Raw genomic sequence first — 144179 nt, forward strand, 5'->3', positions numbered from 1 at the left:
TTTGTACAATTTCTGATTCTCCAAAATTATTTTGGAACAACCTTAATAGTACGCCGAAATGAAAAACTAGAAAGATAATTAATGCATAGAATTTCCTCCACTATATCATTTTGCTCGTCTAATGAGATAGTTTAGGGAAACCTGTTTAAAATCATGAAACAAATAAACACACAATTGATTTCTTCCAAAAAATTGAATATTTATGTAATGATAATTGACTATTAAAGATAGTAATTGTAGTAAGTATAGTATTTCTACTTTTTTATTATTTTATATACATTCAATAAAATAAAATTATATATAATCATTTTGTGTTGTTAAACAAATATATAATTTTAAAAATATTGTGATTTGCAACAATGAACTTACAATAAAGATAAAAAATCAACAGAAACATTATAAAATTTATAAAAAAAATTAGTCAGTAATTTCTCTTTATTTGCAGTGAGTGATAAATTAAAAAATGTTTGGAATAAAAAACTTTTGCTTATAAATATATACCTAAATTATACAGAATTCACTGATGCATGCGATTCATGTTACAGTGTTCAAATTTAAATTCATATAGTTTCAAATATAAATAGTTTTTATGTATTTTGATTTCATTTAAATAAAGTTGAAAACTCAAACCCTGTTTTTATTTTATTTTTCCCCATCTCTCTGTAGCTATACAATATTATTTCAGTTAAAAATAGGTGAGTATTTCGAACTTCACGATAGGTAAGTATTTCAAACTTCGTTTGCCATTTTTTTTTGTAATAATACTACTCAAAATTTTCCGAAAATGAGTTTTACTTTTTGTTATAATTTAAGAAAGTCGAAAATATGAATATAATTATTTATTAATACGAATAACAGAGCCCTAATGGTATAATGGTTAGCGTATCTGACTTCGAATAAATAGTCCCTTGGTTCGAAACTAGGTGAGGACATATATTAAAAAAAAGTTCATTAAATCTTTTAAGCAAAATCTGATTTTTTTTTTTCATTTTTTTTCAAATTTCCACCACAGCATGTTTGCCTAGTAAATGATGAAAAAATTAGTTTTTTTTCGTTCAAAAACTTCAATTTTTTTCACATTTCTACTAGGAGAACATCAAGGACGGACGGAATAAGTAGTACCTGATAGCAAGGTAATTGTTGTCACCTCGCAAGTCAGAAAGTTAGTGGTCTGCACACCCGTGTTTGGTGAGTGTGACCTCTAGTGGGCAGACCAATAACTTTCTGCCAAAATAAAATTTTAGACTTTCGGGGTGAAAACACTTACTCACATTTCTCCTTATCAGGAACTACTAATTCCCACTTATGTTCTCCTAGTACAAATGTTGAAAAAATTGAAAATTTTTTCGAAATTATATTATTTTTTGAATATAAAATTAAACTGACCAATTATTTTATATTAGCTGACCAATTATCAGCGAATGCTTCCCGATCGCGCATAGGTGGAGTTTTTTCAATCTTTAATAAAAAATTTTCTGATGCTGACCAATTAATGAGACCAACTGACCTTTTATGACCAATTTCTGACCTTTCAGATGGTATAATTGGTCAATCGAAATTCCGCACATGAGGTGCTAAGATCGCGGAGCTATTTCTTACTTTTTTGTTGTACATGCTAAAATTTATTCTTCTTGTTAAATGAAATTTTATAAGATTTTGTAATAGGAGAACAATTTCCCAATTTCCTACTTATGTCATAAATCACTCTTCTGTCAGGGGGTGGGAATTAAAATAACGTAAAATGTTAATTATATAAAAAAATGATTATCTCGGCATGATAACTTATTTAATTAAAAATTAATCGGGGCAATTATAGATACGAACCGAAGTATACTGTAACCGGAGGCGACTGGGCTAGCCACTACGCCACCTTTGACATATTATAATTATCAATAATGTAATATATATACCTTTGTAATTATGTTAGTCCCACTTTCCTACTTATGTCATAAATGACTCTTCTGTCAGGGGGAGGGAATTAAAATAACATAAAAATTAAAATATACCTCGCTCTATTACATATTTGTCACTTATGTTTCTCACTATTGTCTAAAAAAATGACATTATCTGGGCGTAATAACTTTTTTAATTAAAAATTAACCAGGACAATGCTAGATACGAACCGAGGTTTTTTGTAATCAGAGGCGACTGGGGTAGCCACTTCTCCACCTTTGACATATTATATTTATCAATAATGTAATATACATAAATTTTACTCACCTTTTTTTTCAAAAAACTTGTTTTCTTAAACTTAGTATTTATTTTTCTTTTACTTACCTTTTTTACATTAAACTTATACGCATTATGTATTTCGTTTTACTCACCTCTTTTCAATTAACTTACCTATAAATGAATAATTGCAGTAATACTTTGTTAAAAATGTAGGTTATTTTTGATATTCCTGAAATCGGTGTAAAGGATAAAAGATAAAGGTATGTATAATATTGAATAATAATAATTAAACCAGAAAAATTGATAAAAATGTTATTTTATTATACAATAAATTATAAATTTTATTTATTGTTTATAGGTAAGTTCTGTTTGATGTTACTGAAATCGATGTAAAGGATAAAATATAAAGGTAGGTATAATTTTGAATAATAATAATTAAACCAGAAAAATTGATAAAAACGATATTTTATTTTATAAATTATATATTGCATATATTATACCATACTCGGATACGAACTAGCATACCGTGGTTTCAAAGGCTAGTGCTATATCCACACAGCCACCCGAAATATATATAATATATTTATATACAATTTATACAATTAAGTTAATATATATATACAATATATACAATTAAGTTAATACTTACCTTTATTAATTAATTAATTGATAATTTTAGATAATTTTCTGAAAGCATAAATAGGGTAGCAAATTTAAAAAATAAAAGAAAATTAAAAATATATAACGATTTTTACTCAATGAATTATGACTACTTTACAATTTAAAAAATTGAAATTTGTGCATATCTTTTTGCTGCGTAAAACAATCCCTTCAAGTGTTATGGAACACTTGTCATAGTCATTAATAAATTTCTTAAAAAAATTGCTTTAAAAAAGGTGCAATTCAACTGGAATTATTAAATTTTCTTATTTTTGATTTTGATCACTGCTTAGACTTATCTATATTAAAAATAACCTAAAGCAAAATTATTTTTTATTGTTTCTGCATCTTTTCGATTTACCTATTGTTTATATAAAGTATATATTAAGCAAAGATGTAAACTATAAATTTTACTGCATTAAATCGTCTGTTCATTTTTTCGTTCCGATGTATAATTAAAGAGAGAGGTATTTTTGAACATATCGGCTAATATTAGTAAATTTTTAATGCGTAATTTATGTTTAAGATTCATTATGTTTACGCATCTCTTGCGTGATGAATTATTATTATTATATAGGTATTCTCATAGTGTATGTTATAACAGCTAGCGTGTTTTTATTGGATAACCTTTCGTTACATTTTTATTAATTTCAAAATTTATTTAAAAATAGCCTTTTTGACCTTTGTTCAGGGTTTCTTATTGCCACTGAAACAAAATTTTTAGAAACGTGGGAAACAGGAAACAAATGTGTTAAATTCCAACGCTTTTACTTAACACCGCTTAGCATTGCATAAATCCATAAATCAAATCTGAAAAAAAAATTTGAACGAGGGGTAAATTTATTTACTCGCAGATATTTTTTTTGGTATTCCACTTTCTAGAAGAAGAGTTTTACACAAAAGTATTGAAAAACAAGGGAATGTGCCCTGCCAACGCCAACACCAATAGATGTAAATTACAGCAATGAATTTTTTCAGCAATGAATATTTAATTCTGAATTCGTAAACAAATTTCACGCCAATCGAAGAATGTTTAAAATTTGTACATAACAACCTTAAAAGACAATTATTAAAGGTTCAGTTGCAATATTCTATCGATTTTGAGACATTTTTATAGAATGCTTTTGTCTATTATTATAAATATGGCAAGGCTTCCGGTTTTGTGTAATCTCAATCTTCATAGTATTATGAATATATTTATGAATATTGTCCTCGTAGAACAATAAAACTGCAAAAGTAAATATATACTCATAAAGGTATATACTCCAGGTGAAAAATCTGCGAAATTTTGGACGTGTGATGAAAATGATTTCAAAACGTTTTATTATTAGTTATTAGAATAATATCTAGCGCGGTGAATGGAAAATCTGAAAAACTGAAATAAAACATGAAAAATTATTATAAAAAATTTTCTTAAAATGATTTTAAATCAGAAATTTTCACATATTTTTTCGGTAATGCATGTTAGTAAACTCAATAAACGCAATCGCTTTCAGGTTCCACCCGTACTTCATCCTTACATAATACCGATAAGAAAAGAAATCCAAAATCCAGCCGTCTTGAAGTCAACTTTTTCGTAACGTTAGTAGCTCTTATACTATACTTAAGCGATACTTGTGTCTATGACACAAAATTAATATTATTTTAATTAATCACATGTTAAATAAAAACACATTAAATAAATAAAATTACTTCATAACACTGTGAGTTGTACAATTTTATTACATTTTTGTGAGTATAAATTATTATTTAAATAAAAATGAAATTTCAGCAAAAAAATTTATTAAAAATTATAAATAAAACTTAATTCATATATACAGTCGATTCTTTTTAACCATATATACCTGTTACCATAACAGTCCGAAATAGCGATTATGTACAGGAAAGTAAAGTGTAAAGTTGATGGAAAAGTGCAAAATTACTGATAATTAATTAAATAACTCGTAAGACGACGTAAGCCGAAAATAATTCAATAAAATACGTTAAAAAAGTTTCATAAGATTTTTATCAAACTATATTAATTAAACTCTACCTTGATACAGAAAAACTTTGAAAACGAAACGGATTTTCATCCCTTTTCAAATATTTTTAAATATTTCCCGTTTCCGTGGGAGCTTCGAGATAAAAATGCCAAGCCTGTCCATCGACTCCGAGTTATGAATTTTATAAAGATTGATTTGAAGAACGTCGTAAATTCCTTTACAAAATTGAAGCTGGCAATGAGGTAAAAATTTTCGTATTTTTCACCGAAATCGAGTAGGTAAAACGGTATTGAATAGTTGTATATGTTTTTGTATGTGAGGTGTACTCCGCTTAAAACACTCATAAAATAAAAATGAAAAAGAACGGTTACGTATTAAGTTTTCTCATGATTGCTCAGATAACATTTCCGGTAGAAAGGATTTAGAACATCTTTTAATAGCTTCATTTTTAAGTTGATTTCTTCACTATAAAAATCAGTCCTGACAGAGCTTAAAAGAATAAATGTTAGCATGAAAATTGTTTTTCATTACCTGAGTGCAGATATTTTGGAACTTTAGATTAGAATCATCCATACAAAAACATACTATACCAATAAAATGCAGCCATATTTGTGATTGTGTGAACCAAATTCAGCTATCTTCGGTCTTCGATGGTAATAAATTCACTAAAACAGAAAAATACAGTTAGAGGGATATTTTTGAATAAAATTTTTTTTACGTAAAACAAAAAAGAAAGAAATGTGCAAGAAATACAGTTAAAACAACATATTCTACCATATTTTTAAAAGTATTTAATTAATTAAATAAAATAGTTGAATATTTTTTGAGTGGGCACCATTTCTCCGCAATTTATTACATTAGATAATTATTTCAAACAGTGTTTAATTGTTATTAGTTTACATTTGATTCTAGTAATAACAACCCATCATCAAAGTTTATTAAAGTAATATAATATTTTTAATAATAATTCTCGTCTTTCATTGTTACTCGAATTCGGGGACAAAGTGATTGTGATTTATAAATGTGATTTTTTTAAACTTTGGTTTTTCTGTGGTGTGATTTTCTCTACTTATATTTGTCAGCTTTAATGAACAAAATCCTTTATCAAATTTATGCTTATTTCATAATTATTTTAGTTATAATTGGTCTTCTATTACATTTTGTTAAAAATAGTAGTATTTCGATATCAACGACAATGAAAACATCAATGGTTTTAAAGTTGAATAAAGAAATTAAACGAATATGTAAGTCAATTATTATTTTTTAAATTATAACTGAAATATTTTGAATACAATTAGTAAAAATTTTTTTTTTTTCAAACAAAGGTATCATTTTTTTAAATTAATCATCAACATTTTTCTATGAAGCTTATAAAATTTTTAATTTGAAACATTTAATTATATGCTAAATATTTTATTGTTATTTTATGTTTAATGAAAATTTATAAAGTACGGTTTTCTTGACCGCATTTAGCTATGCGAAGAACTTTTACGACTTCCATTTCTGTGGCTCGATATCATGGCAAAGCTCTGAGCAATAAAAGTTCCCGTACGAGTTTTTAGACCAAGATAGTCGCTTTTTAAGCAAAGCTGACATTTCTGGATTTAAAAGTTTGTATTTTCTGAAATAATCATTGCACTGAAATTTTCCTATTATCACTCGAAAACTTAAACTGCTTTCCTTTAAGCCCTATATTGTTTCGTAAAAATTTTTATCAACCTCCCACTTTTCGTTTTTAAAACATGTCAAAAAACAACATTTTTCGATATTTAAGGCGTTTTTCTTGTCGCCACCGTTTTGTAAAACAAGGCGGTATCTAAAATCTCATCATGGTTTTTCTCAGTTGCCCCCAAAAGCTGTACAAAATGTACAATACCGATATTTTATATAATGTTTTATTTAATAATAAAAGTAACGAATTTCACTTTAAAATTTTTTAAATAGGTTCATATTTATAAAGCAATTTTTTTGTGCTCGGGTGACTACTAAAGCACTGACCAATGACCAGCAGGTCATTATAATTTACTTAAACTCCAAAGTAAACGTAATTTTTTGTGCTCGGGTGACTTCCAAAGCCCTGATCAATGAGCAAGTCATTAGAATTTACTTAAACTCCAAAGTAAACGTAATTAAAAAAACAAATTGATGCATTTTTCGATTTGAGAACATACTTAAGTAAGCGACAGAATAGACATACCTATAGTGAGCAACTGACCTGAGCAACGGATCTGTTTGAAGTTATGATCGATTGATTATATTGACATGGTACAAACATAATTTTTTGCTAATCAAGTGTCGCTCACCGCAGGCGGTTAGCAATTGACTTACACAGTGGCCAGAGCTTTGAAATCGGTACTTTTTTTTGGCAAAATTGCCTTAAAATTCCTCAACACCAATATTTCTTAGAAAGAATCGATATTATATACCTAAATCGAAACATCTAATATTGATAATAAAATATGGATATTTTAAAATATCGATATATCGTTACCATCTCTATAGTTTTCATTAAAAGTTAGTTCATGGATCATTTTTGTATTATAGATCATAATAGGCAGATACAAGTATAGACCAAGTATCGGGGGATCGTCTGTACCTTTTTCGTTTTGGTTTGTAGTATGTACCAAATATGAATCCCTTCCAAGCTTTGAACTTTATAGAATTCGTAATCTATAGTTGATCAACGACTCGGTGTAATATTTTCATTAAATTTTTCGTTTTAGCTTGTAGAATGAAATATTATTTCCAAACTTTAAATATTTCCAAAATTTCGCAATTAGGTAGATCTTCGTTAGTTACCGTCCATAATTTCGCTTACCCTGATTCGACCATATTATTACGAAAGATGCGATATATTACATCATACAGAAAACAATATAAACATACTAACGTACTGGTAGGTACCTAATTATGAATATTTCGTGTAAGATTTATTTCCTTTGGAATACTTTCTAAATTTACAAAATTCATATTTTTTTATTGAACAATAATAATTTTTAACCTTGATCTACAAAATAATTTTACTGAAATAGATATTCGATGTGCTAATACAAATTTTGATAAAAAAAATTGCTTAGTATGTATACAATGTTTTGTTTAAAATGCAAGACGTGGTGAATATGATTTTTACAGATCAAAACAATAAGTTTCTAATAAGTATACATTGTAGAAAATAGAAGACGTCAATATCGTTGCAAAACTTGACAGGAAAATTATCTGTTGTGAATTCCATGCATTCTTTATATAAGTACGTATAGCGTATAAGCTCCCACCAAATTTCGTAGACTTTGGGCTGTTTCCAAGCCGTATTTTAGAGGTAAATAAGTGAACTTTGAGATGCAGTGTTCCAATATACTCTAAGACTCCAAACTACTTGTAAGAGGAAAAAACTTCAATGTTTGTCCTGACGCACCACATGTTTCAACCATGTGAACAAACATATAGGACTCTAACCTTTGTAGTTTTTTATTTTGATTTTCGGGACAAATATAGTAATTTGCTATCGGGGGAAATTAAAAAACAAACATATAGACAATAAATAGAATCAAAATTAGAAATAACCCGAGTAAATATGTGTTACTACACACAAAATGTCATTTTATTTACATTGGAGAAACGTGATTATCATTTTAAAATTACTTACACGCAATTTTATTACAAAGAAATTGGAAAATTAATGAAGTAGGTACTATTACAACCTTTAAATTATTATTCATGTTAAGGTGGTTGGTGCAATAGAAGTTCCTCAATTCTCAGTACTTATTTGGTAAACTAAAGAAGATATAAAAAAAATTTACGTTGCCTAAATTCTAAGTTAAATTTAGGACAAAAGGCTATTGTTTAGGATCGTGACGGAATAAATGTTGAATTTAGTAGAAATTTTTTAATCCACGAACAAGTTTAACTAACAGCCTTAAATAATTAATTTTTATTTTAAATTGTTTAAACAATTATATTCTTTATGTATGTATGTTCAATGTTTTCGACACGATATACCATATTTGTTCTCTAATGAAAAACGAAATGCATTTTCAAGGTAATTTTATTATCTATCATAAAATAAAATTATATATGTTTGTAATTTGGTATTGCAATTAATAAGTATCGAATGACTGCAATGTGCTATCTGTTTAACTGCGGTTTGATCTAGAAATGTAATGAATTAATGGTTGATAGTTAACCAAACTACCAAGATTTTTATAGCTTTTGAAACGTCGAAAAGTTTTTCTATAAATTTTGTCGAAAAGTAAAACCTATCTGAATGAAAATTACAGTATTCCGGTCTGGTAAGAGGTGATGAATTTTTTTCGTAAAGTCGGATCAAATTTGCTTGTGCTATCAAAAAATCGAATTTTTTAACTTTATGACGTCATCAGAATCCAAAAAATTTAATTTTGTTCTATTACATCCAAATTTTATCCAATTTTGATAAACCAAGTATGTAATCCTACTAAATTTGGGTCATACTTTTCAAATTTGTGATCAAAATTAATCTAGTTTTAAAAGGTTTCAATAGTTTGGAGTCCTGGTCTCGGAACTAAGCATATCAGTGATAACTAGCGAAAAATTGACATCACAGCTGAAAAGAATGATCCAAAAATAGTGGGTTTCAAAAAAATTCCAATTAGATCGGGTCAAATTTGCCTGTGTTAGCAAATAAATCGAATTTGTTAAATTTATGACTTTATGTAAAGTAATCAGTGCCTTTTACATGATTCTTTACAAACTTTTTGTTTTACGTATAAAACATACGTTTTGTTTTGCGCCTCTATTTCTGATGTGCCGGTTGCGGGAGCTTCCTTTGCCACACCCTAGTTTCGGATCTGGGGGTAAATTCTACAATCAAGTAAATTCTACAAATTCATATAAAATTCAATATTCGTTAATACTTCAGTAAATGTTAGTTTTACACAAAAATGACCAGAGAATAAAATATTGTATACTTAAGTTTCTACATCTTTACTAATTATCCAAAATTCTAGTGGGTCAATAAATTGAAAGAAAACTTTCAAGTTTTATTTTTATTTTTTTATGAAATGTAAAGATATGTTGAAAATTTTATTTTCAATTTTTAGACCCATTACAAGAATTTCTCTGTAGAAAGTTAATAAAATACTAAGTATTATTTTAGGCTGAATAATTTCAAATACATCTCCAAATGTTTATAATCCGATCACTACTTATTAATAATATTTATTTTAATATTGTAGGTAATAAAGTATTTAATGAAATGCTGATATCTACTGTTTTAAATTCAGTTTAAAATATGAAATATAATTATGATTAGCTACTTTTATGACAAACTTTTTTTATATAAATAATATATTATTTTGTATTCAAATTTCTATTAAAATGATATGCGACGACTTTTGATAAACACAATTAATTAATTGTGAATTTGATATCACATATTTAATTTAATTTAATATTTAAATATCCATTTTAAATATGATAATGGGATGATTTACTATATCTATTTAAATTTTAAATATACCCACAGAATAATTTGGAAAAAAGCAGAAACGTATCTACTCATATTTTTAATTTTTTAATCATATTTTTTTTCGAAAATAAAGACATATGCACTATAAATGAGTTATAAATCATTTCATGACCTCCGCTTACATTTAAGGGGTTTTTAGAGCTTAACCGTCCCCTTACGGCTTGAGAAATGATCAGAAAAGAAAATAACAGTAGGTTTTTTTTTGCATATTAAATACAGCCAAAATAGGACTGTTATTATTCATCCTAGATTTAATCTAAAAATATTGTATTAAAACGGTGAAAAATATGTACAGAATTTAAAGAGAAAGAAGTGAAAACAAACAATTGACTGAGTTAATTTTTGAAATACCATGTACAGATGGTGTTGATTATACTGTTCCATTACACATATTTAGATGTCACACATATATAACTGATATTCCCCTATAATACAGACTGTTCAATTTGAGCCTAATTTGCGACCTCACAAGTAAACACAGATGTTTACGAAAAAATGTTTCAAACAAAAACTGTTAATTTTTGATAAGGAACCTTTTTACATTCAAACTTTTTTTTCTATCTCTAACGGTTTACAAGATGGGTCCTACGGAAAAAAAAATGTCCTGTAAAAATTTCAGCTTGATATCTCTTTTCGTTATTGACAGACGGACGGACGGATAACCGGAAATGGACTAATTAGGTGATTTTATGAACACCTATGCCAAAATTTTGGTCGTAGCATCAATATTTTTAAGCGTTACAAACTTGGGACTAAACTTAATATACTATGATATATTTCATATAAACATGGCATAACAAATGTATACCTATCGATATTACGCAGAATAAAAAAATCGATCAGAAGCCAATTACTGTCCTTAAATTTTCAAGGGCATTAGTTTGTGATTTGGTTTGTTTCCTCATAGTTTGCTTGTCTGATGTCTTAATGAAGAGTACAATATCCAACGTTATTTTAGTCTTATGGAAATATGAGTAATTGTATTGTTTTGAAGTATTTGATGATTTTGCTATAAGGGTAATCCAGACTAGTGATGCCGCGCGAGGCAAAAGAAACGAGACAATATGGGATAAGTTAACCAGTGCCGGTCGTTTTTTGGATTTTATTTTCAACCAGTTTAGTAAACGTGTGTCATTGTAGTTCGTAGGTAGTAAAACAACGCTGAGAAAGGGCGTAATTGCTAGAGCTGCACTTTTTAAGTTCAGAAAATTTTAGATTGTGCTCCTCAGCTTAAAAATTAATGGTATTTGTTTTATATTATTCTTATTCTAAAAGGAGTAATAATATTTGACTCTGATTCTGGGACACTGTCAATTTTTGGCGTCTTAAAAAAAAAATGAAAAAATTCATCAATTATAAGGTGGAGGTGCAATTTTAAAATTGGACTGGTTGCTTATGAATCCCAAAATGTACGATAGCCGTTATACCTAAAACGATAGGTATTCGGGCCAAAGACAATAAATATTTGAGAGCAAGACGATAGAAAATTATTTTAAATTTAATAATTACAAAACTGCTATTTTTGAAAGCGTTTTAAGGATTTTTTTGCTTCAAATTCTAATTTAACAGGCTAGAATGAAAAAAATTATTTTAAATAGCATTTTTCAAGAAAATATTTTAGTGTTGAATGAGACAACAGAATCCAAAGCTTTTACTTGTGGAGATAATACTAGAGCCATGTTGTACTCCTGACTTGTCTCATTTCGCGGCACAACTAGTCTAGACGAACTTATATGAGTCACTTCTTCATTTTCATAAAATGTTGGATTTTCGAAGGTAAGTTAGTTATTACTAATGTTAAATCAATTCCTTATGATTTTGGTTAAACTGCTTACTAATGATAAAGTCACCTTATATTAAAACTTATAAGAAAACTATGTAGAAACAATCTATATGCATGTTTTATTATAAATTATAATTAATGCATTCTGATTTACAATGGCAAATGCCAGAAAATAATATAATAATTTATTTTTATTTTATACATTGAATATTATGAAAAAGCTATAGTTTAAAAAAATACTTTCAAATTACTACAGGGTTTTATTGCACTGAAAAGGAAAATTATCTTATTTATCTTGGTAGTTACGAGTTACCTATTTATCACTGTAATTATCGACGCCTTTTTTGCTTGATTGTTAAAATACTTTTTAACTATTTCTTTTACATTTTACTCAAATTTTTAGGCTAAGAATAGCTTGAAAATTATATTAGGTTTTCGATACTGTTACCATATTTCTATTAGTTATGCTATAACTGTGAGTTGGTACTTGCTGTGAGCTTCAAATTAAGTACCTTAACTTTCAAATACAAAAAACCCTGAGATAATTAAAGAAAAAATTAATGAAAGGTCCGATTAATTTAAGCCTAATGGTTTAGTCCGTTAAATACATTACAGTCCTTCAGAAATATGTTGTTCATTGTGCTGCCCATTTGTCCAAAGTGTTTATAAAAATTAAATAATTAATAAATACAATATTTTGACAATTAGTGCGGTAAAAAAATGATACACCTCAGGTAACATGACACGATCATACAAACAACGGACAGAGAAACATTTTTTCTTTGTTAAATAAAAGAAAAAACAAAAAATCCAACCGCAAGAAATTAATTGATAAATACTTAGCCATTGAATACAAATAAATAATGTAAGCTGGGTTTTTTAGCAGTTTTTAGAATTGCGCGAATTTTGTGCAGATCTACAGAGATTATTTTAAAAGTTCTATGTCCTTTAGAACTGAACGAATCGAAGATAGAACTGTAGTAATTATGCAGAAACTGCACGCAAAAAATTTGAATGTAAGCCTTTGAGTACATTTATTATATATATAGTATTTTGATTTCATTTTTTGAGTTCATACTGAATTAAAAAATTTATATAAATATGCAACTTTCTAGACGCATATGTAAATCTACAAAAAATTATAAAAAATAAAATTTTGATTAAATTAAATTAATAAAGTTATTTGATAATAATTAAACTTTCTCTACAAATTTTACATAATTTTTAAGCAATGTAGAAAAAAAAAGATTGCTTTTTTATTTAATGGAAAAATATTGTTAAACATTTCAAAATACAATTTTAAACAGATTACTCGTGCTATTTAAAATAAAATTAAAAAATCCATGACGCGACATAAAACAATAAACCTTTAAAAACAAAGAAATTTTTAAATTAAACAAAGATCTGAAAGAAAAAAACTTAAGGATCGAAATGAAATTCAATGCATTGTATTTGCTTTATTTGAGTATTTTTTATATGCTCCTTCTGGGGCAGTTTGATAATAGTAAACAATTTCATCATCGCCAATAATAAATGTGATAAATGCTGAATGAATCTATATAAAACCAATAACTAAACAAAGCAATAAAAATTAATTACCTACTTCAGGTGTGGTAATTTTAACTTTATAGCTCGATGGCCTCTGAATGGAAGTTATATTAAAATAAATATTGTTATTAGAATAAAATGATTATTCTTTTATATCGCATCGAGTCACGCATGTATAATTGTTTCGTATCGGTTAAACTCAGAAGTTGTGTATCTCGAGCTAAAGCTCACAGAAGGAAACGTATATATAGGAAAGTAAAGCACACACGAGCGCATCCGTCAGAAAAAAATAATATCAGAAAGTTTTTAGGAATGTTTGGATCAACTTAAAAAAAATCTCTTTTCTTTTTGATATCTACCAATTTTTGAATCAAATAAAGCTTTTTAGTTTTTTGAAAAGTTTACCATATAAAAATTTTAATGCGTTGAAAACTCCAAATGACCTGAAAAACAATGCTAATAATGTAATTGAAACTTTCTTTACTCTAAAGTCTGTTCATTATTAAAAAAAAGCTTTTTTATGTAATAGGACTATTATGAGCCACTCTATATGATTGACGGATTTAACTCAAATCGGCACTTAGATCTGCATAAAAAAATAAAAGCTATTAGCCAGTGTTTAGGTTTCTTGGCGTTCACACTTAATTTTTATCATATAGTTTGATCAATGAAGGTTATAAGATTCTTCTTAAATTATATATTACTGGAAAATTTTACATGAATTGTTGGTTTTTTTTAAGCAAGATTAGTTGCGGACATCAAGGTTTTAAAAAAATTAAGTAATTTATTTATAAATAATGTTTAATGAAACTTGTCTTAAAAATCTAATCTAAGAATTCAGAACGAAGCTGAAAATGAAATTTGGTTTAAAACTGTGAAATATGTACTTAATAGTTCATTTTGTATACGTTTTAGGGAACTTTTTAAAGATGAGAAATATTTTAGATTTCTTTTCTCAAAATATACAGATAAAAATATTTTTATCGATATTTTAAATATTTTTAAGAATTTGGTATTTGCATTAAAAATATCGTTATAAAATTAGTACTTTTGCATATAAATGAAAAACCACTGGTAAAACCAAAGCCGTACATCCCGAATGGAAATGTATCTTTTGTAAAGAATAGAAAAAAAGTTGCCTGTTCTTTTTCTTTTTTCTTTTTTTAATAAATATTAAAATGACTGCGGGTTTAAGACATAGGTACAGATTTCAAAATATCATCTCGACAATTTTTACATTCAAAATAAACTTGTATAGACCTTTTATAGGTCAATAATGGATAAGGTAAAACTGAATTCAAATTTTGATAGGTAAAATATTTTTAATATGACGAAATAGTTTGATAAAATATCGGCAATAAGAAATAATACGTGATATAATGTGTCGACCATTTTTATAAGTAATTATAATATAAACATGAATTTTTGAAGCACGAAAAAACAATCATTTTACCGATCGTACTACCAAATTATCAAGAAAAGTTTTGTTCCATAAAAATACATTTATGCAAAATTGTAATATTTTTTTAACTATATCGCAAATGTATGGAAAATTCAACAACAACTTGAATTTTTTGAATTGTTAAAAATTTCTTTGTTATAATTATTAGTGCGGAAAAAGAATAAAATTATCAATATAGAAGTTTTTCGAAGCTTCTACGTAAAATCATGGAATCCCTAAAAGGAATAATAGCTAACAACCATTTTGGCAACCAGTTTGTATCATTTGAAGGTTTTTCTCGAAAATCACGATTATCTTATCTCTTGTGACGGTATTTGTGTTTAAACTCCTCCGAAACGACTTGACCGATTCTAATGAAATTTTTCTGTTTATTTGGTAGGTATTTGCATCCACCTACCCCTAGTATAAGGTGATGAAAAAGGGAACGATAGATTGTATATGGAACCCCCATGTAAATAATTGTATGGACAAATATGGATCAATGTTTGCTTAAATGTCAAAGTTACTAAGGCTTTCTTAACTTCATTTGGTTTATAATATTTAGGAATGTTTCCTTATATCGAAAATCGGAAACTTAAATACATATTTTATCTAATATTGTAAACTGTAATTAATAATTGAAGCTGCAGATGTTTTTAATCGTTGATCAAAAGTTATAATCAAATAAATTAATTGTAGGTGAAATGAAGTTCACGGGGTCAACCGGTAGGATTATATAACAAAGTTTTTTGATAGAGTTTTTTAAATTTGTTTTCTAAGTTTTTTACCATACCATAAACGTTACTTTTATGGCATTTTAATTTAAATATGTAAAATAAAGTTTGCGTTCCAAAATAAAACATACTGATGAGAAATGTTTGACATTAAATTACTATCTATTAAACATTATCAACTAGGACGTCACTATATTTGTCAGTAAACAGGTCTTTTTTTAGGAACACAAGCACTACATTTAAAATGACCTAAAACTTTTTTTTTTTAAACCATGGAAATAAAAAATAAAAATTTAAAAATAAACAAAAGTAATAATATTTATAAAACAACATAAAATCAAAATAAAACCGGAACACTATGTATCATATAATTGTAAAAAGTTAGTTACTCGTAAAGTTTTATTATTATATTATTACTATTTTTTTGCAATGCACTTTGTATTATTGTTTTATTATAAAAAAAAGAACAAAATCAGTAATTTATGAAAAGAAAAGAAAAAAAAAGTTAAAACATCTTCTAAATATTCGTGTTTCCATATTATTAAAACAGAAGGATATTCTTCGATTGTATCATATTTATAAAACATTGACAAAGACTACTCTCTACACCTAAAATGAATTTATAATGAGTTTTTTCAAAGTTATTGAAATATAAAATTAATTAATTCAGGAAATAATTTGATCATAATTTTTGTTGTTTGTGATTTAAAAAAAAAAACTATTTCTGAATCAGTAAATCATGTGTTTGATTGTGAAACAGTCAGGTGTTTGTTTTTAAAAATTCTTTGTTATCTATTTATTATTTTAATGTGTTTTAAATATTAAGTTTTTATTAAGTGCTTTAATTAGTTGGGAAAATGGCAATATCCATAATGTTACAAAATACTCCACCAATATCTCCAAATAAACATAAATGTATATGTAAGTTGTAAATAGTAAATTTTTTGTAAATATAAATTGGAAAGATTTAAAAAATAGTCGGTGCATTTAGGATTTAAAATAATTGACTTTGTTCAAAAGTAACAAGTGCGCGACCCAAAAAAGAAATAATATATTTTCAGTAGTTAGTAAGAGATAGGTAATTTATGCGCCCGCATTACATTAGACGCGCATTGTTATTTTGAACCATAGAGATATGACAGACTGTATTATATCTGTGTTTTGAACAAGACCATTAGTGGAATAAATAAAGCAATGAAGTCGATTTTTCTCCTGGCGGTTCATTAATTAGGTATATTCAGCAATAAGTTTGATCATCGCAAAAAAACAAAAGTCTTGGTCTTGCGGATATAAGTTTTGGTTTGACGAGTTTGGTCTCGGCCTTGCAGACTTGCAGCTAGATCTTGGTCTTGATTCTTCGTTGCTTTGTCTTGGTATTGGTCTTGCCAAAGTTATAACTATATTAGTCTTGGCCCTTGGCACTAATCATGATTAATTTTGAAATTTTACTCTTTGTACTTGCTGGCATAAGTTGACCTCTTCCACAAATTCTTGAAAACATTTGTCAGCATTGTCTCTTTTATAATATCACTTTAATCTTTTTAGATGTTTCGTAAATAAGTCATAGTTTACATGGGCTGAATATTTTGCTCTAAACTCCAAGACACATGTTTGTACCTATTGAATACCTACTCCACATTTTTGTTGACATTGTGCAAATAGAAGTCAACTTAAAAATGTTTTATATTTTCGTAAATACCAATTTTCAAATCTAAGTCTGTAATACCAATTTTCAAACCTAAAATATTAAAAAAAAAAAACTCCTCCATGTAAACGAACTGAAAATTTATCAATAACTAGGCATAGGTATAAGTTTGACAGATTATTATTCAAATTTATCAAATATTAGATTTAAATAATTAAATCTGTCCGTCATCTTAGACTTGCTAGTTGCTTGCAAAATTAAGTTTTCTTGTTTTGAAAATCAATCATTAATAATATCGCAATTTATTTATAATTATTATTTCAGTAAAGACACAAATTCAAATATTAATTACGGATAAATCTCATATAATAAAAAATACTCATCTTTAAGAATACAAAAACATTAAATAAAAGTTGAAAATGAAAACTTTTTTTGACGAGTGAGCGAACTCACCTCGTTTTCAACTGGAAATATTGGTACGGTATGGTATATTTCTAAGGGGAACTACTTCCACACAAACAAAAACGTGGTCTTAATTCAAAATAGTCTGCAAATAAAACATTATATTATAGTAAGTTTCCATACACTCAATAGTTCAACAACTTCCGAATAAGTACATAATTAGTCCGAATAATAAAAACCTTTTTATAATCTGTATAAAATTCATTTTCAAGGACATGTTTATGATTTAATTTTATGTTTTATACTTCTAGTAAATGCAGTGACGTCAAACAATTCATATTAATGAAAGCATTAAAATACAACAGTAATAATATTACCTGTTGTTTATATCATTCATTGATGCATGGTTCCATCAATGCATTTTAATAGTCAGGATAATACAGATGCGAAAAAACCCAAAGAAATTTTAATATTTTAGGGTGGAACATCTGATATTGAGTTCCTGAATTCGAAATAGAACACTGTCTTTATGACCTTTTATAAACCGTGGCTTGTATTTCCCGTTAGATGTTGATTTTAAATCTTTAATTAAAAAAAAATTATTTACATTATTTTCACTATTCAGATAATTTGAAACTTCACCCAATTTTTATTTTAAAAGTATGGCATAGATCCTTTTTCTCAAATATATAGTTATGATTTTCTCTCGTGAAAATATTGTTTTATCTCGATTTTAAAAGCTCAATATTGGAGGTTCAACTTACTTCGATAATAAAAGTATATTTTTACCATAAGACAAGTTCACTTTGATCGAGTTATTTCGGGGATAATATTACTTCAGAATTTTAGGAACAAACTGAGGAGGGAAATTAGAATTTGGAAAAGGAACTTTATAGTAAGTTTTCTAAATGTACAATTTTTCAACACCTAGAATATTGTCATTTTATTAGTGACAATTGAAAGACTTGATTTAAACACTCATCAATCATTCGTAATTACTGAAATCTCTTATTTCTTGGCCAAAACAGTGTTGTTATTCGCTAAAAAATTGTTATTGATTACAATTCAAGCATAGAAACAAATGTGTATTTTGTCTAATTAAAACCAGCCTTTTAATCACTTGAATATAAAAAATGTTGTAAAGATGTATTTTTATCTCAGTTAATAGGCAACTTGTATATTATGTTTGTAATAACATTTGCATAAAAAATTTTATAAAACAAAATAAATAGTACAAAGTGTTGTCTTATTTTTTCGCTTCTGTCTAGAGGTATGGCCTAGAAGGTATATCAAAGTTTATTAAAATTCAAAATTGATAATAAAAAAATGCAAATAAATAATTGGATTGGAAATAATTTGAAATTTTATAAAAAATGTCAGATTTTTCAAAAAATTATATGTATAAAAATTAAGGAAATTTTTATATTACTCTGATTGTAGATATTATTAATGAAAATGACAATGTTATGCCTATTCGATTAAATGGAATTTTTCGCATCGTAAATATGTTTTTACGCTTCACATCGACATTAAATATTTTCTTTTCTAATAAATAAATAATAATTATAGATATTATACATTTCAATGTAGGCTAGTGAATATATATAATTATGATAATATTCATTTACCTATATTTTTATATACAGAGTGTTTTCAACAACTGAAGAAATTAATCCTAGAATTAAGACCTAGAATCCTAGACGACTGGGTCCTAGGGTCCGGCACATATTTATACAGAAGCAGTGGTGGATTAGTCACATAGCAAGAGTAGATATTGCTATAGGCCCCCCAATTTGCCTGAGGAAATTTTATGTCCCAAGGACCTCCTCGATAGGGACCCCAGATAGATTTTTTAAAAAATGAATAAAGAAAAAATAAACTGCTGGAAAGAGGAAAAATTGTGCCGGCACACCATACAGAAGAACAGCTTTGTACTTGAAACTGTTTTTTCCATGCATTTTACAGGAATCAATGCATAGAATTCAAAAATACAAATAATGGCACAAATTATGAAACAAAATCTTGTTAATGAAGCCAATTATTTTTTTAAAGATCTTGTTTTTTGTTTAAACCAGCTTGATTATTAGCATGATATTTTTACCGCCTAATTTTTAGTTCCCATTCTATTTTTGAGTTTTATTTATATTAAATTAATAAAAATGAATGAAAAGTAAATTTGTAAAATTTAGTTACAACGTTTAGAAAAACCATTAAAAAATGTTTTATAGTAATTCCTCGGTATGTTATTTTAATGGTGTTGAATCTATTAAACAATTGATTTTATACCTAGTATTGGTCATTATATTTTATTATGTAAATTAATCATATTTTTAATTTCAATTATTATGTATAATCTGATGTTTGTTTAAAGTATGTAAAATGTAAAAGGAAGTTTAAAACAAACATTTAAAGTGAAATTTGAGGAATTCGTCAAAGGTGTTATATAATTTTTTTAGAAATATATACATGATAATATTATTTTCCAATTTTGTAAACTTATAATTTTATACCTTGATAATTTATAGACGAGGACAGAATTTAAGGGAAAATGACCAGTCATCTAATAGATGTCTAAGTAAAATATTTCAGCGGTTCCTCAAAGTCTTTTTATTGTGTTTTCAAGATGAATTTGAGGGGCGAATTTTCTGAACTAAAAATATTATTTTGCAATCAATTTTCCTAAATTTAGTTCGTTTATGGAAATTTAAAGAATAAAGAAAGAGACTTAATGTAACTGTATGAAAGTACTATTCAAAACAACCAATTTCGAATGCTCGCCAAATATTGATTTTTATATAACTGAAGCAAAGGCTTGACTTCAAAATTTCTTTTGAAATTGTTACAAAATTTATACAGAATTAAAATTCGCTTTTTCAGACGTTTATAGACAAATATAGTTGAAAAAGATACCTTGTCAATAAATATTTGACCTGAACATGAGAATATGAAGTGAAAATTCGATAATTTCCTTTTACTAACACACTATGTTTAAAAGTTTGCAAGTATCTAAGGGTTTGAATAATGAGTATCCCCAATTATTCTACCTTTTTTCAGTCTTTCAATTTATTTTTCAAACTTGAGATCATTTTTGACGTTAATCTGTCAACGATTCTGGAGAAATGAGTAGTTCCATTAACGAGTTCCCTAATCACGGTTAAAACTGTATTTTTCTAACAGGCAAACTTTCGTCAATTAACTCTCCAAGTCTTCTGTAGTCTCATAAATTTGTAAACAATGCCATAGGTATTAAACAGTGAAAGTTTTATAAAATTTCAGTTAGTTTCAAGTTTATGAAAAGATAAATACATGTAGATATTATTAAATGCAGAAATACAACATAGAATTTTGCATCACAATTATAAAAGAACTAGTTTTATTAACGAATTTCATTTTCAAGATAAAGGAGCTATTGGTTTTGTACCATTTGCGTAGTACCACAGAGACTTAAATTATTATTTTAATTTTAACCGCCTTAAAATTTCACTCCATGAATAGCGTTCAACAGTGGAAATTTTTGCAAGCAAAATACCTAGTTAACTTTTAAAGAGTTTACAAAAGGGGAAGAATGCAAGTTCGAACCCTCGTTTTTTTTTTTTTGGCCTGCCGGAAAAAGTTGATGAGCGTTAGGCTATGCAAATTTTTGGAGACTAAACACGTTTTAACTTTAAGTAGTGCCCTCTTTAAAGAACGCTTAAAGCTTTAAACACAAAAATAAGTTTTCGCGATTATTAGAAGGTGAGTGTAATTTTGATCAAAAATTTTCTTAAGTTAATTTTGTTATCGAGTTTATTTTAATTATTCTTAAGAGGGAATTCTCTTAGTTTAGGAAACTTCTACGTGAGTAATTATTTTTATATTTTAGTTCCTTTTATGTGAAAATTATGCAATAGAAAATGTTTTTTTTATGTACATTGTGTAGATTGTATGAAAAACTTGTATTTAATAAAATTATGAAATAGTGATAAACTGAGTAATAACTTACTTAACGTCTCATTTGATTTAATTTTTAATCGGATACTTCCTGTATTTCAATATTTGCACAATCTCTTGTTTGTCAAAGTAACGAAGCAATTGCACAAGTTCATTAATTTTTTACCGGATCTATTTCCTACTTGTAAGAAACGGAAGTTCAAAATATCTTTTGCTTATACGTATTCTCATTTTAAAGAAAATATTATTATTTTGAATTTCGTTAAATTTGATCCGATCTTATTGGAATTTTTATTGAAACCCAATTTTGGGTAATTTTTTACAGTTGCAATGCCTGTTTTTCGCTAGCTATCACTTATGTGCTTAATTCCGGGACCAAGGCTCGCCATTCTTGATACCTATTATGGTGAGGTTAATTTTGATAAAAAATTTGAAAAGTATGACCCAAATTTAGTAGGATTACATACTTGGTTTATGAAAATTGGAGAAAATTGGCATGTGATAGAGCAAAATGTTATGTTTTGAATTCTGATGACGTCACAAAGTTAAAAAATTCAATTTTTTTGAAAACACGGGCAAATTTCATCCGATCTTATTGGAATTTTTTTTGAAATCCACTAATTTTGGGTCACTCTTTTCAGCTGTGATGTCAATTTTTTGGCAGCTATCATTTATGTTCTTAATTCTGTGACCAGGACTCCACATTCTTGATACCTATTAGAGCTAGGTTAATTTTGATCAAAAATATGAAAAGTATGACCCAAATTTAGTAGAATTACATACTTGGTTTATGAAAATTGGAAAAAATTTGGATGTGATAGAGCAAAATTAAATTTTTTGGATTCTAATGACGTCATAAAGTTAAAAAATTCGATTTTTTTGATAACACAGGCATATTTGAGCCGATCTTATTGGAATTTTTTTGAAACTCATTAATTTAAGGTTACTCTTTTCAGCTGTGATGTCAAGTAAAATCATGAAAACCCTTCAGAATATTTCGCAACAATATTCTGAAATTTCAAGTCATTTTATATAATATGTTTAAAAATAAACTGCATCGTTTCTAGAAAAGATATAATAATGTCTTCCTCGCATGTTAGCCTCGTCTTGGCGACAGCTTTTGCTATGCTTGAATGCTTCTGCATACCATTCCCTTCAATTCGCTAAATTTTTGTGTAGATTTAGATAAAAATTATAAGAATTTGAAATATTTATAAATAATAATTTCTATACTTCCTGTATTCCATGTGTTATAGATTTTTATACATATTCATATCAAATTTTTTCCAATGGAAAATAATTTATTTAGAATTGAAAGTTCGTCGTTTCATAGACCACAAAGAATTTCATCAAGGTCGAAATTATTAAAATGGAAATAATTATTTTTTTATCTATCAAAATAATGAATTTATTTACATAAATCCAAAAATGCTTTTCGCTATAAAATTAATTCTAAACAAAATTTATTACAAAAAAAGAAAACGAAAAATTGGATATAAATTAAATTTTTTTAATTAGAGTTTGGTTTATTTGAAAGATCTTGATTTTTTTAATTAATAATTTTATTTATGTTATTTTAATTGAATTTATTTATTGTGTGAAAATATTTCTGCTGTAATAAAAATAATCACTCCCATTTTAACAAATTCCTCAAATCACAAAAAAAATTTCATTTTTAAACTATAACAAAAATATTAATATTTTTTTCAAATTTTAAGAAAATGGCGAATTTTATTAACTTAGTGACTCAATTTATTTGAAGCTAACGGTTCAATAATCTCGATAATAGACTCTATAGTGTGAAATTAAATTTTCTTAAATGCTACATAGACAAAAAGGGTTTTCTTGGTTCAAGAAAATAGTGGCAAAAAATTTTTCTGACCACACATAAACATCTTTTTACGTCCAATTTTTTTTAGTTCAAGCAATTATTTCTAGCTAAGAAGTTCTTTTTTTAATACCCGACTAAAAAAGAGGGGTATTATAAGTTTAACATGTCTGTGTAACGGAGAAACCAATTTTTATTTTTATTATTTTTTTTGGAAGGTCATTGTTCCAAGAGTGTTCTCAGCTACTTTGTTTCAAGTGCGAGTTTTAGGTTTCGTGGCGTAATTTTTTTCCATTTTTGATAGTTTTAATTTTAGAATTTCACACAAGAATCTGACCACTTTTACTCCATGTTAAAAATAGAAAATGATTCGGTTTTATTCCTGGTCTTGGTACATAAGAGCAGTCTTGGAATTGTTCTCATTACTATTGTACTACTTTAGGGAAAAATGTACTTAAACTTAAAACTAATTTTATAATTTATTTTTACACAAAATAAAAATTCAATTTTGTTTTAAGATATTTGTAAATAAAAATTTTGTATCGCACCGATTGAATATAACCGCAACTTGTGGCCTAATAGCCAATCAGTACTTTTTGAAAAAAGAAAATCATGATAACTATATTTTTAGGTTAATTATTTATTAATTAATTGTTAAACAATAATGAGAAAATTATAAATGTAAAATTATAATTATATTATTCTTATTCTCATCGATACAGAAAATATTTATTACTTATCTTTTATTATTTTATTTTATTTATTCTTATTTTTTATATTTAATTATTTATAAGTTATTATATAAATTATTAAATTCAAATCTGTTAAGATAACTAAGTTAATGATTTAATTATTTATTCGATGATTATTTAGTCTGTGAGCCCATAATGAATCGTAGCTTTCACAATTATTTTAGTCTGTCTAGTTTTGAGAATTGATAAAAGTTTATTTGGTGGTAAAAAAAAAGTAAAGGTTTTTATTGTGGCTCGAATTGCAAAGGACCTCACAATATTAGATAGGAAAATGGCTTTTGTAAAACTTTTTTTAACTTACTCTAAAATATTCTTTGGGTCATTCTGATCAAAAGCTCTCACGACCACAAAAATTTTTAACGAGTAGTTCTACCTGCGTGGTTACAAATGTACACATAGCTATTATTGCCCATATCATAGTTTTAAAATATCATGGTTTTTACTGATTTTTAAGACTTTTACGCACGTCTACAGTCCCACAAAACATAATCCAATTGCAATAAAAAGTCTCTTTGTTTTTTCGAATTTTTAATATTTTTCTTTTTTTCATTTTAATTTGTAATTTACCTTTTTTAAAAAACATTTACATTATTTAAATCAAATGTGTTAATAGAATGCATAAAATATATTTTCAAGGGTACATTAAAATCAAAGTCGTTGTTCATGGCTATTTAGGAACCAGGAAAACGATGGCATTGATAAAAAATCAACCATTCTTGTTTTAAAAGTTGCATAACAATCAAAGTCGAAGAAATTTAGATAAGACAAAAACGATCAGTTAAGCGATAATTCTTGCAGGTTTTTATTTGATGCTTTATCCTTGCAAACTCTCTCCTTGTGTATTTATTATCTTAAGTTTGCGCAATTAACCTGCGACTGTTATAAAACAATCCTCTTTTTTACACCTGTCAATTCAATTAAAATCTTATGTTTTAACACAACATGTTGAATGTTAACCTATACAGATCTTTATTGATGTAATTAAAAACACATGTTTGCTGATCATGTAACAGAAGTGTTATATTGATTAAAGATTTTTTTATCTTTATATACATATTATTCGTAAAAAAAATAAAATATACCTATTTAGAATAATAGTGAAAGTTTGTATTTCCAATTATAAATAAACACAATAAATTAAAAATTATCATGATTATTTAAATGTTTTACTCACATGTATTGCTTTTTTATAGCCTTGCAAGTCACATTCTATCGTCCAAAGAAAATTTTTTATTGCGTTTTTTTCGATTTTTTTAAAGGGATCTCCCTTAAAAAAATTGCAAAAAATCAAGACATTTTTCTTATATACAATTTCGATAAAACTCAGTATATGTATAAGGTAAGTTTGACCCTAAAGTACAAAGATCGGGTGCATTTGATGACTGGTCGAATATTGAGATACAGGTTAAAATCAATCCAAATATCTTAGAAACTCTGCATTGTAACTTATTATAGGTGAAATAATTTTTTCTAATAATCTGTCGAAAAAACGTGGGTTTACATAATAGCCTCTTTAATGTTTTACATAAAAAACACAGATAACTTCATTTACTACTGTCACAGGACAATGAACATCGAATAAAGCGTAGTATTTTCTTGGATATTAATTCGTGTAATCAATTTTTTAACATCTAAAATAAATTTATTTCATAAAGTCATGGTAATTATTTTGATTTTTTACGAGGAAAATATGTATATATTTTTTTTAATAAATTTCATAGTTATGGGGTAATGCATATTAAAATAATGTGGCAACATGAATTACACTTTGAACTGCTAAACAAAAAAATTAATGAATATAAAACTTAAAACAAAATTGAATTCAATTTCAGACAGATCAAAAACATATAATTACCAAAAAAAAAAGTTTAGCACAAAAAAAAAAATTAGCTAATATAATTTTAAAATGTTTTTTTTTTTTTTTTTTTTTTTTTTCAAATGAAATTAACAGAATTTTTTACTGTGTTTGTGAAAAATTATTATGTTCATTAATTTATTTATATTCATTTTTATGATTGGCTCATCAATGTTTCCAATTTGACTATAGATTCTGCCATGATAAAAATTGTATAATATTCTTTATCCGATCTTTTGTTAATGAAAACAAATTTTTATTAAAATGTAAGCCTCATGGCCTTAGCACCTTCAGTTACAATGGAAATTTGTTTTATACTTTTCAGTTCCTGACATTTTAAAAAAGCTTTTTGTTTTGTTTGTTTTCACTGCGCTTCCACCATTAAAGTTTATTTATTAAATAGATTAGATAGCGCAAAATTAAATTTTTTGAATTCCGATAACATCATCAAGTTAAAAAATTCGATTTTTTTGATAACACAGGCAAATTTTATCCGATCTTGTTGGAATTTTTTTTGAAACCCACTAATTTTGGGTCATTCTTTTCACCTCCGATGTCGGTTTGGCTCTAGCTATCACTTATGTGCATAATTCCGGGACCAGGACTTCACATTCTTGAAACCTATTACAGTGAGGTTAATTTTGATTACAAATTTGAAAAGTAAAGCCCAAATTTAGTAGGATTACATACTTTATTTATCAAAATTGGATAAAATTGGGATGTGATAGAGCAAAATAAAATTTTTTGGATTCTGATGACGTCACAAAGTAAAAAAATGTGATTTTTTTGATAACACAGGCAAATTTTATCCGATCTTGTTGGAATTTTTTTTGAAACCCACTAATTTTGGGTCATTCTTTTCACCTCCGATGTCGGTTTTGCTCTAGCTATCACTTATGTGCATAATTCCGGGACCAGGACTTCACATTCTTGAAACCTATTACAGTGAGGTTAATTTTGATTACAAATTTGAAAAGTAAAGCCCAAATTTAGTAGGATTACATACTTTATTTATCAAAATTGGATAAAATTGGGATGTGATAGAGCAAAATTAAATTTTTTGGATTCTGATGACGTCACAAAGTAAAAAAATGTGATTTTTTTGATAACACAGGCAAATTTTATCCGATCTTGTTGGAATTTTTTTTGAAACCCACTAATTTTGGGTCATTCTTTTCACCTCCAATGTCGGTTTTGCTCTAGCTATCACTTATGTGCATAATTCCGGGACCAGGACTTCACATTCTTGAAACCTATTACAGTGAGGTTAATTTTGATTACAAATTTGAAAAGTATGGCCCAAATTTAGTAGGATTACATACTTCATTTATCAAAATTGGATAAAATTGGGATGCGATAGACCAAAATTAAATTCTTTGGATTCTGATGACGTCACCAAGTTAAAAAATTTGAATTTTTTGATAACACAGGCAAATTTGATCTGATCTTATTGGAATTTTTTTTGAAACCCACTAATTTTGGGCTATTCTTTTCAGCTGTGATGTTAGTTTTTCGATAGCTATCACTTATGTGCTTAATTCCGGGATCAAGGTTCCACATACTTGAAACCTATTACAGTGAGATTAATTTTGATCACAAATTGGAAAAGTACGGCCCAAATTTAGTAGGATTACATACTTGATTTACCAAAATTGGATAAAATTGGGATGTGATAGAGCAAAATTAAAATTTTTGGATTCTGATGACGTCACCAAGTTAAAAAATTCTATTTTTTTGATAACACAGGCAAATTTGATCCGATCTTATTGGAATTTTTTTTGAAACCCACTAATTTTGGGCTATTCTTTTCAGCTGTGATGTTAGTTTTTCGCTAGCTATCACTTATGTGCTTAATTCCGGGATCAAGGTTCCACATACTTGAAACCTATTACAGTGAGATTAATTTTGATCACAAATTGGAAAAGTACGGCCCAAATTTAGTAGGATTACATACTTGATTTACCAAAATTGGATAAAATTGGGATGTGATAGAGCAAAATTAAAATTTTTGGATTCTGATGACGTCACCAAGTTAAAAAATTCTATTTTTTTGATAACACTGGCAAATTTGATCCGATCTTATTGGAATTTTTTTTGAAACCCACTAATTTTGGGTCATTATTTTCAGCTGTGACGTCAGTTTTTCGCTAGCTATCACTTATGTGCTTAATTCCGGGACCACTTGCTTTATCCAAATTGCAAAAATGGTACTTTCATTAAAATGAAACAGCGAATATATTAATAATAACTACAATTTCAATTCAATTTTGTTGGTATGAATCAATACTTTCAATTGATAGTCTATCATTTGAATAAATTAAAAAACTTTTTTAATTATATGTATCGACTCTTTAAGGTAAAATGACACGATTATGGTTACTCTTCCCAATTTTTGCCCTTACTCTTATGTTAAATAGTATTAGTATACTAATTTTCATCAAAATCGTTAGAGGCGATCCCGATATATATAAGGTGCAACCTAAATACTTGCCGTCTGCGCTATGTACTACCCTCGTTATGGCCCTGTTTCTGTTTTACAACGTTTCACAAATCAGACACTTCTCTGCTTCATTCTGAACATATACATTTACATGTCTTATATATAATTTATACATACCTATATAATACAAAAAATTACTTTAGATAATCAATTTTGTATAATTTTATTAATTTTTGTTGTTGTTCTAAAGTAAATTTATTATTATTAAAAGAAGCAAGTCATTTATAAAGTAATTTTCGTAGTAATATTTACAATTATATCAAGAATTATTTTGATTAAATTAAGTATAAATGAATAATGTATAATAAACAAGATTCTATTTTATAAATGGAAAATTCTTAAAAATTTTCTTATAATGTATGAAGGTATGGAACGTAAAACATAAATATAATTTTCATAAATTATAATATAGATCGATTATTTAGATAAATTTTTTTAGATGATATTAAATCTATAATTCAAACATTTATAGATGGCAAACAGTAGATATTAGTAGCAAGAATATATTAAAAAATTTAAGGAAATGAACCTGAAAACAGTTTTCACGTCATCAAAGTCACAACAAATTTTTTCACCAATACTCCCAATATTTACATTTTTTTCCTTTAAATTAATATTTTAATTTTGAAATCTCTTATTGAAATTTAATCATCGCATTTGTGTGTCACATATTTTGAAATTATTTGAATTCTGTAATATCCAGTGTTGTCATAAATATTTGAGGTATTGCTTCAAAAATAATAAGTGCATTGGAAATATTTATTGCACGTTCATTGTAAGAAAATTCACAGAATTTTTAGTTGTATGATCGGAAACATCTGACCACATGATGAATAATTATCTTATATCTCGAATTGAATTACATTCCCTTGAATGTACATGGCTTTACAAAATACAAATCTTAGAAGCTTAAATTTTGCCTGGCGTTCCATAATTATGTCTCACCTCAAAGGTGTGCACGATGAACTTTTCCAAATATATGTTTTAATAAATAATAGAGTCAAAACTATAAAATACGCTTTTGTAACTAAGCCATAATCGTTACTGCCGTTTAAAAAAATTAGTCCCTATAGCACATATAAGAAAGTAACCGATTCAAATAGCAAGGTTTATTAAAATATTGAATGTCTGACCGACACCAGCTCTTAGAGTATAATCATAGGTGAACATTGATCAAATAGATTTTTCATTTTTTTGTTTATTTATGAAGTAGTTAGGTACTAATTAACTCACGTTGCTTAGGTACTTTATATCAACTTTATTCGATTTTAAGAGCGTATTGAGCAATCAAATTCATAAATTTTCCTATTAAATTCAATTTCTAATTAATATATGAAAAATATGAAGGTACAATAAAAATTTTTATTGATAGGTTTTTAAATAATTTTCTTATTCGAAATAATTTTTATTACATTGCCTTGACTTTTTTTTATAATGACATCTAAAGGATAATTAATGTCATACTTTTTAACGAACAAAGTCTTAGTCTTGTAATTTTTCAAGTTCAAATAATAAAATAAAAGTCTTTTACATAATTATGAAAATTTTTATTATGGAAACGCTTCAATTCACGTGTAATTCTTAATTAAGGTCGAATGAAAATTTTTAAAAATTAAATGAGCCTGTCCATTAAATGTTATTTTTTCTTTAGAAATAAATAAATAGGAGATAGTGTTGTAGCACGGACGAAAATATACAGATTGAATAAATGTAGCGATGCTTGCGCTCTGGGTGTTTAAAATTGACATTTCGCATAAAAAGAAAGAAACAAATAAATCTTTATTAGGAGATCCGTTGGACGAGGGTTGATATCAACAAAAAAAGGACTAAAATTTTTCAAATTAGATATTGGTAAACGTGTACCACTTCATATTCGAAAAGTACTTTATGTATTTTAGATAGTATTATATAAGCTATGATTCTGAGAATGTATATTTCGGTCTGATCTTGGGTCAATAGAATAAATCATTTTAAATTATGCAAAAAACTTTGAAATTTAAATAATCTAATATCAAAACAATGTTACTTAATATATAGAATAAATTAATTATTAGAATTAATAATGAATCAGTATTTGTTTAATTAATTAATTATGCATATGTGTTGTTATTGATAAATAGTGACCTTTATAACGAAGGTGATCTATTATAAGGATCAATATGTAAACAGACGATTAAAGCATTTTTTAATATTTTTTTGAAATTAGTACGATAACCTTTTAATTACTTATTTTTAAATTATACAACCTTGCCATGTAAATCATTGTATAGGTAATTTCAAATACCACCTTAAGGTATATACTTTTTTATCAATGTTTATTAAGAAACATTAAAATTAAATAAATTACTCAATTTTTTGAGAATATTTTTTTTAAGTTGTCTAAACTGCTTTTTTTCCAACCAATTAGCAAAACTGTTACATAATGCACCTACCTATGAGTGTTGTGCCACGGGTCGATGTCTCGATTTGTAAAAGTTTCCTATCTCGTCTAGGAAGCCAAGCTTGGAAACAAAGAATGACCTGGTACTGAATTGGTGATTGAAGCTTGGGGGTCAGATATTGCCTGAGGATCGGTTACCCATTTTCAATCTTAAGATACGCTGCAAATAAAAAAAATTTTTTAGCTTTAACCACTGGCAGCTATTATGCTTAGCATTTATTCGCATCGTTCCCTCGATAGTAGGGTGTACTGTTCAAGCACCGGGGGTAGAAATTGTTTTTTATCTTGCTTACCCTGGAATTAATTACCACCTATGTTTTTTGAATTTCCGTGAAAATAAAATGCATTAAAGCGGTGTTTTTAACGTGATATGTATGAAAAGTGGTCCATGCAAGTAGCTTCCGAAGTATTCATTTCAAATAACAATATAGTTTAAAAAACTTAAATTGTTGCTTGTCCTAAGTTTATATGTATAGTATGGTTTATATGTATAGTAAAATAAATGTATATAACTGATGATGTCCTATGCATGGGTATGATATTAGAGAGTTATATACAAACATACAAACAAACATACATACAGGTGAAGCTAATATAAGCGTGTTAAAAAATAATAGGCTCCACTATATAAACTATTAATAATAATTTACCATTTTATGTTTACCATTTTATTTCTACATTAGACTTCATAGAGATTGAAAGACAGTATTATTGACTGTACCTACTAATCCATTCTCGTTCTTTCTTATTCAATTGAAAATATTAAGTACATAAATAAATATATGGAGTGTAAAAAAAATGCTGTATTCAAATTAAATAACAAATTGTCCTCTTACAAAAGATTAACCTTGGCAATAAATTACCAATGATTAAATTAAGCTTAACCACAACCTATATTAATAATAATAAATATATGAGATCCAACTCACATGATGCATTCATTATTATTCATTCACAAACTATAAATCAAACATTTGTAAGAAAAAAACCAAATTAGTTTTAATAAATATTAAAATAAAATTTGAACTTGAAATTTTCTTCTAAATTACATCCATAAAGACTAATGTTTGATTTCCGATGTTAAATTACATATCATAAATACATACATATTTATCAAATCAAAATAATTTATCATGAAATAATTCATCGAGGCTATCCACCATGATTGCTGAGTATCTAATATACCCGTGTAATCAAATAAAATTAATCATGCAATCAACGAGTTTTTTTCTTTTGATAATCCTAAAGCTAAAAAGTAAAAATTTTGAAAATTCTTTCAGAATTTCTTTGTGCGTGAAGATATAATCAAAATAATTAACAAGTTTGAAATTATTAATGTGTGTATAAAAAACTATTATAAATAATAATAAAACGCCGTCTATGAACAGTAACTGTAGTTACCAAAGATCAGAATCACTTAGTTGATAGTTAACTATACACAATTAGATTCGTAGGTTATGGTGTATATCTGTATGTAGCTATATTCATAGCATGTTGATGACGCGTAACCATAAGTTTTTACCCTAAAAAATAGCATTTATTATTTATATATTGCATATCGTCTAACGCGCCTTTAGAATTTTTCACTTCAAAAAAACCTAATCAATAATTATTGTAGCTTTGAAAAATAAAGTTTTGAGATAAATGTGTTCTTTCGCAATGTTTTCGTTATCATATGAATTAAAGTATTTTCATTTCATTGAAGTGACTGTAAGTTATTAGTCAATCTCTTGTAAAGATATTATTGATACTGAAAAATTATAATAAAAATTGTGACCTTGGCCTTCCCCCTTAATATTTTGACCTTTATTAATAATCACGTGTAGGTATTTGTTTATTCAATTTTTATTACCAATCAAAATAAATGTTATGATAAAGTAGATACTTTTTCTTAGTATTCGTGATAATATCAAAATTTTCTAAAAAAATTAAATTAATTTTTGGTTTTAAAAATATCCGAAAAACAAGTTTTTAAGAGAACCAAAAAAATTAAAAACAAAAAGACTTGAATATAAATTATTTAATAAAAGACCACGGAAAAATATTTTGATATGTATTTTGATGTAAAATTGAAATTATTAAAAGTAACACATTGTAAAATTATCAGCATAGAAAAAACATAAGTACACCTTTTTCCCATTTATGTTTATATTACTCCCGATGCTTCTGCGATAATCCACAAAACTTTGATCAAAATTTCACAAAACATACCAATACATTGCACGTACCCTAACAGTCATAAAAATACATTGAAAAATTAGACCTCTTTTTTGTCGCAAAAGGCGTCAAAAATATTTCAGCTAAAGATAAACGCTTAAAAAATTCTCGGTGAGGACAGAAAAAATTTTAAAATATATAAAATCGCCCTCTATTGGAGTGTTGGAATAGAAATTTAACATAAATAATGAAAATTTGCAGGTTCTAATTTGTATTTTTTTCTGTTATAGGTGAGTCAAAACAATATTGATTTATCAAAATCGTATGGTGGTAAGATTTTTTTTGTATAATTTTGTGCTACTAAAATGCGATGGACATACATGGTTCATGAACTACAGATTCCTGGGGGTCAAATCACAGAAAAAAATAACCATAAAAATATCTCTGAGGAAACAAACTATAGAAAACAAAACATGTACCAACAATATATTCCTTTCATACCTTGGTACATTATAAATGTAGTGATTACTTTTTTTATTTACTAGATATTTTTCTGAAAATTTAAGGTATAAATTTTAGAAGTCAAATACTTGTTTGACTCTTTAAAGAATTTAATTTTATAGCTACTTTTAGTTTTTACTGTATGAAATATTTGTAGTTGGTATTAGTTTAAAAAAGACGTATTTCTGATTTAGTAGTCAACCCAATATTTGAGTATATTACGTTTGGTTTGATTAGGATATTTATTATGACATAACATAAAAATTGTATTATACTTATTTTCAATTATCTCTGTTTTCTTTAACTTCTGATAACTTTCACAGTAAAAAAAATACAAATTGACAGTTATAAAAAGATTTTTGTATTTTCTCAAAATTCTGGACAATCTGATTCGATTGAAAAAGTTTCAGTTTCCTGGCTAACCTAGATGTCGGTTTTTGGTGTCTGTTGCAGTTTTCTTGGTTTAAACTGTCAACCATCAAACAAATATCGTGCGATAAGAAACATAGTTCCAATATATTTTTGTATTTAAAATAATTTAAATCAAATACGCATTTTACTAATAATTACTACGCTGTGTGATAATAAAACTTGTTTCTTGGAATAACAGCATTCAGTCGTAGTTATTTTGCCAAGAAAAACTGCCAAAAGCAAAAATTTTTATAATTGTTAATATGTTTATATTATTTTAATTGTAAATAATTGTAAAGAAAATTATGAAAACCGGAAAATAATATGATTTAAAAAAAATATTATTTTGGCCTTCATTTAGTATTTTTATGTAAATACTTAACATGTATTTATTTTGAGGAACATGTACTTAAGCTTTTAATGATCCTTTAATCAAGTGTGATTGACAATAAATTTAAATAATACAGACTTTTTAATAAGAGGATTTTTTGAGAAAAATGTTCGAGAGAAAAGTTTTAGGTTCAATTAATAGATCTTTCAAAGTTACTTGGCCAAAGTATTTCCACATGGCTATGTTAAGTGTTATTATCTCTTGTCCTTTTAAGCAATAAATTTCTTGACGGTGAATTTTGTTGTTTAATCATCAAAAGAGCTAAAGTACGTAAAAACTTTAAATAGGCAGATTGTAAATTACTTATTTAAAAAATTGTTCGAAAAATCAGAACTATAATAAAAACCACATAAATTGAGAACAAGTACATGACATGGATTTTAAATTTCAAACAGTTAACACTACTTTTCAGGTTCTAAATGATAAGAGCCACAGAGAGACCGAAACACTTCGGCAAAAAAAAAGTGTTGAAATTTAAAAAGAAACAAAATATCTCGCCACAATTCAAAATTTTAATGTAAACAATTTTCTCTTTTTAAGTAAGTTATGAAGGAAAATTTTTTTTTTAGTTTCCGTAAAACTAAATAATTATTATCACGGATTTGAAGGTAAGTTTATTACGTACGTCACATCTTTTAAAACAGATCTTTATAAAAATTTATTCTACTCACGTCTACAATTTAATAAGAAATAAAAAGATAATTTTTGAACATGATATAATACACGTTTTCTTCTTTTATTTAAAAACATTTAAGCATGCAAGAAACGTACTATTTCTGGTTCCAAAGACATTAGGAACGATTCTATTCAAAAATAAAGATTGTAAAACCAAAGTAAACACTACTTCGGTTTAACAGAATAAATTATAAGCTGAAAGTCTAAGTTAAATACCCGCAATAAGTTTAGTAGTAGGTGGGATTCAATTGCAAATTATAAACCGAAAGCAAATTAATGGGTCCTGCCTGCTACTAAACTTAATGCGGGTATTTAACTTAGGCTTTCAGCTCATAATAGAGTAGTAGAATAGACTTTACTTTGTTTATAGTTTAATTTAATTTTTTTTTTCCCAATCTTGTTCGTGTGTCTATCTGTGGCATCGTAGCGCCTAAACGGATGTACCGATTTGGATTGTTTTGGTTTCTTTTGAAAGATAATTTAATGGGGAGTTTGAGTCTTAAATCAAGTGGGAGTTTAGGGTTCCGTACTCGATAAAATTAAAAAAAGGCGATGATATTCAAAAATCGGTTCAGTTTGGAGAAGGCTCTTCCGTACCCGAAAGATTTGTCGGAGGCTTCTTAAATTTTGTAAATTTCACTTGTGTTAAGAATTTATATAAAAACAATTCCGTTGGTCCAAATATCATTCATTAACTATTGAAATAAGAATGAAATTTTTGAAATAAGAATGAGAATTTGTGAAGAAAATAACTCTAAAGCTGTTTATTATTTTTCTTTGTGCTCATTGATAATTTTATTCAGACTACAAAAAACTATAACATCAGAGAATTTAGTTGGTAGCCATTTTTACATAAGGTTTATGCGTGATCAATGCTGGTCATACATATATTAATTTTCATTAAAGATAATTTCGATTTTCAATGAATTAAAAATGATGTCTTGCTGATAATCTAATAGTTTGTATTGTCAAGAAGATGTTTCATTTAGGTATGCATTTCATTTCAACAGTTTATCTCAATAAAATATCTAAGTGTTTGTCCTCAATCGTGATTTTAAATATTAAAAAAAAAAAAAACGCATTTTCTGTATCATTAACAAATAACTACTTCACATTCTTTCTACGGATGATTGTAACAACAAACAATATTCTTTAATGAAATCATAATGGTGCTTGAATTTGTATACTGATTGTATGGTTTTGTTAATGGAATTTTTTAAGAAAATATTAGATCATAATCTCTCAATGTATTAAAATTTTCCACCTCTAGTCTTGAATTAATATTATTAAGAATTTAATTTAAAAATCCTATTAAACTTTGAAAGCATTAATAGATAATATTCATTTTTACACAATAAATAAGAACAAAGCATAATCGGTTTGTTAAGCTTTTCAAAGTTGAGTACATGGGCAACGGGCAACGATTATTAGGCTACGTTAAGTTTGATTAAACCTACGATATCAACAATCATTTCCTACGATATTAACAAGTGACACCAGAATAGCTAATTAATTAATTTAATCAAAGTGCTATCTATCTTGATTCAGACATTAATATTTTAAACCTCTGGTAACTCAATATTCTATCCGATAGGATAAAAGATTGATCAAAATCATTAGAGCCGTTTCCGAGAAGTTGAATATATTCAAATTTATATATATATACATGTATATAAACATACAATAATTGCTCATTGAAATAATAAAAATCGCACAGAATCTTACATTCTTTCTAGATTTGTCCATAAAGAGTACCTAAATTATAAACAAAATCAAAAAATGTACTTCCATAAAAAAAATCCCTGTTTTACCCGATTGTCAAAGAGTGGTTATGTTTTTCGCGCTTATCTTATATGTATATTTGTTTCTAAATTTCTTTATTACCTCGTATTTTCCAAACGACTCAATGGATTTCAACATTTAAAGTCTCATTATATTTGTCTCAAAAACCTAAGTGTTCTTAGATAGGTTTTTGAAAAAACAAAACAAAATGGCGGATTTTTGAAGCGAAATAGTAATACATTAATAAAAAGAATTAACAAAACCCACCGAGTAGGGTATCAAACTAAAGGAAATTAAAATAGGACTACATAAATATATATAAGTTATATGTTTGATTTTAATATATTTTATATGAAAGAATAAATGGGTTTAAAAGTTTTAAAATTGAAATAATAACAATTGTGACCCTAAAGATTTCCATCCAATGAAAGAACTGTCAGAAATATATGAGAACAAAATATAATTAAAGTAAACTGGCTAATCAAACAGAGTCGCTTCAAAACCACAGGAAGTTAAAAATTTGCAAAATCATTTAGGACAAGTTATAACTCTTCTTATTCTTCCTTCTCAAGTACAAGATTGGCAATCTTGACCTACCCTAAATTGTCATGGCGAGGATGACTACTAATCTCCGCCTTTCATTTTCTATCTCAGGATTGTTTCTGACCAAAACTTTAGTACTGTCCAATAAATTAATGACTAGTTTATTACTTATTAAATCGTCGCATTCCTTGACATTATTTCCAAGAGGAATTTTACAATATATATCTAAAAAGGTTATTAACCAAAAAATCAAATGAATTAATTAATAATTTTTGCAACGTATAAATCTTATTATTTTAGACTAAAGAAAATAATAATGCTAGTTAAGTAGTTAATTTATTCCGTTTTCGGAGGACATTAAAATAATTATGATTTAAAATAATATTTTTATATCTTATACCCATTAGTAATAATATAATCATAAGACGTCAATTTACGTAATCAAACAATTGACGTTACGTGTTTAGCATGAAAATGTCATATTTTTAAATTTAATTTAATTAAAAAAAATATTTTTATTTCTAACCGACAGGTAAATTTTTTTGAAGGGCTTGCTTATATTTTTTAATAACAGATTTATATCATGAAAGTTGCTTGAATCAAGGACATTCACGAAGAAAAAATATTTAGAGCGAGTGTTTTGACTCTGAAGAAGTTTTGTCAAAATATGTCAAATTAAGTTTTTGAAATGAATCTAATATTTATGAATTTTGTTATGAACTAGACTCACCCAACCTGTTTATGCGTGAAATATTTTTATTAATTGAGCAAGAGGATATTAGACTAGACAAGAATGTTAACGTATTCTTATTAAATAACAAAGCTAAGAGTTTTGATGGTGCAAATCTGACAGCCCCCAATTGCGTAGAATTCTTGGTTTAAAGAAAAATCTTTTCAAACAAAAAGTTGTTTTACGTAGTTCTTTAGTGGAAGTTTCTTCAAAAATAAGTATCAAAATTAATTTAAAGAATGCCATTTGTAAGTTTTAATCCCTCCGTTTTGGCCACTTACTTCCACTTACTCAAATCCCATCGCTCTATTGAGGCCTAAAGAGATTTGCAGACTCCAATTCCTTTGAGTTGGCTTCGCTTGAAACATAGGATTGTTTATTAAATTTTAACTCTTTCATCTCAAAAAATTAAATATTTATTTGTATCCAATCGTTATTTTAACGAAATTCGTTGAATTGACCCACGTAAAAATAATTAAAGGTAATTAAACCCACGTGAAACGTTATCAAATTAATTGATTGATTGTTGTGCTTTTACGGGTGGTTTAAGTGACTTTTTTGTTTGATGAAAAGTCGTTGAGCAGCTTATTACTGTGTATCATATTATCACTTTTTAGTATAGTGGTCTTCAAATGGACATATAGTTACAGATCGATGACGCATTAAATATATCTACTACTACCAACTTTTATCGAGATTGTTCTTAAACGATTAAAATTTTTAAATAACTTATGTAGGTACATACTTAACAGAAATTGCACACGAGCAAGAATCGAATTCATGTACTTCAGACAAATTACTCAGACAACTGAATGTCAAATTTAAGTACTATTTTGCTGCTCCAATAATTGCTTATATAAGCTTATTAATAGTAAATAAATTATTTTAACATAATTATACATTTAATATTTATGCCGGGGCTTTTTTTAATTTTGTAAAATTCTCTTTTAAATCAGACTCAGACTTAATTTATACAAACTGATGTGGAATTGAAATATATATATATTTTTTTTGCAACATGTGTATTATAAAAAAATTGAAGAGAAAAAACTAAATTGCCTTGACGTAGTTTAATAATATTAATTTAAAACATTGTGACATAGATTATTTTATAGAAGTTGCTTTTTTGCAGATATTTGCAATTAAAATGCCTTTTGTATAATTACAAACGTAGATTCTAAAAAAAAATTAATAAAATAGGTATGCATGCCAATTTGTCTAATAAAATTCATTGTTATATAAAAAGAAATATTTGTTTTACGTTATAAGATGATGCAGATGACTTGCACTTTGATATACATAACATTCTTGAAATTGTCACATGACGTAAGCATAATAACTCATATCTTTATAAAAACTAGCGGATTTTTTCGAAGCAAAGTAACCTAATCGTAGAGGTAAGTAACCCAAAACGAGCCATTCTTTCTCCAGTTCTTAATTCTCTCGTAATTTTGGAATAGAGAGCAGGGTTAATGAAAAAGTAGAAGCCTTTTTAAGTGAAAAGTAAGTTTTTTGTTTCATTCATGTAATCCAAAACACATTATCACAAACATATCATGTCGTATTCTTCTAGCTCTTTATCGTTTACCGCTACGTGCTAAGGTAAAAATCAAGCCTGTACTGCTAGTGCTTCTTCAATTAAAAATTTATGCAACCTTACGATGGGATATTTTTCCAGCGTCAAGATGTACTCTCAATCTTATTTTCCTTTTCTTTTCATTGTCTTAAGTCTACATTTTCCATTTTTGGAGTTTAAATAGGATTGCAAAGTTCCCTGTAAATACGATATTCAGGACATCAGAACTCATACTTCGGATCATTGAAATTTCTTTCAGGTCATATTTCTGTTAATACGCTTCGATCGCCACCCCAACGAAGGCGATATCACTTTTTGTTGGCGCAATATCACGAACGTACGTACACACACACGCACATACTTCTTCTCCAAATTGATAAAGTAAATAAATTGGTAAGGATGTATTGAAAATTTCGATTTCGAAAATCGGATCCATTACAATAACTTAATATACTGGGAAGTTAATAATTTTCACCCTAAATCCACCCTGCTCGTACATCCCTTATTTGGGACAATTTTTTTTTCTATGTCATTGCTAATATGTTTGCTTTCTATTAAAACTTTATTTTTTACTTATTTTCATTCGTTCAAAGTGAAAATTATCAAAAACTTTCAAAATAAGTCGATTTTTGAGATTTTTCCATAAGAGCAATGTATTTTATATCGATTTTCAATAATATTTTCTTAAAAATTTGCATGGATATCTAAGCTGAATTTTTAACCACATATTCTTTGAGTAAAAGCGTACCTATAAAAAATTTTGAGCTTTTAAATCAAACATAAAGGCTTACATCTCTCAATTCAGAGATTTTTTTAATTTTTCTCATTTCAAAGTGTAATAACAAGATTATCTATTTGTATGTTATTTAGCCTTAACATGTAGCTATTTTTTCCTTTCATATCGTTTATTTCAAACTTAAATTATTATTTACTTAATAGCAGCAAGAATTACAAGTTTGACTTCCGTTCAGTGTCATTGATGCCTTTAAGGAGTATTTTTAATTAATCACATAATAAATAACTATTAACTATTTGATTATTACAAAAGTCAAATTTTTTGTTTAATGTATTGCAATGTCACTAAAAACAAATATTTATTCGTAGTTATATCAGTTTGTGACTTTTGTTTCACAATTAATTTATTTACGTTTTATTCAACATAATCTTTTGTGGTGCCTAATTATGTTTAACATAATTTTTCCATTAAATATATTATTATTATATGCAAATAACGTGTACACACTTATAGATTGTCAATCTCTAGAAGTTAACGGTGATGACTTCTAGTTAATCAAATTACATCATCTACAGGACCGCAGACTTTATGTCCGATGAAACATCAATGTTTTCCAATGTACCGATGAAATCTTGTATTAGAAATTAAAGTCTTTTAGGGACCTCTTTCGTAATGCGGACCATACGGAAAAGGAAAAAGAGCTCTCTCTTGGAAAGTTTCATCTGAAGTATGCGACAGCCTATAAGTTGATTACATCTTTTGTCAGGTTTTTCCGATGTAACACTTGCGAAATCTGTGATAAAAACAAAATACAGCTTCATATTCCTTTTTCTTAATAGAAAATTCTGGAAATAACAGATTGGAGCACGTTGAAACATAAAAACTTAGATTACCCAATGCTTGATAACGTAAATGTTAATCCGCGAGTACTTGGACAGTTATCAGTACATAACTGAACATGTCTCCGATATTAAGTGTTGTATGTATATTTTATTAAAAAACATTGCTATTCTTTCCACAAAATCTGAAAATACTTCATATTTGAAAATAATATAGCAATATAAGTTTTTTTTATTTGTAAACAATTTCAATAAAGGAAATCGTAAATTGAATTTCTCAGCTTTCTATATTTTATGTAACGACTAGTATTGCTAGTTTGACGGGCGTTTAGCAGCTCTTTAAACTATTATTCGCCATTTTTTACTATCGAAAAAATACCAACTGATTTCAAGTATCATTTTAATATTCCATTATAGTATAAACAAAGCATTAGTGAATCATATTTCAGCATTAGTGAATCATATATCAAAAGAGTTTTAATATCGTATTTAATGGCTTGATGATTACTCTTCAGCAGTCTAATAAATATATTTAATTTTTACACTTTCAGTATAAATAAATATTTTTTTGAGACTAAAAGAACATATTCTTATTTCTTATTTCTTTTACAAGATCAATGAGATTCATGGTTATCATCTCGCATATATTACTTTGGTTACGCAAACAACCAATAACCCCCAGAAAATGGACTTCAAGACATCATTTAAGTTGTTTTCATTTCCTCTTCACGTTTCAGCATGTATGAGCATTTTAGACCAACATCTTAATTTTGAATTTTGACGCGTTCAATGCGGTTGCTTTTAAAGTAATGATGATGCCTCTTGAGCTTCATAAAGAGATGTGGACCTGTGAACTAAAATTTATGTTCGGGAGCAAAAGTATGTACATGTACCACTTCTTTTTACCCCGACTATACAATGGTTAGGGCTATGTGTTTTACCGATGTCTGTATCTGTGTTCATCTGTTCCCACCTAGCTTCTAAACTACTTATCATAATTTGGAAAATGAGGCACCATTTAAAGCGTCTTGATCCTCCGATGATTATAGGCTATGTGGCGTCATATTAAATTGAATACGGCGCCTTCTCTTGTTAACGCAATTGTAAGTGATAGTGTTTTTTGCTCCATTAAGTTTTAAATAACAAAAGAGTATTTAAACCTATAGACCCTTTTTTTTATATTTCATGATTCTGAAACTCAAATAAATGTTTGTTATTTCAAAACGTTATTAAAATTGCTCAATATTTAAACACAATTACCAACTACCAAATCTAATCTATATTATTATTTAGATCCAACTCATAGCTAATTATTGAAATCAAAATATAAAACAAAGTAATAAAAACTTTTATAGGATAGTAGTAATTTCATAAATTTTCATTTAATTAAAAATTCAGAATTAACCTTCGAGATTCGTAATAAATAATTCAGCTATAAGATTACACAAATACGGTAGTGATTTATGGAAAAATCTTATGTAAGATCACGCTAATATATGTATTACAAAAAACGAAAAAAAAGTACAAAAATCAAAAACCTAAAAGATCATCAAAGATAAAAAATTAACTAAAACATTATAATATTGTAATTATAATTTTTATTCTGAAAGTATTATATGTAAAGAGAAAAAAATCTTGTGTAAACCACTCACTGTACCTCTGTGTAGAGATATATTACAACTTTTATAGTAGATTAAAAAGAAGTACATTTGATAAGCACAAAAAAAGTTCATAGAATGAATCTTTTCATATTACTATTACATTTAAAAACTAATAAAATCATATATCGTTACTATTCTTTTTGACGTAATCCTCCAAAAAAGAATCTCAAATTTTTTATCGATAAAATAAGTTTCTAATAAAAGAAAGAGAAGAATAACATGAATCTTTATTTCCCTTGGTCATCGTATCACGCGTGAACGGATAGAACGATTACGATAATTCTTTTTTTGTTGAGCGGAACATTAGAAAATTTAGGACAAACTATTAAATGCTATAAATGGTGGAAACGCATATAAATAATGCATTATATTACCTTACTATGTATTTATTTGTGCTCTCACCATATTTATCTAGAATTGTGAACCGGTATTCAAATAGTCTTGACGTATTATTTAGGTATTGTGAATATGAGGTCCACCTCCGAAAGCTTCAGCCATGTCAAAGACCGAAGGCCTGTCCAAGAGATAATAGTAAAATTTGTGTTTAGCGAGTGGATTAAACAGGAGGAAGGCTTGTGGGTGGACTTACCGGACTAAGCGGACGGGCTAAGCATGGTATACCTATCTAGAGGTATCGATATCGAATTCAGTATTCATAGTTAAGACAAGACAACGTCTGTAGGGTCAGCTAGTTTTGTATAAAAATACCTCTATCTCGTAGTACCTATATGTACATAGAAGTAAAAAAATTAAATACGAGAATAATGAGGCATAATAGTGTTTAACATGAGAGGAAGAAAGCAAGACACAGTTATGTATGTAAATTTTATAATCAAAATGAATATTATTATATTTGACGTAGATTGAATCTAATATTACTTCTTAAAAAACTGAAGTCTCTCTTCAATATTAGTAGTTGAGTTCTCTTGAATACGTTCTGCATAGTAATAATATTATTGCAGCTAGTTGAATAGTGAATAGTACGGAAAGTACCTTTGTAGGCGCACAGTCGATCAAGTGTGCCTTTCTCAAAATACAACTACATATAATAATTGTTACCTATACTTTAATTACTTTAAAAATCATATACATATTTACCTTACATTCATACTTCATCAACTACAATATTTATAACAAACCACTAACTTGTTAAGAACTATCAATCATAAGGACGACTGGTTCAGTTCATAGCTAACACACAACGGACACGATTGTTGTTGTACAAGAAAACATTGTTTAAAAACAACACAGTCGTCGTATAGACCAACCACGAACGAGAACTGTGGTGCTGCTGTTTACTTGAAATGCGAGAATAATCAAAACAATATAAAAAAACAATTGACAAACTAAAAACTTTACGCGGTTTTTATAAAAAAATAATAAAATAATATATGTGCTGTGAAATGTTTTTTTAAAATTAATTATGTTGTTAATTTTTTAATCAAGTGTGAGAAATTTGTGGTTTTATATTTTTGACAAATTTTATATCTTAACATTTTAAGTGATTTTTTTTTACTTTTAAATTATTATTAAATAATTAAAAAAATGAAGGGTCAAGAAAAATTATGTGCAAAATTATCAAGTGCATTTTTACGGAAGTGGTGTAAGTAAATAATAAATATTATATATTTTTTAAATTAATTTATGTTAATAAGTCAAATGATTTATAATATTGTATTTAATTGTTATAAAGAAAGCAGAATCGTTATTATTTAAGAAATTGTTATTTAAAAAAATATTATAGTAAAAAAGCTTATTTAGTAAAACAGTTATCTTGTTCTTTCTCTGATCAATTCGTTAAATATTTTTACAGTTACTTTAATAAATAATTTTTGTTTATAATTGTTTTTGTTCATATAAAAATTCTTTCTTGCTATTGAGATGTTACTCAGTCTATTCGGTTATTCAATCGCAACGTTTCGTCTTTATTTTAGACTTCCTCAGGGTTGTTGAAAACACTATTTTACAATTGTACGTTTAAAACAATAAAAATGGGCAAGATAATGAATTCAAACTCGTTAAAAAATTAGTAAAAATTTTTATCAGAAGGTCAACAGAAAGAACATTTATATGCGAAAAGTGTTTAGAAGTTCTTCAAGGTAGTTGATGTTTTATTTTTTGCATAATTATATGATTCTAAGGTATACACTAAAATTCTTTTAGCACATAAAGTTTAATAGGCGTAATATATTTAATTGATTTTTTATTTATAAAATACTTTTCATCTCATTAATAAAGTGTAATTAAATTATGCATACAATATCAACTATTAATTAGCGAAGCACCTTGTGCAATTAGTGTCAATAATTTCTAGTTGGTGCGTACATGTGACACATTGATGCGCAAGTTTGATTTTAAAAATTATTATAGAAAAATATTCTATAAAAACAGAGAATTTATACAGATGTATAAAATATCTTGGCTATCCAAACATCAGTCGTAAAGCAACATTCTACAGTACAACAATAGTACAATAATTATGGTGGAAGCGCTAGGAAGGCTTAACTAAATGATATAAAAATTGGGAAGCTTACTTACTATCTAACACTGTGTACTGAAATTGGCAAACATATTAGCGATAAATATCTATCTAGGGACAAAGAAGCGTTTTGAAAATAATTTCTTGAAATTTCAAGTAGGTATAGTTATTAATATGAAAAATTCCTTTCATAAATTATGATTCAGGTTATAAAGCTCACACCTAGTTTTACTCGGAAAAATAATAAATTGGAATTCGTGACCCCAGAGGAAATAATTCATAAAATCAAAGAACCGCAGATATTATCGTGTTAATATTAAGTATACAAAAGTGTTTTCAATTAATAAAATTTCCACATTTTGCGAGCCTTGTGTCTAGAATACATAAAGTTGATCATAAATTTCCATAATTTCCATTTCCATGAATTATTTCCTTCAACGATAGGAAAAATTTGTTACAATTTTATTTTAACGATTGTTCTCTATAGCACTTCTTTTGGTAAATAAGTGACGAAGGCTTAATGGAAACTATTACTCTCATTCCGGTCTCCAAACATGTTACAAAGACTTACGCATTTTCTATACCTGAAGAGTAAAAAGCAAAGTTTCGTAGAGGAAGTCCTAAAAATGGAATTATATTTGTGTAAAATAAAATAACCAAGGAAGAGAAAGCAAAATGATCCAAGTCTTTAGAACAATTTGCTTTAATTGCCTAAAGTCTTTCTTCAACAAAGTCCAAAATTATAGCCGACATTGTCGCCCTAGTCTCCTGACTATATCGATTTATACTAATTTTGACACCGAGTTGTTGTCTTAATTAAACAAATAATCACTTCTTATTTATTTTGAAATCATACTAACGGTTCAAAAACAGTTAAAATTTAAAATATTATATTCTTTGATGAAATTTAATAAACTTTCACTTGGATTAAGACGACGAGAATCATCATGATATGATGAATACAATACAATACAATGGCGGTTACTGAACTATAAATATATTTTTAAAATTTGTAAGTCAAACATAATTAAAAATGAATTAGAATGAACTTGAAATATTACTATCAACAACGTACACAGATTATGTGTATCTACCTATTCTTGTAATAGGGGTATTGTTTTACAAGAATGTTAATAGTTCTTTTGTTTTTATTGCCTATATATAGGATTAATTTTCGAATAAATATATTATGCGTTTATATATAGTTTTGTTAATATCCTGAATTCTAACAGAATATTTCTTATGACTTAATCGTTTACTTACATGCTTATATCCGCAAAAAAATTACATAAACGAATGTTACGACCACTTAATGGCATCTGAAAGGTCAAAAGATGCCTAATCGTTGACAAACGAGAAAAACTTATTAAAATTGATTTTTTTTTTGGATTAACACGTGGTAAAGTAGCCAAAACTATGCCGTAATTATCCTCGCAGATAACATGCGGATAATTTTGTTCTTTCTATCCAAAAATTAGTTATTAATACCATAAATAACTTATAAATGTTTATTCCTCTGTTTAAAAATTAATATTTGTTTAACCCATGACGGAAAATATGCAAGGTAAGCAAATATTGAAATTATAAAATAAATTTTAATATTTTTATCACGTCTAAAACGAAAAGTATACAAATAAATTGAATCACAGAGAAGTTTGATTAGGAATATCAAATCAGAAGATTTCAGTTGATCTAATTGGACGTTTCATATCTTCATTCTGACTTCATCAGCAACTACAAATTATAATAGTTCAATTTCCCTGTGATTCAATTTGTTTACAGAATAAAGTTTCCAATATGTGTTTGGTAAGTGAAGCCTTGAATGAGTGAAATGTTAGTTTTAACTGTTATTGATTTTCCAAAATAGATTTTCCTTTCAAAAGAATGAGTAACAGAAAATAAAATAGTCAATACCATATGTAAGTTTTGAAAGAGTTTTAATATATGCAAGGATGTAAACTTATGGATGCGTACAAAAGGAGCTCATATATTCAATGTCATGCAATTAAAAATTCACTTCCCTAATGGTCGGGTGGATATCTTGTGTAATCTTAAATTATTCAAAAGCATAAAGTTCAAAAATATATTTTTTTCTTTTGGTAAATATAGCCTTGAATCTTTGAAATATTAAACGAAATATTTATAAAAATAGCTTTTAATTTTGTTTGTAGTGTATGAATAAAATTGTTGATAATTAAATAATTAATATTAACTATTTATTAAGTATTTTGATACCTAAGAAAAATTAAAATCCTCGAATGCTCATTAAAACACAAAAAAAAGAAATTTTTTCTCAAAAAATGAAAATTCAAGCAGAGTATTTCAACAGTAAACTCTGTTAGTTCTTACATTTTTTTGTTTATTGGTATCATATTAACCAATTAAATAATAAAAAAAAGTTTTGAATTTACAGTTTCAGGTTTTAAAACTATTAAAAAAATTTCTTTTTAAATATATATTGTAAATTATATGACTTTTATTTGATTAATATTTTTCAAAACTTTCACTGTGACTCAAGTAAAATATCAATAAGTTTAAATAAAAATTCAAAATTGAATAATGATTTATATTCTCTTAACTCAGATCAGCACGATTCATTGCCATAACGATGACCTGTCATAAAACTATTAGATGCAAAATTATCCTTCTCTAAGCAATATTAAAAATTTTGATAAATTTTTTCAAATTTTTCATTGCTTATTCCAAACTGAATAAAATATTAACAAGCTTTCATTGCAACTAAAAGCCCGTGCATCACTTAGTGGTAATATGAGCGACTCTTAACTGACACTTATATGTAAAAGTGAAGAAATAATAAAAAATATTATGAGCCATTTGAGTCAATATGAATAAATTATTAATATTATTTCTATTGCTTACAACATTACCCAAGTAAAGATATCTACTTTCACAAAAATTTAGAAAAAGATCAATGCGTTACGTCAAAAGGTATTCTAGCAAATTAAGCGATTTTGTTTATTTATTTATTTCCTTCAAAAAAATCTTCAGAATATCCAACTTAATGTTAATAAAATAAAATTCTGTGAATTCAGTCCATTATCGTTTTTAGTTTTTGGAATTTATTTATTCAATCAGAGTAAATTTTACTTATATTCTATGAATTTAAAAAAAATTATTTGAATCTGAGAAATAGTTTTTAGATTATAATTATTAGTAAATTAACATGAACAGTAAAAGACGTTTATAGTTATTAAAAGTGACCGGATGATGCATTACTAATAGATTTCACCTCTCTGAATGTTTTTGAAAAGAAATAAGCATATTAATTGTAAAATAATTAATTAATAATATTAACAGTAATTTAATGACATGGTTTTTCTAATCACTGTCAGCTGACTCATTTTATTTATAAATTTTAATTAAAATTTAACACATTACTTTATATTTTATAATTTTAAATCGTATAGTAGACAGAAAGTATTTTAACGGATATTAAAATTTGTTAAATAATATATAAAATAAATAGTAATAATACTTAATACAATACGTCATCATCCTCTAACTGAATTCATTGAGAACAATTAAATGTTATTCAAGAGTTTTTCTACTGAATTGTGTGTTGATTATTTGATTACTCATTGTTTCCTCTATATAAACAGGTTTTATTAGAATATTTTGTGATTTATCATCTTAGAATTTACGCATATTTATTTGCTGATGATGCTTATGGTGACAGATTACGTAAGGTTAAAGTGATTGTCCATGAGTAGGATATACTTAGACCAAAAGGCTCGGTCTATGGCGATGAATATCATGAAAATTTTAGTACAAGAGAACATTAATATCTACGCTTTCACGTTATAATGCAGTTATGCAGTGCGTCAACATTGATGTTTCTGTCTTCAAGCTAAAAATTGATGAAAAAATTTAAGCTTTACAATACATAAAAGTTTTTAAATTAAGTATCTAATATCTAGGATACAAGGGAAATTTACAAAATTTAAAAAACCGCCCACAAATTCGGGTACGGAAACCTAAATTCGCATTTGAAACATTGTTAAGAACAGTCTCCATAAAATTGCTTTTTTCCTTAAAGCCTTTTCCAAACTGAGCCAATTTGGAAAATCATGATCAATTTTTAGTTTTTTCGGTCATAATCCTAAATTCGCACTTGAACAAAACCAAAAAAATTAAAATCGTTTCATCTGTTTAAGCGCTACGATGCCACAGACATAATTTGATGGGATGTTGTAAAGTTTACCCCTACCAATATTTTTCTCCACAAAATTTGTCATTGCCAGAGGCTTCTTTTTCCGAAAATGATTAATATCTTCTTAAGAAAATCAATAAACCAGAAGTTAATTGAATAATAAATCTAAAATATCCTCAGTTCTTTTTTGCCTCAACGTATCCACCTTCGCGTTCCATACATGTAAGTAATTGCTTTTTTACAAAATTCCTTAAATAAACTCCTACATATGTCGGGAGTGATTTCTTGGATCATTTCGATTAATATCTGTTCTAAATGGTTTACATTCCTAAACGACCATCAACATTCCTATGGAATTTTTTTTCAATTTTTGAACACCTTGTACATTCGATGTCTAAAGTGAATATCTGAGCTTTTTTTCGTAAACTTTATAATAAAAAAATTTTCCATATGTAGCAAACTTAAGTAAACACGCTGTATAATATTTAAAAAGAAACTATTGATAATAAATTTTAAATATCTGTATGGAGATTATATGAGTATTTTAAACCAAAAGTTTGAAGATTGAATAATAATTCGTATTGTATTGTCTTTTAAAATGCACATTAATATTTTGATAATATTGTGTTATTTAATAAAGCTTTTTGATAAGGTCAGAAACATTTATTTAACAATGTTTTTTTAATTTATTTTAATATAATCAAAAAGACATAAGTCAGGTATTGGTTTGTTAGGTACGTAATACCAGCAAACACCGTACTCCGCGTTGTGTCTCTATACCTATAATAATCTACCTACTTGTTTTTATTATTAAAACTTTCACATTCTTCTATCAAGTTAACACATACAATACACACATTTATTTTGAATATTTATGAAACCAAAACAAAGTTTATTGGAATATTTTTGAATAATAATTTTGGGTTTCTTTTTGAGAGTAACACAAACACACAAATAAGCCTTTACTTCTGATCGATCTAAGAAACTGATTAAGTAATCTTCATAACTCATATCAAAAATTGCAAAAATACTATTTTTTGTTTGCTAATTTCTATTAGCTCAGTTAGTTAAGGCGTAACCAATTCCGTCCGCGGTATGCTAAGGGTAGCGGGTTCGATTCCCGCCGTCGCAATAAAATTAATTTAATTAATTGTTGTGATGGGCTGGTGTAGTGCATGGTATGTGCGTAAAGGAAGTGCACTCAGCCTCTGAAATTGAGGAGCTGATAAATGAAATTATCAGCGGAAAGGTGGTAAAACACTCATATGGTATCACAATGGGCTCTATAGCCTCAGTGTGTCCTTCGTGGACAGCTAATATAACCTAACCTAACCTAACCTAACCTTGCTTGCTAATTAGAAGTACAAACTTTCCAAATTATTTTGGGTAAAATTCATAGTTTCTGACGCTATGTAGCAAATAGTAAAGAAAAATTATTTTTGAATAGATCGAACAGATAACAGACTTCAAAGACTTGCTTGTATCTTTTTCTATCAAAACAGAATTTAGCATGGAGTAGCTATTGTAGAACGTTACAGTATCTATCGGATCTCCCTGTCTAATTACTAGTTTAAAATCATCCGTATTTCTTTGCCTATTTTAATTTTACTTTATCTCATCTCTTTTACGGCATTTTCCAATTTTGTTAAAAAATTTGAAAAAAACATCACGCATATTCTCTATTGAAACCTTAACAAGAAAAATATTCGTCAATGCGAAACCCCTGTTTACTTTTTTGTTCAACGAGTCACCATCACATCACGGCTGCCAATTTACGCCCCCCACCCTCATAGAAAATTCTAGCTCTAGAGACAAAATCGTTTTAACATACATACCAACATCAAGATTTCTAAAATTGAACTTGATATAATAAACTTTCAAGAATTATTTCACGGCTTAATTTTGCTTGATCTAAAAGCATTTTCCCGATCGAAAATTTCGTGATGCCTTCTCTATGGTGACACCTGGTAAATTTTTGATCATTATCTGCCAAATGATATTATTTATGCATCAGTGTTTGTCAGGCCTGCTATTACCAAAATATTGTTTATATAACCCAAACAATATTCAAATTACGATGTGACAACAAATAACAAATTTACAAATTCATTTAAATAGGTACTGATTACTGAATATTAATTTTAATTTTAATTTTATTTTTTTAAATGTTTATATTTTATTATTTATTTATGTATATTATTTACAATCTAAAATTAACTAACAACATAATCAATTTAAATTAGTAATTAGAATTTCATAACACTCATTTTAATATTTTATTTTATTCTACACCATGGAATGTAAATTTATCATAATAAACCAAAAATAAACAAAACAAATTCATAAATAAAATATATTATTGCAATATTAATTTTATTATATAGTTGAACTAAAATAAATGGCATAAAAATTCAAACCATTTTTTGCAGTATGAGGACGACCTATTTATAGATTGAATTACGAAGTTGTTGTAATGGAAATGAAGGACACAGCGCTGGAAGCCCAGGCGTAATCGCAAAAAGAATTTGTTACAAGCCCTATTTTATTTGCCTTAGAGTTATTCTTAACTAATCGTTTTCTTTTACTGTTATTCACAAAAATCACCATGCCATACTTTCCCGACCGTTTCAAATAGTCTTCATTCTGCCAAAAAGGCGACATATTTTTAAGTCTAAATTTTGGTAATATTGGTTCCTGGTCTAGTGAGAGTAAAAAGTTGTTAGACTTATGAAATAAGCATCGAAAAGTGAGGTGTACCAATTTCATATTAGGTACAAAATATAAACGTCAGGGTTTTTTTTACATTTTGTAAATGTCACCATTTACACGGATGTCGTTTGAGCGTTTGGCACCAGTAATTTTTTATACTTTCAATTGAAATATGTAATAGTACATATTTATAAAACATTACTGGAGTAAGAAGAAAGAGTAATTTAGTGAAAAATTTAGATTTGTTTTCATATTGAAATCTGAATGCAAAATATGTAATCATTGAACGAATATATGATTTAACCTCTATATAAATACAAAAATAAAATTTTTAATAAAGAGAAAAGAAATTGATGTCAAAATTTTGACCATTAAATGACTCGCAAGATGTTGTTTATGTTATCAGTTATACAGAAATGCAGGGTTCTGAATTTCGTAGTTTTTGGATCAAATTAGTTTTAGAAAATAAGAAGTATTATTTTTCCAAAGTTCCCTTAAATCCAATTTTAACACAGCAATAGGGGATCGGACTAGATTTTTTTATCACTTCAGGTGAAGAGTTTTGACTGGACTTGTAGAAAAGTGAAGTGGGATGTTAAAATTATTTACTAGTATGCAAGATAAAATGAACGTTTAAAATTCCTAATTAAACAAAGAGAAAGATGCCCACTAGTGAGGTCATACGTGGATATCTCCATAGCGATTACATATAAAATTTTGTTTTGCTAAAAAAGAGATGAGAAACCTTTGAATGCAAGCTTAGATTGTTTATAACTTCTTCGTTTTTTAATCAATTTTAATTTAACTTTCGAATTTTGTCATGATATCAAGTCTTATTTGACATTTTTATGCGTAATATGGTCAATTTGCCATCAGGATTATCCCCTATTTATATATGATTGACAGCTTATAGTCTATACATATACAGGTTATGTGGCGTTCGTATTAGATATTTTATTGACAATATCACGAATTTTCATGATTTGAGTAATACACGAATGCAGAGTACTTTAATAGAAAGAATAAATATATTTATTATGTCGGCAAATATTATTAAAATAATCATAATCAGTCATAATACGACATGCAACTTTTTTTTGCAAATGAGTAAAAATTATGAATTGTTTTATAAGCTATCACGCAAATCATAAAATTTTAAAATTTGAATTTAATTATTTTTAAAAACTGATGGACAATATATTTTGATATTAATAAATTATGTTGTCTTTTTAATTATCCAAAATTTTATAATAATGATATAATAACATTTATAAATGTCAAAATCAAAATTAATTCTTTAGAAAATTACAGTAGTTTTCCAAATTTATGGTACATTTTTATAGATATACCATTAATAGATTTCGCTTAGGTACATTCAATTTAATCTAAAATAGATATACTTATTGTATTGACTTGAGCCCCCATCGATTTATTACTAGTCAAAAGATAATGGCCTAAGTCTAAGAAATAGTACGATATAAACTACAATGTGTAGGAGAAGGCTGTTTATAACTGTTATAGCTTTAAATATGTCTTATGAGGTAGCGGCCTGGAGAGAGAGGAAGCGATATGACATAGAGATTTCATGGTTTTCAAATTCAATCAAAATTTACAAATAATGGGCTTTCATAAAATACGTCACGCAAACTATCGTTTCTTTTTGTTATCCTTCTCTTCCCTTTCATCACGCAGTGCCACTGTTTTGTGGCACAGTCACAGTCTAAATGGCAGATGATTTTTCTGAAAAAAGACCGCGGTAGAAAGACCCAGATGATTTAGTCGAAGACAAAATTCTGGCAGATTGATCTAAAAGTCGAAGAAATTCAAAGCTGTCAAGTAGTAGTATTAAAATTGTATTTTGTATATGGATGTATGATGTAATTTTATCTCTGAAAAATGAAATTAGAATCAACGCATGAATAATTGGAGCATAAAAATATGAATTACAATATATAAACAAAATAAGATTTTGGTAAAAAAAAAAACAATTACCATAACCTTTGACTTAACTGAATAGGAAAATATAATATGGCTCGATTCAGTTAATCGTTTAAAAATCGTGACTGACCGTTGTATTTCATGGTTAAAAATGATTACATATTGTTTTTATACAAAAAAAATTATCTTCTCACATCTGGTTAACCCTACAGTTTGTTATTTCCGTAGTAGATATACTAAATAAGTCAATTTTTGATATCGAAGCTGTAGACCTCGACCCTGTCTATATCTTTACATTGCAAGGTGATCATTAATTTTTTTGTACCGAGGTTAAAAAATTTTTACAAATGGGAAAAATACACCGTAGTTTATAATTTGTGCTGAGAAAATGGCATTGATACCTTGATTCATTATAAACTGAATAAGTTGTTACAAATATTGTCAAAATAGTTTTTTCAATGACAATCCTATACAAGAATCCTAAAGAGTGACATGAAAAATGCACGGGATTATTGTAGACTGCTTGTAGTGTCTATCTGGAGTCTACGATATTTATCTGATATCTGATCCACTTCAAGCTATAAGTTAGTCTTTTTTTAAAATTTCGTTAAGGATGTACGAGCGCCAGGGCAATTTTGGATAAAAGGCTTGATTTTTTTTAAATATGAAGTTGGACTACTAAATCAATTCTGGATATTTTAGAGGGGAGGGGGGTGTTGCCCGATATTTTTAAATAAATAAATGACTTCAAAAGTAGGCATCTTTAACATTGGTTTTAACGTGAAGATATAACAAATTTCATCATCAAAGTTGAAAATAAGGTACAAATAATTCCAACCTTAAATCTAAAATTTCCTTGGTGCTGCTACCTTAAAGATAAAATCAGTGTTAAAGACATTTTTTGTATAATTTTTTTTTTTAAATTATTTTTTCAATTTTGATTGTTAATTATGACATAAAATTCGGACTTCTGCCATAGTTTTCGAATTATCGGTTTTTGAAAATTTTGGTTTAACTATTCAGTCTTCGGTATTTCGATAAATAAGCCAAATATCGAATATATTTAACAAATTATAACAAAATTCATCATCAAAGTTGAAAATTTGATACAAAAATGTCAACCTATAATCAAGCCTGTCAAGAAACAACAATTTTTATTATATATATTTGTTTAAAAGCAATTCATAGATATGCAAAATTCACAATAAATCAATGGTTAATTTATTACAAAGATGACGTCATTGTATTTAGTAATTTTATTGACAAATATATGTATATGTGGTTTTAATATAATTAAGTAATAATATAATAAATATGCCTAGTATATTTTTTGGTTAAATCATTAATTTAATTTCAAATATTATCTAAAATTATTATAAAGGAAATTTAAAAAAAACCTGTTAAAAAATCAACATAGTTACTTTTAGCCTCCTATACAAAATTTTTCAAGAACAATTATAGATTTTCAAGTTTTAAAATAGTTCTCAAAGAGTCAAAGATATAGATATAGATTCATGTAAAATTTGTATTTCCTGGTTTCGGAAATATATTTGAATCTTAGACCTCGTACAATGGACGTTCAAGGTGATTATAATACATGATTGTATAATTTTCTATTTTTTTTTTTCAAGAATGGTTCTTTCTTTTTTTTTTATATAAAATTCATATGTGTAGAGTTATATGAATGTATGTAATATGTATATATTTTATAAAAAGTTCAATATCCCCTGCTTCTTCATTCTCCGGGAATGTAGCAACACAAGATTAAGTATTATTATGTGTATACCTATAGAATAGATATTTTCAACGGATGAAGAGTGTACGATAGGAAACCTTTCAGTAATATTATGATGTTTATTTACTAATACTTAAATACAAGTTCATACAAAAGTAATCAGCCTTATCTCATTTTACAAGTAGCTGTTTAAGAATATATACCTATGTACTAACAGTTATCCACCTTCAAACATCGTACAGAACTATTCCGGTGTTTATCTTTGTGAAAACCTAATGAAAAGCTATCGAAAACCATATGGCCGGCACCTGTTACTAATGATCAAATGATCATTCTTAGATGAAGTACATAAAATTCTCAACTGTAAATTACATAAGTTAATCTAAACGATTTTCTCAGTTGAACAGATATGTGATAAGATAAAAACAAAAACTCAATATATCTTGTATATATGTAAAATATATCAAAGGTATACTAAGTTTAGTCCCAAGTTTGTAAAGCTTAAAAATTTTGATTATACGAACAAAATTTTGGTATAGGTGCTCATAAAATCACATAATTAGTCGATTTCACAGATCAATTGGGGTTTGCAAAGCGTTGGAGACAGAACAAAAAGTTTAAATGTAAAGTTTAAACGTTCCTTATCAAAAAATAAACAACTTTAGTTTGAAAATTGTTTTGTAAACGCCACTGTTCTCCATGAAGGTGCAAATTAAGACAAAACTTTGTTGTCTATTTTCTCCAAAACTATAAAAGATAGTGAACTGAAAATTTGCAAGTAACTTCAACTAATAGTCTTGCGAAACATTCTCGAAAAACGAAAGAAAAATTCTAGAAAATACTTTCGAAAATTTTCGAAAACCAAATCAATGACCCTCAACAGTTTCTATACGGGGTATTTCAACAATTAAGTCAGTCAATTGTTTGTTTTCACTTGTTTTTAAAAATAAAATCAATAAAATTTAAACTTCTATGTACTACTATCAATTGAACTGAGATGTCAAGTATATAAGCAACAAGTCCTTACAAATAGAGTAGAAATAAAATAAATATACATAAATATATCAATAATACAACTTGTGAATCAATTTGTAATTCTCTATTATTACCTGTACTTCTTACAAAGGTATTATATCTTTAAAATCGAGTGATGACTTTTGGGCTACTTTGTATTTAAATATGTACAAGTATAGATACTTATTTAGTATTTTATGCAAACATTTTATAGGTATAAATGTCTTTTATTTTATTTTAATGCTTAAAAAAAAAGAAAATATTTTACATATTTTATTAACACGTGTGAAAATGTTATAATCGCCTGCCACAACCATTTTATACCACATTCGAAATGAATTGAAAACACAAAAAAGAAAAATAATCGCTTTTATAATTCATTTAGAACATTATGCATTTTATTTCCTTGACAAAGTTATCTAAAAATTAGAATCCGTTATTGTTGATTACAATGCAAGAAAAAATTCATTCAAAATCGAGAGTGAAAATAATTTTGAATGAAATTTTGATAAAGCTTAGGCTTAGTTTCTAATGTGGGCACATAAGAGTAGCAATCTTATAAGAAAAATTGTATATGTGGAAATGTATATTGTGAAAAATTGTATACTCCTCAAGAGCTCACCATCGTTAGTTAACCCGTAAGTGATCAACTTATTAAAAGAACTTGAGGTCGCTTTTTGCACATTATTTAAAGTCGATAAAAAAATTGATCACTTTTTTATCTATCAAGTAACTTTTCTCAGGTTTGGAATCTCAGATAAAAAGCTTAAACATGAAACTTACCACTTAACCATGAGTACCCAGGGGTTCTTGGGTCCTTCAGCTGTCCACTGGGTCCTTCAGCATGTAATTCACCACTTGGAAAATGGACACCGCCCTCGTTTCAAGTTTGTTGGAAAGAATCCCACTGCAAACAAGTGAAATTTTGTATAAATTGTTTTGATCCGAGGTACATGATAAATCATAGATATATTATCTGTAAAAAGAGCAATTAGAAAATTAATGTTAAAAAATGGATTGCCTAGCAATGGAGGCTTATAACTAATAATTTTTGTGACATACAGAATCTAAGAGTATAAGAAAAACTGAAATTTTTGTTTGCACAATTTTCTTACAAATTATCATTTGCAAGAAACAATACTATTATCTACAAATTGTTGAATTGTAAGAAATTAACTAGACTGCGTGGGAAAATCGTATTAATTTCACAAATTATTCGTGTAAACTAATGGTGCAATTTTATACGTGACCTTGCCTGAATATTTTGACATTTTTCGGATATATTACATTAAAAAATTTACATTTTAAAGTTATTTGTTAAATTGATTGCCTGCTTTAACTACTTTTTATTATTTCAGCGAAAATTAGCACAGGCACCTATGCATACAGCTAATAAGAAATACTGATGTTGTACAATGAAAACACGCATGGGATTTAAAGTCTTTTAGCAGTTTTTAAATACTTCACGATATTTTGGCACGATAAATTACGATTACGGAAGTACGACTTTTTAGATGTTCTTTAGAAATTTAACAGTTGTTTTTAACTCATCAACGGTGTAATTTTCGAATGTAGTCAACTTTTAATTTTAAAAGAAATCTGTATTTGTTGAAAATATTTTTTAAAAACTGTACTCATACTCATTTGAATAATTTACATATAACTTGTAAACGAGAGAGTCGTTTTATATATTTTATATAATTTCATATTAGCACATTCATTAAGTATCAGAATTAACTCTTAAAAACTGGTTTTTATATACACTTTTTTTTTAAAATATAAAATAACACTTCGTACAAGTCCAGCTTGTAGATAAATAATTGTGAAATGGTCGATTGATTGCAATTATCTTCTCACAATTAACCACAAGTTAATGGTTTGTTTGCAAATATTTATTTTTTAATTAAATAAATAAACTGTTTTTCCTTCCAACTTTTTGAACAAATCTACAAAACTATTTCCTGGCCGAAATTTACTATATTTACGGTAACTTGTATATTATTTACGTTCGTAACTACGAGACGATAAACACATACCAATAAATCAAGAACCTGAGTCAGTGGCGTAGCTAGACCCCTCTTTCGACGTAGCTTAAACTTGCATTGGCTATTTGACTTAATTAAGCAAAGAAGAAGATATAGTTTAGTGGAAGTTAGTAGAAGATAGAGAAGACAGATACGTCATTGTCCAATATCACCATAGATACATATAAAACTTTGTTTTGGTAAGAGAGATGGACAACAATCTTTGAATGCTGACAACTCCTTCGTTTTTTAATCAATTTTAATTTAATTTTCAAATTTTGTCATGGTATCAAGTCTAATTTTACAATTTTTATGCGTAATATGGAAAATTCGACATCAGGCAACTACCGTAATACGTGTAGTAAGAAGAAAGTTGTCTTAATTTGTCTTATTTTCAATAATTTCTTGATTCAGTTGCGAGATTACACCTTTTATTACAATTGGGGTTTAGGAATTGTACGACAATATTGAAACACTTATAAATTTTGTTTGTAAATAACTAATTAAATTTTATATTGACACACATAATAAAATTTTTGCTGACTTCATTCGTAAATTGGTGTTTATTTTATTGTTTTCAATTTTGTAACAACATCATATCAATTAGAAATAAATAAATTACTCACTAATTTAAAATTATTATAGGTATTGTTCAAGTGTAAACATAGTAATAATTTCATTAGTATTTTCTTTAGGAAATAGCATAGAGCAAAGATGTAATATCTAATATACCTTGAATTATTCTGTGATTTCTTGCCCAATACTGTTGTTTGCTGGGCAGAATTTATATAGAAATGAGGGTATTTTATCAGAACGCAGGTAGGCTGTAGACTGACTGCAATGTGGTTTTGTGAAAACAGTAAAGTAATTAATTATTCTGATAATTTACAAGCTGCCCAATGACTATTGCATATTGTTTTATAAATCGTACTCAACGTAAATCATTGATTATAAGTGAGTGCGCTCAGAGCAGTGGATGCCTGTATGAAAAACATATTTACAATGTTTCAATCTCAAACCATTGTGCCAATGCCATTCCCATACAAACTATAATGGCTGCATGTTGAAGAAAGCTCCTACAGGTACAACCGGTGGCAATGATCAAAAATACTTTAAGGTGTGTCTCATGGTACATTATAATATTGTACCATGAAGCACGCTTCATGTACCATGATTTACTCATTTTTAGCGATAGTTGTTTTCATTATGAGACCATAATGAAGTAAATTCTTGAATTGAATTCGTCATTCTTTATATCTTCTATTCAATAAGCTACGAAGTCTTCCCAGTATGTGTACCTTTATTTGGAATTATCTTTATTCCACAAAATGATCCACACGGATATATTAAAAAAACAGTTATATTTCTATATAATAGTGTGTTTCACATAATATTTTCATAAATATTTTCACCAACTACTTAATATTGTATTTCATAAAATGATAACAAATTTCCCAGCATTGTCTCCAGATTATTCAAACAACAGTATTTTTGCATACAAAACTACTGGTAATTGTTGTAAGACAAAAGTACAATATGCTACACATCAAATTATTATCATTATATTTAAAAATATGTCAATTATATTATTTGTACATAGAAGTTAATGACCAATTATATTATGAGTACTTAAATACTATACGGTGATATATTCATTATAGATCGGGTGATTATAACAGAAAAAATGGAATAAACCGGAAAAATTAAGGTTCTTGGTAACTTTTTCCTTCTTTGATATTTAGTGCTGTTGTGCCTTTGACTGACTTTACCCTCAAAGTTGAAAATAAGATAAAAATAATTTCAACCCTAAATCTACCCTGCTCGTACAACCCTTATATGGACGGAGATACTTGGTTTTCTTCTTTTCTATGTCATTGCTAATATGTTTACTTTCAAAAACTTGCAAAATATGTCGTTTTTTGAGATTCTTCTATAAGAGCAATTCTGTTTGTTATATCGATTTTCAATAATATTTTTCTTAAAAATTTGCATGGATACCTAAGCTGAAATTTTAACCACATATTCTTTGAGTAAAAAATTTTGAGCCTTTAAATCAATTATTGTTGCCATGCTCATACATCCTTAATACTAAAATAATATAAGTGAAAAAAACTTGCAATCTTTAAGAAAAAAAAAAATTGTAATACCTGTTTTATTAATCGTTATAAACATTGTTTTTTTTTAAAATTATTATAATTTATTGAATAAAACAAAAAAGGTAGATGATGTATGTGTTTTTAATAACTATTTGAAAGTAAAATTTTTAATTTATTTTAATATATTTAATTTAATTTTTAATTACAAATTTATGTAATTACACATGCATGTACCTTTTAAAATAAAATTAAAACATATTTTTCCTCTCGTGGTAATTTGCATGCTTTATGTATATTTTTTTATACATATTGTTTATTTTGTATTGTTCATGGTTTTTCGTTAAGAAGTGACATTTGTAGGTTCGAATTATTTTTGTACCTACAAAAAATAATACAAATTATTCATTAACTTGTATTCTTATTTAACTTGTATTCAAAACATATTAAAATTATTTTTTGGCTAGAGAAAAGAAGTTTCGAAGGAAAAGGAAATCTTTCTCAACCCGTCGTACTTATTATCGATTATGCTACTGTAAACCCGTGTTACATGTATATGAATTCAAAATTCAACGATTAAACAAAACTATATATTTTATTAATTAATAATAAATTATTATCTCAAAAAATACCACACAAAATTTTTTGTTATAAAAATATTTTTTAATAGTTTTTATCTCTCAAAAAGTTTCTTGTTAATTATATTTTTTTTTTAAATATTCCAAAAGTTTTTGTTGAACAAGTCAAGGTTATTCATATTTCATACTAAGCGAAGCACAAAGTATAAATATTGAATATTAAAATTTGTAAATAGCTATAATGTTTTTAGCCAGTCCCCTATCAACTAAAAAAACATCTAAAAACGTGAAAATGGTACATTTGAACTGTAAAATTTCTATGATATGACAACTTTTCCTAAGCCTGTATCGATTTTAGTGAGTATGACTTTTTATGTCTCCCATCATTTGCCCTTTGATATTAGAATTGTATCATTTGCAATTGTATTTATACACATGGATTAGTTCGAGTAATTGAATGAGAGCTTTGGCTATTCTACTAACATAATAAGTAATTGAGTTATTCATTATTATTTTTGACATCACTCAATTAATAAACCTTATTATTAATTAATTTTTTAATTAAATTTACAATTTTTCAATGATTTACCTTTTTTTCACTGCCAATAACCTTGAATATTAAATAATGAATTATTACAAGTATTAAAATTGATGCATTCAGTGAATAACACATTAATTGGTTCGAGCTGAAGAACCAGTACTTTAATGTAATGGATGTCCTTGTACTTTGTAAATAATATGGGTACCTGGGGCAACGAAAAAGAAACGAGTGTACAAAATTGCAGTCTAAATTATCGTTCGTATGGTTTTTTCTAATGAAGACATCGTCCCCTAAGTTACCCTCTTAGGGGACGATAATAAAGGCCTAAGAATGGTTTAAATATTTGATTTACTTCGTTTATTTTTAGACACCCAACGCTTTTTAACATAGAATTTTACATTATTATAAGAATTATTTTCTACATACAGACCCAAATAGCTCCTACGTCAATATGTATCTTTTTCATGTTTATTTCCCAGTGTCCTTGTTTCACACATTACTGAATTTATATTTGTATTATAATGTTTAAGACAAGGACACTGGCAGACAAACAACTATTTTAGACCATTTTAAGTTCAAAGTTAAAAACCAACGCCAACAATAGATAGACATGTCTTCCACCGCTGACATTTCTATTTTAGCGAATTGCCGAATGAAATGGAGCTATTACCTTTATACTGACGATGAAATTTTGAAAAAATTTCTTTAAATTTCTATACACTCTCTAACGGTCGCAATTTAAGTCCGATTTGAATAAAACTTGGTATCTAGAAGGGTTTTGGTATTTGGAAGGTCAAGTTCGTTAATGAGAAAAATCGACCGATAAACAAGGGGAGGAGGGATGCATAAAGTACAAAATTTTGAATTTTTTCAAGATAAAAATATTTGTATGTTTTTTGTGTTTTATCAATTTTAAGCAAAAACGTACTCTTTTGATTTTTTCCCTAGACGCTTAATTTTCGAAAAAAAATTCTTGATAAATTAAAAATTTAGCTAACGCAGCGATACGATTTTTAATATTTTATGTTCGAAACAATCGAAACCGTAAAAATTTTTGAATTTAAATACGCCTGCCAAATTTACTACCCATTTATCATTCTTTTTCATTAATGAGTATTAAGATGTTTAAACAGTTTGAAATTAAAATATTTAGCAAGGTTTCTTGAATATTAGTTCAAAATTCAGGGTTTTTCTGTTTATTAAACAAGAAATTTATGTAATATAATTTTATGTTTCTTTTCTATTTCAATGGAACTTATAAATAAAAATATTAATAATTATTATTCATAAATTATAACTTTCTCTTTAAAAATATTTAAAAGAATAAAACAAAATATTTTTTTAAAAATCGTTTTTGGTATAATAATAAATATTATTTATTGATAAGTAATTAAATTTACGCAATACATAACAAATAATTGTTATAAGTCAACTTAAAATTATTCATTTCATAATTTGTCAATTTGTCTAGACATAATTAAAGTTATGATGTAGGTACTAGAAATTTCATTAAACAAATTATTTCTGAAAAAGATCATAGATAATAGTTTTTAGTAAATTGTACTCCCACTTTCCAGAACAATCTTAAAATTTATAGGCTTTAATATGCAATTTAAAAAAATATTAAATATAGATGTTAAAACTAGTGAAAACAGACAATTTACTGAGTTAGTTGTTGAAATATGTCACACATACATAATTAATATTCCCATATAATACATACTATAAAATTGCTCCTAATTTGTGCCCTCACGAGTAAACAGCGACGTTTACGAAAAAATGTTTCAAAGAAAAGTTGTATTTTTTTATAAGGAACATTTTTCACATATAAACTTTTGTTCTATCTCTATTGGTTTACAAGATGGGTCTTACGGAGCCTTGACCTATGCTGCTCATTTACGTCCTTGGCACGCTGTAAAAATTTCAGCCTGACATCTCTTTTCGTTTTTGAGTTATTGTATTGTCAGACGGACAGACAGAGAACTGATAATGGACTAATTAGGGGATTTTATAACCACATATACCATAATTTTTATCGTAGCATCAATATTTTTGAGCTTTACAAACTTGGGACTAAACTTAATATACCTCGATAGATATTACATACATACATGGTATAAAAATTTCTTTGACAAGTCTCGCAAATAAATACACAATTATTCCCTAGTCCTAAACGTAATAAAAAAATAATTTTTATTAAAAATAAGACAGCAAAAATTTTGTCACTCTTAAATGTAAAGAATAGAAAAATTTTCCTTTGTGTTAATCATTTTAAATAATGAAAACAGTAGGATAAAAAACCACATGAATTTGACAATTAATAAAAACCTTTTGATATAACAAATGGTAATTTTTTTAAATTTAGTATTGTATTATTTGTTAAAGCGATTTACTTTGTTAGTTTAATTAGATTTTTCCATAATTAGATATCTAAATGGAGGAAAATATTCTTTTGTTAGATTCTTTTTAAATCATTTAAAAGTTTAGGTGTAATATACCATTGTTATAATATTAAAAACAAAATCAGTACCAGTCATATTCCCCCAAAATCAAAAAAAAAAAAAAAAAAAAACCGTAATTTATTTATCACTCCGGTTCTTATTAGATCTGCCACCAAGCGTAGTTTTAATGAGTCATTTCAACAAAGAGGTAGCGCCTGACTCAAATTTGAACTGATTCCAAAAAGGTTTGAACCGATTTTTATCGACAGATATTTAAAAAAAAATATATATAGTCGATGTGAAATCAACGGTAGTGGGGAGGGTTAACTATACTCCACAACGCTAAATATGTCGGTTTTGTCTTATGAGGAAACTGATTTCAGAGTGGCTGAAAATTTACTTACATGAAGAATTAAGTCTTAAAATCACAAACTATTATTTTTCTGATTGGAGACTGGCTACTAAATCCTGCACCTACCTACATTGAAAGTAATGTCCAATGCCGAAATTATTCGAATTATTCATTTAAGTTATAGAGGCTTTGTACTTTAAGTAAAAGAGTCTTTAGGCTCTGAGGAGAAGGGAACAACCAAATTTGTTCATTTATAAAGGGTTATACGTTATCGAGGTTTATGTTATTTACTGTATCAGTTAATTCTTCTGTGCATAAAAATGACAGAACTAATTTAGCCTTGAATCTTGGGCCATTAAGGCTACATTTCCAAACAGTTATTTTTGTAGAAAAGTTATTTCTGTAAAGATAAATTTAACTTAAAATGATGTTTGTGATTTATAAAATATGTTTACTTGAAATTACAACTATTTAGGTCTCTACAAGTAATATTATTACCAATGATGCATGCAACAAGGCTAAAGCTATGAAAAAAATCTAATTTTATTATAATAGTGAGGATAATTTTACATAACCTTTATGTAAAATCATGTAAAATCAATCATCGTTATTATTTTTCCATAAATAAATACTATAAAATTTTATAATTTTTTTTATGAATAATAATAAAACGTTGAAAAATTACAAAACTTAATATTTATTGAGCAATTTTGATGCGTAGATCTAGACGTATATATATCAATACACGTATATCCAGGAAAGGTTCTAGATACAGGGTTTTGAACTTTCGCATGAAAAAGAATATTTTTGTGAATATTGCCAAAACGCTTTTTAGAAAAATCGACAGTATGAGCTAAAATCCTTTATAGTTCAATTATCGAATTGTTTTGATGAAATTAATAATAGACTCACTCTTTGATGTTACCTAATTTTCAACCTACTCTAATATATTTCATATACATAGGGTATAAAAACACATATTGATTTAGTAACATTTAAACGAACATAACAGACGCTCGAAAGTTTAGGAAGGCTAATTCCCATCTGTTTTATTTTTTGGTATTGCTAATTTTCCAACCGATTTTTTTTCTCGTTTAGAGAAAAAATAAGAGTTATAATTTGTTCAAACAATACGAAGTCCAACACCTTTGACTTGAAGCGATGTTTTTTTTCACTCTGAAGTTACGTAATGAGCCTTTGAGCGTGAAAAATATGCGTGTGACCTCAATGTAGATGTTGTAAAAACAAACGTTCATAAAATAATTGATTTATACAAAAATTTGAAGGAAACATTCCAATTTATTGAACATAAAAATTACAAAAATGAAACCTGTTTTTTACTAATTCATATGGATTGATATTAATTTTTTATTACACGTGATTTTTAATTCACGTTTATCATGGCTATTACTGTGTGTCATATCATTATCATAATTATTTGAACATTCAAATTTTGTTCAATGTTCGTTGTTAATGCAAATCAGTCTACATTTCAAAATATACATTTCAAAAACTTATAGTAACAAGTGAAGATAACAACTATAAGAGTGAATTATGGTCGGGTATCAACTTATTATAATTAGAATGTTAAATTAGACAAAATACATCCGTTGAGATAGTATTAAATACTAGCTGACCAAACGGACGTTGTTCTGTCTTAAATTGAATATTTAATTCGATATCGATACCTCTGGATGACCCGATGAACTTGTATCTAATTGTAACTATTGATCAGTGATTATTCATCTTCATTAACCTACAGCTCTAATTCAATAATAGCTATACTATGCTTAGCCCGCCCGCTATGTTCATTAAGCCCACCCCTTGCTTAGCCCGCTGCTAAACACGAATCTTAATACAATCTCTTGGGCAGGCCATCGGCCTGGCTTAATACTATTCAAATATCTGTTCACAATTGTAGATAACTATGGTGGGAGCGCAAATAAATACATAATGGCATAATAAGATAATATAATGCATTATTTATATGCGTTTCCACCATTTATTGCATTTAATATTTTTTCTTAAATTTTAATGTTGCCTTCAACTTCCTTAGTTTTTTCTTTGATACAAACTACTCCTGACAATAATTAAAACAACAAAAAAAGAATTAGCGAAATTGTGTTTGATCTGAAATTGTAACGAATCTATAAAGTTTAAAAACGATGCGGCCGATTTTGGCTCTTGTCGAACTGCAAAATCACATTTAAGGTATAGAAATACACAGTTAAGACTAAATATATAATACAGTAGAACCTCGATAACTTAAACCTCGGTAACATAAAAACCTCTGTTACTTCAAAAAAGACTATGTTCCCTTCCCATCAGAGCCCAAAACCTCTATAACTTAAAATACGCAACCTCTATAACTTAAATAAATAATCTCTGTATAGGCCCTCAGTAACTACATAGAAACATGTACATACCTCTATATTAACTAGGGTACATAGAAACATGTACATACCTCTATATTAACCTTTACCTAACATAGACCCTTGATAACTTAAAACCTCTATAACTTAAAATATTTTGTGTTTCCCTTGAACTTTAACTTATCGAGGTTCTACTGTATTAAATTAAAAATTTAAGGGAACTCTTTACATAAAATCAGGTCTCATTGGTTCGTGTGGCTTCGTAGATTTTAAATGAATGAAACGTTTTTAATTTGAAGAATTAAAGTTTCCTTATGTTTTTCTTTTTTTGAATCGTAAATAAATAATAATTATTGTGTCTTTCTGTCCTTCAAATGCCCTTCTCTATTATAAAAAATACACTTTTTAAGTTTAACAGTTAATGATTTATTAAAAGAAAATAATTTTTATATTTTAAATAATAACCATAGGTTTGTTTTGTCTACTTGAGAGTTAAATGAATAAAATAAAATTATTTAAATACAATAATTAATCACAATAATAAAATAATTTAATAAAAAATAGAAACTGCTTAATATTAAATTTTAAATAAATTAAGTAAAATTATAATAAGAATAATTTATAATAATAGTTATTTTGATTTAATGTATGATATAAAAATAATTTAATCAAATAAAAATATTATGTAATTTTAAAAAAATGAAACTGAAATTTTTTTATTATCAAAAATTATTATTTTTATTCAAATCAAATAAAAAAATATTATTTTTTAAAAACAAAAATATTATTTGCTTACATTCATTAAGAAATGTCGCAATTATCAACTATAGATAAGAACGGGAAAAAAGTGTCGATAGTGGAAAAGTTGAGAAACAGCACCGATTTTAGTGACAAAGTGTAACAGTTTATAAAAAGAGACGTGATTTGCGTGGTGCGTCAGGATAAGCGTAAAAATTTTTTCCCTTCTTCAAATGGCTTTCTATTTAAGCTTACTTAATGTATCTATTATACATCCTCAAGCTTGCTTATTTAGCTGTAAAATATAAGTTCAAAGAATCAAGGTTAAAAAAAGTAACTTATAAAAAAAAACGCAGTTTAATTTTTGCGAAGTGCATATTAAAAATGCATCAAATGACATAAGATCGACTATTTATGTTCGAGCAAAATATTATGAGACAAAACAAACCCAAATAAAAATAATGTTTCGTTAATGTAATGGTCTAATTATTGTTAAAATTAGATCATTATGTATTTACTATAATGATTTAAATTGTAATTAAAATTATTGTATATATTATTTTCAAGTTTATCACGTAATTATCACACCTCGATTTCTTAACCCATTTCCTATTAAAAAACAAAACAGTGCGCTGTTCCAAAAGTGAAAAGAAATTTTATTTAAACTGCATTTGTTTCCTTTTAATAATAATTTAGATAATTTAGAATATTCTTCGAACTCCAAATATACTAATCCTAAATTTGTTGGTTGCTACGTTTGAAAAGATGATCTTTTATTATTTTCGTTCGAGTATGTGAGTGTACCCGTATTTTCCGCTGCTGTGAAAATTGAAAAAGAATACTGTTAATTATTGGTGTCGTGTTTTGAGGAATTTTTAAGTTATTTTAATTTTAAAAAATTAGTTAATATAATTTGAAACATATAATACGAACGATTAAATTTTTTAAAAACCTACACTAATAGATTGTTTTACTGAAAAATGGATTTTTAAACAATACATGAAAAAATTTAAGATCTATTCTTTAAATGTAATATATATCTTTCCATATTGAGCACATTTGATAAAAATCTCTGGGCAATTTTAACTTGCCAAACAAAGACTTCAAAAAAAAATTATCACGTGATACCCTTCTCTTATGCCCCTTTGCACTCACATATGCCTCCTTCATAAAACTCGCCATATACACAATTCCAACTTTAAGACAAAACCACTATATGCTTAATTTCAAACCACTTCGACTCAGCATATCTTGCGCAATTAGACGGCCATCGGCTACGGGGCTTGTACGCTCACAAAATAGTATGCGCATTAGTTTAGAATGTATAAGTATAATTGTTTAAGAATATCTTCGTATTGTCAAAAAAGAAATGGTCACCGTTATCGAAGCAAGATAAAACATAGCATATTTTCTAAATCCGTCCAGTAGATTTTGCGTGAAAGCGTAACAAACATCTTATATCCAACCATCCATAACAAACTTATACGTTTATAATAGCAGTAGAATTTTCCACCTTTTAAAATTTTCCATGAAGGACTTTGACGTAGATGAACTTTGTTTTTCTTATTGGGTGAAAGCACATATAGATTGCAATCTTCAAATACAATTGATTCAGCATTCTATGCTTCAGCCTTCGGCAATTCTAACACGCAAACATTCCACGTAAAATGTTCATTTAAAAAAAACACAACTAATCGGAAATTAAAAAGGCTTAAATTTGTTTTATCCATTTTATGGTAAAAACAATTACAAGAAAAGTGTTGGAAGAATGAGACAATATCCAGATTCTAAAAATGCATAGCCATTTCCTTGTAGAATGTAAACAATCCTCCCCTCCTTCTTCAAGTGGGAATGTAGACGTTTTGGGTCCCAAACAATAATAAAATTGGGAGACAATACGTAACGAAACCAGAAATACAATACTTTTTCACATCTAACTCCAAATAAGAAAATACTAAACACACTCAAATTTCCTCAATTCTGAATAATTTCCAGAATAATATAGAAGATCGCATTATTGAAAACTATGACCACAATTACTGTAAACACCAATTTATATTTGTAATATTATAAACATTTAGGTAATTATCCTAATGTTTAATTAAATATTTACTTTGTTAAAATAATACACAATACCAGTTTGTAAGTAAATATATACTTAGTTATTATACTTAAATTAAAAAAAAAAAACCTGATTTTATATTTGTAATTAATAAACTCAACTATTTAATTTTTAGAACTTATCCTTGAATTTTGATACCAATGATTATTACTCAATATATTTTCTATTATTCACCGAAAAAGTAAATGATTTCATTCGTAGTAATAATAATATTATAAAAGTGAAATCCGTCACGAAAACTTGAGTCATAAATTCAATATACGGCGCCACGTCGAATGCATACTCATATATGTAAAAAAACTTGCTCGGTAAACAATTAAAAATAAAAATTTGAGATAGTAGATATTTGGATAGTGAAAATAAATACATAGATATTATACCATCGGATGGAATAGAGGCTATACGATGGTATAAAATGCATGGAATTCCAAAGATATTTGTCAATACTTAGTTTACGCGGTATGTATCATATTAAAAATCATCAATTATAATCGAGATCATCTAAATAAATATCGTATACATGATTAAAAGGAAACAAAAACAAACAGTAATAAATTAGCAAGACTTCTTGAAGACAAATTGAAATTAGTCTTCTGTTCAAGAATACAATTCCTTTTGAGAATACATGGCAATTATCGGGGGTTTTCGTTAAGTTGGTGATTAACGACGATAAACTTATTGTGATAAATTTTATATCATTATTTATTAATAAAATCTAAGTTTATATAGTTTGACGTGTTCCGTACGCTTTTTTTACCCTTACAAAACCTATTGTTCAAACTGCTTACTTCGTGCAAAAAAGTATCGTTCAATGTTTGAATATAAAAATCATTTATTTAATTCTTAAGTTAATAACTTTGTGCAAATATAAGTGACTCAAAACTGAGAAATTTATAAATATAATTTGTTTAGGATTTTATTATTCATTATTTTATATTATTTAAATAAATGGCATTAAGAATAAGTGAAGGACAATAAATCATTATGTTTTTTTCTATTGAAATTTTTGCCAACACATATAGTTGATAATATTTATATTTAAAGCTTTAAAATATAAATATATTATACTATTGATCATCAAAATCAATCAGTCAAAAGTCACAATCCGGAATCTAAAACTGGGCACGTGATAGTCCAACAACAGTTTTCTTTCACAGCGCCTGGAAAATTTTCAATTTAGCAGGCAAATCCATATTAAGAAATATTTTTGCCACAAGATTGGGAGTGTGAACGTGTGGGACGCCCGTTCTGTGAATCTGGAAGAGTATATATTATAATCGAATAAGAAGTGAAAAAATAGTTTTTCATTTCCTATTATTTCTGCATTTATTATTCAGTTATGTATCTTCCTATATCAGAATAACAGAAAAACCGATAATCCACGCTACAGTTTTTATAACTGTATTTACAACTAGCTCGATCCGTGCGTAATCCGCAGTGCGAAACCCGCTGCCATTGTTTAAATTAGTATTAGGAAAACATGTTTTAATATAGTTCAATTTCTTCATTCGAAATATGTTCACCTATTTAAAATCACACTTAATTTTGTTACCTCTTGGATTTATTATGGCCGCCGATTAGAATTTTAAATTTCAAAACTCAGCACGATAAATTTGAAAATGATGGGTAAATCATGCAATTATTCTATTGACAAACAATAAATTTTTTTACCACTAGAATAATTACCTATGATAATAATAATAATTTTTAATACTTCATTAATTTTGTTTGCTTATGGTGGTATCAATCATAAAAATGTGGATTACCTTGAAATACGATCCAAGTAGGTATGGTTTGTTCTAATGAATTTGGTTTAATTATAAAATCTGTCAAACAAAATCATAATTTTCTTATAAAAAAAAATGGTAAAAAAGCTGTAAGAAAAAGTTATTAAAAGTATATTCGATTTTTGTGTTATTCAAGTTATTCAAGTGAGAATTTTTGATATGTTATGCCGACAATTCTACCTGGTCGTAAAAATAAGTGTTCATGTAAGAATATTTTGTTTAGCTTTCTAAATAAGTAAAATTATCTTTCTTGATTAGCTATTTAAATTATTAAAATTATTTTATTTTGTTGAATGTGTCTTTTATGAGGCGTGAAAAACTAAATATGTAAAAGAATTTGAGAAAAAGGTGGAATCTGATCTTGAAAATAAAAACACAGAGATACAATAGATCTCTCAGGAACACTATTTTTATCTAAATCACATTCATTTTACCAAAAATACTCCCCAAAAATTTCTGATAATAATTTGTGAAATAAATAATTGAAGATAAAATATTGTTATTGACGGTTCTGGGACCATTTCTAACACCGAATAAACGGAAACTAAAAATTATTAAGAAAGTAGGTAGGCATGACGATAACTTTATAAAATACTTTTATCTAGATTCATTAAGAGTGTTAAATATACGATAAATCAATGTAAATATATTTATTTAGTTTGTTGCATTGAATAATTATGTAAAAATGTCTTAGTTTCTAAGTAAAAAATGCAGTAGATAAGTGATGTAAAATACTCTAGCATTAATGATTCTGTAATATATTTAAGCGAAAAAAATAAAAAAGAAACTAAATACTATATAGATGGGATCTAAAATTCCTTCACAAATCCTTCGACTATAGCAGATAAGGTACACACGTAGGCACATGGCTCTGTTGATCTTTTAGTCGCAAGTGCAATTTAAGTTCAAAAAAGGGAGATTTTCATAAGATTTACAAAAAAAAAGATATTTTAATATGTCCAAATATCGTTTATCTCTTTTAACGATAAGTTTGATAGCCGATTGATGTTAAGAAAATGATTATTTTATAAATATTACTATATTGAAACGGAATACTAAATTAAATACAAAAGAAACAATTGCGGTTAATATCTCCTTGAATAATTATTTCATTCAAAAGTTTTATCTGATGTGAGAACACGCTAACAAAATTTATATCGGATGGCAACTGATTTCGCTTAAATTTACCGATGCACTTTTTTTCGTATATACCTTTTGCATTTTCGCATTATTTTTCGAATTTATTGTAATTTTCTGTCATATAGGAAATAAACGCTCCAAGAATAAACTCTGTTTAATTTAGAAAATGAATATACTATTTCGCTAAGATTTGACTCAAACTCCATGAAACAACTACACCATAAACATACATATATTCACTGTTAACCGCAAATATAATAGCTATAATATTTAACACTGTTTAATGACCTGCGCCTGTTAATTTTTTGAACCGCTGTATGCGTCTGTAAAAACTCTTCCTAAATTATTTTGCCTTCACTTTTTTCAGTTTGATTTTGATAACCAATCTATAAAGAGAAAAAACTCCAACATTGTTAATTTAATTATCTCTAAACATAAATTATATTACGTAAGGTTGTACATATGGCTATGGGTCATGACATCGCAACAATTTTTGCGTAATTATTTTGATTATATAATATATATTTTATAATGTTATAAAATAATTAATAGACAGAGAGAGAGCCTTCACGAATTTCAATTACAGATATCTTAAATTAATTAAATTAATTTTATTTTAAATTGAAATTTTTTGTATAGGGTGTTTAACCGAACTTAACACGGTTTTTACTCATACTTAAAGACATAGAGAATAGTTTCGTCCATATGTATCAATTTCATTGATTATGGATGGAAAGAAAACGAAAACGTAAACGATCTTTTAATCTTTTAATTGTTGTTGACGTATAAAATTGTCCCTTAGCTATTGAGTTTTTTTGAACCGTGAACTTCAATTTTTATTCCTTCTATTCTACTATATCCACTTATCATAATTTCACAAATGAAATATCGTTGAAAACATCTTGATCGTCCGCTGGTTATAGGTTATGTGACGTTACATTAAATATAGTGACCTCTGGAGGACATAAAGGCGTGAACTCTACTTTACTTAAAATAATTTGTACTTTATCATAAAATTATAACCTCAAAATAATTTGAATAAAAAAAAAAGTTTAAAAAACCAAAACCGCTCTAAAAGAAATAAAAAATTTAAAAAAATATTTTCATTGGAAATTGTTATGATAAGTAAAATCGTCATTACTTTGGAAAACTTTTCATTTAATCTTAGAGATCCCCCGACTGTAATGACGATTTTACTTATCATAACAATTTCAGATGAAAATATTTTCTTGTTTTCATTATTTTTAAAGCGTGATTTTATAGTCGTCGACCTTTTAGTTTTTTGAACTTTTTTTAAGTATTCTCTGAGGAATAAGCGAGTACATCTCCTGGTCTAATAGACAATAGCAATTTGAATTTTACAAATCTACTTAATTAATGAAGAGTAAAAAAAGAGTCAATAACGATGTGACATCAATATTTAGAAGTCGATATTGCACCTAGATTTAATGTTATTTATATCTTATATTTTATATGACTTAAAAATAGTAATAGAATACTTGATTGACTACAAAACCATAATATATTATTACAGTGACCAACAACAAGTATCTAACTATTAATTCTACTGCATCCACACACACACACACACACACACATACATACATACATACATACATATTCAATACGCGTAATCGAATTTAAACTAGGTCAGATTTGTGTAATACATAAGGTGTATAAGTTAAGTATATAATTGAGCTAGCTATACTATTCGTATTTAATGGAAGTGTACGTCTATGAACATTAAAATCGTTTAAATTTACAATTATTCAATGATAGGGTGTATAATTAGAATGATTTTTACTGCCAACTAAGTAAACATTCTTTGCATATAATTATACAGAATGTTCGATTTACATCTAGGCATATAAATATCACGAGTATAACAGAGGACATACGTTAAGCAATGCATCTAAGTAAAAGGTATTATAGGTGTTATATGAAATTGTAAAAGTGACTTGTATCGTGGCTTATCTGTTGTAGTTCATCTATTCAACTAAGAAACTCCCGCTCTCCAAGCGTCTTACAACTATCTCAACTTAGATGCATTATAATACCTCTCACTTAGATGCATTGCTTAACGCATGTATTCTGTCATACTCGTGATATTTGTATGCCTTGCTGTAAATCGAACATTCTGTATAGGAACGGACAAATAAAATTTAGTATTAACTTTAGCGCCTCATACTAAAAGAAATAAAGATCTGTTTTTTAATGAATACCTTTATTTTCGTCCCTTAATGTAGTGACCATTGAGTTAAATGTTATCCATATAATTTTGTTAATATGAAAATTATTTCGGTAGCTATGATATGCATTTTAAATAGCTAATGGCGGCTCGTCCGATTTTTATATCACATTCTGAGATATCGCAATATTTGGATCGAATTTAGTCCGTATCTCAAAAATTATTCGACCAGTCATCAAATGCACCCAATTTTTGTACTTTTTGGGTTAAAATTACCTTATATACAGAGTTTTATTGAAATTGGAGATAAAACAAATTTATCGATTTTTTGCAATTTTTTTAAGGGATACCCCTTTGATAAAATCGTGAAAAACCCAAAAAAAAATTTGTTTTGTAATTTGATGAAACTCAGTGGATGGGGTAATTTTGATCCAAAAAGTATAAAAATCAGGTTAATTTAATGATTAGGCCTATAGAAAGTTACAATGTCAGCGAGTACCATGGGCCAAACTTCATTTTCAAAAAATTAAAATCCATAAAATTGTGAACAAAATTGAGGATAAGTGAGGGCTATAACGTGATAGTCTTTGTTTTTAAAAGAGAAATTGTCTAGCAAAGCGAGTGGGTATCTGCTAGTAATCGTAAATAATATTATTGCTATATAATATGTGTGACTGTGTAAGTAGAAATATTTTTATGTCTCTATTCGTACACTTTTATTATTATATTATTATGCGATCATTTAACATAGAAATCTACTTACATTTTACGTGGTCGGCTTAAAATATGAATAGTTTTGGTCGGTAGGTACTTATTTTAATTTATAATGATAATTATTTTACAAAATAAAAAACATATGTTTTTTATGTACATAAAAGTACTTACTTAACAAGAGCACCTTGTTTTCAAATCTTTTTCTATTTTATCCAAATATTATGCCTATCAATAGTTAGTTTTATGAAAAACAATGTCACACAATTTTAAATCTTACCTGACTTTGAATATTTTTCAAATTTGTTTATGTAAGTTGACAAATCGTTCCTAGAAAACACACACAAAAAATCTGTTAAAATTAATTAATTTTTTACTTCTTATTTTATTGAACATAACAAAGTTAATTGTTTTCAAGAAACACTGACATGTTTTCAACAAATATTGACAATAATTATATACTCTATCCTTTATTATTCAAAATCTAATCGTAAACAAATTTTTGAGAAAGTTAAAACTGCCAGGTTGATTTTTCTGTACTCATAATATAATGTGAGAAAAAAAATTTTAATAACACTATTTCGTTTTCCCCATCGATAGGTTTCTTTTAGTAAAAACTCATGTTTCTATGTATCTGCTTCCCCGTCAACTTAATATAACAGTTCAACAAGTGAAATTTACAAAATTTTAAAAACCCCCGACAAATTTTTGGAGTACGGAACCCTAAACTCGCACTTGAAACATATATAAGAACACTGTCCATTAAATTACCTTATTCCGTAAAGCAGTTTGAAGATCGTCGCCAATTTATTTGTTTTGTTCGGGTGTGAAACCCTAAACTCGCACTTGAAACATAGCTAAGAACACTCTCCGTTAAATTACCTTTCAAACGAAACCAAAAAAATTAAAATCGGTTCTCCCATTTAGGCGCTACGATGCCACAGACAGACAAACACACATAGCGGTCCAACTTATAACACCCCTTTTTTTAGTTAGGGGGTTAGAAAATGGAAAAGGATAACCTGTTGAAATGATGCTAGTTGAGTCATAGAGCTAAGAAATGATTGCAAAATTGATCAAACGCTTATTCATACAATCCCAGGAAAGAATAAAAAGTTTAGGCACAAAAAAGTTCATTTCTCGAAAACAAAATTATTTCAAACGTATTATCACAAATATTACTGAATTTGCTGTAATTTCAGCCCAAGAATATGATTTACAGAGTATTTTATTGTTAACATTTTTAGTTATTTATCTGCTGCTATTTTAAATAAAAACTTTAATCTTTCCCCAATTATATAATTAATCTAATTAGTAATCTATTTCCGGGCAAAGTGAGATAAAATAGCAAAATATTATATAAACGGATCTTATTTTATTATTTCTTATGAAAAGATCTATGAAACAACACATCTAAATAAATAAAAATTGATAATAAAAAAATATCTTGTTACGTTACTTTTAAAATACAATTAAAAATAACAATTCCTATATCGTAATAAATCTTGAAAGAACTTTTTGTATGTCTAATTTATTGATATCTGAACTGTGCAGATTTGTTACCATTGAAGAACACAAATATGAATTATATTTTTAACTAGAAAGTTTTTTTTTTATTTAATGAAATAAATACATACAATAAAAATTATAATCATAACAATATGTGTACTGCATAAAAAATACTTTCGTTTTTTTTGTCAAATATGATGTGATTATATTGTTAGAGAAGGCCGACACAAAATGACATATAATACACACGTGATAGCATTTGATTGATGTATTTTTATAAAGGTTGGTTGATTGAAATCGGTTTGTTGATATAAAATGAAACTATCCAATCTGGTGTACCACAATGTATTGTTTTAGAAAATGTTTTGAGATCCACTCAAATATTTTTAAGACCCTCCAGAAAGAACAATATCCGGTTTTTTTTTCCAGCTTCTTACGCTTTTTTGTTATGTGCCTGAAGGTTATTGAGCCTACCTAGTTTCACTTCATATTGCAGTATAATTATCTATCACTATGATAGGAACAGAAATATTCAATGATAATCGTTTTCTATAATAATTAGCTAAGTGGCTCGCCATTTTACCTAGCTTGGTCTTTGATTTTATACGGATCACCCTATATACAGTACTAGTATAAAAATGACGATAATTTAATCAAATTAAATGAATAAATTCATTTTTTTATTGTAGAAAATTATTCATAATAGTAAGTTTACAAAAACATAGACATTACTGACAATCATTGAAAATTATGATAGCAACTAAGTAATTGAATCTGGCTAATAATAATAATCTATTCTAAATTGTGGCATTTTTCTAAGAAATGACAAGTAGAGGCCTTTTTTAAATTTAGTAATTTTGGATTCTAGAAGGCAATAATTACTCTAATAGAATTTTTTCGAACCAAATCTTAAATTATCAAAATTTATTGAAACAATCCAAAAGCTTGATATTCACCAAATTTGAAGAAATTGTTGGGAGAATTTATTTATTATTTATATTTAATTACTAGTTATTTTGAATTTATGAATGTATTTTTTCATAATTAATGTCTGCATTGTATTCCCGAAAGAATCCTTGTTAAAGGATCCTTAGTAGATATATGTATATGCGAAAAATTCTCATGGTTCATGATGAGTAAATTCTAAGTCTCTACTGACACAAAGTCCTAAGAATACAAGTTTTTGGGAAATTCGTGGTCACAGCTCAAACATACTCAATAATTGGCCCCTACGGACAAAAGTCAATGGGTTGACTGACAAAAAAAATTTCGCCTCTCAGTATTATTTACAAGAATAGTTATTCGCATAGAAATTTTATTTGCATTTTTTGGTTTATCGTTGGATAGATAATAAAAAATAGAAAATAAAAGTCTTTTCATGTATTGCATACACCAGATAAAAAATTTCTGAAGTGTTGTATAGCCTCTTTATCTCGAAAACCGATCGCTATTTAGGATTTTAATCCTTAAGGCCACGTGTGATCAACTTCTCAAGAACTTCACTTCAAAAAATCTTTTGTTTCAATAATCTGTTTCCCGTTAGAATAGACCTTTTAAAGTTTATAAAATTTACCTACAAATATGGAAAATTTCCCAAAATAAACAATACATATAAAACTAATATTTAAAAAAATTTGAGAGAAATTATTTTTTATGGAATAAAACTTAATAATGCGAGTAGGTGTTTAGTGTTTATAAATTATAAGAATGTTGAATTGCCATAATTTGTAAGAATTTTTTTTCCACTGCAGTTATAACAGTTAAGTGAGTGAGTAAAACAAATACTTTTACGAGGTCATTAAACCTAGTTATATGATTAAGAAAAAAAAAGTATTTATTGTATTTTAAAAATATTGTTTTGAATGCAGGTGTAACATCGATTTGAAGATTTGAATCGAATTCAATTAACTAGATAAAATTCGACGAAAATAACTGTACAATATCATAGTTTTTTGTCAAGAAATTTGCGAGGCTAATGTTGTATATCGTATACTTCATGTCAGATAAATGAAAAATTCAAATTATTCTGGTTCTCTTTATAACGGCCTTTAATCTTACTTGACTATTCGCAGAACGTATAGTACGCCAATTTTTTTTTTTTGAGGCATCCACAATATCTATCAATTTTTACCATAGTGATATTATAAGAATATAAGAATTGTAAGAATTTTGCAGGGGTATTTTGTATGTTATTGAACGCAAATAAAGGTCTCAAAAATAAGATGTTTTTCGATTTCAAAATTTAATACTTAAAATGTGATTCTCAACAGATTTAATTATAATATGAACGTAATTGAATTTTTGAAACATTTTCGGAATTAATTGTTTATAGTGGTAGGTAAATGCCAGTAGATAAAATTTTATATATATATAGATTAATGGCTGTTGCATGACCAAAAATAGTGTTCAAGTATGTATCCTTTATAAGAGCATCAATAATTTTTATATAAAAATCAATTTGATTATTTGATTATTACAGGTACAGATAATTTATTACAATCATTAAATAATAAAAATACATACAAATATTTATTTTACAAAGGTGATCGTCTTTATGTGCGATCATCAATGAATAAGATAGGTCAAAATTGCACGTAGGCCATTTTATAATACAGAATGTAACAAAAATGCTGATAATATCCACTGCTTTTCACCTATCAAAAACAATTTTTATTCCAAACATATTTCAAAAATCCAATTTAAGTAAGAGTATTTTACTAAAATTGGTGGAAGCGGTGAGAATTAAAGGAAAATTTACTTGTTTACTTGACGTTTGATTTTTCCAAACGTATTATCTGGAAGTGAATAATTATAATAGAAACCCTGCTTCACAATGAAAAGCCACAAAATGTTTTAGAATACTTTGCAATAAATAGGCACACTTATTGAAAAGCGAAATTAAACTTCTTGAATTTTTGGTAGCAACTAAAAAAAACAGGAAGTATCCAAAATATCCCTTGAAATATACTGATAGTCATTCAAACGAAAAATTCGAGTTATTGAGAAAAACCTAGTCTGAATAGAATGAGTCTTTTCAAGGATTAGAAAATGACAATGATGGTTAAAGTAAGAATGTAGGAAGTGCAATGAGGAAGTAAAGATAATAGATAATTTGCTCTCTCGATGTTTGGCCCTAAAGCTATCTACGCTGCTTCTTTGCGGCAAGATTTTATGAACGGACCGGAACATATGGTGTAAATAGACGGAAGTTAAATATATTAAACTGTGCTAAAAACTGAAAAAGTTTCAAAGCGAATGTTGGAGTGTAAATATGAGGCTTTCATTTTAATCTTAAAAAAATTTGATCGCAAACTAATCAATGTAAATCACTTCTATTGCAAAAAATTTTTCTCTATGTAGGTATATTTAAAAAAAAATTATTGTTTTTTGTTACACGCAGTGAATTACTGCCATAAGCCCAGTAGCGAATTATTAATCACAAATAAATGTCCCATCTATATTCATAATGTGTGCTCTATTATGGATAAAAAAAGCATTTAATCAAACCATACAAAGTATTTGATCAATTAACATACTTGCGTCATTTGTTTATTTGTCAAAAATCATTGTTGTGCACTGTAAAAGCATTCAATATTTAGTAGATTATCCAAACACCGCCTACCGAATTTCGAAATATAATATAATATTATTGAGATCTTTCGAAAAATTATTGGGTTTCATTTTTCATAGTTCACTCTCTCTTGTTATTTTCCTAAGGTCAAATCATATAGAAACCTAATTATAATATTTATGAAATGCTTCAGCAGTTTTCATTTTTCCCAAATCTTACAAATCAATCAATCAAATCGATTTGAAAAATAATTGTATTACAAATAGGCTTTGATCATCTGTATCTATAAACACAACAAAAAATAATTATGAAATAATGACACAACACTTTAATTAATATAACTCTGTTAACGCTGCAGTCGTGATAGAAAAAAATAAGATTAAAAAATCTAAATCTTTCACACGTAATCTTTCATTTGTATTAAAAATTGTTTTTGCTTTCACCAAAAACTTTTTTTTTATTCATTTCTTTCAAAATCTGTTACAAATCAATTAACGAAAATTTAATTTATGCATTTATTTTTAGAAATATTACTGATTTATTTTAACTTTATTTGTATGATTAGAATTTTTTATTTCTAAACTCATTTCGTGTTATTGAAATTGATTCTCAATTTATTTAAAAAAAATACTTTTCAACTGTGACCGTAATTTATATTCTTTCTAACACGTGTTTTAATAATAGCTTCTCAAACACAAACAAAATTTCTTACGGAATTTAACTTTGAGACGAGAATTTCTCTTTTTCCTTTTTCTTTTGCATTTTTGAAAAATCATTCTCGTGTTTTAGCTGTCTGAAGAAGTACTTATTCTTGTCAAAATAGGTAAATCTGATCGCATTTAATCTGATCGCTTGGCACAAACCTTGGCGAATACTTACAATCAAGTCTTGATTTACCAACCCTTAACCAAGGCTAATAAAGCTAGACTTGGTTTGCTAGTCCTTGTCCAAGGTTGGATCAGAATTGGTTTGACAAGCCATAATATGCCGTGCCTACCCAAGCCTTGGTCAAGACTAATAATCCAAGTTTATTGTTAATGCTTCTATAAAAATTCGTATTAGCAAAAAAAGTTGGGTGAAGGTTTAGATGAGTACCGGAAACCGAACTTAGCTTAATATCTGACATCCAACTTTGATACGATGTTATCATTCGATGCTGATCATACTTCAACCAGCCTTAAATCAATATTAGTCCGGTTGTCGGTTTATGAGATACTGGTGCGAGTGCCCAGTACCTACCCCACAGAGTTAAATGTGAAAGAAAAAAAAAGTTTGCGTAGACAAAATTGCATATTACAATTCCCGATTTATGATTCATAAATTCATTTTAATGAATAATATTTTCAAATAAAATATAAATTAAATGCGGTTAAACTAGTTCACATTAAAAAACCAATTTGCTGATTTCACACTTTCCGCTTATACAGTTCAATGTGACATTTATAGTTAGGTCTGTCTGTGGTATGCTTCAATGTATAAATTACACTTAAAATAATTTTTAATAAATTAAAATATGACAAAGGTAATAATTTTTTTACTGTCCATGTTTTGATTATCTACTCTTGCTTAAGACGAAGAACTTCAGATGGACATCAAAATAAACAGTAATTAAGAGAAAATCTTCTCAGATCGACACTAATAACATTACTTTCGTTGCTTCATCTATATTAAAACCTTTAGAATATGCTTTGCTAATCGATAGCAAAATATTCTGCTATGGAAAATTATACATATCATTTCTCTATTAAAAGTAACAAGTTAATTTAAAGTAGTTTCGAATCGTGGGAAAAATTAGATTATATCATAAATTTTATAATGATTTATGATACTACGTGTTTTATACTTCTTGTTAGCATATTGTTCGAGGAAATTTTATAATTTATTATCTTATGATCACATATGGTTTCATATAAACTTACATAATTGTTTTTTTAACTTTCATTTTTCTTTATTTAGAGAATATGTAAAATTTCTATTTTCTAATGTAAGCATATATATAGAAATGTTTTGAAACAAATTTTTATATATTTTTATCCGAAAGAAAAAATTTAGTCTCAAGTTCAATCAAATTTTTTTTTTGTGTGTACTTAATTAATTAATATTAATATGGGTATATAAAAAGTAATAAAAGGTCCCATAGTTTACAGGAAGTCTATTGTCCAATTTCCACTTGAGTTTTAAATTGACATTGCGCAGTTTAGTCGCTTTTCTTGGAAATCTTTCCCATAAAGTTCTACCTTTATAATACAGTAAAACCTCGATAAGTTAAAGTCCAAGGGAAACACAAAACATTTTAAGTTATAGAGGTTTTAAGTTATCAAGGGTCTATGTTAGGTAAAGGTTAATATAGAGGTATGTATATGTTTCTATGTACCCTAGTTAATATAGAGGTATGTATATATTTCTATGTAGTTACTGAGGGCCTATACAGAGATTATTTATTTAAGTTATAGAGGTTGCGTATTTTAAGTTATAGAGGTTTTGGGCTCTGATGGGAAGGGAACATAGTATTTTTTGAAGTAACAGAGGTTTTTATGTTACCGAGGTTTAAGTTATCGAGGTTCTACTGTATAAACTTTTCATTTCAAAATCCATTGAGTAATCTTCTCAACAATTCTAAAATTTAGTCTTATTTAAGATTCAATTTTATACACGTTTTTAATTTGTATTTTTTTTCTATTTTTTCAGGGTTTATAATTGCCTTGGCTGTGATTTTAATATTATTTGGCGTAGCAATCACAATATTTTTCACAAGTTGGGTGAGATTAGTCATAGATCACGTAAGTATTTTTCTTTATGTATTTTTATTTCATATAGATTTTCTCATGTAATTTTATTTATAAATAAACAAAAAATATAAATAATTATATTTTTCTTAAATAATTACAATTATATTGTATTTAAATTTTAACCTTAAAATTTTTATTGTTTTAATTCTTATTGAAGAAGGCTGTTTACTTTTTAACGTGAAATATTTTGTATTCATAATTTTTTTTGCTATATACGGGTGTGGTGATTTACTCATGCTGAAGAATTTTGAATAAATTATAAACTATTTTGAGCAAAAAAAAAAACTGTTTGTTTCCGATTATTCATTGTAAAAGAATTTTTCTGTAAACGTACCCAGCTTTTCGCTGATTATTTCAGTACTATTTCGATTATTTCGATTATTTCGGTATTTATTTTGAGAAGCTGTGTACATCCTTCATGCATAGACTATGCGATACCCTAAGAATACTAGATTTCGCAGAAAAAATTTTAGGAAATAACAATTTTGATACAAAAAATAATTTTGGGTAAAACTTTTCAATCCGTTTTTGCTTAAACTGAACGGTTTGCGGAAAAATGTTTCGAACAAAAAATATTACCTTTTAATCAGTAACAACTTTAAATCGATGACCAATTATGGAGTAGAGTGAGCTTTTCATTGAGATTGAAAAACTTGGTCAAGCTTCAATTCTGCATGAGATGTACGCCTACACAACCAATATTTTTTGGTTGAAGCATTTTTATCGATAAAACTTATTTTTGAGTTTCAAGCATATGTCAACTTAAAAGGGAGACCTTGAATAAAGGGAGACCTGTTATTTTTTATAATTTCTCATTTTTAAAACTTAATTGTTTATTGCTTACAGGAAATAGTCCTCAGAGGTAATTCAGACACATTCCGATGGTGGTCGAAACCACCAGTAGTTCCTGTTCTCAAAGTCTACATTTATAATGTAACAAATGCTGACGAATTTTTAAATAATGGATCAAAACCAATCGTTGAAGAACTTGGACCCTATGTTTACAAGTAAGTAACTCTAACTCATAATTTCCTGTATCCAAGCCCTAGCGCCAAACGAATTTTATTAAATTCAAATTTGCACCATACAATTATACATTGAATTTTCTGATATGAAAAGGGGACCATGAAATATATTTTCTTAAGAAATTCGGCATAACTGTGATGCGAACCCAGTGTAAAACAGTATACCTACACTTTGGGTTCAGACAGAACATGTCACTGGCACCATATTTCTACATAGATGATTCAACGACATAAAGTTTAATTGTATGGTTGAGGTTATTGTCTATAATTGCTAGTTACACAAACGTTTTTACCAATGCATTAATATTTATAATATGAAATTATGATTAATAACTATAATTCAAGTGAAATAAAATAAAAGATATCAGATATGACTTATAAATATTTCAAAACATTAAAATGAAATATACAATTGAATGTAATAGTCACAAATTTTGATGAATATGACTTCTAACTAGACAGTTCATTAAATTACTAAGTAGAAATAGTCGTATTTAATTAAAATAAATTTATTCAACCTGGTTTATGATAAGTATTTCCTTTCCTGTCGCACGCTGAATATCAAAAATTTAACCATTGATCGGCAAACATTCGCAAGCAAATTTCTTTAAAAAGATTGTTAATATATTATAGACTATGGAAGCCTGAATGGCTCACTGTCAATTTATGAGAAAGTGGCGATACACTAGCTTATTTTTTAAATGTGTACTACCCACAAGTATAAAACCATTTTTTAAAAAGTCACTAGTTCACTTTCAACAAGTGCACTTGAAAATGAACTAGCGATTTTTTTCAAAGTTGGTTTTATACTTGTGGATCGTACACATTTAAAAAATAGGCTAGTGTAGCGGCACTTTCTCATAAATTGACAGTGGGCCATTCAGGCTTCCGATGTTGCGATTTTCGAGACAAATTTGATAACTTTCTATCTGCAAGTCCGTAATAATAATCTATGTTTAAAATCTTACACGAATGATTAATTATTTTGTTGAAATATTCCATGAAAATTGTTTCAATTTTATATTCTATAAATGTAAACATTCATCAGGTGTTTTTTCATATTAAAATACGTGAATATGAACATACCATGGATATCATCTTCTGACGCTCATCCATTGAGTGTGGGTTTTCCTTTATTATAAATTCTTGTTTTTTTAGAAAATTTTAATTTCAGTCAAGATTAATGAGGCTTTACAATAGATATAATGACTGGAGAAGTGGAAATAAGAAAATCGACTTTTATTTATTTTAGAAACTTCAATTAATATAAATTAAAATATTCATGTCAAATTTTTGATTGAACTCAGTGTTAGCATTGCGACAGGCTTTGAAACTTATGAAATGTAACTAAAGTGTAGTTTGGAGAGATTCCTTAAAAGGAAAATTTTTTAATGAACCGTGAATAAATGTCAGATTTGGAATCGTTTTTATTTAAAGTCGGCACTGGATTTATGTGAATCAGTTCCGCTTAAAAAAGGCCGCAAATTGAATGACTACGATTTATTATCCAGATATGAGAATAATTTTGCAATTTAAAAAATTCTTACTGAACAACTAAAGTAATAATTATTCTTTCTTACCAGTCGTTTTAATGACGCAAAAATAATAATTTACATATTTTATATAATGGAAAATTTTCAAATCAAGTCTAAAATACAAAGATTGTAATTTGATCAAGAGTTTGTTAATGAATTTTTTTATTATTTTATAAAAATTTTTTTTGCTCCTTCTATTTATTATGGAACCGGTTTCCTGTGATAATATTAAATTGTATCAGGTTTTATCTGTCTTGAATTAAAACATAAACATAAATATAATGTGAGTACAGATGCTAACGGCCTTTATTGTCCTTGCGATGTCCTTTCAATGGATCGTTCAAAAAAATAATTTAAAGAAGGTCAATAACAAGAAGAGTTGGTTTTCATTACAATCACGAATCTTCATCTTAAAATTCACGAAAATTTGGTCTAATTTTAACACAGAAATACACCTGTCTAGAAGCCTATTTACTACGATTCTCTTCACAGGATCAAATACAATATTTCTTGGACACAATTTCCGTCATAAAATCACATACCCATAAGGTTTTCTTTTCAATTTTTCAAAATAGTAATTTGCTCTTTATTTATTGGAAAAATCTCTTAAAGGCGAGTAACAATCAATTTGGAAGTCATAATTAGGCTCTGAAAACAAAGTTTCTTTGGAGTTTTCGAATTTGATGTACCATTATAGAGATGGAGCTTCATTTAATTATTATTATTTTTAATTAATTAACAATTTTGAAAATTTATCGACTGGTAATACTCATTGTCATTTGTCATGAATAAGAGATTGTGAGCTCGAAACAATTGTCGCGAAATATTTTTTCGAAAAATTGAAAATTTTTCGCCAAGTATCGAGCCAATCAATACAAAATAAGTTGTAATAATTACAATTAACTAAATTTGTTTATCTTTTAGTATTTACGTTTAAGTTTTGATTATCGACAAATTTTGTATTTTTATTAATTGAACGTAAATATTTCCCAAACTTCGAGAAAAACTGCAGGGGATATATTTTAGTAAGGAGGATAAATTTTCGTAAGTTTTATTTTCTATTACTTTGCTTATTATTAAAATTTCAATAGTTCCAGCTCGTTAGTCGTACAATGGATTAAAAAAATGTAAACTTTTTCTTTGAGAATTTTTGCCTTCTTTCATAATTCTGGTTTTTTGATGCGTATGTTTTGGTATACTGTGTATGTTCAATTGGATTTTGATATTTAAAATAAAAACAATTTTTAAAATATTTAATTGGATATTTCCGATATTCATATTTATTACATCGTCGTCTTTTTTAACATATAAACTTTATTTTGATACCTGTATTCATAAATATTAATTCGATATTTAAAAAAAATTGAATACGACCTTCTTGCTGTCAGAACTATCAAGTTCTACCAAGCATATGATTTTTAATGCACATGTACTCTTCTCGCACACCTTCTCTCTATAAAAACATACTTTTCTCGTATACCTGTCATAAAAAAATAGGAAGCCATGAACTTTGTTTCGTTCATAGTGCATGGTTAACATACCTATTTAAAAGGTAATTAATAAATGTTTTGTGCTAATTACTACCGGGATTTATTTATAACCTAATTTGTTACTTTTAATAAAACAAATGATTAGAATAAATGTTTTATTTATTATGGTAATTAATCGTAAATATGCTATATAATTAACAAAATCTTATTATAATTAATAAAATTTTGGATTATTAACAAAATTAGGATGAATAATAGGGTTGGCAACCCTTTAGAAAGGAAACAGTCTTAAATTTTTCATCCACGCTGATGAAGATAATTGGTTTGACAAATTTGATATCGTGAATAACTTGTAATAAATCTTAATCGATATTAAGGAGATATGCAAAGTTTTCAAAAATCACAACAAATTCCTAGATGATCGGGCTTTTTATTATTATTTTACCGTTCAAAGTTGGCTGAAAGAATGATGAATCATATAGGTTATCCTTTTCAATTGGATATTTCCTTAACAAAAAATCTAGAGTGAAAAACTAAAATATTTAGACAATCTTGTAGTTTATAATAATACCATAAAAATATAAGGTTGCCGATGATATAAAAACAAAATTTTAATTTAATTAAAAAATTGGAGCTGGTAAACGTAACGAATATCTTGAGGATGGTTTAAAATTAATCTAGTGCCGAACAACTTAATTGTTGGAATAATTTTATAATTATCTTCCCTTAAGAATAACAAAAAATGAATATCCATAGATATTTTCAACCTCAACCTCCTCGGTCCAACCGAACAAGCGCCAGAACGTTTTACAACTTAACTTTTCTATCCTCGGGGCTATAGGTAAATTAAGCGAATCTTAAATTTCATTTTTAATTGTGAGAGATTTTTTTGATTCGAACATGAATAAAAAAAAAAAGAAAACCAAACCGCACAGATGCACTTACAATAATACAGTGTTACATAACTTTAGTGAATACACACTTGATACACCTCAAACAATACTTTTTTAATCTACATTATAATAAAAAAATATTTCACAGGCATTATTTACAATTAAAAAAGTATTCCATTTCATAATTACAATATACAGAAAATATTGCTAAATCATAAGTTTTTTTGTACTTAGTTTTGATATAATATACCTAATGAAAATAATAATAATAATAAAATTATTTATTAACATTTAAAAAATAAAAATAATAAACAAATTATTAAAATGGTATTTTAAATTATATAGTTTTAAATAATAAAATACTATACAAATATTTAAAAAAAAATTATAATATTAAAAGATATTTTATTTAAATAATTTAAATTGAAAGTGTTTTGAAATATATGGAATGTGTTTTAGAATGTGATATCGGGGGTGTTTTTATCAAATGATATAAATTTTGTATTTATTTAATAATTTAAAAAAATTATTTAAATTGTTTTGTGTGTGGAAATGGATACGAAATTAATTATTAAAAATGCCTTAAATACATTTTCTCTTTAAGATTTTTGAATTACTTTAATACACCTTTTCCCTTCCGGTCGTTGTTTCCGAGATCCCATCTAACTAACATTTTATTTGGTTTTCCTAATATATAAAACAGTAACAAAGCTTGGAAACGAAGGAAAAAGTCCCACGCCAAAAAAAATTACTACATATATTCTTTTCGAAACATTGTATATATGTTCTTTATATGTCTTCTTGGACAACTTCTTACATAAGAAATTCATCGGCAGCGGGGACATTCTTTTACGGGGCTCCGAACATTTTTTGTTGCGGTCCCAAAATTCAAATTAATAGATATCCGTTTTTTACTGCTCCAATCATTGACCGACATCTTGAATAATGTAATTTTCTAAGTGTACGCGTTTTCAGAAGGAGACAAATTCCTTATGCAAAATTCATCAAGAACTCCACCAAAATCTTCCAATAAATAAATATCCCTTGTTTGTTATTCCAGCAGTAAAATTTTCGAATAATAAATTGAAAAATCATTTTGTCCTTTTTCAAAGTGCGAGCTTTTTTAGGAAGATACACTTGGGACAATTTAAAATACGAAGTAATCGAGTAAACAAAAGATCCAATGTCTGTCAGTATTGTGTAACGTTTGTGCTGTCGTTATAGACGTTATTGAGCAAGCGGCAGAAATTCTTTTCAGTTTTAACTTTGTTTTACAACAATTATCACGACTTCTCCACTCTTGATTTCAAATTACCGTCATATTGCCAGTCTGCGTTGTCTGCCACTATTTTCCATAAAAGTACACGTTGTAGTAAGAAAATTGCAATTTAGTTTATTAGATTATGATCCACTTTTTTCCGGTTTATTTCAACCCCACGCCCACCCGAAACAGTTTTGTCTGCCGCTATTTTCCCTGGTTTATAAAAAAAGAATGCTTTGACATACCGTTGCTTTCACGAGGTATGGGTTCACTTTTTCCCCGAGATTTCTACTCCAACCCCTCTGTTATCTCGAAAATGGCCGATCTGTCATATAAATGCCCTTTGAGAGAAAATGATCCTCACCGACTCTGGAGCTTATTTACTACGTGGCAGAAAGTTAAGGTTCATAGATCAGATTCTCTTGTGAATCAATTGTTTTGTCGATGAAATTTTTTTTAAACAATATAACTTTCAAAAAATTGACCATTATCACTGATCACTAATTTAATTAAAAAACGATTTATCGTCAAAGATAAAATATATTTTTTACATCATGCGTATATAATTATTAAATGTATTTCATAATTTTTATATATAGGTACCCATTATATAAAAAAAATATTTCTATAATACAATCAGTTTTACAAAGTGTTTGTCCAGATAGCCACAGATAGAGAGAAGTATTATGGTTTTAATAATAATTATATTACATTTTGTGCTATGTGAAATAAAAATTATAATAAATTTCAAGAACAACTTTCATTTTAAACACACAAAAACCAGTTACTTATGTGTTGTGTAGTTTTGTCGCAATAATTAAAATACAATTGAATTTAAAAAAAGAACTTATTTATGATTTATGAGAATTAATTTTTTTATTTCAAAAGCACTTCATGAAGAAGTTTCTTAATTCGAAACTTCAATCACTCAATTCATATTTTCGATTTCTGAAAGTATCTGTGATGATCCGATTAATTTTTGCCTTAAAGAAAATAGATTTTCCATAAAATATATTATTATAATATTCCACTTTAAGGAAGAGGATTATTTTTCTTTAAGGAATCAACAAGCTCTAATTAGAAAAGGGGCCTGTTAAATTTTTGCAATATAAATTATATTAATAAAGACAATGATCTAAAACTAATCAGTTACTGGACATGCACATTTCAATAGGAAATTCGTCATTCATAATTATTAAATAATTCAAAGAAGTCGTTAAATTCTTCCATTCATTAATTACCATTTCAAGAATTCAATTTATTGTAAACATAATGTGTGTGGCCCCACCTTAATAATTTATAATATCCATTTCAATTCCCAGTTAATATTCTTTCTAATGTTTAATACACCTGAAGAGTAAACTTCTTGTACAAAAAAATTTAAAAACTAAATCAATATTTTATTTCCTTTTAGAAAGTGAATATAATATCTTGTAAGTAATCAAATGTTTACAAATACTTATCGGTTTTATTATATTAAATAATAATAATCAATCTGTATCAAATGATTGATTTAATAATTCTCATCTTAAATATAGGAAATCAAATCAAATCAATTTGTTTAGTAATGAGAAAGATAGACAATATTTTATTGTACTTTTTATTACAATGCTGTTAACAATGTAATTTGATGCTTCAATTTTAATTGAAAGTTATTAAGTATGACACTTTATTGTTATTGTCAATCTAGTATGGATAAATCGGGTCATCAATATATTTTAATGATTTTATTTGGAGTATTTTAATTTGACACGCGCGCTGTATTAAATTAAAATTAGTAGCTAATTCAGAGAAGTATGGCAAGTGGTCGCTCAGTGGAGTATTTATACCAAATTTTCGGATAAAATTTCGCAAAAAAAATTTTGTTTTGAAATTTGATGAAACTCAATGGGTGGGGTAATTTTGATCCAAAAAGTATAAAAATCAGGTTAATTTAAAGATTGGATGCAGAGATTCTGAGATATCGTAATATTTGAATCGATTTTAGTCCGTATCTCAAAAACTATTGGACCAGTCATCAAATGCACCCGATTTTTGAACTTTTTGGGTCAAAATTGCATTATATACTGAGTTTTATCGAAATTGGAGATACAAAAAATTTCTCGATTTTTTGCAATTTTTTTAAGGGGTACCCCTTTGAAAAAATTGAGAAAAACGCAAAAAAAATTTTTGTTTTGGAATTTGATGAAACTCAGTGTATGGGGTAATTTTGATCCAAAAAGTATAAAAATCAGGTTAATTTAAAGATTGGATGCAGAGATTCTGAGATATCGTAATATTTGAATCGATTTTAGTCCGTATCTCAAAAACTATGGGACCAGTCATCAAATGCACCCGATTTTTGAATTTTTTGGGTCAAAATTGCCTTATACACTGAGTTTTATCGAAATTGAAGATGAAAAAAATTTTTTCGATTTTTAAGGGGTATCCCTTTGATAAAATCGAGAAAATCGCAAAACAAAATTTTGTTTTGGAATTTGATGAAACTTAGTTAAAATAATATTTTACTAAATGGGTTCTCTTGTTAAATGCTCGCGTTAGTGAATGCTCTCAAATTAGCTCCACATAAATTATCACTTTTTACTATTTCAAAAAAACAATAATTCACGTTAATTTTCAGAAAATATAATACATTTAATTACCATATCCAATGATTTCAATTAACTTAATTCTCGATAATAATGATTAGGTACTAAAAAATTAATTATTTTATAAATTATTGACCATTATTTAGTAATTATTATTTCAACATTAATGAAGGTCTTTGTAATTTATGACATCTAATTTTAAAATTTATAATCAAAACAGGATATATTAAGATTTGCAAAATTTTGTCTTTGGAAGATAATTACAATTATCTAACTTATACTGATTATACAAATATATCCTGCCATCTAGGGGATCTATTTTTAATCTTCAGAGGAAAAAGGCTAATTGCATCTAGAATTGAAACACGATAGACATGAAGATTGCAAGTAGCAAAAGGATTAAAATAAGAACATTAACAATTTTCGTGTTTTAAAAATATCTGCAAATCAAAAGTATGAAATTAGTTATCACGAGATTCGCAGAAAATATTAGTAATACAATATGATTATATATAGTCTGCGAATGGCCAAGTAACATTAAGGGCCGTAAAATCGTAAAAGAATGTTTTATCCTTTTGGTTCATTGCACTCTCCACCTCATCCCAGAGACTTTCCAGAAAATGAGTCTAAAAATCTCATCAGAAAATGAGATATCAACTGATAATGACTGATTAGGATCAGTCACTATCTTAACGTTAATCAACTTTAAAAAGTATAAATTTTAAAATTCATTAAAACTAGTCATATTTGTTTGATTTGTATTAACATAAATTAATTGTATAAAGAAAGTTGTTGATATCTCATTTCCTACATAATATGATATAAACACCTTTATGCTTCAACTTTTCTTCTTGCAAATATGATGTTTGGTGAAATTTATAAAAAAAAATACATATTATGATTACGTAAAAAAATAATGATTTACTTATTAGAAACGTATGTTTTATTTGAAAATATACCTTACTATTTATACCTAGATATATATTTATAAAATAAAATGATAAGAATTCTGATAATAAATGTTATACGAGAACCAGTGATTTCAATGAGTGATTTAGAAAGGAAACGTAATTATTTAAAATAGGATATTTTATTTCATTGGTGGAATAATTACTGATTAACTTTTGATATTTAATAGTACACAATTTTTAGATAAAATAGGGCTTATTCACTGAAAAAGTTTGCCTCTAAACATTATGCTAATTGTCAGATTCGGATATTTTTACAAGTTTTTATTTAATTTTCAACGTTTTTATGTTCGGATCAAATCTTGCAAGTGGAAAAAACAAACTAAACAAAGAGGAAGGTAGTGACGTCATACATGGGTATCGCCATAGAGATTACATATAAAACTTTGTTTTGCTAAAAGGATCGATTTTAGTCCGTATCTCAAAAACTATTCGACCAGTCATCAAATGCACCCGATATTTGTACTTTTTGGGTCAAAATTACCTTATATACTGAGTTTTATTGAAATTGGAGATGAAAAAAATTTTTCGATTTTTTGCAATTTTTTTAAGGGGTACCCCTTTGAAAAAATCGATAAAAACGAAAAAAAAATTTTGTGTTTTGGAATTTGATAAGACTCGGTGGATGGGGTAATTTTGACCCAAAAAGTATAAAAATCGGGTTAATTTAATGATCAGATGTAGAGTTTCTGAGATATGCTAATATTTTGATCGATTTTAGTCCGTATCTCAAAAACTATTCGACCAGTCATCAAATGCACCCGATATTTGTACTTTTTGGGTCAAAATTACCTTATATACAGAGTTTTATTGAAATTGGAGATGAAAAAAATTTTTCGATTTTTTCCAATTTTTTTAAGGGGTAACCCCTTTGAAAAATGGATAAAAACGAAAAAAAAAAATTGTTTTGGAATTTGATGAAACTCGGTTGATGGGGTAATTTTGACCCAAAAAGTATAAAAATCGGGTTAATTTAATGATCAGATGCAGAGTTTCTGAGATATGGTAATATTTTGATCGATTTTAGTCCGTATCTCAAAAACTATTCGACCAGTCGTCAAATGAACCCGATTATTGTACTTTTTGGGTCAAAATTACCTTATTTACTGAGTTTTATTGAAATTGGAGATGAAAAAAATTTTTCGATTTTTTGCAATTTTTTTAAGGGGTACCCCTTTGATAAAATCGAAAAAATTGCAAAAAAAATTTTGTTTGGAAATTTGATGAAACTCGGTGGATGGGGTAATTTTGACCCAAAAAGTATAAAAATCAGGTTAATTTAATGATTAGATTCAGAATTTCTGAGATATCGCAATATTTGGATCGATTTTAGTCCGTATCTTTTGTCGCCTGGTCGATCTAAAATCATCTCTGTTTGACTCTTGCATGGGGTTATTAAACAATCATACTCTTTATCTCTAATAAAATAAAATTGTCTACTTATTTCATAATGGATGTCTTTCTCTCTAGTTGTACTTATTTATTTGTACAAAAATAATGATTGTGTCTTACATTGGTAAAAAAGAAATGAGTAAAAATAACAAATATTTATAATAAAAACCACATAATAAAATAAAATAGAAAAAACTGGTATAGTAATAGATAATTACTTATATAGAGAGATAGAATAGATTTAATATACCGTTATGCAATATAAAATATGTATTACTTTTAAGTTTTGTACTCTTTTTAATTAGGATTCATTAACAAAATACATACTTCATTTGCAATTGAGTTGTTGAATAAAAAACAATCATCAATTTCTTAATTTTATTTCAATTCTTTATCATAAATAATATTGAACTTCGCCAAGAAAACTTTTTTAAAAGCTATACATAATTAAATATAAGTTAATTAAAATATATAAAAAAAATTCACAGGCTATAAACGTTTTTTTGGGCCCAGTGTGCTATGTTCGTAACATAATTAACGTTTAAAAGCCTATACAAATATAAACTTTCACATGAATGTTGATTGATGTTTTCCTAGACCTAGTCATCGAGTCACCGTTACTCCATCTATTTTATATTAGCTGATTTATATTACAAAAATTCGATTCTCATCGATATATTAGTGTACACCATGAAGGTTATAAAGAATTAGAACGATCGCAATAGAAAATATTGTCCCAAAATATGGAAAAAATAAGTGAGGCGCTGGGATCGCTAAGTTGTATCATTAAATGCGGGCTGTTGTGCGCTAATATACTACTTACCGACGACAGCGCAGCTGGTGGCTGAAAATGAACTATAAATTCTACAAATTTTCAGGGGCATGTGCGCTAACGCTAATGCTTTAGTACATAGCGATCGTTCTCCTTCTTTATAAGCTTCATGGTGTACACATTGAAATAAAGTTGATATCACAATTTTTTATACAAAACTACAAATATTTTTTGTATAAAACTCACCGTTTTACTGCCATTTTTAACTCCATCTGCTAAATAATTAATTAAATTGTGAATTTTAACTGATTTGTACAGTCAGTCCTTTTAAAATTTCTGTCTTTGTAATATTCTCCAGTAGCGGTCATACTTGCACTAAAACTAACACCGTGCGATTTAGCAATTCATTAATATGAAATTACACTGAATTCAATTTCATCGAACACTAGCTGACCCCTAAAACTTCTTGAAATGTCTTAAGATAGACAGATGCTGTCTCTTAAATCATTATCTAACTATTAACTAAAAGAAAACACTGATTAATTATTTGTTTTTACGGAACCTTCAATACCATAGTTGATACTATCCACTTGATTTAATTACTTTTCTATAATAAAACATACCTCATAACAAAAAATCTATTTTCAAAATGGGGTCAACGAGGAATCATTTCATTTTGGTTAAATCTTATATTAATTCGTATTAAATTTCTTATTTTAAGAGATTTTAAAATTTTTGCAAAATACATATTACCAATTTGTTGGAAGAGAACCTTTTTTATTACTTTTTAAATTTTAAAACATACCGTTGGAGAGTTTAAAAACGCTTAGGTTCATCGACTTTCTTTATTTTTAAGATCTACGATCTATACATTGATAATATTAGTGAAAAACAATTTTAGCAATTTTGACACACAAATAACTCGAAAAATAAAATTCCACTTTTATATTCGATATCTTTTATTACATAACACTTTACGTTTTAAAACTATGAAGCTAAAATTTGGTAAAATTATAAATTTGACAACCTGTCATTACCATTTTAATTTAAATAAATGTGGTAGGTTCGAAAACAATATAATAATTATTTAATTCACATAATTTTTCCAATTTGTTTTTTATAATATGCCGTCTACATTTAATGAACTATGACGCAAATTATTTAATTACACTTACAACATATTAACATATAATTTAATTACAGTAAAGCCTAATTTACACTTCAATATTTGCAAAAACACTTTTTCAATAGTTATTTGATAACTGTCAAACTTAAGCTTTTAAATCTATGTAAGTATTCTAATAAATAAATGCAAGATCAAAGAGCATAGGGTAGAGGAGAAGCAGCCCATATGAGCTAATGTAAAATCGTAGTATACGAGTTTCAGCGCCTCTACCGAGTCAGGCTTTCAAACTTAATAGTTAATAGTCACCCCCGCAAAGTAGTTAAACTTAATAGTCATACCCGCAAAGGCCAACAAACTTAATAGTTGATCGCCTCAGACTCCAGATGTCACTTATAATTATACTTCTGCTTACAAGAAGCAGAAGCTCATATGGGCTGCTTATATGGCTTAGCTCATATGGGCTGCTTCTCCTCTACCCTATGCTCTTTGCTTCTTGTCTATCCTATAGTCTTTGTGCAAGATGAGGATGATATATCTCCATTTTGCCTATAGAGCAGGGACTATCCTATCCATTTTACGGTTGGCATCCTTGAACCACAAACTTTTGATCAAGATTTAATCAGCTAATATTTTCAAAATAATAATTTTTTTTTTAAATCTTATTTAATATTGAATTATTGAATTTTTTTTTTAAAAGACAAGTCTTTGATTTGAATTTTTGGCATAAATAATCTCATAATCAATAACTAGCCCAAATTGGAAACTCATTCTAACAAGTAGGCGGTAGATCTGGAAAAACTTGAAAACTTAGAAATGTTAGGAAATTCTGAGACTCTGGAAATATCATGGTCAGAGAATTCGTTTTTGGGTTCGATTCATCTTAATAAAAATATACGAGATAAATAAAGTCTTTCTAAATTTTTGTAAAATTAAGAGACTCAAAAAACAGTCATGGAATTATGGCTATATTTATGGATTTATGACACCATAAAAACGTTGTTGCCTAAGTAGGACAGTGAATACAGAACTAGTGGGAAACGCTATTGCCTAAATAGGTCAGAGAATACAGAACTAGTGGTGAAATTATGAGAGGACCCACTATAATGCTATCTTTTAATTTTATTACTAGAAACCAGAGATCAAGTTTACCAAATATATGTCTCCTCGTCAGCTCCACCATTGAAATTTCTAACTAACAAAATTACATTTAAAATTGAACAAAACAGAGGAGTTTTTGTTTATTGTAAACTGTCTATATATTATGAAACAATTGTAAAGAATGTCAATAATTATGATCAGGTATTTAATATACCACCATGATTTGTATATCTGTTCGTATAAGTACTTACTTCTTCACAAGTATAAATGTAATCATGACTTAGCAAATCGTTCTTACTTATTAGTTAATGTCTGACTGTGTTTAACATATATCCATGGTAATATTATCGTAGCTACCAATACCAGTGGCGGATTTACCAGCAGGCTGAGTAGGCTGGAGCCTAGAGCGGCAAATTTTAAGAGGCGGCAAATTTAGTTCATAAATTTTTTATTTCGATTGACAAAATTTAGAAAAAATTATAATACACACACAAAATACGAATTTCAAAAATTATAGAGGAATTAAAATATTCAACAAAAACCGAAATATAGTCCTATATACAGTGCTAAATAATAAATATCTCAAAATCTCTGCATATAATAAATGATTTTGCGAATTCAAAGTGTCGCAAAATAGTATTGTAATGCTTTTATAATTTGACTTGAATTATAATACTAACAAATAATTAAGAAAGGATATACAGTAGAATCTCGATAAGTTAAAGTCCAAGGGAAACACAAAATATTTTAAGTTATAGAGGTTTTAAGTTATCAAGTGTCTATGTTAGGTAAAGGTTAATATAGAGGTATGTACATGTTTCTATGTAGTTCCTGAGGGCCTATACAGTGATTATTTATTTAAGTTATAGAGGTTGCGTCTTTTAAGTTATAGAGGTTTTGGGCTCTGATGGGAAGGGAACATAGTATTTCTTGAAGTAACAGAGGTTTTCATGTTACCGAGGTTTAAGTTATCGAGATCCTACTGTATTTATTGTGTTGTTTTGTAACTGTAAGTGTAGTAATAAATATTTATCAACGTTCGCCAAATCTAGATTTTTTGTGTAAGCTTTATTCCTATTACATAAGTATTGTATAGTTTTAACACATACCTTAACTTACTTTAAAATTGGTACATGTTTGAGATATTTTTTGCATAAAATATTGTTTTTTGATAATTCGTTGCTGTAAAAATAATCAAGGATCTAACACGGTACCATAGTTCTCGATGATACTAACCATACGGGAAAAGTTGATGTAATGAGGATAATGGAGCACAAATCATAAAGTTGCAATTTTATTGATAGATAATTGATATGATTGTGAACTAAGATATCAAAATTTAGAGGCGGCAAAAATTGAATAGCCTACGGGCGGCAAATCTCTAAATCCGCCACTGACCAATACCTATATGGAATGTCTGAAATAATAATAATATATCGTATATTTCTTTCTCGTAGAAAGGTGTTGTTTAAACCCTGGAGATTGAAAACAAAAATTTGTATCTTTTGAGCGGTAAACATTAAACAATGTAGTAATCACCTTTTAAAATATGCATGTATCCGTGTCTCTTAGTCAGTGTGTCTGTATGAATGTAAGTAGTCAATTTTTATCACACGATATAACTCACAAAAAACTATGTCCATTGGATTTGCAGAAAAAAGACGATAGTAGATTTGCATATTTTAATTTACTTGAATTTAGCATCTGAATATTTTTTTCTGTTAACATAAGTAATGATTGAGTCGCACTAGACTCAGTCAGTAGCCAGGCCGAGAAAGTGATTATTAATATTTTTCATATTTCCGTATTTGTGGCGACAAGTAAAAGTTTTAGATAGGTATTTTACGTCTAGTTGCGAATTCGACAGCGTTCAACTTCGCACAGGTATCTAAAAAATTGTACCCGACAATTGAAGCCAAAGCTACATGTAGTTGAACATGTCAGCAGCATTGATCGGACCTCTTAAGATCATACTCACCATGCCTTATTTTCTTTTTATATAAATAAACTTTCACCACAGTAGATTGTGAACAATTTCATATTTGATACAAAGACGATTCTTATATGATTCAAAACATTCATGTTTATATAAGACTCAAATACTATTCAAAGAGGTTTTAGATCCGCGAAAGCATAACGTGTTGTGAATAATTAGTGATTATTGCACCATTCATAAGAAGCATGTCAAAAAATTGTTTTCCTTAAGTAGGTCTTCAATGAAATTCCCTTGTCTACTCCTTGCGAACGCATAAATTGTAATATTTAAAGTCATTGATTTGTATTTTAATTTAAATGACCTATTCAGCGATACCTCATACAATAATAATACCTCGATACCTCATACCAGCGATACCTCATACAATACAAGCAAACTGATAACTGAAGATGGAAACTTTTTATTTTCAGTTTGTCTATTATAATGAATATTCATTGAGGGCGATCAAATAAGTAGAGGTCCGCCATCCTGACACCTCTTAATATTGAATAAAATTAAACTTCTTCCTTAAAATATAAAATTATACGTGGTTAGAACAAATTCTTTAACCCTAAGATAACCCAAAGGAAAAATCTATCTTTTAGCAAGTAAAGGGAATTGTTTTCGTTTGGTTTACATTACCTTAAAACTTTTTTCCTTCGAAAAATTAATAATTAATAAAATTTTCTTTGTTTTACAGTGAAGATTGGGAAAAAGTTAACATTAAATTCAATGACAATGGAACAGTATCGTTCAATCAAAGAAAAATCTATGTATTTGATGAAGAAGCATCATATGGCTCTGAAGATGATGTAGTTGTCGTACCTAATATACCAATGTTAAGTGCCACATCACAATCAAAACATGCAGCACGTTTCCTTCGGTTAGCTATGGCTAGTATTATGGATATATTAAAAATTAAACCGTTCGTTGAAGTTTCTGTTGGACAATTGTTATGGGGATACGAAGATCCACTATTAAAACTAGCTAAAGATGTTGTACCAAAAGAACAAAAATTACCGTATGAAGAATTTGGTTTGATGTATGGTGTAAGTATTTTTACTATAATTTTTAAATATCATGTTACGGGTATCTCTTGTATCCATTCGAGATCCAATATAGGTGTAAAACTGTAATGAATACCAAAATTGTAAAATTTTATTTATTGATTTAAAAAAATTGCACATTTTTGGTATTGATTTCAATTTTACACCTATATTGATCAAAATTCATAAATCATACTATCTAATTTGATCTGATAAATATAGATCCATCTAATTTATCGAATCGAATCAAAAAATATTTTCCCGGACAGTCTTCTAGTTTTCTTATAGATAATTTTTAAAATTGAATGTTAAAATATTTGTATTCTTATTTTCAGAAAAATGGAACATCCAATGACGTAGTAACAGTATTTACTGGTGCCAATGACATTACAAAATTCGGTTTAATTGACACATATAATGGTAATACACATTTGCCACATTGGAGAACAGATGCTTGTAATGCATTAAACGGTTCTGATGGTTCCTTATTCCCTCCACATATGACAAAAGATACAACACTTTATATTTATGACAAAGACTTATGTCGGCTTTTACCTTTAAAGTAAGTAAATTTTTAATACATACAATTTTTAAAGCTTATACTGCAAAGAATTTTTAAATTATCTTTGTACAAATAAACAATTTTTAACTTAAATTAATATTGAATTAATTATTTCTATAGGTATTTAAAAACAGTCAATACTAAAGACGATGTGTTAGGATACCGATTTACTCCACCACAAAATGTGTTCGCAAGTGTTGATAAAGAACCAGAAAATATGTGCTTCTGCCCACATGGACCACCATGTGCTCCAAATGGATTATTTAACGTATCATTATGTCAATACGGTAAGTTTTTTTCGCTCAAGTTTCTCCATGATTAAGTTTACAAGTTTACAATTCATATTTTTGCAGATTCACCAATTATGATTTCATTCCCGCATTTCTATTTGGCCGATGATAGTTTACGAACAGCATTTGAAGGAATTTCTCCAGCTGACCCAGAAAAACATATGCTTTATTTGGATGTTCAACCAGTACGTAATTTTTATATTTAAGTCGTTTCTTGAAAAGGCTTTTTTTCTAAACTTTTAATCTTTTTTTTAGGAAATGGGTACAGCTTTAAGTGCGAAAGCAAGAGTACAAATTAATTTAGCTGTTAGTCAAGTAATCGACATTAAACAAGTCGCCAGTTTTCCAGATATTGTCTTCCCCATTATGTGGTTCGAAGAAGTAAGTATATCTAAAAAGACTACATTCTTACTTCTAGAGTTACATTACGCGTTTGTGACATAAGTTATGATCTAGAATTTCAAAGGTCTGTAACGTGGCCGCTTTCGACAATTAAGATTTGATTAGTATCTATTTAATCGAATGCATGTAGAAAAACATAGCAGACTAAATTTGTAAAATATTAAATAGTAACAATTTTATTAGAAAAGGGCAATAAGCTGCTGGATGCTCATATCATAATGCTTTTTTGTATTTTGGATTAAACCGACTGCTTTATATGTGTTTTAATTAAATGCATTTTTCTTATTTTAGGGAATCAGTGGTCTTCCAAAAGAAGTAACAAATCTACTAAACTTAGCAACAATAGCACCACCAATTGCGCGAACATCATTAATGATTGGATTTTATATAATTGGTAGTTTATTATTAATTGTTGCTGTATGGCGATTAGTAAAAGCAGCACATGCGCACAGTACATTAAGGCTGAACACACCACAATATAATATACCACCAGTAAATGGAAATTCAAAATCAGCAGACAATAATTTACAATTGAATACCATCACAAAATAGTAAAACAACACAAAAGTCTTATATTTAAATATATAAAAAAAGAAAGAAAACGATATGCCATTCTGTCCCAATTATGTTATGAATTTGCTTTGAACAATTCGATTTTTAGATTGATTTTTTTAAACAATTGACTCTTAAATTTAGAATAATTTTTGAAATAAAATTAAAAGACATTTAATTATTTTTTTTGGTACTTTTCTAGATAGGTTGTTGTTGTGTTTTGTAGTGTCTTTTTTGTATATTATTTAAAATGATATTGTTCAAACAAAATAAAAGACTATGAAACTTAACAGGATGGTTAATTATTTAAAAAAATTCTATAATATAAAGACAAAAGTCATGAAGAAACGAATTTGAATAAAATGAGAACTAATGTATATTTCCTTTATTTATTATGAAATGCAATATTAAATATACAGTTTAAAGAATTGAACCAATCCTTGGAAAAATTACTAGCTGTGATTTCCTACAAAAAAAAAAAAAACGAATTTCACCAGAGGAAAAATGATTATTTCTTTTTTGGCTAAATACTTAATGGAAACCTTGGATTGTTATTTTGAGGGACTAAAACATTTTGATTTGACGAAGTACTTTGCCAAAAATTGAAACAAATACATTCAGCATTTTTCCAACTAAAATAATTATTTACAGTCTATCAAGTCAAAGTTAATAATTTTTCCCAGATAAAATTATTATTTTTATTGCACTAATTATAGGACATCAGAACAAACGTTTTTCAAAATTTTTAATTTTTTTCAAAATATCACTTTCAATTTGACGATTTTGCAACATTAAAAAGTTTGCGGGTAAAATTAGAATCAAGAGTAGCGTTTTAGTTGGTAAATTATTGAAAGGGGTGTTATATATAAAGATGCATATCTTTTAAATAAGCTAAACGCACCATATTATCGAAATTTTTTTAAAATTTGTTGTTTTGAAATTCATTTTTAACTTTTGCAAAACAGTTTCCACACTTTTTCATATGAAAATATTTTTCAATAAGTGTGTGATTATGTACCGTTCGTACTCATTTTATTTTCGTATTCATGACCAACAATGTAAATAGATAATGGTCCAATTAGGTTAATGTAAGGATGACCATATGAAAAATATTTTTATAAACGAAAAAAATACGTAAGGAATTTTATTTAAATATTTTTCATATGAAAAATTTATTTATAATTCATTTTTAGTTTGTACTTAATGAACAAAAAAGAAAGTGTACAAATTCCAGTACATTTTAATATATTGAGCTAGTGGTGTTTTTTCCATTGCCAGTTTTTATTGAAACTGAATTTTTTGATATTAAAACTAGCTGTTTAATAATTGAAAAAATCTATGATAACACTTTTTAACGGTGCAATAAATACAAATTTATATATATTTAAAATTAAAAAGAATCATATTTTTGACTTTTTGTGCGCATTTAAAATTCTATTTGAATTTATTAGGGTTCCGTCCAATTGTTTCGTAAGGGAAATTTTAGTCATTCAATTAGAATAAATAATTGTTGTATTATTTTTTATAAACTATATACTTAAAAATATTCTAAAATAATGTATAAATTTGTTTTACATAAATAAAGTTTTTAAATTAAAATTTGGTGTAAATTTTCTCAATCCAAAAATATGCTGTCCCGCTATAGTTTACACTTGGCTGCTGTATTTTAGATCGAACGATTTTAACAAAAATTATGGAATGGGACACAGTATGCCATTTTGAATACTAAAAATAGATATCGTTCTACAGATTACGAAATTTTATGCGTAGGTGTTATATCTGATGCAAGGAGCTAAATAACAGTTCATGTTCGTAATTGGTGAAAGATAAATTTAAATTTATATTACAACTAACGTTATTCTTTATAAAACAACAAACAACCGGTCGAAACATTTTGTTTGTTAATTCATAAAATTACTTACGGTATCAACCTGCCAATCACGGTTTATATTTAGGAACAAACCTAAAGAATAACGTTCCAATTTTGTCTCTATCTTGAACCAATATCATATCAGTCACGAATAGGAGCTATCTTTTAACTCTCTTCGTTATGTAGCACTTACGACCGCATAAAAATTTCGCATTCCGCATTCTCTACTTCTTCTTCTACTTTAGTATTTAACAGATCCGGTGTGTTTTTGTTAAAATTGCTCGATAGAGATTGTGTAGGAGCCAAGTAGGAGATACCTCAAATATTCCTTGTTATCCTAACTCTGAAAGTGATTTAATTTAATTTTTAGGTGGCAGGGTAGAATAGGTACAGTAAAATTTTCAATAAGTTCAATTCTTATTAGTGGTAACAACAATATCCATTATAGAATTTGAACCATTCAATCTAGTTTAAACCCAGAAAAAACGTTTCTGCTAGCTAAAAATCGATCCGAACTTATGGTTTTAAGGGAGATAGCTAAAATTCAAAATCAAGAAAAGGATTTACATTGGGCTCTATCCAATATACCGCGAGTTCATAATGAAGCGAAATGACAAAGGTAAGTCCGGTAATGAAGAAAAATGAGAACTTAATCATGGCTCTTGTGTTGAATTTATGAAAATCAAGTTCTTCGATTTTCGTGTTTATACGTTTCTTTTTTCGGTCTATCGTCTTTCAAATGACAGGAGTTCAACATTTTATTCTCGGTGAACGTAATGAGCTAGCATACGCTCGATTAGTACTTGTCAAATTGTACTTGTACTACTCTTATACTTCTTGTCAAGAAAAACCACTGATGATAGTTCTTATTTTAACCGCTAGGTAGGGTATCTATCAGCTGGAAATACATAAAGATCCTTTATTTTATGGTTTAATCCAACACGTAAAGTGCCATCAGATTCAGATTCAATCGTGAAAATGCAGTTATAAATTTATAAGGGTAGGCTTTATTTTAGATAAAGAACAAAATATATCATTCTCTAATCTATGAGAAAATCAAACGCGTAAACAAATTACCATTATCAACATTATTTAAGTTTTAATAAAAAAATTAGTTACATGGTAACCAAATACAAAAGCATGAGCAAAAAATACAAAATACGCATAAAATCCTTTATTACGACAACGTAGAATGTTCACTATCTTCACTACTTTCACTCTCGTCATCATCGTCGTCGCTGCTTTCTTCACTGCTGGAACTATCACTATTTTCACCATTTCCATTGCTACCATTTACCTCTTCTGTTTTAGATCTCCTATTTTTTCGTTTCAATAATTCTTTAAATTCCCGTACAGTGATTTTTCGTGGTACCATTTCCCGCAAAAAATCTAACCGATCATCTGTTTGAACTATCTCGGCTATATCTTTGTAATCCAACTTTTTCCCAGCTGATTTTTTATATGCTTCTACAGCCAGATGCGAAATAAAGAGCTCCTACAAAATATGAAAGTTTTAATTAACAAGTTAATAAAATATCGTAAATGATTATAACCAAAAACAACTTACAGTCGCTCTTCCGACAATAACAGATGCATCATGACCAATTGTTTCTACATCAGGACAACTTTTCATGATTGTTTTAATCCGAGCTATTGGTAACGTTGAAGACCCCATTTTGTATAAGTATAATTATTTTAGCTGGAAAAGTGGAAACTTTTTTGTTTTTAACCAACCACTAAATATATCATCACCATCCAATTCTATTTGAATTTATATGACAGCGATTAATCGCATGCGCAAAGTTACAGTCATGTAAAAATAAAATGAAAGCTAAAACTATGTATAAAGTATACCAATATTAGTCATTCAAACAACTGTTGATTGTAAAATCAAATAAAGTATGTTAAATTTACCATGGTCATTTATGAAAAATGTTATTTTAACTCCACATAACTTCTATGTAAAGATTAAAGATTTTTCGCAAAATTATATATAGTGTGTCCCCGGATAGAGGTAATTATTTTTGGCTACCCTATACATTATTTAGAAGTTTGAAATATTCCTACATACTTCTCATAATAAGCAAAACTTCTTATAAAGAATGACTTTTTTTCTTAAAATGCAAAATAAGAGAATTTACAAGTACAGTTACCTCTATCCGGGGACATACTGTATATATATATATTTGCCAGAAAAGCTTTGGAAATATACTTCTTTACTCAGAAATAAAACATTTAATGGGCCATTCATTAATTATGTCATACGATTTCCAAGATTTTTAAAAAACCTTTAACCCCCAATGTGCATTTTTTATGAAATCCCCTTTACCCTAGGACGTTACCCTGTGACATCCAAATTTAATAGTTCACATTAAATTGTGTTTTTTAATGAATTAACTAAATTGCTGATTTTCAGAGCTTAATAACAGGTTGGCTGATAAGTCCCCGGTCTGACACATAGATGGCGTCGCTAGTATTAAATGCATATTATTTTTATATAGTACCAACCTTCAAATGATTCGTGTCAAAATTTGACGTCTGTAAGTCAATTAGTTTGTGAGATAGAGCGTCTTTTGTGAAGCAACTTTTGTTATTGTGAAAAAAATGGAAAAAATGGAATTTCGTGTTTTGATAAAATACTGTTTTCTGAAGGGAAAAATCAAAAAATACAGAGTCCGGAAACTCATTATCAAGCCAAGTTTTTGCTTCCACTGTATTTTTTCCCTTCAGAAAACAGTATTTTATGAAAACACGAAATTCCTTTTTTTCCATTTTTTTCACAATAACAAAAGTTGCTTCACAAAAGACGTTCTATCTCACAAACTAATTGACTTACAGACGTCAAATTTTGACACGAATCATTTGAAGGTTGGTACTATATAAAAATAATATGCATTTAATACTAGCGACGCCATCTATGTTTCAGACCGGGGACTTATCAGCCAACCTATTATTTTGTATCAATTTCAATTGTACGAGGGTTATGAATTTTATAACCTCTACATGGAGGTAACATGTTTATTTCTTCATAAATTTTATTCTCAGTTTTATCTGCTTTTATGTCAAAACCAAAGTAAAACTGTCACCACCTTACTAATGTTTAGGAATAGGAAAAGTCATGTTTTTTAAATATTTTTATTTTATATCATGTATTTTCATAGGAATTTATATAGATACGAGTAAGTATTACTTTAATAAGAAAATTTTTAAATGAAAAGGTTATTTTTTTGATATGACTTAATAAAATATGACCTGTCTCATATCTATGAATGTACCGGTATTTATTCATTAATTTGTAGTTTTATTTACATGATATTCTAATTCTATTTAATTTTAGCAAATGGGGGAATGACAAAGGATAAAATGTATGAAAAAATTGATGGGAATGCGGCATGTTTTCGACGATTAAATGGAACACATCAAGTTGGTTGTACTTGTAAGTCTGTACCATAACTGCACCCATTATTGTAAATAATACCATTAGACTACAGAATCCTGGGAAAAATCGTAGCAAAATTATCCTTGCCAAATTATCTTTAATAAAACTGCCCTAGTTCAAGAATATTATAATAAAAGGATGGCTTTGTTCGTACACACGCGGGTCTCTAGCGTGAGTCAGATTTATATTAACCCGTAAAATCAGGTTAATTCGACTTTTGACTAACTCATTTTAAGATACGCTGAGTACACACCACGATTGTGTACAAATAATCTTGTAATAAAAAAAATTGTTAGATATCCCATCTAGAATCATTTATCATTAGAATCAGGGTCCGTGGTTTGAGGTACCTAGTCTACTTGAAAACTAAGTTGACTGAGTACCTGGAAATCGAGTGTTATATTTTACTTTTATTTAAATTACTCTTTTAAAAAAAATAGATATATTAATTTTTTGCTACGATATTCATCCGAGAGTATTGTATTTTTCACATGTAGTATAACAACTTTTGTATTAAACAAAATGAGAATTTCAACTGGAATCTTCTTTTTTTTTTTTAAATACATAAATTCTTGAAACGTTTACGGCGTCTTGTAAATGACTTAAATATATTTTAGCACGTCGCCAAGGGTCAACGGGTATCGTACATATTGCAAACACTCCAGCTGATATTGATTCGTTGTTAAAAAATGGTACTGCAGGTCCGTACATGCCTCTAATACCACCTCAACTCTTCACTCGTGATATTTTAACTAAATTAAAAAATCATTTTCCCGAACAAATATCGGGAGTTATTATGCGAAATGATACAACTATTCCTATGGATTTTTCGCATGATTACCAATGCCCGAATCCAAGATCATCGTTAAATGGAACATGTGATGCAGCATCAGGAGGATGGAATCCTTTAGGCAGCGGCTTATTATTTGAAGAGTTCCCATTTCCAATATTTCTTATAACAAATGATACAGATGTTAAAAAAATTACCGATTGTTATGAGAAATTTAATAGTTTTGATTTCTTTAATCAAAGATTTCGATCGTTATGCGCTATCGAATTAAAAGCTTTTATGTTTGCTACAACGGATTCGAAAACTTGTATTCGACGGACAAATATTGTTAATAATTTAAAACCTGTGAAATTTTGTGATCCACTTGGGGATCAAAACGTATATGGCTTGCTTTTACCACGTGGAAATTATAGGTAAGCAAATATTTATTTAAAAGATTTTTAGGAATTTTTTAAGTTGTATGGTCAAGTGCCTTGGTTTTTGAAATGTATTGTCGTTTATAATAACTTAAAAACAAGAAAATGAACTCATAATAACTAAATTGAGTTTTAAGCGAAGGAATATAATTTTTTAAGAATTTTCTTTTACATCATTGACGTAAGTGATGTCTTGAGGTTATCGAAGGGCTCGTAAAAATACTCGATCCAGCGTTTTATGTTGGTTAACGCCGTCACTACGAAGAAAAATTGTAAATCAATCAATTCTTATTCAAATCCAAGACCCTTCTTACTGAAAGGCCCTAGGCGATCGCCCAGATATGCCCCTCCTAAAACCGGCTTTGAATCTTCAATAGAAAATGATGGATTTAAGGCTGCTTTTTAGATTAGCATTTTGTTTTATTTTAACTAGGTAGTGATGTAGATTTCAATTGAGCATCTCATCAATTCTAAATAGAATTCCTCGCCAAGCGTTATACCATTTCATAGATGCTCGTTCTAGTCGCATTCTAACATTCTAGGCATAAGTTTAATTTTTTTTAAATTCTTATGTATTTTCTAGTATCAACGATACTGACAACAAACCAGCTGAAGTAGTTGATAATAAAAGTTCAGAAGTAATTGTTGTAGCTACACGCTTAGACGATACCTCAATGTTTGATGGAGTAACACCGGGAGCTTCAAGTCCTATTTCAGGCTTAGTAACTCTGTTATCTACTGCATATTTACTAAAACAGATGATTAATTCATCGGATTCAACGGTTTCCCCAAAAAGTACGTATTATGTAATACAGATTCTATTCAATATAAAAATGAGTTAAAAGTAGAGTGGATTACTTAAGTTAACGTAATTTTTTTTCAGAAAATATATTATTTGTAATTTTTAATGGGGAATCGTACGATTATATTGGATCTCAGAGGATTGTATACGATATGAACCAAAATAAATTCCCAATGGAATATGATAGCAGTATTAAATATAATGTTCCTAACATTACATTAGATGATATAAGTTTATTTATTGAATTAAGTCAATTAAGCGTTATAGATAATCTAAATATGTTCCACATGGAATATACAAATACAACAAGCCAAACAAACGTACGTAATTATAGCTTCTTGAATTTGATCAAACATTTTATTAGTTAATTATGATGAAAGTTACATAAAAAGGTGATTTGTAATACAGAAAAAAAGTTCAGTAGTTAGTGGTTAGTTATAATTGTAATAGTTATTTGACAATAAGTCAAATTGACTCAAGTTGACCAACATAGCTCCTACCGGAGTTCAACGAAATCTCCATGTGCATGAAAATTAAATGACGATATTAATAGTCAATTTAAATTTGTGTTTATTTTCAAAGCTATTTGATTTTAACAATGTGTCGATTCGACAATATCAAACTATGGGACTTTAATGCTAAGAGGACTGAGTGTCAATCGATTTCAAGCGTGCCGACATCTGAGGTAATAGGTAATTGATTGGGTCAAACCTATCATAACGGCGGTGTGGAAATGTCAAAAAAAAGTGTTGTTGTCATACTTGTCATTGTAAAAGTGTAAAGTGTTATGTGATAAGTATTTTTTAAGTCAAAAAGCGTTAAAGCTCAGTGAAATCACGATATTTTATGTAAAACATTTTGTAATATTAACATTTGACACTTATGTTAATGAAATTGATAATGCTATTGTGATTTTTCGTATCCAAAAATGTTGTTTTTTTTAATGGCATTGATCTCCTGATGAGATACCACTGCTTGCTGTTTGTTTACTCAAGTAATTACCTCAGATGTTAGCACACGCTTAACGAGAATGACAAATTCTGAATGATCATCCATACGCTCCAGAAGTACTGCCCCGGTCTCTTTATTGTAGTTTCGGCGCTGTAGACATTACAAAAGAATTATTACTTATTTTGTACGGTGCAATGTGCAATTCAATTTCATTCAAACAAGTGTGCTTTGACGTTTAAAATTTTAATATTGATAATTACATAATCGTATTAATATTAAAAAAACAAATTTTTGTAGGCAGAGACTCATTGTTTTAAATATTTTCAAAATTAATAGAAAAATTTAAAATTTTAGATTGATAACTTTATTTCAACAATGAAGAAAAATTTAATAAAAATGACTGTAAATGAAACAAAAAATACAATACCACCAAGTTCATTACAATCATTTCTCATAAATAATACAAATGTACCGGGTGTTGTACTAGCCGATCATAATATGCAATTTCATAATAAATATTATCATTCAATTTATGATAATGCTGCAAATATACAATTTACGTATTACAATTCATCATTAAATCAAACATCAATAATCCCACCGAATACAATTCAATCGCATTTAAGTACTGTATCAGTTGCACTAGCTAAAACATTATTTGAAATTTTAAACGATGGTAAATCTGTTCAACCTGCTCAACAGTTCGATACGTTAGCGTTAGTAAGTTTTTGAATGTATGATACAAAATATTGATTTGTATTTGAAACTTATTTGGTTTTTTATTTTTAGACGGACGAGCTGTTGTATTGTTATTTAATATCACCAAATTGTAAAATTTTTAGAGCGGCTACTTTTCAAGAAGTAAGTAACAATAGTAATTATAAAAAGTTTTAAGTAGTAAAAAAATTATTTTTATAGAAATTCTCATTTATTTTCTGTTGAAATTTCTTGAAAGAAGTTTTCCAAGTTTTAAGAGTACCGTTGTTTGATCTGTTTTTTGATTTAACGACGAGTTCATCCAATAATATCTTTTTTCAGTGTAAATTTCGGTATAAAGTGTCCATGACTCATTTGTATACATCCTGTACAATATAATAGAAAATTATTGATATAAAATTGTTCATTTTGGTCATTTTGAATAACTCATTCGATAAAATTATGGTGTTTTTTTAGGTATTAAAAGATACACAATTGCCGTTGTATGTGGGAGTTGATGAATGGTTAAATTCGATAACGACTGTAACTGGTTACACGTTAGCATATTTTATTGGTGATATTCTGCCAAATGTAAATAAGCCATCTTGTGTATTCAATCCACAAATGCCGGTAAGTAGTAAAGATATTTTAATGTTATAAAATGTTTTTATTCTATAAGGCGCTGTATCCCAAATGCACTTAAATCAAAATGCTTTGTCCAGACTAGAAAAAAAAATGATTTAACAAAGTTATTTAAAAATAATTTATGTTTTAGTTATTTAGATTTCAATGGGTGAATGGAGATATAAATGAAAGCAATACGACTGGAGTATGTTTAAAGTCTACGGTACATTTTACACGAGCAAAAAGTCCAGCCTTTGATATTGAAGGTTATTTTTAATTTTTTTAATTTACATAATTCCAAGCTTTCGTATTGTTTTACATAAAAATGTATTTGTAGATTATGACTGGACATCAGGACAATATAGTACGTGGACTGAATCAATTTGGAAAGAATTAACTGTTCAAATATTTTTAAAACCGTCTGCACAGCATGAAAATATAACAATCACTATTGGCACTGTTGTTTTAGTTTTGTCATTTATTGTTGTATATATTACAAATAAACGCGCTGATGTATTATTTAATACGAATTCGAACATGTGAGTACGTAAAATGTTATAATTTTTTTTTTTTTGTATAAATTTTTAACATTCCGTTGCGTCAGGTACACTCTTGTGAAACATAATCGGGTGCAGTTTACTTGATAGGCACAAATAAACAAAGAAAATTAATAGAAATGCGAAAAATTATCGATATCTACTAAGGTTTTTCGAGTTATCGAAGCCGGAATAGAATTTATATTTTAGGAAACATTTTATAGAAAAAAGAATTTCGTTTGTTGTAACATGTATAATTTGGTTGTTCAATTGATTTCAACGTTTTCATTTTTTTATCCTTGTATTCCTTTAATTTGCTTGCTGTAGTGTTTAAAAGCATCACTCTGTAATTTTTTAATCCTTTTCTAGAATTGGTACGAGCTGTTGAAGAATTATGGTATGTAAGCATTATTGGAGTCCTTATTGCTAATAATTACATTCTAATTTATTAATTAATTTTAAAAAGATTTTGAAAATATGTAATTTTTTGTACAACATTGCTTGTAGAATTAATATCATGTAATTAAAAATCGAAAAAGAGAATAACATTTCTTATAAAATTAATCACAAATTTTCATTATCCTTAATCTTTGTAAATTAATAATTGTTTTATATTACAAATGTACTTAAAAATAAAATACATATTTTAAAGTTTTCCGTTTTGCAATCGCTTCATTAAATTCTTATTTTATACTGTGCTAAATTCGAAGACGAACATAAAATTTGTGAATAAATCATGTCTTTGAATAAATAAGTTTCCTATCGTTTGTGCAAAACGGATATCAAACCCTCACGTTCGGAATGAAATCGTGATTTGTGAAAGGTCGGTATTGCCACCGATACACATTTGAAACAAACAGAATACTCTATAAACAAAAGTAACAGATTTACAATAAGCCAGTTACTATGATTGGTTGACGTCACAGATTATAGTTTATTACATTAAAAAAAAAAATTGAAATTAAAAATTATAATCTGTGGTTGACGTTACGTACGACGTAGAAGGCAGAGGAGCTGTTTTTTAATTCTATATTATCTTAGCTCTGTATGTTACATTTACATTACAAACCCTAAAGGATGAACATTTTGCAGCGAAATAAATTGAGTTCAAGAGAGTTACAAGAGAAATTGGTAAGTTTAGAAAGAATCCAAAGCAGTTTGTATATTTACATTTTTATTGATCAAGTCGATGATCGACTATAGTGAGACTTAGTTTGTGGATTGGAATGATATATTTTTTGGAACGAGCCATTAGATGAAAAGTTGAGTTTTTCTGTTAGTATGTATTCACAATAGTTATTTATTTACGATACTAGTGGGATAACAGCGTTATTAACACGACGAAATTTGCTTGAGTTGGACTATGGCAGAAGTAGATCAATAATGCGTTATCACACGTATATCATACAAAAATTTATCTACGCTTTTAAAATGTGAAAATAAACGATAATTATTATTTAAAATTTGCCTTGATTTATTGAAAAAATAGAAAATTAAAAAAGTTACTTATACTTACTTGTTAGTTTACATTCTGACAGTAATTTTGAGTGTGGTAATGAATTCATTACAAGTGCGGTGATGCAAGCACTGCACTGGGGTGGTAATAAACTAGTTTTCCCACCCATACTGAGTGAGAAAAGTTGTTTTCATCTCATGGGCGTTAATAAATATTTTTCTAACTATCTTTCTTATAGAATGTCAATTTGAATAATAACATTAAAAACTTCCTTTCAAAGGAACTTTCTCCTTAGAATTTTATCTTGCCTGTTCTTTCAATGTCTTTGCAGTTTCCAATTCTTTAGAAATCAATATGTGTAAATAAAAAGATTTTAATTTTATTATAAATAGGAACTTTAATTACAAACATTAATATCAATTTTAAAACAAATTTCGAATTTTTTTTCCAAAAACAAAAGCAAACCTTCAGTAGTATGGAAACATATATTGATAAGGATGATCAATTCCTAATGTATAATTGATCCATAAAGATAAACTATCAACTCTGGTATATGAACTACCTGCGTATCTAAATCCTAAATAACATCCATTGGTACTACTTCTCACACCCATCAAAACCCATCTATTATTGCTCCTACAAAATAATGGACTACCTACATCACGTTTACAAATTCCATTATCAATGGACGATGACATTGTATATGCATAACCATATAAACTGGAACATTCATCGTTCTCACAAAATCCCATGTGCGTACAATATCGAGCCGGATGTAAAATATTAACACGCATTTTAGTTAAATGATTTTCATTTAAATTTGAATGACTCTCCCAAAATAGATAACCGTCATAATTTACCGACAAACATGATTGAAATAATTGATGAAATTTTGTAGGAACAAATCTACTTGGCATCATTGCAAAATGGATTTTAAATCGCCAAGGATTACGTAATTGTAATATTGCTATATTATTACAATAGAGTTTCATATCATTTTCTTCATCTTCAATCTCCAGATATTCTGGATGATAGTAAATTTTATGAATATTCTCATTGTAACAAGTTTTTTCAGGACAATTTGGTGACCGAGCATATATTAACATATCTTCTTTTGCGCTACTTGCAGCTGTTAGAATCCACTGTGGAGCGATTAAAGTTCCTGTAAATTTTGCAACAACTTCTCGGTTACGATATCCTACTAATAGAACTACCATTTCAAATTCATTCCGATCACTTATTTTGACTGGTTGACCAGTTATATAATGGTCAACACTGTCTTGTACATCATCGAATTTAATTGAAACTTTTGCTTCTTGAGAAGTATTGCTAAAGCCACTTTGTGGTAAATCAGTATTCAATGATGGTAATTTGGTTTTTGGTGAAACACCCATATTTTCAATAAAGTGTATTCTAGTATCAGATTTGTTACCGAAATATGAAATCTTTGATTCTAATTTTTGTGATGAATCCATCGTATAAGTAGAATTTTTCACAATAATTTTCTCATCATTTTCCGGGTGTGCTACGGATTTATTCAAATCAGTTGTATTACCCAAGTCATGAATTATTATATATTCAGGAAAAATGATAGATTCTTTCATATTTAACGAAGGTAAATGTGAAAGACTCTGATTGGTAAGGTTAGTTTTTGTTTCTTTAATTGCATTCTTTTTGAAAGTTAATCCATTCATATTTAATAATGTAGGATTTGTTTTAAGATTAACTATCTTTCTGGTCTTAGGTACTATTCTTTCTTCGAAATTTATATTTTGAACGAGTTTTTGTATCGCAATATTTAGTTTCTTTTTACTGTCGTTAATATATTTTTCCACGATACTTTCCATAGGATTCATTGTGGTGTTAGTTTTTAACAATGTTTTTGAAGGCAGCACAACATTCGTAGGATTCATTGTGGTGTTAGTTTTTAACGATTTTTTTGAAGGCGGTACAGCCTTCATAGGATTCATTGTGATGTTAGTTTTTAACGATTTTAATGAATGTGGTACAACTTTCATAGTAGGATTCATTGTGGTGTTAGTATTTAACGATTTTTTTGAAGGCGGTACAACCTTCATAGGATTCATTGTGATGTTAGTTTTTAACGATTTTAATGAAGGTGGTACAACTTTCATAGTGGGATTCATTGTGGTGCTTGTATATGAAGATACTTGATCCACTTTATTTGAAGAGAGTAGCATTTGATCCATTATTGGTAATTCCGTAGAAAGAGATGCATTAACACGCTTTACTGATGCTTCAGTAACACCAAAAGAAGAAAGTGAAATTTGATCTCCATTCAATTGCCTCATCCGATTGGGCTTCGTTGTTATATTTTGCAAGGTTGATTGACGACCTACTTGGTTAGTTGGATCAGTTTGAATTTTTTGGGATTTTGTTATGTTATGAAATGAAACATTTGTAATTGGTATTGTTTTATTTACAGGAATCCTTTTTTGGATTGAAGGCGGTACAACTTTCATAGAACTCATTGTGTTGTTAGTTTTTAACGATTTTTCTGAAGCCGGTACAACTTTCATAAGATTCATTGTGGTGTTAGTTTTTAACGATTTTGTTGAAGGCGGTAAAACCTTTATGCTTGTATATGAAGATACTTGATCCACTTTGTTTGAAGAGAGTAGCATTTGATCCATTATTGGTAATTCCGTAGAAAGAGATGCATTAACACGCTTTACTGATACTTCAGTAACACCAAAAGAAGAAAGTGAAATTTGATCTCCATTCAATTTCCTCATCCGATTGGGCTTCGTTGTTATATTTTGCAAGGTTGATTGGCGACCTACTTGGTTAGTTGAATCAGTTTGAATTTTTTGGGATTTTGTTATGTTATCAAATGAAACATTTGTAATTGGTATTGTTTTATTTACAGGAATCCTTTTTTGAATTGAAGGCGGTACAACTTTCATAGGATTCATTGTGGTGTTAGTTTTTAACGATTTTAATGAAGGTGGTACAACATTCATAGAAGGATTCATTGTGGTGTTAGTATTTAACGATTTTTTTGAAGGCGGTACAACTTTCATAGGATTCATTGTGGTGTTGGTTTTTAACGATTTTTTTGAAGGCGGTAAAATCTTTATGCTTGTATATGAAGATATTTGATCCACTTTATTTGAAGAGAGTGGCATTTGATCCATAATAGGTAATTCCGTAAAAAGAGACGCATTAACATATTTTACTGATGCTCCAGTAACACCCAAAGAAGAAAGGGAAATTTGATCTCCATTCAATTTCCTCATCCGATTGCTCTGGTTTGTTATAGTTTGCAAGCTTAATTGAAGACCTACTTGGTTAGTTGGACCAGCTTGTATTTTTTGAGATTTTGTTATGTTACGAAATGAAACATTTATAATTGGTATTGTTTTATTTACAGGAGTTCTTTTTTGGATAGTTTTGAAAGCATCATAAAATCTTTTGGTTGACGTCCAAAAAGGCCGTCTTGTACTGGTTCTATATTTATTATTCATGAACGATTCAGGAACATATTTAGAGTTTCTAATTTTTCTTAAATTTGAAATGCTGTCATTTGTCCTCTTATTATAGAATTGATCCCCATCACTTTCAGGTTTGCGGAAAGGTCTTTGCACATTAATTGAAGATGTTGATGTAAGAATTAATAAAACGACCAAAAATTGCCATACCATTTTTTGTTCGCATTCATCAGTACTATATTATTACTTGATATTTTTATAATGAAAACTAATTCGAAATAAGTAAATAATTTTTTGAGTATAATCATGAAACTTCAATAGAAGTACATGCCTACTTAAATATTTATTATATGTACACTTCATTTCAAAATAATTGAACCAAAAATCAAATAAAATTAACAATTTGATGTGGTTTATGGCACAGAGAACTCTTGTTCTAGGTGCTAGGGACCCACTTGCGTTACCCCTTTTTTGTCTTTTTATTATTATTATGCGTTGTTTTACTCCACCAATACAACTACTATTTAGAAAATTATACTGTCTCTCTTTCTAAGATATTTCGTTATGGCGAACTCCCATAGAAATAAATTAAAATCTGAGAACCCTATATAATATAAATCCATTGTCAGTATATGAACTCAAATTTTAGGTTTGAAATTTATATTAAATGAATGTGGTTTTGCAATGCTTGCTAGAGATGGTGGTATAATAATATATTCTATCAAATTGTATTAAACAATTCTATATTATCATCGCTCTCGTATTCAATAATCAATCATCATTCGAAGTTAAGATAAACACGAAACGTTATTAATATATTGTTACACTTCAACTGTATTATAAATTTACAATAATGTCGATCTGTTTTGACTATTCTGTCATTCATATCTTCATGAATTTCAACAAAAGTTAAAATTACAATACGCTTTTGTAATAAATATTTGTAGCTACAAAACAATATACGATTTATTATGTCCGGTTTGTTTCTTTTTTGTGTCAGGAGGTGGATAATCGCACTGAAACCTTTTTCCATCGGATAAGAAGATGGAAAAGCAATTAAATACTTTCTGGCGATATTTCATATAATGTTCGAATAGCTGATTCCCGTTTCTAAAGTGTCCCAATGACTTCATAGGGGGCATCTAAATGTTGAACGTATTAAGTTAAAACGTCATCTTCCTGATAGTTTATCTGTGACAAATTAGGATACTGGAAAAGTTCGTTGAGAAATCGTCGCAGGTCTGTTTGTTACGTTTTGAGGTAAAAACGAGGCAAAAAACTATCGATATGTGTGTGAGTAATTTAATTCATGAAAAGTGAAGCCTGCCTAAAGGAGATCGACTATCGTAGACCTACGTTTACATCTCACAGACCCTCAATTCCTTTTTCGCTCACAGTAGATCATCATGGGATCCATTTGGGCCACTTTGGGAATCACTGTTTTAGTTGATTAGACGGGCTGTAATCTTGTCAACCAAGACGCACCTTTTTTTTTAACAAAATGATCTGAGAGTAAATTCTAATATTAAATTTATGTTATACAACTTTGCTTATTATAAAAAGTTCAATTTTCCTAATATTAGTCGAGAATTTCTTTGAATTATAATTTACGAAGCCCTAACTCGCTAAGGTAATGGTCTTAAAACTTTTTCTTCTACGAAAATATTCATACACGTTTCATTTAATAGTGTCATAGGAATTTTCAGCGGATCGCAAAATTTTTAATTGTATAGCAAGCTTAAAATTGATATTCAAACAAAAAGGTCATCAAATTTAAAACTAGCTTTTAACATAATTGGTAAAAGCTAGTTTTAAATAAAGATGGTAAGTGTGATAGTTTGGAATCAAATTTTGTGTTCAAAATACTTAAGAAATAGTTGAAACAAAACTTTATGTAACTAAGATCTTTCTATGTGTGTCGATATGACTACTTACTTAATCATTTAGAAATTTGCTAGTCAAATAGTTATCAAATATATGAACTCAATTTGAAATATTAATTAATTTGAAAACACAGAATATCCTGTTTAATGCAGACGAAGTGCAACTGTAGGTATATTGATTATGAAAAGTAGGTACGTTGGCATTTTCCCATAAAACGGATAATTTTAAAATTAATAAACTAATAAATTAATTTTTTTAAATAAACTAATCCTATTCGTTTCAATTGTTTCTAATTAAATATTATCAAATTAATAAAGTACACAGTAAGCAAAAAATCCGTTTCTTATTAAAAAAGTTAGAAACTTTTTTATTTATGAATATTTTTGTTTGAATTTTAATATGTTCCAGGCATAAAACTTGGTATAATATCCACTCAACGTGCATGCATGAAAATTTATAGAGTAGGACCTCGATGCACACGTGTGGATATACGTATTTCAAAACAAATGACTGAAAACATGCAGTTTGCTATGAAAATTTTTGCAGTATTTTCCAATGTTAAAAAACACTCCAATACTTTTATTGGAATATTTTTCCAGATTGGACATGAATTTCCTAAAGTTAACCTGAAACAAAAAAATACTTAAAGTTATTAACTTTGTAAATCGGAAAAGGATTTTTGACCCATCTTGTAAAATAAGTTACTAAATAGATAATAATTTGCTTTGTTAAATACTTTTATTTTACTTTAGTAATGTAAATAACATACAAAAAGGTTATTAATAATTAATTCAAGGTATTAATAATAATTAATATTTAATTAATTTCTTTGAAACTTTCTATTTATTATGAATATTTATTGAATTATTTACTATTATAAATATTTATGACTATTTTTAACAGTGTGGCGTTTAGCAACATATAAATATTTGGTATTCGCTCCTGCTTATACGGGATTGGAGCAAAGGTTTAGTCAGTGCTGTAACTGTAAAATAAACCAAAGGTATACGGTACTCTTATATTCTCACTCTGCATGAGTTTTATTTCAGAAGTTTCCATGGTAATGACGCAACTACCTTACATGTTAATCATCGCCTTAAAGATTCTCTGCCAAAAAGCCTGTGAATTACCAATATCAAAACAAACATTGATGAAATTTATTAGTGCTCTATTTTTTGACTACGGGACACTTAAAATTGTAAGCAAAGGTGCAAAATATGAATTACATTGATTCAAATTGTAAACTAGCCATCGAATATCCTGTTACGCAACTAATTACACTAAAAAGTATCCGATAATCAATTTCAAAGAAGCCTCCTGCATAGAACTTTAATGGTATGTGATTTGAATATGTTGCAAAGTATTTTAAATCTGTAACAATGTCTTCTGGTAATAAATCACTTGTTATTAAAATTTTGTTAATTTCTTTTTTAATATCGTTGGCTGCATTTGATGTGTGATAACAATAACCGCCAATGACCATCATATAAGCCTGTAACCAAAATTTCATTTACCTCTTGCAACACTTTGTAAAGACGACACTTAGCGAAAAATTAATAAGCCTCACTTACAATGTAGAGTAATCCCCAATTCAATTCAGCAAACAAAATCAATGTATGTCTCAAATCTAAAGTGCTGAATACAATCGTTCCAAGAACGGTATAAATTTCAGCAGTTGATGCAAATATTAAATAATTAAACACAATTATTATGCCATAACCATAAGTATCAATAAATATTGATCCACATTCTCGAAGCATAAAATGAATTTGATTCAGTTTTTTTACTGAAAAAAAAAACAACAAATGGTTGATAAAAGAAGTTTGGCATAAAAATGTTGGGCTAAATGGTTTTATTTAAATACTAGCTGATACTCGAAACTTTTCCCTGCGAATTCAAAAGAAATTTTCGGACACATTCTGGTGGGTCATTTTCGCCTGCCTCGTATTAGGCTGAAAAGTATTTCAGTGGTGACTAGAATGGGGAGGAAATTTTCGAGTTAATCGTTTGGTTTTGTTTTGAAAAATGCGTTTTCCATTTTTTGGGACTTTAATAATTCTTATTTGGACTAGCGCAGGCCTCAGGTCAATATTTTTTATTGGTTTCATCATATTCACTTTCATAGTTTCGATTAGCATACGGTAATAAATGCATGGCCTTTATTATAATGCTGATATGGTATAGGGATAAATACTCAAAAAGTATCTGATAATACTCTATATAATATTGCCGAAAGATCCATAGCTTTGGCATTATTTACAATACTGTATTGTAAATTAGGCCATAGCTATGGATTTTACGAAAGTATACCATACCGGCATTGTAAAAAACGCCATGCATTTCTTACCGTGCAGAAACTTCTTAAACGCAAAACGGAGTTCCGATATTTGGTTCTAACCTTCTAATATTCACTGTACATGTAAGTACAAATTTCCCCTCATTTTAAAACTTATAATTACCTACTTTTTAGCCTCCCCGGTAGAAGCCCCTATCAAGGAAGATGTGAGAAAAATGGGCAAACTGTCTTGATGTAAACTTTGATTTACAAACGATGTATGCGTTGTGCAACATCTCAAAACGTAACGCATACAGTGTCTCACTTTTAGTGAGACAACTATCATTGTATTTTGGAGCAGAGGTCGTATTAATAAGCAATTTTTTGTCGCAAATCGACTACTCGAGAAGACGTATCAGACGGTTTATCTGTAACTATTATTTCATGGCTACTAGTGATTCAAATTACGTTCCAAAAATTAGGAAATTATGAAATTGCATATTTGAGTATATGAGATTTGAAAAAATATTGGTCTGATTTCGAATGATCATCATACCTATCACATGGCTTACTTTACCTGTAAAAGAATGAAAACTATTTTCCACATGATAATTTTGAATTTCATTTACAAAACGTAAATGGAACCATATTATTTTTGGTAATATTGCTTTAATATAATTAAAACGATCCCATAATAATGATAAATATATTACCATTTGTAATCCATAAATACCCAAAAAATATTTTAAAATATTATCAAAAATATAGTATTTTGTATTTTGATAACCAGTATATACTATATATATTACAAAAAAATATATAAATTGGCTTAAAAATATCAAATGAAATAAAATAATATAAAATTCACTTTTACGTTTAAATTTTAAAAATCGATTATCAAATTGTAATAATTGTCGATCAATAACATTAATTTGATGTAACATATTTGAAATGTTTTGCATTTTTTTATGATTTAATACATAAATTATGATAAATATTGTAATATAAATTGCTGTTGTTGCACCTAAATCAAATAAATTCAAAATAAGATGATAGGTACGAGTTACACCAATCCAAATTGTCCATCCATATGCAATTGTTAATATTAGTAACAGTAAATAACTGTAAATTTGTAATTGTCGATTTATTATTGTTATTGAATTATTAGAATATTTTTGGAATGAAAAACCACGCAAGGCCCATATATTGGTTATATTGTGTAATAGATTTAGCATTTTTAAAATATTGTATTCTGAGTTTTGCTTCATATTGTTTGCCATATTGCATGCGTTATCTTTATTATTTTATTCTTAGCCAATGTCGAATCGTACACAGTTAGTTTTCCGGGCTAATGCTATGTACTAATTAATTTATGGGATGCCAAGTGATATACCATTAATGATTTAATAAATATATTTTTTATAAAATTGATTTATTTTTTATTGAGGAGAGAAATAGTTTAACAAAATTATTTATATAGAAAAAATACAGTAAATCTACTCTGCTGGAATTTAACATACCTTTCTACGAGTAAGTTAAGTCCCCTGTTTTTGGTTCGGGGGTTAAAAATGTATTAACAGCGCTGCACTGGATAGTTAAACTGCATATTATAAGCACAAATACAATAAATAATTAAACTGTTCCTCGATTCGACTACTTGTACAAATTAAATTTGTTAGGAGCCTATACCACTCTTAGACTCTCAAAAATATATATATGCGCACAAAAACTCATGTGGATTTGTTGCTTCGTTTTGATGTGAAAAAGACAAGCAAATCCGCAAATAAACAAAAACTTGTAAAATTTAAAATATTATATATAGGTAGATTTGTAGTTTTAGTGATAGAATATTGAATGTAAAACATTTTGGTGGCAGTAACAAGTTTTACTGTGTAAAACCAATAACGATATTATTAATAAGTTTAACGATTTAACGACGTAACTCATTTGATGAATATTATATTAATTGGAATATGATAACTGATATTGGAATTTAAATTATTTATCGGCAACAAAAGAAAGCAGTGTCAGTATCGTATTTCGTAACTGATTCTTGTGTGAATATGCTGAATATTCTGCTTTAAATTCAAAAATATGACTATTGATAACTGAAAGTTTCAACCCACCAACTAACGATCATAATTCTTACTGATTAAAACAAATAATGGGTCCGATAAGTGGGTCCAATTTAAACTACCAGATAGAAATACTTGTTCTTCCTATTTATAAAGGCCAATCAAAATATTCAAAGTAAAATCAGATAAATCTCGCCAACTGGTTTAAGTAAGTTTAAGAAAATAATCTTTACTCTCTATTATTTTAGTTCAATTTATTAAACTGACTTCGAAAAATCGTTAACTAATATTTGACTACACATGTGCATTGAAATTATAAATTGTTAGAATAATCTTTTTTGTCGAACCTTAACAAAATTAATCACAACAACAAATTCACCCCATAAATTCGATTGAGGTCAAGTCAATTCGAAAAGTAGCGTTTTTCATATTTTATGGGACGACGTAGAAAATTTAGGTGAGTAAAAAAGGAATACAAGGAATTTACTAGGGATGACTTCCGAGAGAGTATATTTTTAGAGTTATCCAAAGATCTATTATACAAATTAAAACCAAAAGATTGAAAAATATGACCCTAATTTAGTAGATAGTTAATTTGAATAAAATTTGACTGAAAAAGAGCAAACGTGCATGTTTTTAGATCCAATATGTACAATTTAGACCAAAAATTGAAATATCCCAGTTCAGAAAGGATTCAGTGACATTATGTTGTGAGAATCGATGATTAATTTTCCTGAATCGATAATTAATTAATTAATTTAAATTAGATTAAACAAGTTTTCTTTATATTATACTTTTAATTGTAATTTCAATTTTAATTTTAATCTTAATTAATAGCAATGAACTTTGAATAATTATTATTCATTGAAAAATAATAAAAACAATTCCGTAAGACAAACATTGTTGAGTAATGAAAAATAATACATTCTATTATACCTATTGAGAAAACCAGTTCATATTGTTTAATTCATAAGATATTACTAGCTCGACCCGTAAGGAACTCAGCAGTGCGGTGCTCGTTGCTAACACAGTGATAAATATCAACACAGTAATTTACTTTATTTTTATTTATAGGCAATTTTATTACAGATATGATATGCAAATTACATAACGAACGAAATTAAATGATAATATTATTTCTCTAGTCTGATTGTTCTAAATGGTTCATTTTTAGACCGTGAGTCTATTTTTAGTCGAGTAAATCATATAATTTGATAATGGAACAAGAAAGATATCGCGAGGACAAGAAAAAACAGACTAGTGAAATAATATATAAGATTTACCAAGTAATATATTGGATATTAATAAGAAGGTAAATCTAATTCATTATGATGCTGTATCGTTGTGTCAACATAAATGAATTTACTTATTTTAAATAAAAAATAACACTAGTTTAATACGATTTTTTACATTACTTCCATAATTATGTGTCCTATTATAATCAGGTTTTACAGTTTCGAGTTTCATTAACCTACAGTCTTCCTAATTCTTTCAAAAGTGTAATTTTTCATTTATTTCAACATTAAAATCTGTCGTACGTTTTTGAAACAAAGTTCTTTATCGCACGTTAAACTTTTGGTGGCCTGTATTTGTTTCTTCAAAACTTTTTAAATAAATAAGTAACAATTTTGTTACTATTGCATAATTTATTTTGGAACGATCATTTTTTATTTTATTACTTTCAAACATTATTAATTTTTTACGGGTTAAAGGACGCCGTACTTTAAACAAGCAGATATAGGAAAAACTAAATAGGTAGGCACGACTGTTGACATGCAAGATCTAATTGAAAATATACTGGAAAAGATTAAGCAATAAAATTACAATTATTCATAAGTCTCTGTTTGAATAAAAAGGTGAGGATTCTAAGTTTGGTTTCAATTTTTATCACACCTTATCAATAAATTTAGTGTTAAGTATCTATCCTGTTATAAATAATTAAAACTCGCACCTCCCCAGATGCAATAATCTTTTCGGTGCCCGAGTCGATGTTCTTCCATAAATAATACCATCTGAACCGGGAGTGCATGGGGTGCGTGGTAACGAGACGATCGCCTTGAGCACATGTCTTGCGTAATCTTGGAATTCAATTATTATTTTATTCCAACTATTTAATGTCCGTGTTTCCTAATGTTTCAACATCTTTACGAATATAGGTATTTAACACTTCCTGTGACAGAAGCAGAAGACGAAAGACATTTTTCAAAATTGAAACTAATAAAAAACTGTTAACGATCAACCATGATCCAAAATATGAATCGAAAGTAGTTTTTGTTTACTTTAAATTCAAAAAAATTGAATTTCATTTAAAAAAAAAAAAAAAAAAACGGAACATAAAATTAAATTTGGATTCAATTTTTTATTGTCAAGGAGGGCGACGACTGATTTTTGCACTTCAGTGCCCAAGATACATTTAACACGACCCCGGCCATAAGTTGTCATTATCCAGAACTTCCTTATGTAAGCTATCAAAAGATGGCTCGTATAATTGGCTCAACTATTCATAGATAATCCTTATAATTTGATGTAATCCCTACTCGGCGGAAACAAAAACCTTTGGAAAAGTTTCTAAAAGAAGTAAGTAAATGGGTCTGAAAATAGATAAATATATATATTTAGAGTCCTGCTTTAATCATATGGAAGTTGTAAGATATTCATAAAAATAAGAAATAAAAAATTTCTTTTGTGTCTTTGTTAAATGATAAATCTCTGATATGAAAAATCAAAATTTTTGTATTTATAATTAATTGGAAAAATCATATAAAAGCATGAGAAAACGATTGATTGATTATAGTTTTTTCGTACTTCTAATTAACTAATTAGTTAAGTCTAACAATCAAAATGCAATTTACATCAATAATTGTTCCTGTATTGATAATTGGTGTTGTTGCTGTAACAGCACAAAATTTATATGATAATAAATATGATGGCATCGATATTGAAATGGTATTAAGTAACCAACGTCTTTTGGAGAATCATGTTAAGTGTTTAATTAATGAAGGTCCTTGCACTGCTGACAGTGAATTGTTAAAACGTGAGTAACAACAATTTTAGTATTTAATATTCATTCTTTTTCGCTGCAATAAAGTAGCAAAATTTTTTTGCTCTTAAACTTTGACACCCATAATTTTAACATAATAATAGAAGAACGTTTGCTACAAATATTCGTAACTCAATTTCCTACAAGATATGTTATATCACATTAGAAGATGGCTAAACTGTAATTTTTTCAGGTGTCTTACCAGAAGCTTTGGAAAATAAATGTACTAAATGTACAGAAATTCAACTTGAAAAGGCAAAAAAAGTTATTCGTTATTTGGCAAAAGAAAAACCAGAATACTGGGAAAAACTTAAGAAAGTATATGATCCAGAAGGTAAATACGCATCAAAATATGGTGATTTATTAAAAGAGATCTTAGCTTAAAGTTCACAAAATTTGTTTTGATATAAAAAATTTGTAATCAAAAGTTTTATGTTTTAAAAAATAAAATCTATTTTCCTAATATTTTTTTTTTTAATTTTTGTAATCCATTTTTGCAACTTATTTCTCTGAATGCCTCAATATTTGTATAATAATCTTCAAACTATTTCTACTTATTACCAAGAAAATTGATCATAAAATGTCAACAATGTTTCTTTAAGCTTTAAAATAGCGCACTTTTAAGAAACTTTAGCATGAAACAATTTTAATAAAATAAACAATAAATATGATGCTTAATTTTGGGATATTCAAATAATTGATATTAAGAGCTAGTTATTAATTCTACAGGCTTATATTCTAAATCGATATTAAACATATGTGTGGTGAATTGATGAAAATTCCGTCTTTTATTTATATGGAATGAGGTTTCATACAATTTATTTACGTACAGGATGGAACATTAAAAATGAAGTTAAGAACTTAAGCCTTACGACCGATTTTAATAATTCTGATATTGGGATAGTCCCTATCATAGACAAATAATTATAATATATAAATATTTATTATATATAGTCCCTATACTTCCTAAGTGTCTCTGTGTTGGTGATATAATTTGATAAATATCTATTATTTTTTTGTTTTCTTTACAAATAAAGATAACAAAATTTTTTTTTAGTTTTCGCTACCCAATTAAATCAATTTACAATCAATTATTGTTTTATGATAGTCCCCTCTATATTCTAAAGTGACACCTACTAATTTAATAAAGTTGAAAGGTCTGTGAATGTATAAATCTTTCTATTTTTCCCTTAGCTAAATCTCCCGAACCAGGTCTCAGATCGAAATTTGGTAGATATCTAATCTATTTGTCTTGATAAGCTTAATTTACTGGTATAATTTTCTGTAATAAATAACAGAACACTCTGTATATAGGACTGTTTAACTTGTATAAAGTAATTATTTATGATTCGTATAAAATATATGGTAAATAAATATATATTTGTGTGTATTATATAATGTAAATAACTTTATCAAATATAATAGCAATATAATATATAAATGTAATGTAAATAATAAGTAATGATAATAGTAGTTTAAATAATGTGGTAACCAATGTCTGCCTACAAATAATACACCATCTAGGCTCTTCTTCCCCCAAAATTATAAATATTCTAATAGAAAGAAACTGTTTTCATTCAGAAAAAAGAAAATGAACAATTTTATGATATCTTTAAATTTTAAATGTCTACAGTGCCAACATAACTGAGTTCGATCACGATGAATAAAGCATTGTCAAATACGGTGTGACATTCCAGAGAGCAACTATCTTACCTACTTTCTTTCTTAGTTAAACCCATATATGTACCTTTGTCAGCTTTATAGGATACCAACTTGTTTCTAAAAGTAAAGACCACCTCGTTATAGCCAGAAATTTCCTTGCTCTCATTTATAAACTTTCCATTACACTCGAAATAGGGATATTTCACATAGGTTAAAGTATATGTACAGTTTTTAAATATGTAAACTACTCGTAATGCATTGAGTATATCAGAAAACCCTGGTTGACCAGATGACCATAAATTATATCTCATTTACCATTTTAATAGTAATAATTTACTCTTCACAATGATCAATTGAGCCGTAACAAAAAAGACTTTTGTGTGGGGTAAACATAATTGGAGCATCATTGAACTGGGATCTAAAAGCCAAATTCACATTACTTGGTAAATAACATCTGTCAACTTGTTAAGTACACGGAAATAATTACACATCTATCATATTTCTATTGAAACGTTAAGCAACATATTAGAATCTGATTAGCGAGAAACTATCTATAAGGGACAATAATTAAGTCCCATTATTTTTAGTCTCCAAATCTTTTTAATGAGAGACATAGAAATTTTGATTTTCACATCCTGATCTCTATAAATGATACTTGCTTCCACCAATTATCCTTCTATGTACATGATCCGATTGTAGTTGTTTCCTATTCTACGAAGCTATGTAAATTTTTGATGAGATTTTGATATTTAATTTATAAAGAGAGTAGAAAAAGTGAATGTGCATATCGAAGTTAAGTACTTTAGATAGAGAAGAAGAGGCTCCTCAACTTGTACCAGTTGAAATAGAGGTGTTTGAAATTGTACTTCGGGATCTAAATCGTGCTATAAGCAAACTAGCAGCGAAACATTTATTTTTGCCTTGAATGTACAAGATTACAAGTCATTCCTATATCTTTATGTTGTGAATCGTTATTGAAATATTACCACTTCCTTTTATAACTTTTTCCATTTAACAAATCGTCAAATTCTGCTTCTAAAATATGTGTTGTCACTCATACATGCGACAGATACCTTTTATTGATTTAAAATTTTTAAAGAGTGTAGGTATATGATTCAATTTTACCGTAAAGGTTTTTTTTTTTGCGAAATGTTATTACAGCTGTACGATTGAAATGGTGGTACGATATAGCCATCTCTTCCTAAATAATATTTTTAACTTTGATTTAAAGATGACAGCATTACAGCAATATGCATGGAAAAGGCGACAAGATCAGTGAAGTTTTTACTTTCGTCCATAACTTCCGTTTAGGTCAAGAAAAACACTTTGAATAAGAAAGTTCGCGAATTCATTTTGATAGAAATTGAATGCTCTATTCTAAAACATTTTTTATACTTCCAATATTAATTAAATTTCGAATCAATAAATTTTTAATCACACTTATTTACAATGCCTTTATTTTTTATGGTTATTTCATAAAGAATATACGAAGATGAAGATAATAGAAGTGAAATTAATGTTTAAAAAACCATTAAAAATAATAATTAAAGTATTTTTTTTTTGTGATCAATAAAATATTGTTGTAAAAGAATAAATTCATTTAATTTCCCCTCTTAAAAATAGAATACAAGTAAATGAAAAAATTGAAAAAAATGTATATTGGTAAAAAAATGTATATGGTACTGGTAATATGCGAATAGAAATGTCAAAAAATTATTGTTTCATCATAGTAAATGCCTCAAGATTTCAAAACGTTTAAAAATACTTTTATAAGTGAAGTCGAAAGTTTATCGTTGACGGTATAAATGCCAAGATATACCCAACGCCAGCCAGAAAAATTGCAATTTATTTTGACGATATTTATAGATAATAAGTTTATTTAAAAAAAAAATTATAATTTTCTAGAAAGTGAAATTTTTACTCCATTCTGGAAGTATGATTTTTTGGGTTAAATTGAGCTTCTACGCAATTTGGACGTAAAATCAATCAAAGCTCTTTTTTTTGTTATTGTACCTTGCCTGTTAAATGTGAAATAGATTATGAATTTTATAAAAAATATTTGATTGAAACACCCATGACCAATTCAGTAAGGGAACAAAAATAGAAGAGCTAATAAATTTTCACATCCCAATAGTCCGTGTTCCTTTGGACGAAAGAAATGAAAAAAATTAAGTAAAAAGTACCAGTTCCTCATTAAGGATTTTAATGTACATGATTTTAAAATGAAAAAAGAAAAGGGAATTTTTCTCCAAGTGTCACCCATGTGTGGTTATATGTAATACTTAGCTTCCTGTGCTACCTTTAAATGTGGCCTTTCTTCTAAAAGTTGTTCGTATCAAAGGAAGGCATCTCCTAGGCACTTTGTGTTGGATCTCGACTTGATGGATAAAGGAATAGAAGTTAAAGGAATACTCGATTTCGTTACAGTTAAAAGACAGAAGAAAACTTTCAATAAAGTAAAAGTGACGGTAAATGTAAATAAAAAATGATGGGAACTATGAGAGAGAGGAAAAAACAATTAAATTTTACAACGCTTTCACCAATTTGCTATAATATTGTGTCTCATCGGGACCTAATATGTTAAGCACAATATTTATACTTAATTGACATAAAAAAAACATGTAAGAAAGCAAGCTAATAAAAGGCTTCTAAAAAGGATAAAGTTCCTTTCTGAGGATAATTTCATAATAAAATGTTTTTTTATGTTATTTTTGGGAAGAGGAAAGGCTTTATTCCAACAAATGACATCATTTGTTAATTCCTTAAAATGTTATACGTTGTTCTGTTTATGTTATACGTTCCAGGTCGCAACTCTTGACCAGTCCTGTTTATCTCGATTTGTATAGTATTTGAATAAGCATCGAATACATTCAATAGTTTAGTAGTTTAAATTTTTTTTTTTTTTTTAACAATTGCAATATATTTCGTTGTAGATTTGGATGTATTAAAGATTGTTATGATATATGTATTCCCCAAAAAATTATATTCATATCGGTTCCAATTTTCACAGTAACATTTATATTTCTATATCTATATCTGTGTGGGATGGTAAACCAAAGTTTTTTTTAATTTAAATGACGGAGAGAGTACAAAAAACAAATCATTTCTTTCTATCTGTACCTTAGCTGCGTGTGCCTGTGTGTAGATCTGATTCATCCTTTTAAGGGATTGCGAGCATTGTAATTCAAGCACACATACAAATTAAAAAAATTTATTATTATTATTGTTAAAAGTTTATCTTAAAAATAAGGAACACTTTCCTTATTCTTTAAGCCACACCCATTGGACACAATCCAATCAAGATAGGGTTTTTATTATTTTCTTATTTACTGATTTATAATGAATTTTATTAAGAAGGAAAGGAACCACGGGAAGTTATTGAAAATTCAATTTAAACAAGTGAAAAAAAGGAATTGACTGAGTTAGTTGTTGAAATGAAACCTACAAATTTTCAACTCTCTACCTTATAAAGTTTTTAAGAAAATGGAAACTTAATTTAGATGGAACCTAATTTTTGCAATTTTTTGGATCACAGTAAGTTTATAAGATGAATTTTATCCAAATCGGAATTTATTTTTGGATATGTTTATAAGGTAATTGTGACCCAAAAAATTCAAAGATCAGGTTCATTCGGCGATTGAGTTAATAGTAACTTTTTATAGTCATATTTATTTAAAAAAGTTTAGTTTGTAAATTTTGAATGAATTTGACGGTAGTGCTCGAACAACCTTAAATGGGTGGTAAAAATATAAAAATGTTACCATTATAATGATGAACATATCAGTATGTAATTTCAAACCGGAACCACAAATCAATTGGAAATGAAAGAAAAAGAAGTGAACAAGCGTAATACACTTTTAAGTACATGACGCGGATTACGAAATCTAGTTAATATATTTTCTTCCCCCTAATCTGTATTATGTTTCATGTTACTTTCATTTACCTTTCTTTTCATTTTTAATTTATTTTTAATGTTTATATTGTTCATTTTTAATGTTGAGGTGGTTGCTAGGTTTATATTGCTGCACCTCTCGCTTTTAAACTGTGAAAAACTTGTTGCCAATTTGAATGAAACGGTTTTTGGGTAATTTTTAAAACATTCTAAACATGAATTTGTTCTTACTTTTTGTTTTTGTTTACTTTTAGTCATGCATACGTTATTTATTTACACCATGGTCTCTCGATTATAATTGATGTTTTTAATATGATACATACAGGCGTAAATATTGACAAAAATCTTGTCTAATTATGAATTTATTCGTTTGAGCGTAGTTTTTGCCCTGCAAACCTAGCCAGTTTTGTTTAATTATATGAAAAAAGAGTAGAATACAATATCCCTAGCCAGTTTTTACCTATTTCTGGTACTGATAATTCACATAAATGTTATTAGTCATAATTTGATGAATTGGATATTTTGTCTGTACAAGAACGTTATATCGAATATAACTTTATATAGAATTTTTTTGGCCTTCCGATGTTCTCATACCCTTTTTTCAATTATAAAAGTAACGATGCAAAAAACAAGTTCGGCATTTTATTTATTTTATATATATGTATAAGATATTAGCACTTACATGTATTTGGCTATCTTTGGTAAACACATTTGGTGTTCAGAAAATATTTTGTGGACTTTTTCGAGTTTTCGGCGTTTATATATATTTTTTTTTAATTTGCAAAAAATATTCATGTATGTTTTACAAAAATCCTACCTACTTGTAAATTGTTAACATAATTGGGACAATTTTGTTACTAAAATAAGTTGTAAGAACGTATTTAACATTTCTTCAGTAAAGTTATTTCTAATGATTATACTGATAAATACTTTGGTCAAGTTCGTATTTCTTCCTTGCTTAAAGTTATTGCATTTTCCCGTAAGATATTTTGTTAATGAAATATTTACAGCATAGTTGTGTTATATTTGTTGTATCATGTATTTTGTTCAACTGAAAATAAGTGAAGAAATATATTAACTCTCTCGTACCTATTCAACCATACAGATATCTTGCTTATTCTTACATACTACAACAAAAGTATGTAAATAAGAAGAACTAGAGTCTTTATATGACGATTGATTGGTTTAGACCAGGGATTCTAGGCGAACCGAAAATCACTTTTTTCATTTATCTTTCTATCCTAACCTTCCATGGGTGAGGAATCACTGTAGCTATAAAGTAAAACCCATTTGAATGATCATCAGGTACTACATATTTATATGGTTCTTAGCTATAAGTTAAGCTTAGCTGTTATTAATTGAGTCTGGTGCGACCCTCTAGGTCCACACGAAAAACTTTATAAAAAGTTATCAAAAGGTCTTGTTAACATTCATGGATCATGTTTCGAACATGTCTTGCAATTTATGCTGAAGTGATCATTAATTTTATACATAAATGTCGAATTTCACCCAATTTTCAATTTTGTTGGTCAGGTTTTTCGTAGTTTGTTTATTACCATTATAAAACGGCTCAACTAATTCTACTGAAAGCTCTTAAATACGCGATTGCGCGTCGAATAAGCGCAGTCACGTATTAATATCATAACTGGTTCGCCTGATAATTAAGGCGAAAGAATCCGAACGAACATACGTACACACAGATATCACATTTAAAAGGTTTGACTCGGATTTTAAGGCCTTGAAACCGCAGAAATGAGTAAAACTGAAGATTTCAAAAATCAGCCCCATTACATTAACTTCCTCTGGGAAGTTAACAAGTGGAAAGATGGCCACTGCATCGTTCATATATTTAAGGTACACGATGTATACAAATATGAACGTTGTTAAATTATACCAATAAATTATTAGTATTTGAATATTTTTAAATTTGTATTATTTAAAAGGAATAATTTAAAAGCATTAAATTCATACAAATACCAGAATTTTAATCTACACACATCTATATATTGCTTTTAATTCAATATTTATATAAAACTTTTAATGGTATTACTAATTTTAAATAATGTGGATTTTAGTATTTAAAATAATTTACTGATGTGTACTGTAGTAGTAGCAAATGTTATACAGGGTGGTCCAGTGATTGCAAATATAAATCTCTAACGTTAGTTTCAGTACTGTATAATTTCGGTTGTTTTTAGTAACCATAAACTTTGTATCCTGAAAAATCTTTAACATATATTGTTAAATTTTCCAATATTCATAAAAAAAAGAGGTTGAAAGGATATCAACATAAACATCTTAAGCCCAAAAATGTTGCTATCAAGATACTTTCGAAATATTTAAAATAAGTGAAAACAAACAATTGACTGAGTTAATAGTTGAAATACCATGTATAGACAGTGTTGATTACTCTGTCACATTGCACATAATACATGTTACACATATATAACTGATATTCCCATATATAACAGTGATGTTTAGGAAAAAATGTTTCAAACAAAAGTTGTTTATTTTTTTTAAAAAGAATATTTATACTTTTAAACTTTTGTTCTATCTCTAACGGTTTACAAGATAGGTCCTACGGAGCCAAGACCCAATTGACCTATGTTGCTCATTTACGAACTCGACCTCACTTTTTACGTCTTAAGTACGCTATAAAAATTTCAGCTTGATATCTCCTTTCGTTTTTGAGTTATGGTGATGACAGACGGACAGACGACAAACAGACAGGCAGGCAGAAATGTACTAATTTGGTGATTTTATGAACACCTATACCAAAATTTTGTTCACAGCATCAATATTTTTATGCGTTACAAACTTGGGACTAAACTTAGTATACCTTGGCATATTTCATATATATGGAATAAAAATATATCTATCAAAAATAATTCAACCAAATGTAATAAAATTTGCAGTCCTACATCCTACATGAGTTTGTCGGTATATACATGATTGGTCGGAGCAAGATTGTCGGTACATACATGAAACACCTTGTATATGTATAATGTATATAAATACATTTAATTGATTTTAAAATATTAGCATTTATACTTTATAGTATTCACATATTAGACTAGGTGTTTCATGTGTAGGCACTGTCATTGCAAAATGAATTCAGATTTCATTCCAGAACTGAAAATGGACAGCAAAAAATATTCTGTAACCAGTCCAGAATAATACTCTTTAGTGTATATCCTTACACTTATAAGAATATATCAGTTACAAGCAATATGTTCTTAACATGGTAGGAAGTAAATAATTTCTTGGTTCAAGAAAATTTTTAAGCAGTTAATATTTTTCTTGAATTAAGTATTGCAAGAAACATTAGCTTGCTATTACATGAACAGCCTAAACTAAGTAAACCCGTTTATTTTAATCCAATATTTTATTTTCTAGGTATATGGAAAATTTTCTGTGAACTTCAAAACGCTTGCTACACACTAAACGAACCTAATTCGGAGAATATCAGTAATGCGGCGTGATATTGAGTTATTCGTCCATTGGTCGCGCACATACTCAACGCAAATTTAAGACTTATATGGTTTTCTCATGAATGCCACTGTCAGAACTGGAAAAAATTGAAATGTGAACACAAGGAAGTACTAGCTTTCAAATAAAAAAAGAAAAATCAAAATCGGTTCACCCCGACGAAAGTTTTGAGGTAACAAATAAAAATAAAAAAACTGTTGAATTGAGAACCTATTTTGAAGTCGGTAAAAAAACATAGTAAGTTTCTATGACAATATTTGCTTTTTTAAACGTATGAAAAGACTCATTATACGTATCGTTTTACAAAAAATTTAAGAGATGCTTGAATAAAAATATTTATTTTCAAAAGTAAACACAAAAACCACAACAAAACCGACTGAAAGAATGGCATACCTTTCTCCTATCGCCAAAGGCTGATTTCAAAACAAAAACAAAAAAAATCAATCCGATTCGCTATTACCTACCTATAAAGGCAGTGCCCATCCCATCTAGTTTATTATAATGTAGCAAGTTTTATAAAACACTTAAAAAGTGAAATAAAGTAGGTGAATTTGTTTATTTTATTTCAGTAATTGTTAATTTATTGGAAAAATTATTCAAATGGTATTTTTCTAGATGACCTGCATTTATTATTCAAATGTGAAAAGTATACAAAAAAATGTTTCAACATTAATTAGTTAAAAAAAAGTACACAGTATGAACCTGATATACTCTCCTGATATATTTGAATTTTTTTACCTTCCGAAAAAAAAATTTTTTTTAATTTTTTATTGTAATTTTATATATTAATTTCTATTTTGAAAGTCGAATTTATACTCAAAAATTTTGGTCAAATTGTATCCAATTGCTTGCTTTCGATGATTTAAATCAACTCTCTGCGGGAAAAACAATTTCGTAGTTACCTCTTGCAGGAAGTTATTTGCACTCCGAAAATTTTGTGATATGTTTTGTTGTGTAATTTTAACATACGCTAACGTAATTTAAAATCATTTAAACTTTTATATTATCATTAATTTTTTTGAGTTCACTATTAACAAGTATCATGGGAACGTCCTTAAGCTTTTTATTTTAATATTTTTAGTACCCACACTCGATAGAAGAGCAGTTTTAAAATTTTTTTTTCATTTTATGAAGTGAGTTTTGTAATTAGTTGCTTTTAGAGTGAATAGATATAAATTTTATAATTCTATATTCCGCTTTGCCACTTTCTACGAGTGCATGCAATAATTTGTAGTTGCATTAAAAAAAAGTATATTTAGTTTACAATGTACATTATTCGTTGTGTATATTATAATGCATTTTGGGAAAAAAACTATATAATAAAAAATATTTTTCAAATTGTTAATACACATTCCAATTATATTCTTTTTTATTATTAAAATTTTTTTAACCCTCGACGCAAAGAAAGGGTTGTTATAAGTTTGACCGATATGAGTGTATCTCTGTCTGTCTGTGGCACTGTGGCTCTTATCTGGGTGAACCGATTTGAATGCTACTTTCATGTTTGAAAGGTGACTTGATCGTGAATGTTCTTAGCTTATTCAAGATAATTTTTCAAAAAAATAAAAAAATTCTCTTTATTTGACGATTAGATGAATAGTTAGCAAGATATGGGCTGAAATCCCTTCGATTATGGCTTTATCTCAAAAACTATTTTTCGAAAATTACTTGGCCAATCGCCAAATAAACTCGATTTTTGAATTTCTTGGGTCAAAATTACCTTATAAACTGAGTTTCCTCAAATTCCAAAAAAAATTATTTTTTATGATTTTTTCGAATTTTTCTAAGGGGTACCCCTTGAAAAAATTGCAAAAAATCGATACAAATTTATCGTTTCCAATTTCGATAAAACTCTGTATATAAGGTAATTTTGACCCAAAAAATACAAAAATCGGTTTCATTTAACGATTGGGCGAATAATTCTCGAGATAATACCGAAAATCGATCCGAAATATCGTTTTTTTTCGAAAATTACTCAGCCAATCGCCAAATAAACTCGATTTTTGAATTTCTTGGGTCAAAATTACCTTATAAACTGAGTTTCATCAAATTCCGAAACAAATAATTTTTTTCGATTTTCTCGAATTTTTCTAAGGGGTACCCCTTGAAAAAATTGCAAAAAATCGATACAAATTTATCGTCTCCAATTTCGATAAAACTCTGTATATAAGGTAATTTTGACCCAAAAAATACAAAAATCGGTTTCATTTAACAATAGGGCGAATAATTCTCGAGATAATACCGGAAATCGATCCGAAATATCGTTTTTTTCGAAAATTACTCGGCCAATCGCCAAATAAACTCGATTTTTGAATTTCTTGGGTCAAAATTACCTTATAAACTGAGTTTCATCAAATTCCAAAAAAAATTATTTTTTACGATTTTTTCGAATTTTTCCAGGGGGTCATAAGGTCATTTGGGTCTTTGCTCCGTAGGACCTATCTTGTAAACCGTTAGAGATAGAACAAAAATTGAAATGTAAAAAATGTTCCTTATAAAATATTAAACAACATTTTTTCGTAAACATCACTGTTTACCCGTAAGAGCACAAAATTGTATAGTATGTATGTTATGGTTATATCAGTTATAGTATCAGACAGAGTAATCAACACTGTCCATACATGGTATTTCGACAATTAACTCAGTCAATTGTTTGTTTTCTCTTGTTTATTACTGATTTCGATAAAAATCATTTTATTAGGTAAATTTAACAAAATTAAAAACCCCAGTTTATTTGACGATTAGATGAATAGTTATTGAGATTTGAATTCGTTAAATCGTTAAATGTACACGATTTTTGTGTTTTTTTGGGTCAAAATTACCTTATAAAAAGAGTTTTATCGAATTGCGAAACTAAAATTTTTTCCAATTTTTTGGAAGGGGTACGATGTTCATAAAAATTCAAAAATTATACAGTCAACTAAAAAAATTGAATAAAGGGTTTATTCCCCGATGTGTCATGTATTTTACAAATCATTAAGAATAGAATCCTATGTATTTCATTACGCTAGAACTTTGCACTTTGGACACAAACTTCGTAATATCAATATTAAAGACCATTATTCTAAAATCTCTCTTTCCCCGCATATGATATCCATTTATAAAATAATTGAAAAATGAAATATAATAATAAAAAAAAAAAGAAGATATTTTTTTAATTGAATTTATATCATTTTCATAATCTAAAATGGCAAACAAAAACATTATATAATTCTTATGATAATGTTCATGTGTTAAAATACTATTAAAAAGTTAAATAATATCATTTAGAATATCATCATAAAAGAAAATAAGATATAAATTATAATTATTTTTATAAAATATACAAACAAATACATTTTATTTTGTTAATAATCATTTCAATTTGGTTTATGCTTTTTGAATATTATATTTGTATGAAAAAATGTAGGATGTTGTACCTTGATTATTGTGTACTTTGAATCTGGCTTTAATTTCAATTTCAAATGTTATGTAATAGAAGGCAACTGATATTATGTAAACCACCCTAAATATGGGTGGTGCCCCTTGTGATGTGGTTTTCGAACATTTAAAGGTATAAAATTAATTATTTGTACTATATTATGCCGGAAAACCGAAACCTAAATGGTATTTGATTCCTAAGATAATTACTTTCTACGTTGACATGATCTGGATGTTCATTCGGAATACAAAGATGCAACTGTAGTTATAAATTCGCTCGTTTTTGGGCTCAAAGATAATTCGTCGTGGGTAAGCTTTATAAACAACTCTTTTATCTACCAGGTAATATCTCAGAGTATACTGTCTGCTTCGAAACTGAAGTTGGTATTATACCTTTCATTAAATTGGTTACAAAATGTATTGAGGATAAACAACCCGTGACTCCCATTTATAATCGATATACACGACTATTTTGCTTTAACCGGTTTTTTGCATTTTCGTACCATTCGGTTTCTGAATAGGACCAGGTTCTACTAGTAAGGAGAGTTTTTATGCGTTTATATATTGAAAAATGTTAATTTCGTGAAATTATCTGGATAAAGTTTTATCAATCACAACTATAAAGGTGTAATCAGGACTTTTTGAATTGTTATATTTAAAAAAAAAACATAAATCGAAATTGTTATTCAATCACGGTACAACAGCCTCCCAAATATTTCGTAACATTTTATATTTGGATTTCCTTTTTATGAATCTACAAGTAAAAAAAAGTATTGTTAACAATCAATGATACGATAACATGCGACTGTAACTTTAAGTTACCGTTACAATTGTCAAGAATCGTACTGATGCTATTCACTTCGTGTATGAGTTTTATTTCAGGCAGTTACCACAGAAACGATTCATTACTTTATTAATATAATTGAATGACATATAATACTATGGATTATATACATGGCTTACACTAAACATTTAACTATATTTTTAACATGTTTAAGTAAGTAATTAAGCTAATTTACATTAACAAAATATTATTTACGAAATTTCTTCTCTTCTAATTAATTGTTTTTTTTTTTTCAATAATTTTAATTTGAAATTTACTATACCATTTACAAGTAAACAAGTTTGGAAACTAGTCATAACAGCCTCCTGTTTTGTCAAAATTATTCACTCAAAGCGCTGGCTTCGATTTGATTCTTCCTACCACGACTATGCATGGAGTCAATACAGTAAGTCTCAAAGAAGTATGAATTTATCGTGTTGAAAGCTTCCTTCAACAAAATTTATTTTTTCTAATGAGCAATTTATGTTTTCTTAAATATATCAATTATAAATTATTTTCGGACATATGTTAAAGTATGAACTATTCTGCTCATTTTGAACTATAGAGAATACGTACCAAAAATAGTGCTGTACCATTTTGAAACTCCATATTCGTAAGATAATATATTTTCGTAAATTAGGTATCAATGCAAATGATATGAAATCTCTTTCTTTCTTTTTTGTTTGAAATTAAATATGATTAATAAGGACAAAATGTATGAAAAATTTGTCAAAATATTGTCACTTGTCAACTCTAACACTAATACCAAAAAAAAAAACTGCCTTTGTTATAAATACTTCAAGTTGACTCTAGCCAAGTTATGGCATATTTTTGAGACTGCTAACATTGATGTACCCATATTTTGGTGCGAGGTGGAAGAAATCAGGATTTTTTGTCCTGGAAGAAGAAAATTAGGCACTTTTGGCTAAAGACTTTCAAAAATACAACAAAATTTAGTCAAAAACACGTATTTACACATAGCATGCTATACTATATTGTATTATTATGTCTATAACTATTAAGAATTATAAAACGTTCAGACTTCACAAGAAAAATGATTCATACTTTTTTTCCTCGAATATATTGAAAAGTATTTTGACGCCAGTATTGACACAAACGGTGTTAGTAAAAGAAAAGAAAGTTTATGGTATGAATAAAGAGGTGCAAAAGACAATACTCACAATGCAAAAGGAAAATGAAAGTAGATTGAAAATGATAACACTATTATTCAGATTATGATACTAACGAGGTACGGACATAAACCTTTTTTTACAGTTATCCGGGATTCGAATATATAAAAATGTTTTTTTACAGGTACAATAAATTGATCGATCCATCAATAAATTTTAAGATGTGAGTGCTTATGTTTTGTACAGATGTTTTCAATAGCTTTATTAATTTATTATAATACTAGTAATGAAAGTAGGTAGTATATATTCAACACAAATATCCACTGCAGTAAATGATTAAATGATAAGATTGTAATCCTGTAAGATTTCTATGAAAACTATTAATTTTGTTAATGATTTAAGGAAATTATAAATATTTTATATATTTACAAGGTGTCCCATTTAAATCGAGTCAAGTTCTTCGAAGGTGTACATTTAAAAAAAAATGTTTCGTATAAAATTTTCTGGAAAATACAATGGCAAATGAAAGTAGATCAGAGAATCAGTAAATGATCTCGAATTAATATTTTAATCACCCTGAAGATCAAAGTTCAATTAATTGTGTCTAAAAGATCTTTTAAGACTAAAACTTTTTGTTCACGAAACATTTTTGTATTGAAATTATCCTATTCTTTTTATCGATTTAAATGGTCTCTCATGTATGTGTTGGAAAGCAACAACTTAGTGTAAATAAATTATTATTTGTTTAGTGAAACGATGAATTTTCCATTCTCATCAAATTTTGATTATTTCGTATATTAATAAAGTAAGATAAAAAAAAAGTATTTAAGAAAATAATTTTTTATATTATAAATGTATATTTAAAACAATTTGTTTATAATCAAAAACTTTCAATGTTTTTTACTACAAGGGTTGGATGTGGTTTTTGAATATTTTAATATAATATTGAACAAAATTATTAATAAATTATGAAAATTTAATTAAAATTAATTTGTATTGAAAATAACTAAAGAATTCTAATAAAAGCAATGTTATGTAATCATGCTGATACACAGTGATTTTTAAAAAAGTTTCCACTTTTAAATTTCGGATACGTGGACACACGAACTTGTTTGTTTTTGAAATAGAACTTTTATTTTAAAGCAAAAAACTCACTCGACTTAATTGAAAAATTTTATTCCTGCACCTCAACATTTGACACCTTGTTTTTTCTGGTTAAAAAATAGATAGGTAACGTGTGCAAGTGTGTAAATGTGTAGGAAAAGACGGGTGTAAGTGCATCGGATAAAAAAATGAAAGAAGAATTTTCGTCTTACAATTTTATTTTACACCTGATGCAACACGGAAGTCCGTTATTCCTGAGGCACCTTGTATAAGATTCTTAAAATCAAGTACCGATTGAGGTATGAGGCAATAATTTTTCAAACAACAATGGCTACAAGAGACAAGAATCCGCTAGAAAAAAATGTAATATCCATTAAAAAAAATTGTTTGATCGTCCATGAAGACTTTCCCGTAGAAAAAACTAAATACTACTGCTTCTTTATTTTCCCTAAACGAGAGCCGTTACGTGTTTTCACATTTTTAGATTTGTCTTTTCGTATTTAAAATATGAAGGTGTAAACTTTAAAAAAAATTACTCTGTAAAACGTAAACATTTGAATAACTCTAAATTCCAAATTGTTGTTAATTCAAATATGTGTATATTTTCAGTGGTGGGTTTAATTAACGTAAAAGTTCCTCCTTCTAGGCTGGTTTATTTATGTGCCAAACATTCAATGAAATTCAATTATTGTTTTTTAATACCAAATGATTTTGTGAAACAAAGTGGAACAATTATATGGGCTCAGAGTTAATTAATACAACCACGTTAGTTTTAAAGATAGACTCTAGCGAAAGCTTTTTCAGGCGAATATATCGAATTTTGACATTCTAGCGGATGTTGATTTGAGTGTAGTTTGATTTATCAATATGTTGTTACATTAAACACTACAAAAGCTACGTGCACAGACCGTGGATTAATTAAATTTTTTCCCCAATTTCTTCAGTCTCACTAGTAAGTCATCATTAGTATGAATTAGCTAAGCGTAATTACTCTTAGAGTGTATGTTACGATTAGCTAATTTTGTCAGATAATTCATTTGCAAACTAGAAACATTAGTAACTTCCAAAAGTCTTAATTTTGTCCGAAGTTGTGAAATTACTAAATAAATAGGCCGCGATACTGTATAGCTAATCTGTATACAGGGCGTTCTGTTATTGATAGAAGAAAATTGTACCAGTAAATTAAGCTTATCAAGACA

At 27.7% G+C, this 144179-nt stretch overlaps 4 protein-coding genes and 1 long non-coding RNA gene across 7 annotated transcripts; 3 read left to right on the plus strand and 2 right to left on the minus strand.

Annotated features, from left to right (window-relative positions):
* Positions 1 to 5410: 5410 nt before the first annotated feature.
* Positions 5411 to 96457, minus strand: LOC123300367. Its single transcript, XR_006535382.1, has 5 exons — positions 96350 to 96457; positions 76591 to 76640; positions 58007 to 58130; positions 31168 to 31335; positions 5411 to 5479 (listed from the first exon to the last, which is right to left on the minus strand). It is a non-coding gene; the product is annotated as an uncharacterized LOC123300367 (long non-coding RNA).
* Positions 5988 to 104073, plus strand: LOC123300364 (scavenger receptor class B member 1). 3 transcript variants are annotated; one of them, XM_044882933.1, is made up of 9 exons: positions 5988 to 6058; positions 84079 to 84170; positions 85026 to 85186; positions 101003 to 101351; positions 101684 to 101910; positions 102031 to 102197; positions 102264 to 102385; positions 102456 to 102581; positions 102894 to 104073. In XM_044882933.1, the coding sequence occupies exons 1-9, from the start codon at positions 6010 to 6012 to the stop codon at positions 103152 to 103154; spliced, it is 1554 nt and encodes a 517-aa protein (XP_044738868.1). In that variant the 5' UTR covers positions 5988 to 6009; the 3' UTR covers positions 103155 to 104073. The 3 variants fall into 3 exon arrangements, with proteins under 3 accessions (XP_044738868.1, XP_044738866.1, XP_044738867.1); XM_044882931.1 differs by lacking the exon at positions 5988 to 6058 and adding an exon at positions 16666 to 16744; XM_044882932.1 differs by lacking the exon at positions 5988 to 6058 and adding an exon at positions 44678 to 44780.
* A 2024-nt stretch (positions 104074 to 106097) lies between these two features.
* Positions 106098 to 106764, minus strand: LOC123300365 (DNA polymerase epsilon subunit C). The gene is made up of 2 exons (XM_044882934.1): positions 106592 to 106764; positions 106098 to 106519 (listed from the first exon to the last, which is right to left on the minus strand). Exons 1-2 carry the CDS (start codon positions 106697 to 106699, stop codon positions 106202 to 106204), a joined length of 426 nt encoding a protein of 141 aa, XP_044738869.1. The 5' UTR covers positions 106700 to 106764; the 3' UTR covers positions 106098 to 106201.
* Positions 106765 to 108068: 1304 nt separating this feature from the next.
* Positions 108069 to 113706, plus strand: LOC123300361 (nicastrin). Its single transcript, XM_044882927.1, has 11 exons — positions 108069 to 108203; positions 108362 to 108460; positions 109081 to 109666; positions 110253 to 110464; positions 110553 to 110791; positions 111777 to 112142; positions 112212 to 112283; positions 112596 to 112748; positions 112894 to 113008; positions 113080 to 113281; positions 113648 to 113706. The coding sequence occupies exons 1-11, from the start codon at positions 108143 to 108145 to the stop codon at positions 113664 to 113666; spliced, it is 2124 nt and encodes a 707-aa protein (XP_044738862.1). The 5' UTR covers positions 108069 to 108142; the 3' UTR covers positions 113667 to 113706.
* A 13555-nt stretch (positions 113707 to 127261) lies between these two features.
* LOC123300779 (putative odorant-binding protein A10) lies at positions 127262 to 127844 on the plus strand. Its single transcript, XM_044883428.1, has 2 exons — positions 127262 to 127454; positions 127654 to 127844. Exons 1-2 carry the CDS (start codon positions 127262 to 127264, stop codon positions 127842 to 127844), a joined length of 384 nt encoding a protein of 127 aa, XP_044739363.1.
* The last annotated feature ends 16335 nt before the right edge of the window (positions 127845 to 144179 follow it).

The sequence above is a fragment of the Chrysoperla carnea genome, chromosome 5 (genome assembly GCF_905475395.1).
Source record: "Chrysoperla carnea chromosome 5, inChrCarn1.1, whole genome shotgun sequence".
NCBI lineage: Eukaryota > Metazoa > Arthropoda > Insecta > Neuroptera > Chrysopidae > Chrysoperla > Chrysoperla carnea.

Excerpts from the sequence above, each read along its gene's own strand:
- LOC123300361 (XM_044882927.1), top strand. The coding sequence starts at position 108,143 with ATGTTTTTTAAATATTTTTATTTTATATCATGTATTTTCATAGGAATT. Across the intron at positions 112,284-112,595 it reads GAGCGGCTACTTTTCAAGAA|GTATTAAAAGATACACAATT; the intron begins GTAAGTAACAAT and ends GTGTTTTTTTAG. Across the intron at positions 113,009-113,079 it reads TCCAGCCTTTGATATTGAAG|ATTATGACTGGACATCAGGA; the intron begins GTTATTTTTAAT and ends ATGTATTTGTAG.
- LOC123300779 (XM_044883428.1), top strand. The coding sequence starts at position 127,262 with ATGCAATTTACATCAATAATTGTTCCTGTATTGATAATTGGTGTTGTT. Across the intron at positions 127,455-127,653 it reads TGACAGTGAATTGTTAAAAC|GTGTCTTACCAGAAGCTTTG; the intron begins GTGAGTAACAAC and ends TAATTTTTTCAG.
- LOC123300364 (XM_044882931.1), top strand. The coding sequence starts at position 16,681 with ATGGCAATATCCATAATGTTACAAAATACTCCACCAATATCTCCAAAT. Across the intron at positions 16,745-84,078 it reads AAATAAACATAAATGTATAT|GGTTTATAATTGCCTTGGCT; the intron begins GTAAGTTGTAAA and ends CTATTTTTTCAG. Across the intron at positions 102,582-102,893 it reads CCATTATGTGGTTCGAAGAA|GGAATCAGTGGTCTTCCAAA; the intron begins GTAAGTATATCT and ends TTCTTATTTTAG.
- LOC123300365 (XM_044882934.1), bottom strand. The coding sequence starts at position 106,699 with ATGGGGTCTTCAACGTTACCAATAGCTCGGATTAAAACAATCATGAAA. Across the intron at positions 106,520-106,591 it reads TTATTGTCGGAAGAGCGACT|GAGCTCTTTATTTCGCATCT; the intron begins GTAAGTTGTTTT and ends CATATTTTGTAG.